This window comes from Castanea sativa, chromosome 2 (genome assembly GCF_040712315.1).
Source record: "Castanea sativa cultivar Marrone di Chiusa Pesio chromosome 2, ASM4071231v1".
NCBI lineage: Eukaryota > Viridiplantae > Streptophyta > Magnoliopsida > Fagales > Fagaceae > Castanea > Castanea sativa.
Window position 1 is genome coordinate 54561420 of NC_134014.1, and position 114070 is coordinate 54675489.

General features: G+C 34.3%; 8 protein-coding genes and 1 pseudogene across 12 annotated transcripts; 2 read left to right on the top strand and 7 right to left on the bottom strand.

The window, feature by feature from the left end:
• The first annotated feature begins 9693 nt into the window (after positions 1-9693).
• LOC142626191 (phosphoinositide phosphatase SAC7-like) lies at positions 9694-19619 on the top strand. The gene is made up of 21 exons (XM_075799987.1): positions 9694-9843; positions 10220-10385; positions 10833-10910; positions 11645-11772; positions 11858-11949; positions 12269-12326; positions 12572-12628; positions 12714-12746; positions 12877-12958; positions 14183-14289; positions 15440-15526; positions 15618-15695; positions 15787-15857; positions 15961-16059; positions 16485-16584; positions 16988-17096; positions 17243-17315; positions 17768-17861; positions 18360-18455; positions 18932-18998; positions 19225-19619. Exons 2-21 carry the CDS (start codon positions 10238-10240, stop codon positions 19350-19352), a joined length of 1785 nt encoding a protein of 594 aa, XP_075656102.1. The 5' UTR covers positions 9694-9843; positions 10220-10237; the 3' UTR covers positions 19353-19619.
• A 440-nt stretch (positions 19620-20059) lies between these two features.
• Positions 20060-20866, bottom strand: LOC142623769 (pterocarpan synthase 1-like). The gene has a single exon (XM_075797222.1). The coding sequence runs from the start codon at positions 20765-20767 to the stop codon at positions 20192-20194; it is 576 nt and encodes a 191-aa protein (XP_075653337.1). The 5' UTR covers positions 20768-20866; the 3' UTR covers positions 20060-20191.
• Positions 20867-22934: 2068 nt separating this feature from the next.
• LOC142626036 (dehydrodolichyl diphosphate synthase 6-like) lies at positions 22935-38073 on the bottom strand. Of its 4 annotated transcripts, none has more exons than XM_075799803.1 (3): positions 37989-38073; positions 28602-28644; positions 22935-24279 (listed from the first exon to the last, which is right to left on the bottom strand). In XM_075799803.1, exon 3 carries the CDS (start codon positions 24232-24234, stop codon positions 23134-23136), a length of 1101 nt encoding a protein of 366 aa, XP_075655918.1. In that variant the 5' UTR covers positions 24235-24279; positions 28602-28644; positions 37989-38073; the 3' UTR covers positions 22935-23133. The 4 variants fall into 4 exon arrangements, with proteins under 4 accessions (XP_075655918.1, XP_075655916.1, XP_075655915.1 ...); XM_075799801.1 differs by lacking the exon at positions 28602-28644 and adding an exon at positions 25380-25422 and having other exon boundaries at positions 37989-38058; XM_075799800.1 differs by lacking the exon at positions 37989-38073 and adding an exon at positions 25380-25422 and having other exon boundaries at positions 28602-28797.
• On the bottom strand, positions 34909-36398 carry LOC142626037 (dehydrodolichyl diphosphate synthase CPT3-like). The gene has a single exon (XM_075799805.1). The coding sequence runs from the start codon at positions 36180-36182 to the stop codon at positions 35142-35144; it is 1041 nt and encodes a 346-aa protein (XP_075655920.1). The 5' UTR covers positions 36183-36398; the 3' UTR covers positions 34909-35141.
• Positions 38074-41060: 2987 nt separating the features above from the next.
• On the bottom strand, positions 41061-51975 carry LOC142625770 (putative serine/threonine-protein kinase PIX13). Its single transcript, XM_075799483.1, has 6 exons — positions 51722-51975; positions 51327-51541; positions 49493-49628; positions 49232-49368; positions 47865-47988; positions 41061-41658 (listed from the first exon to the last, which is right to left on the bottom strand). Exons 1-6 carry the CDS (start codon positions 51786-51788, stop codon positions 41348-41350), a joined length of 990 nt encoding a protein of 329 aa, XP_075655598.1. The 5' UTR covers positions 51789-51975; the 3' UTR covers positions 41061-41347.
• Positions 51976-53244: 1269 nt separating this feature from the next.
• On the bottom strand, positions 53245-57539 carry LOC142623847 (putative serine/threonine-protein kinase PIX13; annotated as a pseudogene).
• Positions 57540-57609: 70 nt separating this feature from the next.
• LOC142624203 (uncharacterized) lies at positions 57610-61923 on the top strand. 2 transcript variants are annotated; one of them, XR_012842298.1, is made up of 4 exons: positions 57610-58329; positions 60421-60595; positions 61027-61087; positions 61694-61923. XR_012842298.1 is itself a non-coding variant. In XM_075797743.1 (3 exons), the coding sequence occupies exons 1-3, from the start codon at positions 58027-58029 to the stop codon at positions 61873-61875; spliced, it is 546 nt and encodes a 181-aa protein (XP_075653858.1). In that variant the 5' UTR covers positions 57611-58026; the 3' UTR covers positions 61876-61923. The 2 variants fall into 2 exon arrangements, 1 of the variants encoding a protein (XP_075653858.1); XM_075797743.1 differs by lacking the exon at positions 60421-60595 and having other exon boundaries at positions 57611-58329.
• Positions 61924-71434: 9511 nt separating this feature from the next.
• Positions 71435-74537, bottom strand: LOC142625544 (putative serine/threonine-protein kinase PIX13; the record flags this gene model as incomplete). Its single annotated transcript, XM_075799179.1, has 4 exons — positions 71435-72048; positions 72585-72708; positions 74130-74272; positions 74393-74537. Coding segments are annotated over 4 exons (732 nt in total), but the record flags the coding sequence as incomplete, so codon positions are not given.
• A 6534-nt stretch (positions 74538-81071) lies between these two features.
• Positions 81072-85098, bottom strand: LOC142626026 (putative serine/threonine-protein kinase PIX13). Its single transcript, XM_075799790.1, has 6 exons — positions 84798-85098; positions 84369-84703; positions 83013-83148; positions 82753-82895; positions 82061-82184; positions 81072-81688 (listed from the first exon to the last, which is right to left on the bottom strand). The coding sequence occupies exons 1-6, from the start codon at positions 84874-84876 to the stop codon at positions 81282-81284; spliced, it is 1224 nt and encodes a 407-aa protein (XP_075655905.1). The 5' UTR covers positions 84877-85098; the 3' UTR covers positions 81072-81281.
• Between the last annotated feature and the right edge of the window lie 28972 nt (positions 85099-114070).

Consider the following 114070-nt stretch of genomic DNA (forward strand, 5'->3'; position numbering starts at 1 on the left):
AAAATTTAATTGAAGAGAATTATTTATTTATTTAATATCTTTGTTGGATAGGAGAAGAGAATTTGTAGTTGTTGGTTGTTTTGTCGGCAAAGATAAACTAAAGGTAATTGTACCTCCAAAGTTTGGGGGTGTTTGAATTTTATATCCTAAAATTTCAAATTTTAGATTTTACTTTCTAAAATTTGGGGTGTTTGGATTTTATACTCTAACGTTTCATAATTTGGATTTTATCTCTTAAAGTTTGGGAGTGTTTGGATTTTACATCTCCAAATTTTGAAACTTCAAGGTGTAAAATCTAAAAATTCTCAAACTTTAGGGAGTAAAATCCAATCTCCCCTAAAATATAGGAAGTAAAATTCAAAATCTGAAACTTCAAAGTGTAAAATCTGAACACTTCCAAACGTCAGGGGATAAAATTTAAATTCTAAAACTTTACCCTAATCTAAATTATGGAAAAAATTAATATCTTAAAACGCTGCAGCTTATGGATCTACAATTCTACACATAACACATGTTCAAAGATAAACTAAATTTCGGAAAAATTAATATCTTAAACTATGCCTTATGGATCTACACATAATGCATGTACACATAACACATGTAAAGGTTGTTTTAACAATTTTATTTTATAACTAAATCAGAATATATATATGAAGAATGACCTTCATTGGATGATTTAGTAATGATTAATTTTGATTAATTTTCTAAAGACTATATTGTGAATTTAATTTATTAAAGTAAAGACAATTATAGAATTTCAAGTGTTTAATGCGTCCAAAGTCTACGTTAAATTAATGAATTAAATAGAAAAAAAAACTTTTCTAACAACATAAATCAATAAAAAAAGACATAAAAATAATCGCTAATAATGTACTAGGGCTTCACCCTTGTTAAGGAAAGGCTCCTAGCAAAGCCATTACATCAAATAAATCCTAAAAATTGAAAAAAATAACTTTTAAATTATTTTTATTTTATTTTTTATTGGAGACTTGAACCGCGGTCACTTATCCCTATTCTCTCTCATCTCACAAAAACTTATATTTGTGGAGTGACTATCACACTAAGGATGCGCTGGACAACTGTGGTATCTTTTTTTTTTTTTTTTTTTGAGATAGATAAAATTCTACGTTAATACAATCTAAGCATACTTGTGGTATCTTAATTTTGTTATTAAGGCTATCAACGTTGTACATTTAAAGTTGTCATAATAAACTCTTAAATAGCTCTAAAAATCCTATTACAAGTATAATTTTTATATGGGAAAAAAAATCAATGATTTCCTGGCTCTAATTGACCACCTCCTTTTACCTTGCTTAAATGTCAAAATTTGGAAGTCCTTGTTAAAATACAATTTTTTTAGCCCTATTAATCAACGTTAAAAATTAACTTATTTTGCCTCAATATGATATTTAAGCCAAAAGTTACCTGCAAAACAATAAGACCTATGCAAGCTGCAGTCCTAATCCAAATCCAATTTGGATTTAATGCAATTTCCCATTAAATGCTTGCTTCTTTAGGCTCAAATTAAATAGGAAGATCTTGGTCTTTGTTAAGAGAAATTATAAGGTTCTTATGGTGGACAAGTGACGTAGTCTACCATTCCACTAAAAGACTCTCACCTGTTTAAAATTGCTGTGTTAATTTTTTTTATAAATAGAAACTAATTATTGGCTCAACAATTTTAAACAAGTGAAAATTTTTTAATGGAATGATGGACAAGTGACGTGGTTCACTAGAGGACTGTATAATTTTTTCATGTTAAGGGTTATTATTGGGTACTTCGGGAATATATTCACTTCTTCTCACATAAGGATGGGTCTCACCCACCATGGGGCTCACTCTCATGTGAGATAGATGGAGTATACTTTTGGAGTATCTAATAAATTTCTCCATTTCAAACTTGAGTCCTTCAAATAGATTTGGCCGTGCCCTTCTTGGTAACTTGTGAGGTTTTAATAAAGTTTACTAAAATTAATCCAAGGCATATCCATGCATAGACCTGATTTTAAGAAGCAAAAAAAAAAAAAAAAAAAAAACTATAAGAACAAAATTAATCATTAAGCAATAATCCAATTCCAAATATAAAGTACATGAATTAACACAAAATAAGTGTCATAATACTCGCTAATGATGACGGAGATACGCAAAGTTAAGCTATTATCAGTATGACTAAAAGATGACATAATTAGATGGGGGCTTAACACACCCTCATGTTGTAACTTAGCCTCCAACTTAAGATTGAAGGTTAAAAGTCACTGATTTTCCATGTAATATATATTTTTTCTTAAGTTGTAATTATGAAATAAGGTGATGTAATTTATTTTCTTAAATTGTAATTTGGAAAAAGTAGGGTAAAATTATATTTCTAGTGATAAGGCATTTCTTATTGTAAAAGATTCACTTTTATCTATTTTCTTGATTTTATCCAAAATAATCAAGTGATGACTCCGATGTAAATAGACATTGTTAATTAATTGAGTTTGAATCATTGACCTAATTGTTAATTAATTGAGTTTGAATCATTGACCTAATTGTGTGTGTGTGTGTGTGTGTGTGGGTGGGGGGGGGGGGGGGGAATTTTGTTATCCCATCAGGTTGTATTTCTCACACCGTGGCAAACAATTCAATTTGTGGATGGTTTCATTTCGATGAATAAGGGCCTATTTGGATCACCAAGATCCCTGCTTGTGTGTTAATTGCAAGGAGCCAATGGGCCGGGTGTTCATTTTTTAATTGAAAGTTGAGTCCCTTTTAAAATTACTAAATGGAGAAGCAAAAGGGCATTGCATACGAATAAATTGATACAAATTTCCCTAATGAGGCTCCGTGCATATTAAGGATAAGTAAAGAGGCAGTGGCAGCTGATATTGAGAGAGGCACTAACGCTACAACAAAAGTAATTAGGTTACAACATGTACTGGTGGCTCTTCCATCTTTTTTCGCCTTAGAGAGGTTGGGGTATTCATCTGCACCAACCATAAGAAAAATCAATGTTTTGCCTCTCCTATTTTGGACCTTAAGAGTATTGACATTGGCTTATGCAAAACAGTGGAAACCGCCAAATTTGCCTAATGAACCCGTAAAACACCAACATTGGCTTATGCACCCATTAGGCAAAATAAAATTTTACAATAGTGCTTCTTCGAATTTGAATGACATTTTAGCTCAAGTAATTTAACATATTTTTCTTTGAACCCCAAGCTACCTTTCTTCTTCCTCAAATTTTCTATTTCACTTACATATCACTCCCCCCTTGTTGCTTGTCAATTTGCCTAACATATCACTCTTAACACACTCACCAAAAGCTTTTTCCTTTGCCTTTTTTCAAAACCTTCAAACACAAACCAAATCATTTACCCAAAAACCATCTAATCACCCTAGCTCCCAACTTTTCTTTTGCTAATAATGCTTGTTTTTTAGCCGCCATTGAAGTCCTTAATGCTCAAATGGCTCTACAAGATTCAAATAGCATGTAATGTGAAGTGTCAGTATCTTTGTCGTCTAACCTCTTTGTCGTCGGCTCCAAAATCATTCCCACCACGCTAACCAATGCCAATGCCAATGCCCCAACCCCAGTCCAACCACGTTCTCTCATTTCAGCTAGTTTCTACTCGTCTCTGTTTTTCACTTTTATCTTCTTATTTTCTTTTGAATTTCTTGTTTTTTTTAATCATTTCCTCCTTCTTCATTTTATTTATAAACATGTTCTTATATATTTGCATGGGTTCATCTACAAAACCGCCGGTTTGGTTGTTAATAACACTGTACTTAGATTCTTAGATCTTCCCCTCATTGTTTTTGATTTACTGAAGTTTAGGTCTCTTTATTTTTGTTGTACCATTTTGTGGGGGAGAATGTAGAGATTGAGAGAGAATGAGATAAGTCAAGAGAAATAATAAAAAAATATAATGAAGTTAATGAGATAGAGTAAAAAATAGAGAATTAGCAGATGTGAGTGATTGAGTGTTTTGAAAAATGGTTAGATAAAATACAAAAAAGAAGGTTATAATTATAAAATAAAGAGAAATTTTTGGCCAAACCAATAAGAATGCGCTAACATGCTTGTATTAGATAATGATAAAGAAAGTGTTTCCGATGATGAGACATGATAATTTTTGTTTTAAACTTTTTTTCCCAATGGTTTGTCTCTCATCTTAAGTGGATAAATAGTCCATTATTTTGCTTTCTAATTGTGAATCTAAGAATGTAGTAGCTATTTAATGTTCTTGTCATGCAATATTGTTAAGAACTTTATGAAGAATATGCTCCTCACATAAAAGGCAGCTACATTTATTTTCATTGATTACAACTTGGTACTTAGATTGGCAAAGGAACCTATGATCCATTATTTCTCTAAGCACATAAATACCAGACATTACTTTCTTAGTGAATGATTTACAATATAAGGAGGAGAAGTTTAAGTTTTTGGAGTAATTATAAGATCAAATTGCTAATACTTTTACCAACTCACTCAACAATATTAGTTCCATAAATTAAAAATTTGTATTAGCTTATTTTCATTAGCTTATTTTGTTCATATGTAAAAAACACAAATTTACTTAAATAATGTGATGTGTTAAAAATTTGTACATTCCATCTTAGGATGAAGAACAAGTTTAACCAAACATACATAGTTTAAAGATAATTTAGGTAAAATACATTGAATATATATGATTATAATAATATATAGCATGATTTGTGTATATAAATAATGAACTTTATGTATGATAGTATCAGAAAATGCAAATGCCCATTATTAATGCTATAAAATTAAGTCATTAGTTGCGGTATTCCTCTTAACTTCCTTTTATGTACTTGTGTGTGCCTATATATTCCAACACTACCCCTTGAGAAGTCTCATATGAGACAATTTATCTCACACAGTTTTAATTTCTCTCTTCTTGTTTCCCATCACCATGAGTAACTCTAAAGACTCCTCATCCTACAAGCCCTCCTCTGACGACCAACAAGACCATCATGATAGGCCTCAAAATGCTAGTGATGACACCACCATGCAAGAGGCTGAAAATGTCACAGCAGGGACTAACGTTGAGATTGAAGGAGACCCATCTTCTGCTACACCTTTTATGGCTCAAGAAACTGATGATGCTGCTGATATTGTTATAGAGCCCCAAGAAGGTTCTTCTAAGAAGCAAGGAGGCCAGAGAGACGAACTGGGTGCAATAAGTAGTGGTGTACACAAACCTAAGAGGAAGGTGGAGTTGGTAGATCCTCCAACACTACGCGATCCAATTTGTATTGTATGTAGCAAGCAGTTTGGCTCGTGGAAGGCTGTATTTGGACACATGAGATCTCATCCTGGGCGTCATTGGAGAGGGGTGTTTCCTCCTCCAACTGGAATATGGGACCCTTTACGAGATATAGACCAAAAAGCAAGCGGACCTATTATAGACCCTAACAATATAGGTCCTCAAGCTCAAGAAGAAATCGCTACGACTCTTCTTAATGTGGCTCAAGGCGTGTTACAGAGATTGAATGATAATAGTGACAAAAATGAGGGTGTAATTGCCATCAGTGACAGTGAGGCTTCCTCTTCATCACTCGGGAGAGGACTGGGGATTGATTTGAACCAACCGCAAGAGAAAAGTCCTAGTACTGCTCTTGTTTTAGATCTCAACAAGCCTGCAAAAGAGAAGGATGATGACAGTTCTTCAGACGATGGGAAATGAGAGAGAAGTGTTGTTTTGGATCTCAACATGCCTGCAGAAGGGGATGAAGAAAATGGTTTAGAGCATGAGAAATAAGTAGTGTTATTTATTATTTATTTATTTTTTGTGTTTCTTTTAATTGAGTTTTTAGTGTGCTCACTTTGTTAAAAGTGGATCATGCATGCATAATGTTTATGTTGCATGATTTTTTTTTTTAATTGAGTTCTCATATATTAACAATGATGTTAAACAATTACAAATTTTACTACATTAATGAATATTAGCAACAAAAATCGATAACGAATATTAATAATACAAACCGATAACAAATATTAACCATACAAATTGATGTATTAAGTTAAACACAATACCAAAAAAAAAAAAAAAAGTTAACAGGTGGTTGATATTATGCCAATTTCATTGTTACCATATCAATTTGTATATATCTTGTGATAAATTTAGTAGCAACTTAAGTATTTTCCTTACTAGAATAACAGATAAAATTATTGTTTATGGGTTGTAGTTGTCATTACAACCAATAAAAATGTTATATTTGGTTGATTACCTTTTAAAAAAAAATATTTTTTTCCTCTTTTTTGAAAAATTTATAATTTTTTTATTAATCTAAAAATCAATAGTGATGTTTGATAGTTGACGAGGATTTCTATTTATTGCCTAACCTACCATCACATATACACAAAGTTATATATATAATCCAAGTTTTAACAGTGGATCATAATGATTTCGACGTGGTTTGTTTATTAAAACAATGATGTTAGGGCTATACAAACTTTACTATATTAACAGATATTAACGACATAAATTGATAATAGATATTTGTGGCCAGTTCTCCCCGTTACAACCAATAGTAGTGATATATTTGATTGATTACAATTTTAATCAAATCACATATTTTCAAATTTTCATTAATTTTAGATATCAACGATGGTGCATGTGTTTGATAGACAGAGGAGGATTAAAAGAAAACTAATACTTGTCCAAGTTTTAGTTGTGGAGCCCATAATGCATTAAATTTGACCTATTTAATATTCACTAACGATACTATTTGTTAACGAATATTGACCATGAAAACTGATGTGTTTACTTTAAAATGTAAAAACAAATAAGATATTTATTTTAATATGTGTTGATGTCAAACTAATTCTAATTGTTATAATTTCAAGTTGTAAATATAAGTAATCAAATATATAGTAATTTTAGTATTTTCCTTATTAGTAGAAGAACACATAGTTTACTGTTTGTGGGCTATTACTCTAGCTTTGGCAAAGTTATGAGTTTTTATTAATTTTAAAAATCAATGGTGATGTTTAATAATCAACTAGGATTTTTATTTGTTAACCGCGCGATCCTCATAATTTATTTGACTTAGTTTGTTTATTAAAATAGTGATGTTAAATTTATTACAAAATTTATAACACTAACCATATAACAGTACAAATGGATAACGAATATATTATGATTTTAAATTGATGCGTTATAAACACAGGATAAAAATAATTAATAAATTTATTCAATATGTGGTTGCTTAGTTTTGGCATTTTGAGAACTACACCAAGCTTCTATCTTCTTCTTCTTCTTCTTCTTTTTTTTTTTTTTTTTTTTTTTTTTTTTTGGAGAAGAAACCTAGCTTCTATCTTCAAGTAAAAAAAAAAAAAAACCACCTAGCTTGCTATTTGTGGACCATAGCTTTGTCACATTCCATAATAATTTTACATTTTAGGCTAAGATTTTTTTTTTTTTAGTATCTTTTGGCCAAGTAATTACAGAAAAGGAAATAATTTTTTTGAGAGATAATTACAATATGCTACTATTTCCGTAGTTCGAAACTTTCCTTCCTAAACCTTTAAGTATTTTGTGCATATGGAGGTGTTAATTCAATTACAAAGCCTTTAGCAGCAAAGAAAGTAAATAGTTGTAAGCCTTGTATGTTTAATTCCTAACCCAAATAATACTATATTTATTTGGTTTATAACTTGATTTTTCTCTTTTATGGCAAAGTTATCATTCTTCCTTAATATTTTTAAAAATCAAGAGTATTCTGTTTTTAATTTTTAATTGGGATAATTACACTTTACCCACCTGTGGTTTGCCTCTAATTTGATGTGCCTACCCGTGGCTTAAATTTTGACACTTTGCCCACCCGTGGTTACCACCGTTAGTCTCCTGTTATCTACATTTGTTAAAAAAAAGGGTAAATATGTATTTTTGCACTATTTTTATGTCTCTCTCCTTCCAAAACATAAAAAAATAAAAATTCAAGAGAAAACAAGATCAAAATGTGCTATTGGTAAAAAAAATTATGCAATTTCTTAGAAATTCAACTTGTATTTGAACCTATCATCTCAACCACAAGCAAACAACCATTTAAATTTAGATCCAAATTTTTACAGAGCAATGAACTAGTCAGATACAATTGCCCTAGCGAAAATATGAAAAAAAAAGAAAAAAGAGTCAGTGTTTATACCAGATTGGCTTCAAAATTAAGCCCACAAAAAATAGTCACAAATTGCTAGTAACACATTGAAAATTAACATGCAGAGAGAGAAAAATCACAGTATCAACTTCTCTGTTGAAAGAAAACGAAAGGAAAAAAAAAAAACTTAGAGAACTTTAATGGAACTTAAGAACAAATGAATTCAACCCAGGCATATATTTGAAACCCCAATTTCAAATCCAAACATATATTTCAGGTTTTCTCAAACCCAAAAAAATTAAACTCAAATCAACACTCCATAGATCTCAATCCCAAGACCCATGGCGAGCTGCTACACCCACGGCCCCACGAACCTAGGTCCACCCACAGCACCACGACCCCACGAACCTAGGTCCACCCACAGCACCACGACCCCATGCTGATGTCCACCGTGACAACCCAAAATCTCAGATCGACCACCACTAGAACCCAACTTGCAATTTGCACGTCATGCTCCTCAAAACCCAAACCCAAATCAGTCATGCTCCTCCTCCACAAATCAAAACCCAAACCCATAGATTGGCTTCGCCAGCGTGAGGGAGATTTTTGCCTTGGTGGATCGGGTACTTGTAGAGCTCTAAGTGGGCGGAGGTGAGAGAAGAGAAGAAAAGGGAGAAAACTCACCGGACTAGCGTCGGAGTGTGGGTGGACGTCAAACCTTCGACGGAGTGTGGGGTGGAGCTGCGTCTCTTCGTTGTCAGTGCGTGGGGGTGGAGCTAAGGTAAGCTTGAGGATGAGTTCCGGGGTATGTGAGGAGTGTGTGAGAGAAGTGTGTGAGGAGTGGCCAATCTAGAAATCTATTGAAGGTAAAATGGAAAGGGAAATTCATTTATCGCATGGGAAGCTTAATTTTACAAACTGATTTCTATTTTCAGTATGACTGTGTTTTCAGTTTGATGGAGTGTTTGATCTAATTTCTTGTTTGATATTTTGATGAAACTTGTTAGAGTAACGGAAAAATTAGAGGTGGGTTACGGAGCATAAACGGAATGAACCACGGGTGGGCAAAGTGTCAAAATTTAAATCACGGGTAGGCACATCAAATTAGAGGTAAACCACATGCGGGTAAAGTGTAATTATCCATTTTTAATTTTTTAACTTTAAAACAACCACACAAAATGAAGTTACCAATCTTGATTAATTCTAAAAATGAACTTACAACCAACAGGAATTAAATATATTTGGTAGATGAATTTTTTTTATCTTTTACGGCAAAGTTACCAATTTTGAAAAATTTTTGGACTACTTTTAATAGCATGTATTTTCTGCCTTTCTGTATTTTCCTTTTCGGGCATAATATTCGAGCTGTCAAAGTTGATCACGAGGTATTTAGATCCAACGGTCGAGATCCTTCAACAAAGACAATCTTCCATTGACTATACATTGGGACCCACAAACCCCCATTAACGAATAAAAACATGCCACGCGTAAAAAAACAGATTCTTCAAGTGCGAGCGAGAAGCAGGGAAATTCGTTGGGCTTGGGCTGGGCCCAGCACCACTTTAGCCAAAATTCGCGCTTGCTCTGATTGAAAAAATTATTAGCGAAATCCAAATTCCGCGAAAAAATCCTCTTTCCTTACATTCATTTTCCAAATCTCGATTTGGATCTCGGTTTTTTCCTTTTACGGAAAGTAGTTTAAGTTTTCACGTGCGATCTCCGATCGGTTTCGTCGTTCAGGTATCGTAATTAAGGCTTTGTTTGGTTGCTAATAATATGTTTTTATTGGAATTGTATAAGATTTCTTGGCTGCCAAGCAGGAAATCAGAGATGCATTGCATTTGATTGTTAGTTATTAGGAGCTCCGAGAAAAATTGAATTTATTCAATTAGCAATTCATTTGAATTTTGTTATTATTGTTTGTTAGTGGAATTCAAACATTTCTTGGCTGCCAAGCAGAAATCAGAGATGAAATTGAATTTGACGAAATGAAATGAAAAAAAGAAAAAAAAAAGAAAAAACAGTTTCTGTTGTGTAGGTGAGAGGAAATTTGAATTTATTTAATTGGCTATGCAATTGAATTTTTGTTGTTGTTGTTGTTGTTGTTGTTTGGAAGTGGATTTAGGTTTCAATAATGATGGAGAAGGCTGATTCTAGTAAAAAGCTATATTCGCGTCTGCGTCTATGGGAGTTTCCGGATCAGTATATTGTTGAGCCCACTGATGGCTCTTGTGGTTCCTCCTTGCTGATTAGTCGGAAGGACGGCTCGATGAGTCTGATTGGTGAGTTGATAATGATTGTTATCGATGTTCGAGTAATGTTAGGGACTCAATTATTTTTCACAACTTGTTTTGATATCACTCTTACATGGGCTTACTACTAACACTGCTTTTATTAGGAAAAAGTGTTGTTAGTAGTAGGCCCGTGTGATGATTGAAGAGACCATTCTATTTGTAGTTTTTGTCATATGAAATTTTTAACGTGTCATGTGACTTGTGTAAATATACACATGGATAGTCTTATAAATCGCCACGTAGTGGGTTGGAGAAGATAGCTCTAAACAAATTTGGAGCTCCCTTTTATTATAGATGCCAACAGTTAATGAAAAATCTTGTGCCTCTAGACTTATTGTTAGTATTTCTCAGTTTATATTTCTGTTAGTTGTGCGTTGTTTAGAGTGTTAATGGTGAATATTTTAGTTTATGGTTCTTTCTTTGATCACCCTACAGATGAGCTTCCAGAATCCAGCTCTGTTCCTAAAATTCGGCCAATTTTTGGTGTTGTTGGGATGCTAAAACTGTTGGCAGGTAAAACATCTTTTCAAACGCTCAAAACATGTTCTTGTGTGTTTTAGGATAGAGAACTTTGACTTAATACTTTAAATTCATTTTTCCCTAATTAGTTGCTTGCATAAGATTTTTGCCCCTTTTCAATTTATGATATCGTACATTAACTATAGTGGGTTATAGAACATTGGTGCCATTTGTTGCAGCTTAATTTATAAATTAAGCCATCTTATTTTCTTAGGTACAGCTTAAGTCAAACCCAGTTTGTTTTTATCTCACCAAAATGTGCTATACACCAAACAATGTTTGATGGCTATTTATGTTCTCAGTAGTTGTTTTCAGTTCATTGATTGTTATTGATGTTGATATATGGTTTTATTTCATTTTTAATTCTTAAAAATGGTAGTTGGGTAGTAATTCATGGTTGGGAAGATTAATTGCATATTACAGTGTGCATAAATTTTTGGTAATAAGAGATGGATGAACCAAAAACATGCATAAAGGACTTATCAAAAAAACATGCATAAAGGCTCATTGAAACATGATTCCTGACTGTTGGGGATATGACACATTTGATTGGCAGAATTGTGGTGCCATGTAAGACCAGTGGAGTAAATAGAACCTAAAACAGAAGAAGGAAAGATTAAATCAAATGTATATGAAAGCATCTAGTTTCTTGTTCTAATATAATTATTGCACTGGAGTTGCAGCTTGTTTGATTATGTTGATTTTTTAATATTCTTCTATGCTTTTAGGTTCGTATTTAATAGTTATAACAGAGCATGAATGTGTTGGATCTTACTTGGGGCATCCTATCTTTAAAGTTTCATCCCTGAAGATTTTTCCCTGTAATCATTCTCTTGAAAATTCCTCTGCAGAGCAGGTAAGTTATTGCCTTAATGTTTATTTGTCTTATATGGATGGAATTTGATTTCAATTCTGTAATTGTTATATGAACTTCCTCGCAGAAAAAGATGGAGACTGAGTTTTCTGGGCTGCTAAATATTGCAGAGAAGACTTCTGGTCTGTACTTCTCGTATGAAACCAATTTAACATTGAGGTCAGCATTTTTTTCCGCTTTCGTGGCATTTGTCCATTCTTTATTGTGGCTGGGAAACAAACAGATGTTCCTACCTAAAGTGGATTGGCAGCAAAGAGCTGGCCCCCCTCCCCTTCCCAAAAAGAAAGTTTTTTAATACTTCTTTATTTGGCCTTTGCACATAAGGTCAATTCTTAGATTTATTCACACTTAGGGATTAATCTTACAACACAGAAAATTGTATTTGTAACTGATGGAGACACTAAATTTTATTTATGTTCACAACTGTTGCAACTGATGGCCTTCACACAAAATATGATTTTTTTTGGGGGTGCTGCAGCGCACAGCGATTAAATGATCTGGGTGATGAGTCTAAATTGCTTCCTCTTTGGAGACAAGTAAGCCTTGATCTTAGAAGTAGTTGCTTTTCTTTTGTTTTTTGATTTTATCTTTAAGATATTAGTATATGCTAGATCTGAAGTGAGAAGGTAGATTTCTTATGTAGGTTCTGCCTACAATTATGTCTGAATGATGATTTTCAATCTCTGTCATCATTATGTTCTAGCTTCATTGCTGTTTCTTTGTACTTTTAGATTTTTAGTAAATGGGGATTTTGCTAATGTCACTAATTGTTTTGCTACAGGCAGAACCTCGATTTCTATGGAACAACTATATGTTGGAAGTGCTCATAGATAACAAGGTCAGGTTGATGCCAAAGTTGTTGTCAGTCCTTTTACACGTATACTTTACTAACTGCTAACATTTATATGGTTCCCTATGCGCAGCTTGATCCGTACATACTACCTGTTGTCCAAGGGAATATCCTTATCTCATTGTTGGATTCAGTTTTTTGATTGTGTCACATGAGAGTGTACATTTATAGTTTAGTGGCTCATATAAATGCTGGTTGATTCTTTCTATTTCAAGTTTTTCCTTAACTGTTCATCAAGCTTTAATAACTTTCAAGCAGCCATTGGGAAAGATGTTATTGATGTTACTCTGGTTGCGAGGAGATGTACAAGGAGAAATGGTATTCAAAGCCCATATTACCTTTTAATTTTGTTAATATGTATCTCGGTCTGTTCATTTATGGTTATCATTACTGTTTTCACAAAGACTAGTTCAGTACTATATTCTATACAGAAGAACTCCAGGAAATTAGTAATTCCTACTGATTTAATAAGTTTATCAACATTAATTATTAATTTTTTCACCATTATACCAATACTATTCACTTGCAGCAACTAACTTTTTGATAAGTAATTAGTTTTATTAGAAAACACTAGGATGCACCCTAGTTTACTCCCCAGGGGTGGGTCCAAAGGGCTTCTGCCCTGGTGAGGTTCCACATCATCAAAAAAAAAGAAAATACTAGAATGCAACAAGTACACAGGAAGTGTATTAAATGTACATCACAGCTAAGCTTTAAAAGTACAATGATCAATAAACTTTAATAGCTTTGAGAAGGAGAAACTTCTCAACACCAACCATTCAAACAGAGTTCTTAGAAAGTGCAGTCTGAGATCTAGAATCGCCCTCTCACACCCTTCAAAGTTCCTTGCATTCCTTTCCCTCCAAATGCACCATTTGCTGCAACTAACTGATAGAGGATCATATTAGTTCTAATAGGAACTGGGATAAAATATATGTGAGGGTCTGGTAGGGTCTATTATACATCAAGAGGTTTTGATAGTTGGATCATTTTTAAAGCTTTAATTTTAAGATCATTGGTAAATTACTTATCCAAAAATAGGTCATTTCTAAATCAATGCCAATCTAGCAATTGTATCAGTAACTAACCATTTTTGACAAGAGAGGGGCATGTTTAATGCATTTTACAATTTTATAACCATGCACTTAATTTGACCCTGCGAACATTTTGAAGAACATTACATGGGCAATGACCAAATTTCCATCATAATAGAAACTATAAAAAGATCTGTCACAAACAATTTGAGAGACAGATGCTTCCATTCTTGACATATGCTTTGATGCCATATGAAATGATCTACTATCCAAAGAGGTCTCTAACGAGAAAAATTTACGTGCTGAGTGCTAACAACTTAGCACATGCTTGCTGACTGATAGCATGATTAAAAAGTGACCACGTGCTAATGAAGTTTCAGGAGCACCTAGCCATATTCTCATCAATGCAGAGTAAAATGCATTATATTGTTTCCTCTTTCAAAGTGGCATTAAGTATTGGCCTTATATCCTCGCTAGTATAATAAATAATAGTTGCATTCCTTACAAGGCACTCGGATGTGGAGAAGAGGAGCTGATTCCGATGGGTATGTTGCTAATTTTGTGGAATCTGAGCAAATTATGCAATTTAATGGATTTACAGCATCATTTGTTCAGGTAATGTTTTATATACTTTTTAGTTTTTTGTTGTTTATACAAATATCATTACAAATGTACAGTCCTAAATCCTAAATGCTAAACATAAAGAGTAAATGATATTTGACAAAAGCACTGTGGATATCATATTTTGTGAATGTTAAGAGTGGATCTTGTGGCTTAGTATTGTAGGCAGTATAATAATTATTTTTTAAATCATTAAAAGGACAAAATTGTAGGCAGTATAATAAAGAGTACAGAACAAAATTTTTAAGACCATAAAAAAGAAGTAACACATTCAAGATGTACATTTGACAATCAATGTGAAAAAGATATTAGTAATTTGCCAATAAATTGAGGGATGCTGCATTCTCGATATGTATAAAGAACTGAATCCCTCCAAAATTACCAGTTACTGTCTTTACAAGCAAGTGGTTGAATTTGTTTCCTTTTAACAATGTCTTGGTGATCTCTACAAGGTTTTGGAAAAACATTTAGTTTCTTCACTTTCAGATTGTGAAAAGAAGCAGAGTGAAAAGAGATGCTTGAATTTGTTTCCCACTTTCAAATGAAATAGCTTATGTGCTTTTGGAAAAAGCAGTGAGCCCCTGACTATTTCCCAGTGGAATGAAAATACTTAGCTAATTTAAATTTAAGCTGACTTGAAGTTAACACTCATCATGAGATATTGTGATTACCCCCTTCCTTGATATGAAATGATCACCTGTTAAAATTTCTCCTATGACACATTATTGCTACTTTAGTGGATGGCATGAGTTTGGATCATGAAAATATGGATATCTTTACTTAAAGGTGCTCAGAATAGAGCTGGAACTCACCCAAAGTTTTTTCTGGTTTTTGTGACCATGAGAGTAAACTCTTGTCCTCTCAGATTTTTGGAGAAAAGGAGGGCTTTATGTCATTTAGTGGTTTATAATGAACATCAACGTTTAAACAGCCAAAATCAGGGTGTGTGGGAAGGCTTACCAGTAATCTGACAGAAAGAATATTTAGGATATCTTTTTATAAGTAAATGGTTGAAAGTATTATAGCAGAATCGGTAGCGTATTATGCTTGCTTGAAAGTATTATAGCAGAATCGGTAGCGTATTATGCTTGCTTGTTACATCTGAGTTGTCTAATCTTATATGCCCTTATATTGCCTTTAACAGGTTCGGGGGTCAATTCCATTGCTTTGGGAGCAAATTGTAGATTTGACATATAAGCCGAAGTTCCAGATTGTTAAACTTGAGGAAGCTGTGAGTGTTGTATTATTTGTTCATTTATGGCATTGTTAGATTGCAAATGAATGCTTTCTACTTGTTTTTGACTATGCTGTACTGTATACAGCCTCGAGTAGTTGAGCGACATTTCCTGGATTTAAGAAAAAAATATGGGGCTGTTTTCGCTGTTGATCTTGTCAACAAGGTACAAAATTTTCCCCATGTGTAAATTTGTGCATGTGTAGAGTGTAACTATTTAAGCTATTTATTCTTATGCTACCTTTGTCACTTTTCAGCATGGAGGTGAAGGACGCTTAAGTGAAAAATTTGCAGGTGCAATGCAGCATGTTGTCAGTGATGACGTAAGGTAAAAATTCTTGGTACTAACATTAGAAAAATATAAAACTGTGTGCATTTGATGTATATATCGTTTTGTTTGATCTCATGCTGAGACCTACTTAACATTGTAGATATCTGCACTTCGATTTTCATCATATTTGCGGGCATCTTCATTTTGAGCGCCTCTCAATCCTTTATGAGCAAATTTCAGATTTCATCGAGAGAAACGGGTATGGTTTCTTTCCTATGGTAACATATACATAACTTGGCCTTTTTAGATCTATTCGTTTATGTTGCTTCATTGTAGAGCTATGAGGCATTTGGTTTAATTATAAGGACTCATAAACTGGAGTGTCCTTGTTATGTAAAATGTGTAGTTGACATACTGACATTAACATTAATCATTTGTGCTTTGTTATCTTCCTTTTTGTGTTTTTAGAGTTGCAATGACTAAAAACAAAACAGTACAATAACATTGGCATGTCATGCTTTCATGGGTTGTTTTTTTGAGATATACTTTTTCAGTTATCTACTAGATTCTCTCATGAAAATTTGTGAAGAAGCATTTTCCATGACTCAATTTATGTGCCCAACACGTGGTCCAAATAAGTGTGTAATTCATTTCCTGAGTTGCTTGCTTGTTTTCAATTTTAAGGTACCTTTTGTTGAATGAAAAGGGTGAGAAAATGAAGGAGCAACTTGGAGTTGTGCGGACAAATTGTATTGATTGCTTAGACCGTACAAATGTTACCCAGGTAGGTTAACATCAATCACATAGAAAACAGCTAAACAGCTCATACAATTATGCCTCTGCTGAAATTTGCATATGTAGACTATGACTTATGTTTACTGCAAAGGGAGATCTAAGAAATTAGTAATTAAAACTCTAATCTTTATCCCAGAATAATATTCTTGAAATTTAGGAAAAAAATTTGTAAGTCATCATCAGTGTTTTGTGTCTTTTTCTACTTCAAGTTTTTCAAATTGCAGGTGAGGCATGCACTTCCCTTATCCTTGAGTTTTTCTAGTTGTCATTCTACTGATTCTCTTTCAAGTTTTGAATATATTGGAAAAAAAAACTATCCTGTGGTTTTCTTTGTTAACCATTAATTTTTAAATTAATTATACAAGAGTAAATGTTCTAAGATATGGTTGCAGAGCATGATAGGCCGAAAAGTGTTGGAGTACCAACTTAGAAGGCTTGGTGTTTTTGGTGCTGAAGAAACTATCAGCTCACATCCAAAGTTTGATGATAGCTTTAAAGTCTGTGAGTACTTCAATTTTTCTGTCACATAGTATGATGTTGGCTATTATATTACTTGTGGTTATTTTCTACTTTCCTAATCATATTTTCCATGGTTCTCCTACTATGTGAAGTCTGGATTTTACTTATACCTGTTTTTGTATCTTCAGTGTGGGCTAATCATGGGGATGAGATAAGCCTTCAGTATTCTGGCACTCATGCTTTGAAAGGAGATTTTGTCAGGTACTTTTCCATGGATCTACTCTGAAACTTATTTTTACATTCATGTCTATGTGCTCTTCCATTGTTGGTTTATTGAAGCTCATGGATGAAAAAGTCTTTCTAGTATTTTCTGATTGGAAGGTGGATAAATTTTGATTTTCTAAGCTGAATATGAGTTTATCTGCAAATATTTGTATGAAATGGCAAACCTTTAATTGCTGTATTTCATTGAATGGAGCATTTTGATGCAAGTGTATTATTTCTTCTTTTATGTTTTGCACCTTTGCAATATTTCATACTTTTGGTTGAATAATTTCCTTGGATACATCATTCTGACTAAAACTACATGCCCTACTGTCATCATAAAGATGATGATATCTATATGAATACAAGGATAATGGCACTAATGTGTAGCATGGAATTTTTTTTCTTTCCCCTGTACAATAAATTGGTTCTGTTTGGTTGGATTATAGATATGGCCAGCGGACAATCCAAGGGATCCTTAAGGACGGATGGAATGCCCTTGCACGCTATTATTTGAATAACTTTTGTGATGGAGCAAAACAGGTTAGTATGTTTCTTTCTTTGTTCAAATTATAGATACTCAAATGGAGTTCTAGAAATTGTAAGCTATCATCAAACTTTTTATGTTTGTTATCAAACCCCCCGCCCACACACACACACACAGAAAAACCCCTAGCGACGTAAAAAAAAAAACTTGACCCCAGAAATTTGGTGGTCTGTTGCTATCTTTTGCATTGAGACTTTGTTGAACACTTGAACTATGTCCTGATCAGTTGAATGATTTTCATTTCTTATAGCATGCTTTGTTTCTATGTGCATTTACATAATTCGATATGTAAGAGTTGAAGCGGTGATTTGCTTTCTGTTGTGCCGTCCTTTTCATTTGATAATTTGCCTTGTAATTTGTGCAAGATCTCAATTTTTGTCAAGCTATGTATGGTCACATTGTACATCCTTTATGTGAAGAGATTGTGATTTCTTTCTGCAACATTATCAGAAACTAAACTGACTTTCTGTTCTCTTGTTTTTGAACATCTGAAGGACGCAATTGATCTCCTTCAAGGGCATTATATTGTTTCTGTCGGTCGAGATATGACTCCCCCATCTCAAAAAGGAGGAGGCCTTGAGGCTGTAGCTGTGAGTAGAAGCCAAATGCCAATAATATATATATATTTTTTTTTATTTTTTTTTTAGGCCACAAATGATTTTAGTACATTTTTAGTAAAGCTTGCTTATACACTTGGATGTGCATCTTATTTCATTCTCCACCGAGTCTAAATACATCAGTTCTTGAATTTGTAGTTTTTGTGGAGGATGTTTCCAACTAGTTTTCTCAACAAAAATAAAATATCTACCTAATTTATTTCTAAATATTTCTTTTCTTGTAATTATTCCTTTAACTGCATCCTTTCTGATCTTTATTTCACATTGAGATGTATACTCGATTTCGTTGTTGCTCATTTTGAAACAGTTCTTAAGACTTTAGTGGGTGCGGAGACTTATCCAACTGGTTTCCTCAACAACAATTTTATATTTTTGTTATCGATTTCTAGATATTTCTTGTAATTATCTTCACATCTCAAACTCTAACCTTGGATTATTTCTTTTTGCAGTCCTTTCCACTGGCTTTATCACTGGTTTTGACTGGGTTCTTTTTCGCAACTATGTCATTGAGGCAAGGTCAGTGGAGTATTGCTTGTTTAACAAGAAGAAATAGTAGCTAACTTCAGAATAAACAGATGCATTAATTTAAAGTATTATTATGTGCTACTGTTTACTTGAGGGGGCTTGTAAAGAACCATATAGAGCATCCTTTGTTGGAGTGCAAGTCTAAAAGACATTATTTTTGCTAATGTGGGAAAATTTTGTTTTTTGGATGATGATGTTTCATTTTTCTTTTCCACAGGTCAATACGATCTTCGGCACTTTTTCTTTTCGTTTATGTGGGCAGGCTTGAGTGTAGCTTTAGCGGCATTTGTGAGGGCCAATGGCAGGATTTTCTGCAACCGGCCTCGTCTGCACAAGCCTCGTTGATTCTGGGTCTGACTGATTCCAATTTTGTGTGAAATTTTAATCTTTCTGCTAACTAATATTTATTCATTCACACGATTTTGTAGTTAAGTGTAGCTATGAATTCCTGGTTGGTTATATCTGTAAGTTTTTGGGATATAATTTAAGCAATTTTTGTATTCTATTTGTCTTGTTGTCATTATTATTCTTTTATTTGTATAATTGATTTTCCTTGTGGACATCGTTGTTTCTAATTTTGTTAGTGAAAGATGAAAGCTCCCATTCTTGTAATGTTGGAGAGGTTCCTCTGTCGCTCCCATGCTTGTAATGTGTTCAGTAAAAGTTGATAGTTTGAGTTACTACATTATTGTATTGTTAAATTATTATTATTATTTTGCTGGATTTGAAAATGTAAGATACCCTCAAATTCCCATTTATAATGGAAAAGAAAAGCTTTATAATAATAATGGAAAAGAAAAGCATTAAGATTATCTTCTTTCTTTCTCGTAAGATAAACGAGGGGAAGTGTTTAAGATGTTGGGTAGGTTGGTCGAAGTGGGATAGGATCGTGATTGATTGTTTTACCTTTTTCTGGGTAAACTGATTAATTGTTTTTCATTATGTACATTTTTCTAACTCTGATGAAATCATTTGGTAATTTATGAGGAAAAGAAAATAAATTAAAAATGAAAAGATAAAACAAAACATCACATGAAAAGTGAAATATCACGTTTAAAAGAAAATTGAGCTTTGTTCACTTTTTTGGAGAAAATGACATTTTCACAACAGAAGCTAATGAAAATCTGGAACAGTGAAACAGTAAGTGACTAGCGGGAACATCTTTCACTAGGGGGGCAAGCTCTTTATGATGAAGTGTGAGTAGCATATGGAGGCCAGTACAGGTGAAACTCGATCTTGTAGGTGACGGTTAAGCCCTTGAGGTTGACCGGAGATGATGTAACATAACCTTGCACAAACAAGAAATCACCAGTGCCTCCCACAACTGGATGATCAGAGGGCTTTATGTTATGTGTGCCTCCAACAATTGAAATTGAACCTGAGTGGTTCTTCAAACGTAAAGTGATCTTAGCAATGGAGATGCTCGTAAGCCCATCCAGGCCGGAAGTAATGGAAGTTCCCTCTGCAATTCCAACCAGTTTCGAAGTTCGGTTGGCTGTGACAGTCATTGGATCCTGGAAAGCAAATAAGGTTCCAAAAGGCAAAGTGGTTTGACTAACGCCTGGTCCTGCCACACCTTTCACTATGATGTACCCAGTTCCGTTTATTGTTTCATGTTGAAACAGAGAAAAGTGGAGGGATTTGAGCCCCTGGTGGTGGTGGTGGTGGTGGTGGTGGTGGTGGGAGCTGGAGGTGGCCTTAAATGAAAGGAGAGCAAATAGTAGAACAGCAAGGACTCTGTTTTGCAAAGTGAGAGCCATGGTAGTATCTTTTAGCTGAGTTTACTAGTGTAGGGACTAGGGAGGACCAGAACACGAGTCCAAGATGTTGTTTCATATGCGGGGCTCTCTTTATAGACCTTTTAATTGCTTGACACGAACGAGTTATGCTCTCAATTGGTGAGAACAAATGTGTCATCAAATAGGCTTGACTCCGTCAATAGCAAAATCTCTACCGTCCAATGTATTGATTTTTCAACCACACAGACTATTGACTATACATTTGCCAGTCGTGCGGGGAAAATAGAGGACCAATGGTCCAATGAATCCCCCTGAAAGGCTTCATACGAAATGTCAATTTTAGGTGGGAGCTTTCTTTTCAAACGGTATAGTTGTCATTGATTACTTAGCAAAATGCAATAACTTCAACCGAGTCGCATAGTATTATATAAATTGCCATAATTTTTGCTATAATTATTTTACGTGTTAGATTATTATTGGCTGCTTGACACTTTTATATAAACTCATTATTTGTTTTTCACTGTTTATAATCTGCCACGTGAACAATTGTGGTATAAGTTGTGCCATTTAAATGGTTTTATAATTTTTTTAGTGGAATATCTCAGTCCATAGAGCAGTTTACACGAGCCGACGCAGCCCACTATCACTTTCTATTGTTTCTTTGTTTGTCTCGACTTGAAGTCGACAAGTCTACACTTTGCCGTGATCCATACTTTGTCACCGTCATTCCTAGACCTTGAATGCTACGTGAGAGTAACAGGAAGCTAAATTATTTTAAGAAAAAAAAAAAAGAATATTCGCTTTCAAATGTTGGACTAAAATTGATTCTAGAGGCTCATCTACTACCATTCTAGAAAATCCATTTAGTGCCATCTACTCCCATTAAGGACTTCAAAGTGTTTGCGGCTGAATTCAAAACCTCAGAAGTGTCAAACCACTTTATGTGTTTATTTCACATTTGAGTAACAACTGTATATTGTCACTTTATGCTGTATCTCTTAAATCACCATGTTACTTTTCTACAAATGTTGTGTAAAGCAAATTGTAAATGTAACAAAAGAATTTAGATTAGTAAGCTGGCCGTGGTGGCAAAGCTCACTGGAATCAAATTTGCAGTTAATGACAAACTCCAAACTTGAAATTGATATTTTTAATTCCATTCTTGTTTATAGCTAAGGTAGCATATATAAATTTGGATTTTAATTAGCGTAATTGGTAAGGTTTTTTGCACGTAGTGGATTTTAATTAATTAAACTAAAATTAGTAGTCTTTTGTCATCGAATAAAAGACATGAATTCGAATCTCATCTATATTCTATATATATATATATATATATAAACTGAAGCGTAACATTTTTTGTTATCACGTACTTGTTGAGTCACATCAACGTAACATTCTAGTTTTCGGTTCATTCTGTTTAGTTTGGTCCATTTATGTTCAGTTCGGTCCAATTCAGTCTATTTTAGTCCAATTCGGTCCATTTGGTCTATTTCAGATAATCAGTTAATTTCAGATCAATTTGGTCTCTTTCGGTCCAGTTCAATCCATTTGGTTCATTTTAGTTCATTCAGTCCACTTTGATGATGATTAGGAGGAGAGGTTTGTGTAGAAAGATAAGCTGCTTCATTGGCAATTATGTCACTTCCTAAACATAAGGTTGATAGATTTTGATATATTTTTCTTATATTATTAAAGTCTTATATATATATATATTTTGGTAGTATAGGTGATGGATTTACTTATATTCAAGATGTATAAAAGTTGAACAATTTACTTATATATGCTTTCTTTTTAGGCCATTCAAGACGTATAGAGGAAAAAACATTTGTAAGGAATACTAGAAATAAATTCCAACAGCATATTACATTATTTACAAAATATTTCGCCTTATATAATAATTGAATGCAATATGCATTATGTTTCCTTGAAAAAAATTATTACTAAATTTAAAATACTTTCAAATAACAAATATAAATAGCTTAATTTGGAAAATCTAATATATTGCATCAACTATACTTTGTTAAAAAATATTCACATTATTTTAAAAAGGGTTTGAGATTAACACTTACAAGTTTTATCTACTATTTTCATTTTTCACTTAAAAAAGAAACAAATCGTGCAGACGCTTAATTTAAGTTTTATAAGCAAATACAATTCTTCAGGCCCATTTTATGAAATCTCTGAGAGATCAAGAAAAGTGCGGATGCTTTATTTAAGTTCTATAAGCAAACACAATTCTACAGGCTAGGCCATTTAAACAAATTCTTACAATCAGCATCAATGCAACCCACTGCTCAAGCTTCCAAAGCTCACATAGCTATTTGAGAATGGTCCCTGTGTGATTATGGCACAAACTATACCAGTAAAGTTTGTGTGGCCTAGAGAATTTATAACTGCTTCCTTTTCTTCTCAAAATAGTAGCGACTTTGTTGGAAGTTCAATACCGCCCATATCAAATGCCATAAACCTATCTCCGGCCACAGCGCGGATGGAGAGCACAATGGACAATTAGTAGTCTGCCAAAGGAGGAAATTGCTGAGGCGGTTCTCTCCAGAAGTTCGGATAAGGATGTCTGGGTCAGGCGCGACTCCCATGTACATGTTCTTCTCAATGTCCACCAGCTTTATAGTAGGATGCATCCACTGCTTCTTTTTGCTATCTGCAACTCCTTCAGTCACACCATTGGAAGTTCTACTCATGACTTCGTCCCATTTATCTTCACAGGATCCTTGAACAGCATGTAAAATTACTCCCTTTTTCTTTTCAACTCTAATCACACCATTGCAAGCTCTAGTTGTGTTCAATGCTTGGGATTTACTCAAGCTACTTTCACAAGATCCTTGAACATCATGCTCAATAGTTCCATTTATATTCTCACCCTCTTCAACTCCTTCAGTCACACCATTGCTAACTTTACTTGCATACAGTGCTTCAATTTCATTCCTTTTATCCTTGCAGGATTCTTGAACAGCATGCACAATCTCGTCATAAGAAGTATAGGCCACACAGATTAAAAGCACAGTCTTGGTGTTTTTGGCAGTAGCTGCCATTGCCTTTTCTGCTGCGACCCTGACAGGCTCACTCAAAAGCTTCAGGTTACCTATAAAATATAGTCTGATACCATATTGATTCACAACACTTTCTTCCTTGAGCAACTCACCGATCTTTTCCAGCATTAGATCCATCAAGCATTGAACCTCTTCAGGTTTCCTTTTGAAATTCTCAATGCTGAAGGCATATACTGTCAAGTATTTCACTCCCAGTTCATAGCAGTAACAAAGTATCTTCATGAGAGCCAAAAACCCAGCCTTGTGGCCAGCCCCTTCTTCCATGCCCTGCTTCTTTGCATACCTTCGATTTCCATCCATGATGAAGGCAATGTGATTGGGAATGGGACCCATTGACAAAATTCTAAAAAGGCATTTTCTCAAAAAACTACCAAGACCTCCAAAAAATTGGTTTGCACTGTCACCTCTATCTTTCTCCATTATATGAACAAGCAGACAATCTTAAGCCCCAGTGCCAAAATAAGCCTGTTCAAGAGGAACACAACTTCAGTTTGTATTGTTAGAAAATGATGCCCACCAGACAGTAGAGAATAAAGCAAAGAAATCAGAAAAGACACAGAGATGCATATAATAGAAAATAGCAATATCTCAATGAAATAGCTTAGTCAGAGACATCCATTCAGGCGTGTGTCCACAACTTCAAGAAGTTGGGAATACAACTTCAGTCCGTAGTTTTAGAAAATCCTTGCCCACCAGAAAGTAGAGAATAAAGCAAAGAAATTGGAAAAGACACAAGGATGAATGTACTGGAAAATAGCAATATCTCAGTGAAATAGCTTAGTCAGAAACATCCATTCAGGCGTGTCTAGAACTTCAAAAGTTGGAATATGACCATATTAGCAATACCCCTCTCCCCAATTCCCCAGCAAATAACTCTCAAACACTGGTATTTAGCATATTAGAAATCTGCCTCCCATTTGGAGCATAATAAACTCAATCGGATCATACTTATTATCAGTCTTTTAACTGCAGTTTCATACCATCTGGATGGTACAGAGTGACTAGGTCATGTAGTCAACAGATTAGGGACGATTTCCCCTTGGACTCTTCAAGTTTGCACCAGCCGATTTTGTAAGAATGACACATGAACAACAGACTCAAAGATGGACTAAAACTAGATAGATAGTAAAATGAAGTACATGCAGCAATCATCAAACAGTAGTGAGGACATCCCAAGTCGCCCAAATACTGAGGAGCCCATTTTGAAGCATCAAACAGTACATAACTTCAAGCTGTTGATGATTCAATACTACCCTAGAGAAATTTTTCTATATAATATGAAACTTTCCTTTTAGGCTCCACTTAATTGCCAAAAAAAAAATGCAGGAAAGAAAAAACAGGAATGGAAAAGAACTATCTCTATGCCTTAAATTCCATAAAACATAAAAATCCAAATAACACAAAAACATTAAAAAATAAAAATAAAAATAAAACTAAAATTTAATATGTCTTCTTGTTTTCTTATTCTGTTCCATGGATATAAGAGTTAAAAAAAATACAAAGGAAAGTGTAATAGTGCATAAGTAAAAACCGTTACTATCCAAGGAAATATAATAAGGACTTACATAAAATTTCAAATATCTGGATGACTGAGGAGAAACTTCAAACCTGCCAAAATAATTGATCAAACACAAAAAGTCATGGCATTAGCGCTTCACATATATATATTATAAAACATGAATAAAAGTGAAGTGGGAATGACAACATAGGAAACAACAAGGAAGGGAATGACAGTGAGAGAAACAGAGCCACATATATATAAAATAGGAAAGGAGTAGTGGGGTTCACATGTGTGGCCGTTTTTTATTTGACGTTGTTGCCCGCCCTTTCTAGTTTCTAGTTCAAGAGACTTAGGCCTATTTTGTAGAGGGGTTTGAGGAATGTTTTTTGAATTTTTTTGAAATATATATAGATGAAAAAGTATGTAAAAATGTGTGAAATATTGTTTAAAAATTAAAAATGTGTATTTGAGTTACTCTACCAAATGGGCTGATTGGTTGTACCTGTTGTTTTAGATTCCTGGTGGATTATGTCTCCTTTCACAGTGGATTATGTCCCCTCCATTCCCCTTCTTTTTTTAATCGAAGGACACGTGACAATTTACTTGGCAAAAAAAAAAAATTTTAATATCTTTGTTAGTCATGATTATATCTTTCATACATGATTTAACAGTAAGTCTATTTTGACACAATACTAAAATGTTAGGGACTAAATTGACACTTATAAAACATTAGGGATCAAATTGACATTTATTGCAAAGGTTAATGACCAAATATGTAATTTACTCAAAATATTTTATAAGTCCAAAAAATATTTATATAAATAATTATTTTAAATTAATATGTTTTGTGATCATTCTAATTTGAAAAAATGTATGTATATACTTAAAAAAAATATTATACACTAAATTAATTTATTTTATCCATCTTAATAAAAATGTTGAACACATTTACTTGAGAATTATAAGAATTTGAGTTCAATAAATATAAAAGTAATGTTATATCCACAACATTTTCACTATAATTTTACAATAAATCTTATGTGCTAATTCTAATTCGAGTTTAATATTGACATGTTTTACCCATCAATAATAGGCTAACGACTTGTTGCATAAGATTTGTTATGAATTTATTGTGGTCACTTTATTATTTTCATATCAGCATTTTCAATTTGCATTTTATCTTTTATTGGTCTATTTTTTTCTTATTCTCTTCGTTAGTACAATAGAATTGTAATATTTTATGTGTTTGCATGTTTTTTTTTGTGACATTGATATATTCAAATTGTCTCTTTATTAAATTTTGTATAATTTAAGTTTTTTAGTGACTATTCTAAAAAAATTACTAAAGCCACCACCACTGGGTCCATAGACATATAGTAATTAATGGTGCATGGTGGTTGTTAATGATTTTTTTTAGATCTCTTATTCTGCAAAAGATCCATCTAAATTTTAATATAAGAACACCATGGTCCATGCTTTTCTTTTCTTTTTAGAATAAAGGTAAATTTTTTATACTAAACTTTAACTTTTTTTTTAAAAAAAATTGCACGATTTAAGCAAATCGGTGGTGCTTTCCAATTTTATGAATCAATATCTCAAAGTCAATTTTAACGAATAACATAATGTGGATTTACTTTTTGTTGTTTTGGTCAAAGATTCCAAGACTTTTTTACTTTGTAATCATGTATAGTTTTGGTAGTCTATTTAAAACTTTTAATTATATTCCATTAATATTACCTACTGAGTGCATTTAGTCCATAAAGTTTTAACTTATTTTTTTTAGTTTCAATATTTGGAATAGGGGAAAGGGAAAATTCACACGTCAACTCTAAAACTGCATGCGGCAGTTAGAGTCTCGGAGCGAGTTATAAGTCCTTCTCTTAATATAGACCTAAGCGATGTGGGACTAGATTAGACTCGACTTTGAGCGCAAAAGATCCATCTAAATTTTAATATAAGAAAACTATGGTCCATGCTTTTTCTTTCTTTTTAGAATAAAGGTAAATTTTTTATGAAATTAAATTCTATAAGGATGGGGTGTAAAACCTATGTTTTACTTACACCATTCAATGAGTGATTGTCACATCAGCATTTTATTTAAAATTCAATACATCCTACCATGGAAAATTATTGTGTATTCCCGAAGTACCATAAATGCGTACTCTCTCCTTTTACATAAATGGTGAGTCATACTAATTAAATTTATAATGGGACTCACTATTCATGTGAGAGGGGAAGTATGCATTTATAGTACTCCAGGAGTACCAAATAATTTTCCACTTACCAGACCTAATAACATCTAAATAAATTCCCAATTTGGTTGGATTTATATATGAGTATTAGAATTGATTGTGTGTGATTGTGTTTATTCTTAAATATGTGATTAATCTTCTTCTCAATGTCCACCAGCTTAGAAAATCCTTGCCCACCAGAAAGTAGAGAATAAAGCAAAGAAATTGTAAAAGACACAAGGATGAATGTACTGGAAAATAGCAATATCTCAGTGAAATAGCTTGGAAACATCCATTCAGGCGTGTCTAGAACTTCAAAAGTTGGATTATAACCATATTAGCAATACCCCTCTCCCCAATTCCCCAACAAATAACTCACAAACACTGGTATTTGGCATATTAAAAATCTGCCTCCATTTGGAGCATAATAAACTCAATCGGATCATACTAATTATCAGTCTTTTAACTGCAGTTTCATACCATCTGGATGGTACAGAGTGACTAGGTTATCTAGTCAACAGATTAGGGACGATTTCCCCTTGGACTCTTCAAGTTTGCACCAGCCGATTTTATAAGAATGACACATGAACACCAGACTCAAAGACGGACTAAAACTAGATAGATAGTAAAATGAAGTACATGCAGCAATCATCAAACAGTAGTGAGGACATCCCAAGTCGCCCAAATACTGAGCCCATTTTGAAGCATCAAACAGTATATAACTTCAAGCTGTTGATGATTCAATACTACCCTAGAGAAATTTCTCTACATAATATGAAACTTTCCTTTTAGGCTCCACTTAATTGCCAACAAATATGCAGGAAACAAAAAAAGGGAATGGAAAAGAACTATCTCTATGCCTTATTTTCCATAAAACATAAAAACCCAAATAACACAAAAACATGAAAAAATAAAAATAAAACTAAAATTTAATATGTCTTCTTGTTTTCTTATTCTGTTCCATGGATATAAGAGTTAAAAAAAAATACAAAGGAAAGTGTAATAGTGCATAAGTAAAAACCGTTACTATCCAAGGAAATATAATAAGGACTTACATAAAATTTCAAATATCTGGATGACCGAGGAGAGACTTCAAACCTGCAAAAATGATTGATCAAACACAAAAAGTCATGGCATTAGCGCTTCACAGATATATATAAAACAGGAATAAAAGTGAAGTGGGAAAGACAACATAGGAAACAACAAGGAAGGGAATAATTAAGTGACTGAGAGAAGTGAGAACATTAGAGAGAGACAAAAGTGAGAGAAAGAGAGCCACATACATATAAGATAGGAAAGGAGTAGGGGTGTTCACATGTGTGTCGGTTTTTTTTTTGACGTTGTTGCCCGCCCCTTCTAGTTTCTAGTTGTAGAGGCTTAGATTGGTTGTGCCTGTTGTTTTAGATTCCTAGATTGTGTTAATTGTACTACTACAACTGTTTGTTTTGATAAGCAGTACTACTACAACTGTTGTTGTTTTACTTGTAGTTGTGGCTGCGGAGGAGGGTAAAAAACCATGGTCCATCACTTACGACTCTACTTGTATGTGAGAGTGGTCCTATCACTCGTAAAAAAAAAAAAAATATATATATATATATAAACATTAAAAAAAATATATATATATAAATAATTATTTTAAACTAATATGTTTTGTGATTATTTTGACTTGAAAAAAAATGTATGTATATACTTAAAAAAAAAAAAAAAATACTATCTACAAAATTAACTTATTTTGACCAACTTAATAAAAATGTTGAACACTTTTACTTGAGAATCATAAGAATTTGAGTTCAATAAATATAAAAGTAATGTTACATCCACAATATTTTTACTATAATTTTATAATAAATTTTATGTGGTAAGTTGTTACTAATTCTAATTCGGGTTCATTCTAAAAAAAAAAAAAAAAAAAATTCTAATTCGGGTTTAATATTGACATGTTTTATCTATCAATAATAGGCTAACAACTTATTGCATAAGATTTGTTATGAAATTATTGTGGTCACTTTATTATTTTCATATTAGCAATTTCAATTTGCATTTTATTTTTTATTAGTCTATTTTATTTTATTTTTCTCTTCGTTAATATAACAAAATTGTAATATTTTATTAATTTGCGTGTTTTTTTTTGTAATATTGATATTTTTAAATTGTCTCTTTATTAAATTTTGTATAATTTAAGTTTTTTAATGAATACTCTTAAAAAATTTCTAAAGCCACCACCATTGGTTCCATAGACATATAGTAATGGTGCATGGTGGTTGTTGATGATTTTTTTTTTAGATATCTTATTCTGCAAAAGATCCATCTAAATTTTAATATGAGAACACCATGGTCCATGGTTTTCTTTTTCTTTTTAGAATAAAGGTAAATTTTTTATACTAGACTTTAACTTAAAAAAAAAAAAATTGCATGATTTAAGCAAATCGATGATGCTTTCCAATTTTATGAATCAATCTCTCGAAGTCAATTTTAACGAATAACATAATGTGGAGTTACTTTTTCTTGTTTTGGTCAAGGATTCCAAGACTTTTTTACTTTGTAATCATGTATAGTTTTGGTAGTCTATTTAAAACTTTTAATTATATTCCTTTAATATTGCCTACCGAGCGCATTTAGCCCTTTTTTTTTGTTGTTGTTGAAAGCACTGAGTGCATTTAGTCCATAAAATTTTAATTGAGCACAAAAGATCCATCAAAATTTTAATATGAGAACACTATGGTCCATGCTTTTCTTTTCTTTTTAGAATAAAGGTAAATTTTTTTTATGAGATTAAATTCTATGAGGATGGGGTGTAAAACTCATATTTTACACCATTCAATAAGTGATTGCCATATCAGTATTTTACTTAAAATTTAATACATTCTACCACATCTAATAACATTTAAATAAATTTTCAATTTGGTTGGATTTATTTATGGGTATTAGAATTTTTTTTTATACAAATATGGGTATTAGAATTGATTGAGTGTGATTGTATTTATTCTTAAATATATGATAAAATGATGTGGCATGTTGGGTTTGAAGGGGTAAAACATTGGTTTTACACCACGTCCTTATGGAATTTAATCTCATTTTTTATACTAAACTTTAACTTTTTTTATTTTTTAAATTGCATGATTTAAGCAAATCGGTGGTGCTTTCCAATTTTATGAATCAATCTCTCAAAGTCAGTTTTAACAAATAATGTGGAGTTACTTTTTCTTGTATTAGGCAAGGATTCCAAGACTTTTTTTACTTTGTAATCATGTATACATTGTATAGTTTTGGTAGTCTATTTAAAACTTTTAATAATATTCCTTCAATATTACGAACTTTTAAGCTCACCTATGACTTTGAAATTTTTACCCTTTTTAGTTGATTTTGGTCAGGAAAAAGGGAAATATCATAGGTAAAATGTGTAAGTTCATCAATCTGATTTTGGAGATTTTTTAAAGATAGAATGTGAGGGAGAGGTTTCAAATTATTATTAGTTTTCTTACATTTAAATTTTTTTTTTATATTTACTTATTAAAAAAAACTTGGAATTGTGTAAACATGATTTCTAACACAAGAAATTTCAAAATATTGTAAAATTGTGTTCGAAGATACTGAAATTGTATCTTGAACAAAATATGCCAATTGTGCATGATAACTTCGATAATGAAAGAGGCTTTATTCTTTATATATATATATATATATATATTTTAAATCTTTCAACTTTAAAAAGGCCATAACTTTAGCTAGGTTGTCCATTACAGAGAAGCATTTTTTAGAGATTTGAGTAAACAAATACTGAAATCTTTTCTTGAATAAAAGATGCTAATTTTGCATTACTTTTGATGGTGAAAGAGGCTTTATTCCTTAATCCTTAAAATAAAATCCTACTTTAAAAGGCCATAAGGCCCGTAAACTTTAGCCAAGTTGTCCATCACAGAAAAACCTTTTAAAGATTTGAGTAAACAGATACTAATAGTTGTAACATTTTAATTGTCACACACAAGGGACAAAAGATAAAAATTGTAGTAGAGAAGAATAAATAAATATAAAAAAAAGTATAGGTTTTACTTAGGTTTTGTGCATTACTAAGCTAATTAAAGAAGTGGCCCAAAAGCCTATTAGATAGAAGAAGAAGAAGTAGTGGCCCAATATCAGCATTAGGGCAGAGGGCTCTACATACGGTTCAAATGGCCACCTATCCTGTTTTTAATACCTCATAAATAAATTCCTCCATGAGCTACAACCATTTTTTTGCAAACATTTTTCATATAACTTATTGTGATTGTGAGTTTCAGTTAACTCAATTGGTAAAATCTCTAATGATTGAATAAGAGATTTTGAGTTCAATTCCTGCCTACACTAAAAACCGATTGATGTTTTAGTCTGATGATAAAGAGTTATCATCATTAAAAAATAAAAATTTATTGTGATGGATGCATAATAAAAATAATATCAATCATAAATCTATTTATGAAAGAGAAGTTCCAATCACAAAATGTTACCTTATAAAATTGTATAAAAATTTGTAAAAAAAAATTTATGTCTCTAAAATTACTCTAAATAATAGAATACCATTTAAGTACTTGAGGCAATTTCCACCCTATTCAGGACAACATTTAAAAAAAAAAAGAAAAAACTACAATTTCTAGTATTACACTTTAATCATCATGTTCAACATAAAATGGCCAGTTACAGCTTACAACAACAAAATTTGTTGTGAATCCAAAGAGATTATGATTGGATGATCTATGATTAGCAGTGTTAGAAGTATTTGTGGGAAGAGTTTCAGAATCTGAAGCAACGTTATAGACGGAAGCCATTGATGAGCTATTGAAGCTCTGATACCATATTAAGGAAACTTCTAGAAACTGCTTGAGAGAAAACTATTTGCTTGTATTGATTGAAAATAAAAAACTAATTAATTTACACTAAGGCTCTACCTTATATACACGATACAGAGGAAAAAGAAAGAAACTAACACTAACTAACTTCTAACAAACTAATTAACACGTTTTAACACCTGTACATCAGTTAAGCAATCTCATGTGCCAACCATCTCACGTGCCAATCACTTAACTAAATGCTACCGTTTTGATTTTAGCTTTCCTTTCTTTCTTTCCTTATACACTCTGTCGTTTTGCTCTTGCTTTCCATCACTGCAATTCCATTCTTTTTGTTTCTTCTTTCCTGTGGCATTCTCCTTCATGCCTTCGTGCTCAACACTCCCCCTCAAGTCATGATTCACAGGATCATTGACTTGACTAGTTGAAGTCTGCAAACTTGGTGAGTAAATATCAATTAAACCCAGGCAATTGGTGAGAACAAATGTGCCATCAAATAGACTTGACTCAGTCAATAGCAAAGTCTCTACCGACACAGACTATTGATTATACAGCTGCCAGTTGCGAGTTGCGCAGGAAAAATAGAGGATGGGTCCAATGAATCCCACTTAAATGCTTCATATGAAAAGTCAATTTTAGGTGGGAGCTTTATTTTTAAACGATATAGTTGTCATTAATTACTAAGCAAAATGCAAAATCTTCAACCGAGTGGCATAATACTACATAAACTACCATAAATTTTGCCACAATTATTTTACGTATCAGACTATTATTAACTGTTTGTTATTTTTATATACACTCATTATGTTTTTTCTCCCACCATTCACCGTCTATCACGTGAACAATTGTGATATAAATTGTGTCATTCTAGATGGTTTTATAATTTTCCAGTGGAATATCGCAGTCCATAGAGCAGTTCACACGAGCCGACGCAGTCCACTATCACTATCACTTTCTATTGTTTCTTTGTTTGTCTCGACTCAACGAGTCTACACTTTGTCGTGATCCATATTACGTCACCGTCATTCCTAGACCTTGAATGCTACGTGAGAGTAACAGGAAGCTAGATTTCTTTAAGAAAAAAAGAAAAGAAAAAGGATATTCGCTTTCAAAGGTTGGACTAAAATTGATTCTAGAGGCTCATCTACTGCCATTCTAGGAAATCCATTAGTGCCATCTACTCCCATTAAGGAATTCAATGTGTTTGCGGCTGAATTCAAAACCTCAGAGAAGTGTAAAACCACTTTATGTGTTTATTTCACTTTTGAGTAACAACTGTATATTGTCACTTTACGCTGTATCTCACCATGTTACTTTTCTTACAAATGTTGTGTGTGAAACCAATTACAAATGTAACAAAAGAATTTAGATTAGTAAGCTGGCAGTGGTAGCAAACCTCACTGGAATCAAATTTGCAGTTAATGACAAACTCCAAACTCCAAACTTGAAATTGATATTTTTAATTCCATTCTTGTTTATAGCTAAGGTAGCATACATAATTTTAGATTTTAATTAGCGTAATTGGTAAGGTTTTTTGCACGTAGTGGATTTTAATTAATTAAACTAAAATTGGTAATCTTTTGTCATCGAATAAAAGACATGAATTCGAATCTCATCCATATTCTATATATATTTAAAAGTTAAAACGTAGTATTTATTGTTGTTATGTACTTGTTGAGCCACATCAATGTAACATTCTAGTTTTCTGTTCATCATGTTTAGTTTGGTCCACTTATGTCCAGTTCGGTCCAATTAAGTCCAATTCAGTTCATTTGGTCTATTTCAGTTAATCAGTCAATTTCAAATCAATTTGGTCTATTTCGGTCCAGTTCAATTCATTTGGCTCATTTTAGTTCAGTTCAATTCATTTGGTTCATTTCAGTTCATTCAGTCCACTTTGATGATGATTAGGAGTGGTTTGTGTAGAAAGATAAGCTGCTTCATTGGCAATTATGTCACTTCCTAAACACAATGTTGATAGATTTTGATAAAATTATATTTTTCTTATATTATTAAAGTATTTTTTTTTGGTAATATAGGTGATGGATTTACTTATCTTTATTTTATTTTTAGGACATTCAAGACGTATAAAAGTTGAACCATTTACTTATATATGCTTCCACTTTAGGCCATTCAAGATGTATAGAGGAAAAAATATTTGTAAAGGACACTAGAAATAAATTCCAACTGCACATTACATTATTTACAAAATATCTTGCTTTATATAATAATTGAATGTAAAATGCATTATGTTTCCTTGAAAAAAAATATTACTAAATTTAAAATACTTTCAAATAACAAATTTAAATAGCTTAATTTGAAAAATCTAATATATTGTATCAACTATACTTTGTTAAAAAATATTCACATTATTTTAAGATGAATTTGAGATTAACACTTATAAGTTTTATCTACTATTTTCATTTTTGTTTAAGAAACAAATCGTGCATATGATTTATTTAAGTTCTATAAGCAAATACAATTCTTCAGGCCCATTTTATGAAATCTCTGAGAGATCAAGAAAAGTGCGGTTGCTTTATTTAAGTTCTATAAGCAAACACAATTCTACAGGCCAGGCCATTTAAACAAATTCTTACAATCAGCATCAATGCAACCCACTGCTCAAGCTTTCAAAGCTCAGATAGCTATTTGAGAATGGTCCGTGTGTGATTATGGCACAAACTATACCAGTAAAGTTTGTGTGGCCTAGAGAATTTATAACTGCTTCCTTTTCTTCTCAAACTAGTAGTGACTTCGTTGGAAGTTCAATACTGCTCATATCAAATGCCAGAAACCTATCTGCGGCCACAGCGCGGATGGAGAGTACAATGGACAATTAGTAGTCTGCCAGAGGAGGAAATTGCTGAGGCGGTTCTCTCCAGAAGTTCGGATAAGGATGTCTGGGTCAGGCGCGACTCCCATGTACATGTTCTTCTCAATGTCCACCAGCTTTATAGTAGGATGCATCCACTGCTTCTTTTTGCTATCTGCAACTCCTTCAGTCACACCATTGGAAGTTCTACTCATGACTTCGTCCCATTTATCTTCACAGGATCCTTGAACAGCATGTAAAATTACTCCCTTTTTCTTTTCAACTCTAATCACACCATTGCAAGCTCTAGTTGTGTTCAATGCTTGGGAATTACTCAAGCTATTTTCACAAGATCCTTGAACATCATGCTCAATAGTTCCATTTACATTCTCACCCTCTTCAACTCCTTTAGTCACACCATTGCTAACTTTACTTGCATACAGTGCTTCAATTTCATTCCTTTTATCCTTGCAGGATTCTTGAACAGCATGCACAATCTCTTCATAAGAAGTATAGGCCACACAGATTAAAAGCACAGTCTTGGTGTTTTTGGCAGTAGCTGCCATTGCATTTTCTGCTGCGACCCTGACAGGCTCACTCAAAAGCTTCAGGTTACCTATAAAATATAGTCTGATACCATATTGATTCACAACACTTTCTTCCTTGAGCAACTCACCGATCTTTTCCAGCATTAGATCCATCAAGCATTGAACCTCTTCAGGTTTCCTTTTGAAATTCTCAATGCTGAAGGCATATACTGTCAAGTATTTCACTCCCAGTTCATAGCAGTAACAAAGTATCTTCATGAGAGCCAAAAACCCAGCCTTGTTGCCAGCCCCTTCTTCCATGCCCTGCTTCTTTGCATACCTTCGATTTCCATCCATGATGAAGGCAATGTGATTGGGAATGGGACCCATTGACAAAATTCTAAAAATGCATTTTCTCAAAAAACTACCAAGACCTCCAAAAAATTGGTTTGCACTGTCACCCCTATTTTTCTCCATTATATGAACTAGCAGACAACCTTGATCCCCAGTGCCAAAATATGCCTGTTCAAGAGGAACACAACTTCAGTTTGTATTGTTAGAAAATGATGCCCACCAGACAGTAGAGAATAAAGCAAAGAAATCGGAAAAGACACAGAGATGCATATAATAGAAAGTAGCAATATCTCAATGAAATAGCTTAGTCAGAGACATCCATTCAGGCGTGTCTACAACTTCAAGAAGTTGGGAATACAACTTTCAGTCCGTAGTTTTAGAAAATCCTTGCCCACCAGAAAGTAGAGAATAAAGCAAAGAAATTGGAAAAGACACAAGGATGAATACGCTGGACAATAGCAATATCTCAATGAAATAGCTTAGTCAGAAACATCCATTCAGGCGTGTCTAGAACTTCCAAGTTGGATTATGACCCTATTAGCAATACCCCCCCTTCCCAATTCCTCAACAAATAACTCACAAACACTGGTATTTGGCATATTAAAAATCTGCCTCTCATTTGGAGCATCATAAACTCAATCGGATCATACTTATTATCAGTCTATTAACTGCAGTTTCATACTATCTGGATGGTACAGAGTGACTAGGTTATCTAGTCAACAGATTAGGGACGATTTCCCCTTGGACTCTTCAAGTTTGCACCAGCCGATTTTGTAAGAATGACGCATGAACAACAGACTCAAAGATGGACTAAAACTAGATAGATAGTAAAATAAAGTACATGCAGCAATCATCAAACAGTAGTGAGGACATCCCAAGTCGCCCAAATACTGAGGAGCCCATTTTGAAGCATCAAACAGTACATAACTTCAAGCTGTTGATGATTCAATACTACCCTAGAGAAATTGTTCTATATAATATGAAACTTTCCTTTTAGGCTCCACTTAATTGCCAACAAAAATGCAGGAAAGAAAAAACAGTAATGGAAAAGAACTATCTCTATGCCTTAATTTCCATAAAACATAAAAACCCAAATAACACAAAAACATTAAAAAATAAAAATAAAACTAAAATTTAATATGTCTTCTTGTTTTCTTATTCTGTTCCATGGATATAAGAGTTTAAAAAAAAAATAATAATACAAAGGAAAGGGTAATAGTGCATAAGTACAGGGCCGGCCCTAGGCCTAGGCCATGGCCTAAGGCCCCCTAACATGGAAAGGCCCCAAATATGGGGCACTAAGGTTTTTTTTTTTTTTAATTGAAGAAAAAAGGTAAGTTAGGTGTAAATTTTTTTTTCAAGGCCTAAATTACTAGAGTTATAGAAGCATATTACAAGTTTTATTACATAAGTCTTATTAATTGATATGTCACTAATTACATGAAGTAATTCAATGTCACATCATTGCTACATCAGTTTGTAAACTAAAAAAAAAAAAATTATAGTAAGTTTAGCATCTTCTCAAAAAAAAAAAAGAATTAATAGAAATGCAACCTAATCTCCATTAAGTGAATGAAAAATGTTAAAACTAATACAAATTTTACGACAAAAAACTTATAAACTAGTGATATTATAGTCATATAATTGGCGTTACTTAAACAATATAATAAATGAATGTCTAAATAATTTTTTTTTAATTGGTGATATGCTAGTTTATAAAACCTAGTAAGTATTATTAATTCACTTTGGGTGAATTAGTCATATTAATAAGTATGAATTAATAATAGATTTGAAATGAAAATATATAATAAAAAAACTAAATATTATTTAAGCCCATTTAAAATTTCCACCTTAGGCCTGAAACTAACTTGGGCCGGCCCTGCATAAGTAAAAACCGTTACTATCCAAGGAAATATAATAAGGACTTACTTAAAATTTCAAATATCTGGATGACCGAGGAGAGACTTCAAACCTGCAAAAATAATTGATCAAACACAAAAAGTCATGGCATTAGATATATATATATATATATATATATATATATATATATAACAGGAATAAAAGTGAAGTGAGAATGACAACATAGGAAACAACAAGGGAATGATAGTGAGAGAAAGAGAACCCCATATATAAAAAATAGGAAAGGAGTAGTAGGGTTCACATGTGTGGCCGTTTTTTTTTTGACGTTGTTGCCCGCCCTTTCTAGTTTCTAGTTGTGTTAATGAACTTAATTGTACTACTACAACTGCTTTTTTTGATAAGCAGTACTACTACAACTGTTGTTTTGCTTGTGGCAGCGGAGGAGGGGAAAAAAACCATGGTCCATCACTTGCGGCTCTACTTGTATGTGAGAGTGGTCCTATCACTCGTAAAAAAAAAAAAAAAAAAAATTATAAATTATATAGGCAAAAAAAAAATAATATAAATAATCATTTTAAATTAATATGTTTTGTGATTATTTTGACTTGAAAAAAAATGTATGTATATACTTTTAAAAAATATTATCTACCTATTTTGACCAACTTAATAAAAATGTTGAATACTTTTACTTGAGAATCATAAGAATTTGAGTTCAATAAATATAAAAATAATATTACATCCACAATATTTTCACTATAATTTTACAATAAATTTTATGTGGTAAATTGTTACTAATTTTAATTTGGGTTTAATATTGACATGTTTTACCCATTAATAACATGTTAACAATTTGTTGTATAAGATTTGTTTTGAAATTATTGTAATCACTTTATTATTCTCATATTAGCATTTTCAATTTGCACTTTATCTTTTATTAGTCTATTTTTTTTTTCTTATTCTCTTTGTTAGTACAAAAAATTTGTAATAGCTTATGTATTTGCGTATTTTTTTTTTGTAACATTGATATATTCAAATTGTCTCTTTATTAAATTTTGTATAATTTAAGTTTTTTAGTAATTATTCTAAAAAAAATTCCTAAAACCACCACCACTAGGTCCATAGAACTTATTTTGCTGAAACTGAAAACTGAAAACTGAAAATACTGTAGCAAAATAATTTTTAAATGTGTAAATAGTGCTGTAGGACCCATTTTTAATGAAAAAGTTGCTGAAAAGTAAAATTTGTAGGACCCATGAATAGTGCATTTGTGCACTGTTCATGGCTGAAAAGTCCAAACTTGCGGCTGGGTTAAAAAAAAAAAAAAAAAAGAAGCAAAACGCAGACGCAGGAAACTTGGACGCGCTATCCAAACTCCACCATAGTAATGGTGCAGGGTGGTTGTTGACGATTTTTTTTTTTTTAGATCTCTTATTCTGCAAAAAATCCATCTAAATTTTAATATAAGAACACCATGGTCCATGCTTTTCTTTTCTTTTTAGAATAAAGGTAAATTTTTTTATACTAAACTTTAACTTTTTTTTTTTAAAAAAATTGCATGATTTAAGCAAATCGGTGGTGCTTTCCAATTTTATGAATTCTCTCAAAGTCAATTTTAACGAATAACATAATGTGGAGTTACTTTTTCTTGTTTTGGGCAAGGATTCCAAGACTTTTTTACTTTGTAATCATGTATAGTTTTGGTAGTCTATTTAAAACTTTTAATTATATTCCTTTAACATTACCAACTTTTAAGCTCACCTGTGACTTTGAGATTTTTACCCTTTTTAGTTGATTTTGGTCAGGAAAAACGGAAATATCATAGGTTGAATGTGTAAGTTCATCAATCTGATTTTGGAGATTTTTTTAAGATAGATTGTGAGGGAGAGGTTTCAAATTATTATTAGTTTTCTTACATTTTAAAATTTTATATATTTACTTATTAAAAAAAAAACTTGGAATTGTGTAAACATGATTTCTAACACAAGACATTTCAAATGTTGTAAAATTGTGTTCGAAGATACTGAAATTGTATCCTGAACAAAATATGCTAATTGTGCATGATAACTTTGATAATGAAAGAGGCTTTATTCTTTTTATACTGAAAAAAAAAATCTTTCAACTTTTAAAAGGCCATAACTTTAGCTAGGTTGTCCATTACAGAGAAGCATTTTTTTAGAGATTTGAGTAAACAAATACTGAAATCTTTTCTCGAATAAAAGATGCTAATTGTGCACGATGATAACTTTGATGGTGAAAGAGGCTTTGTTCCTCATATAAAAAAAATCCTACTTTAAAAGGCCATAAGGCCCATAAAACTTTAGCCAAGTTGTCCATCACAGAAAAACCTTCATAAGATTTGAGTAAACAAATACTATAATTGTAGCATTTAAATTGTCACACAAGAGACGAAAGATAGAAATTGTAGTAGAGAAGAATGAATAAAAATAAAAATAAATATAGGATATATATATATCGGTGATTGGATGTACACAAAAGATGCTAGTTATATAAATCCTAGCCGGAATGCATCACTTCAAACCTAATCGAATTTGCTTAGGTTTTGTGCATTAATAAGCTAATTGAGAAGTGGCTCAAAGGCCTATTAAGAAAGAAGATGGTTAGGTTTTGGGCATTAATAAGCTAATTAAAGAAGTGGCCCAAAAGCCTATTAGATAGAAGAAGAAGTAGCAGTGGCCCAATCTCAGCATTAGGGCAGAGGGCTCTACCTAGTTCACAGTTCAAATGGCCACCTATCTTGTTTTTAGTAACTCATAAATAAATTCCTCCACGAGCTAAAACCATTTTTTTACAAACTTTTGTCATATAACTTTTGTCCTACGAACTTTTGTCATATAACTTATTGGGGTTCAATTCCCGCATACATTAAAAACCGATTGGTATTTTAGTATGATGATAAAGAGTTATCACCATTAAAAAATAAAAATTCATTGTGATTGATACATAATTAAAGTAATATCAATTATAAATCTATTTATGAAAGAGAAGTTCCAATCACAAAATGTTACCTTATAAAATTGTATAAAAATTTGTAAAAAAAATTTATGTCTCTAAAATTATTCTAAATAGTAGAATACCATTTAAATACTTGAGGCAATTTCCACTCTATTCAGGACTACATTAAAAAAAAAAAAAAAAAACCTACAATTTCTAGTATTACACTTTAATCATCATGTTCAACATAAAATGGCCAGTTACAGCTTACAATAACAAAATTTGTTGTGAATCCAAAGAGATTACTTTGCCAAAATAACCATATTTACCAAGGAGGCACACAATTTTTTTTTTTTTTTTTTTTTGTGGAAGCATTTTTCTTCACCTTGCTCTCTGGTGTATCGATGATGAATAGGTTGTTGGCTACGATGGTGAGGTGCAGAATGAGCAGAGTTATTTTTGGAATCTTTTGTAAATTACCTGTCTGCTTCAATCCTTTCCAATGTCTCCACCACTTCTTTCATGGCAGGCCGGTTTTTAGGTTCTGATTCTAGGCATTTTAGAGTGAGTTGTACTGCTAGTAATGCTGCCTCAATTGAATATTGGCCTTCCATCCGTATGTCCATAATGCTCTTCAACTTTCTTATATTAGAGAGAGATGGCTTAAGCCACTCAACCAGATTTTGCTCCCCACAAGGCCTTATTGCATCAACTACTTGCATGCCGGTTAGCATTTCAAGCAGAACCACACCAAAACCATAGACGTCACTCTTTACGTACAAATGACCTGTTGGAGTGTTGAATAAGATACAATGGCATTTGACAAGCATATTAGCTGATATCCTTGATAACAAGTATTAGCAGGCTGCATTTGTTCAAATTATGGCCTAATTATCATTTTAAATGACCATATCATAAGCCATTCATCTGAATTTTTTAGCTCTCTTATATCCTTTATCAATCTACTTGGTAGAATCATTCCTCCCACCCTTAAATGGCTAGGATATTTATGGTTGGAAGAGAAGCTAATTTGTTGCCCACAACTTAGCTAGTTAAGTGGGTTTTTTTTTTTTTTGTAGCAAGTTTGGTTCTTTAACTTCTTGGAGCTCCCAAGCAGTGTTATTTCTACGCAAGTTTAAAGGCCCAAACTTCTTTTTGTTTCAATAAAAGCATATTCATTTAGAAAGAAAAAAAAAGGTTAGAGAGAAATTTTTTACCTAATCCAACCTTGGTCAATATTTAAACCCAAAATTTAAAATTATGACTTAATCACTTTTAACCTAAGTTAACGATTAACACTGAACTGAATTTAAGTAATTACCTAGTTCATGAATGCATGGACATTCCCCTTAAAAAAAAGTATGCATGGACATCAAGATAAACATTCATAAGTATACAAAGCACATAATTAAATAGAGCAATCTACACCAAAGCTAACTCATCTGGTAAAGTTTCTGATGGTTGAATAAGAGATCTGGGGTTTAATCCCCGCCTACACAAAAAATTGATTGGTGTCTTGGTCTAATGATAAAGAGCTATCATTAGGAGTGAATGTCATAGGTTGAAACTCTCTCTCTCTCTCTCTCTCTCTCTCAAAAAAAGAAAAAGAAAAAGAGCAGTCTACAAAAAACAAATCACAAGATAACACTAGATGTGTTATCGAAGAGCAAGACTTGAGAAATGGGCAGAAAAATCTATCTGTGGCACCATTGACAAAACGATCCACTAGAATGAATAGTTTCACTACACGATATACATAAAACCCTCCAACTCTAGTGCTATCTATATACTGAAGCCATCCGAATTGCTAGCAATCGACTCCGCTGATTCCTCTCTTCAATCTAGCTACCAAATCTACAATCAATCACTAATTGCATCTTCAAGCCTCCATGGCTAAATACGTGTATACTCCAATGATTCCTAGAAGGCCAATCAACTCTCAACATTCAATGGTAATGATGATTGTGATAAAAATGATCTCCTCTCAATTAATTTGGTTATGCTGAGAAGGAGAGAGTAGTGATAATGGGTAGGTGTTTGGCTCTCACAAAAAGGTATGTTTCTCTCAACTCTCATAAGGAAATTTGGGTTGAAATTCACAAGAAATGATGTACATGAAGGTTGGGTATAGTTTGTGTTGTGCAAATAGCACCCCAGGACTCAAATCAATAATAGTAAATAAGCGAAAATTAAATAACAAGCACACACAAAGAACACAAGAATTTACGTGGTTTGGCAAATTGCCTACCTCCACGACGACAACGGAGAAATTTCACTATAAAAATAGGGAGATACAATAGTGTATAAGAACACTCTCAAGAAACCCAAATCCCAATTACACCCTAGCACTCTCTCACAGAAACAATAACAATAGAAGCTGATTGCCTCTCTTTTCTCTGTTTTCTCTTATACGGCTGCACTTACTAGGTTAATAGAATTCTCGGCTCACTATCGCGTACAACACAAACCTAATATATATATATATATGTCATAGGTCAGCAACACTAAGAGTTGCATTCCTAGTTGTATTCAGTCATACTTGACCGACTTACAAGTGGTGGGCCTTTTGGGCTTCGGTGGCAATTCAAGCCACAAATTGAATCCACATCAACAAATCTCCACATTGGCTTGAATTGATCAAGCTACACGAGCAAACTCCTCCATCGCCTCCACCTTAGCCCTTCAGGGCTTACAAGTTGCAAACATCAACCAAGTCCAAGTAGCCCTTGAACTTGTCTGTTTGAACTGGCTTTGTCAACATATCAAAGGATTCCTAAGTCTTATTCTTCTGTAGTGACCCCATCTCTTCTACATCCTTGTAAGACAATGGATCTCTTCAAAGCCATATCTCTATGGTGCTCTGTGAACCCGCTTCTCTCTACCTTTAGCAATTGAATAAGGCTTTTCTTGTTGCTGTTGTGGATCAATCTCAACATCACCCTTCACTGGGTGAACTGTTCTTGTTAAACTCCACCTCAACAGTTAATTTCTCCTGTGGACTATCATCACATGTCTCTGCTTCATTCTGTTTCAATATAAAGGCTTCATCAAATATGACATCTCTACTAGTCACTGTTTTTTTTTTAGATTGGATCCCAAAGCCTGTAGCCTTTAAAACCTTTTTCAAAACTAAGAAATATGCATTTTCTTGACTTCAAATCCAATTTAAAACGTTCTCCACTCTACACATGCACATAAGCTGGACAACCAAAGATTTTTAAACTCGAATAATCAACTGATCTACCTGACCAAATCTCTTCTGGAATCGTGAAATCAATGGTTGATGATGGAGATCTATTAATAATGAAGCTTGTTGTGTTAACTGTCTCTGCCTAGAACACCTTAGGCAACCCTGCATTCAATCTCATGCATCTGGCTTTTTCTGCGAAGGTTCTGTTCATTCTCTCTGCAACCTATTCTGCTATAGAGTTCATTTAACTGTGAAGTGATGAGTAATGCCTTCTAATTCACAAAATCTTATGAATTTTTTTATCTCTATACTTTAGTCCATAATCTGTTCTAAGGTATTTTATTTTCCTACTAGTTTGATTCTCAACTTGTGCTTTCCACTTTTTAAATATGCCAAACACATTAAACTTATGCTTCATAAAATAAATCCATACATTTCTAGAGTAGTCATCAATGAAACTAATGAAGTACTGAGCACTGCTATGAGAAGAAATTGATATTGGACCCCAAACATCTGAATGAATGTAGTCAAGAACACCCCTACTTGTATGAGAGCTTGTCTTAAAACTGACTCTATGCTGCTTCCAATACACACAATTCTTGCAGAAGTCTAGCTTACATGTCTTCACCCCCTTCAATAAATTTCTCTTGTGCAACTCTAACATACCATGTTCACCAATATGACCAAGTCACATATGCCATAATTTTGTGTCGTCAGTGCTGGACTCTACCGGAGCGGTGACTGCAACTTTTCCTACAACTGTATTCCCAATCAATCTGTAAAGCGTGCTTACTTTTTGTCCCGTCATCACCATCAAAGCACATTTGGTAGTCTTCATGATTCCATCCTTTGATGAGTATAAATAGCCCAAATCATTCAATACACTTAAAGAAATTAAATTTTTTTCTAACATCTGGAACATGTCTGACATTACTAAGAACTCTCACAACTCCATCAAATATCTTGATCTTCACAGTACCAATCCCCAAAAATGGGCATGTAGCACCATTACCCATTTGGACCATACCATCGTTGTAAGGCTTATATGTGTCAAACCAATCTTTCTTTGGAGTCATATGATATGAGCATGTTGAATCTAAAACCCAAGATTCCAATAGAACATTGTTACCTTATGAAACTGAAAGTAAATCTGCAACAACCTCATTGTCATTTGATGCTTCTTCAGCAATACTAGTTGATTCTAGGGATTTCTTTCCATTCTTCTTCTCCTTTAATTGCTCTTTTAACTCTTTACACTGATTCTTGTAGTGCCATTTTTGTGACAATAGAAACACTCTACATCTTTCTTTACACATGATTTAGACTGTGATCTGTTCTTGTCAGAGTTCCGTCCTCTTGACCTGCTTCTACCTCTATTGCTTGACTCAGACTTTACAATAAGTCCATCAGCTTGAGGACCATCACCATCTTGCTTCATCTTCATGTGTGACAAGAGAGCACTAGTTACCTCCTCGAGTACTATAGTCTCTTTCTCGTACATCAACGTAGTCACTAGATGATCAAAAGAAGTAGGAAGCGAAGTTGATAAGAGTAACGCTTTATCTTCGTCCTCATAATTCATCTCAAAACTTGACAATTGGGTGTTCAACATATTAAACGTATTGAGATGCTCCAATAGATTTGAACCCTCCTTCATATGCAAACTATACAGTTGCTTCTTTACATACAACTTGTTCATCAGATTCTTTCTCATATAAAGACCTTCTAGTTTTTCCCAAACCTCCTTTGCGGTCTTTGCTTCTAAGATGTTGTGAATGACCTCATCACCTAAGTTGAGACAAATAGCGCTAGCTACTTTCTCATCCATCTCTACCCATTCTACATCCTTCATCGTTTCCGATTTCTTCTCCTTCCCAAGCAAGGCCTTATGAACTCCTTGTTGAATTAGGAGATGAGCCAAAGAGAAAAATTTCCTTTACTACAAAACTTCTCTACATCATACTTTGTGCTTGACATCTTTACTGTATTCAAAAGGATTGAATCCTAACCTGGCTTTGATACCACTTATTGTGCAAATAGCAACCCAGGATTCAAATCAATAACAATAAATAATCAGAAATTAAATAACAAGCACACACAAAAAATACAAGAATTTACTCGGTTCGGCAAACTGCCTACCCCACAGCGACGATGGAGAAATTTCATTATAAAAATAAAGAGATACAATAGTGCACAAGCACACTCTCAAAAAACCAAAATCCCAATTGCACCATAGCACTCTCTCACAGAAATAATAAGAATAGAAGCTGACTACCTCTCTTTTCTCTGTTTTCTCTTATGCGGCTACACTTACTAGGTTAATAGGATTCTTGACTCACTATCTCGTACAACACAATCCTAATATATATATATATATATGATGATGATGACGATGATGACGACGATGAAAAACCACCAGCTAGTCACACGGTCCTCACAAGCTCGAAACAATACCTGCACAACAAAAAGAGAATACCTAACAGAGAGCACCGGTGTGGTGCTGGCTAAAAACTCTCCGAAGGTCAAGTTAGAACTTTTCACCACTCAAGAGTGCCAGAGTTGAGATGAATTATGCGTACCATGTATTCTGAGGGTTCATGGGTTTTTATAGTAGAGTCGGCTTCCGTTTCTTGCGTATCAAGGCGTTTCTTTCTAGGAAAGATCCTCTTTAACAAGCGTATATTACGGAATCCTTTGCTAGTTAGAATTCTTCTCGTATTGAGATTTTTTACAGTTAATCATGAGACGCAAGTTAATACCATTTAGGAATCCTTAGAGCTAAATCAAGACAAATGAATGCCACGTGTCACTTACATCCATCCACTGTGTGTCCGTGCACTTGAATCCATCAACTATCAACCCGCCAGCCTAACATCGTCACGTTTCCTTAAATGGATCCGTCACCTACATCTTTCAATCCTCTTCAATATATATGTCATAGGTCAACAACACCAAGAGTTGCATTCCTAGTTGTATTCGGTCATACTTGACCGACTTACAAGAAGTGGGCCTTGTGGGCTTCAGAGGCAATTCAAGCCACAAATTGAACCCACGTGAACAGGCTGCTACAACAAAGAGGATCTTAATTGAATTTTCTTAGGCTTGACCATTTCGCTTGAGCAAGAATCCTGCCAGGGTCCCACGAGTTACTTCTTTACTGAAATTCAAAAAGCTGCCACGTGCCAAACTTATGGAGCATAATTGATGGGAGGACTACTTAAATGTCTCATGAGAATCCTACCGCTGCCCAACCTTTGAGAGTCCTTATTGTTTCTTCTTATCTTTTCTACTAGTAATCCTAGTTATCTAGGTATCTTATCTTTATTTGAATATTTAAGTAATTATCTAGTAATTATATCTAGTTATCTTAGGAGATTGTTGCTCTTTAAATAAACATTTCTGGCATTAGGCTAGGTGTCGAAGAATTTACTATTGTACTATGGTTTGTCTTCCACCCAAAGGAAGCCTTTTATCAATTTCCATCTCTGTTCCTATCAAAAATCCAATTTCGAATTTGCTCGAGCAAAAACAGCTTCTCAACAACTTCACTTTTAGCTCTTGAACCCTTAACCCAATTTCAAATGAACTCACAAAAAGAAAAAATACAGTGTATTTGAAATCAATTAGAAGAAATTTGACATAGAATCGCTAACATAAACTTCACTTAATAGCTAGGTAGGATATCTTTAGAAATAACTGAATAGTGAGTCAATCTCAACCATGAAACTATAAAGATTTCATTAATGTAAGTAAATTGCAGGACTTCATAATCCATATATAAAATTTGTTAAAAATGCCATTACCTTTTGCAATATATTCGGGAGCAGCATAACCATATGTGCCCACAACCCTCATTGTCACATGTGAGTCAGCACCAGAAGGCCCTAATATTGCTAAGCCAAAATTTGAGATTTTTGCATTGTAATTCTGTAAGAGAAAAAACAAAAAAGGGGAATATGTCACTGTCATGCTTGAAATGTTGTTAAAATAGCTATGCAATATTGGTGATGAGTTTATATTCCCATATCATGTAAAACATCCCAAGTTTTGCTATAAAAGATATTTGATCTATTTGGGGGTGAGGGTGATAGCAAAGTGAGATTCTTCAACCAGTTTCCAGGTCCGGAATACTAGTGCTCTACTGTACTCTAACTCCAAACTACGGCCAAAATGGTCAGTTACCACTATTTGGAAAAATATGTAGAGATCTACTATTGTTTGTGAAATAATTAGGGATCTACTACTTTTTTAAAATTCAAGTTTGTGTAACTCGAGTTCCATGAAAAATAGCCACCAATTTTTTATGTAACTCAAGTTCGAGGAACTCGAGTTCCATAAAAAATATTATGACAAACTTGAAGGTTATTTTTTCAAAGAACTCAAGTTCCAAAAGCGTGATACACACACACACACACACACATATATATATATATATTTCAAAACAGTGGTAGATCCTTACATATTATGCTAAATAGTGATATTTGGCCATTTTGGTCCAAAACTACTACTAAAGCAACAAGTTTTCATATCATCTTTGTGTCTCATCAATCAAAGCAAAATACTGTACTTAAATTACTCGCATTAGTGCTTGTTTAATATAAAAAGTAGCACATTTTAGCCAACTATGTTCAAAATTCACCCATATCAGTTCATGCAAAGTTTTGTAAATATACATAATTGCTACACAAACATGGTAACTTTACAATGACACTATTTTGCATTTATTTTGCAAAATAGATGATCTAATGCAATGTATTTTGAAAAGTGAGTATGTAAAATGGAAAAAAAAAATCTTATATTAAAATAAATATGAATTTTTGCACGTGAAATGTGAATGCTAGCCAAAATAAGTAAAAGAAAATACTTATAAAACATAGAGGAAACAAAAAAGAATTTGGAATTGCTACCTTCCTGTCTGGTTTATCTATTAGGCATCAATATTTTCTTTTAGCTTTTTAGTTAGCTTCTTTATTTATCTAGAGCTTTTTAAAACTTCATTTATATATAAACAACTCTCATAAAATAAATCTTATAAAAATAAAAAGTATCATCAAATAAATAAATAAGTTTTCAGCCAAAAACTACATCCAAACGCACTCTATAGTTCTTGCAATCTCAGCAACAAATTAAAACTAAAGGTATGAGAAGCAAGGGGCAAAGAAAGACAAACCCCATCAAGCAGTATATTTATGGTCTTAAAATCTCTGTATATGACTTTCTTTTCTGAACTGTGTAGGAAAGCCAGGCCTCGAGCAGCTCCAACAATTATTTTGAGTCTTATGTTCCAAGAAAGCGGTTCATTGTTCCCTGCTCAACCAAAAAAACTCCTTCAGTTTTTTTTTTTTTTTTTTGCTGAATAAATAAAAAAACTTCTTAAGTTAACACAATTAATTCATGGACATGCAATTTTGTTTTCTTCCCAAATTCTCACCTCTAAAAAGATGATTATCCAAGCTTCCCTTCGACATGAACTCATACACAAGAAGCAGCTCTTTATCCTCCTGACAGTATCCCAATAGCCTGATCAGGTTGGGATGAGATAGTCTTCCTAGAAAACATACTTCTGACTGCACAATCAAATTAGAAGGGAAAAATAATATTATAATCAGTAGAAATGATTATATTCTAGGAACATGATTCTCTCTATATCGTAGTTTAATTTTTATTTCCTAGATCTCATAGTGTAAAGTATATATAATTGTAATATTTAATAAGAACCATGAATGATTATATTCTAGAAACATGATCCTCTCCATTTTATAGTTAAATTTTATTTCCTAGATCTAATAGCAAAGAGTATATACAATTGTATTATTTAATATGAATTATGAAATTGATCTATTTCAAATAAGAAAACAGGTCAAGCACAAATTCAGAGGACTAAACCATCCACTACTAAGGTAGTAAACCGAATTCAAAATGTCAGTTGCTACTTCACAGCATGAGAAATGTCTGGCTTTCTGAATTACACACAATATGGTCCCCATCAGATAATGTAGCAAGTTAAGGCATTAGTTTTCATGTTGAATGGATTAGGAATACAATGTGACAATTGTGCAGTAGAAAGAAATAAAATCCCAAATGGTTTCGAGTGCAATGATAATAGTTTACACAAAGGCATCAAGCTGATCTTCAGTCTATGTACACTCTAAAGCAGGTATTACAAACTAATGAACTCTAATGACTTTTCCAATGATTTATCTCAACTATTGCTCGGTATGCCTAGGATTAGAAGGTTGCATGTCCTTAATGATTAGTAGAACTTCTCTATCTCATTTGTCGTGACAAACTGGGTTCCAAACTGTAAAGTTTCAAGATAGCTGAGTAACAATGGTGGAATGAGAAAGAGAACAGAGAAAAATATAAAACTGTGTATTTTTGTTTGCAACACTGAACGTTGCTATGGCGTTGTCACAAATCTCAAGAGGTATGGGTAGCTTCTGGTCTGTCTATACGTAATTCCTCTACTCAGATTGGTTCGTTCGTGGACCTTCTGTGGTTGATGAAAAATATTCAGAATCAAGAGGCGGATAATATTGCTTTGTTTGCTATGATTGGTTCTTATGGACTTCTAGAAATGAAGCTAGAGTTAGGGGTACTCGAAAGCAAGCTGTCCAAATTGTCCAGTGGGCCGAGAATTACCTACATGAATACCAAATTGCTACACTGTGATGTTTCTTGGATTTGTATAAAGTTAATTTCGATGGAGCTGTCTTAAATGAAGCAGGGGTGAATATAGTGGTACGTGATCATATGGGTCAATGAGTAAGAAATTCATTGTGCCTTTGGGACCACTGCAAGTCAAAGCTAAAGCTAAGGAAGAAGCCATTCAATTCGTCTGGCAAATGGGCTTTTATGAAGTGCAGTACGAAGGTGATTCTCAGCTTAAGAAACATTCACTATTACGTTTATTATCTCCTACAACTAGTATCTTGAATATTATTTCTGGTTCTCTACAGCATCTCAATCAATTCAGAAGCCTGCAATTTGCGTGTTCCACAAGGAAGTAATAAGGCATCTTATGGTTTAGCTCAATATGCTAGAAAAATTTCAGATTTTGTCATTTGGATAGAGGAAACTCTTGTATAATTGAACATGTTTTAGCTCAAGATCATTGTCTGAATGAAGATTTCAGCATTCACACAATTTTTTTAAAAAAAGTTTGTAATTGTTGTAACAATTGAATTATATAAAGAAAAAAATAATTAATTAATTAAATGCGTAATAAAGAATTTGTAGATGAAATTTGCAGTTGAAATTAATACCTTCCACTCTTGAAAACCTTGCATACTTTCTGGATTCCATTTCTTGATAGCAACTGCCATTCCAGTGCAAGAATTAGAGGGTGCAAGGGTCTTCTTATGCACCCAACCCTTGAAAACTTTGCCAAAGTCTCCCTCACTCAACACAGAATCCGGCTTGAAATTCTTAGTGGCAGTCTTCAAATCTGTGAAACTGAATCCTTTCAAATTGGGTGCCTCTAAGATTTTCCCATAAGGATATGACGATGTCACCATGAAATTGAAAAAGAAAAAAATCTAATAATTAGTAGAAATTAAGAGAACATAACAAACATAAAAACAAAAAGAACCCAGGTGATGACTGATGAACATAAACATGTACTTGGAACAAGTAATTAGTTGCTACTTTGGAATTGTACCTGGAGTAGCTGTTGAGGTTGTGGTATCTTCTGTATCATGAGCTAGAGATCCCAAGCAAAGACCCATATCAACCTATGATTTTGTTTGAGTTTTACAAGCTTGCTAATAATGCTAATACACAGTCAAAGGGTAGAAGCTAGCAAGATAAAAGGGAGATATGTTGGAGACAACTGGATAAGTGGACTTGAAATTCTTGTGGAGATGATGAGACTTTTCTTTGTTTGATGAGACTTTTTCCGTCTCATTCACGACTTACTACTGGGAATCCACCATATGTTGTGTTGTTTTATAGTTGGTCCAATTTATATAATATAGGCATGCGTTAGTTTCTATTCTTAAGTCTTAACCCTTCTACTTATGGTTGCAGCTATTTATGCAGTAAAATGGTTGACCCTATTTTTGTAGTAAAATCGATTCATCGAGACCATGTTTGTTCAATGCTTGGATGGTGTTTTTCTTACAGTGGAGTTACCGAAAAACTCTAAAAGCTCCAAAAGATCTTAATTCCAGTCAACCTAGACCTAATTGGTATAAATTTAATTTTAAATTATTATTCCAACAATAATATGGTCAATACTTAAATTAAAGTAAATTTTCAAATTAGGCAATTGTGTGAGTTGCAATGATATTTATAAACCACGCACCTCCCAATTCCCTGCAAGTTTCCCTCTTGACAACTTAGCCTACCCTCGTGACTATCAGTCTATCACTTCAATAATAATGTAGCTCTACTTCTTATGTTTATTTCTCAATTCTGGTGATTATTGCTCTTCTCTCACAAACCTCTTCATCTTCTTCTTCTTTGGATTTTCTCCCTCTCCGTTCCCTCTGTAACTCTCTCTTCTCGCCATTCCTACTTTCCATCTCTAATCCGGATAAAAGGCAGAGGACATCATCTCCAACCCCCACTTCTTCACCAATCTCTCTCTGTTGTTCATCTAAGTTTTCCAGATTACTTCACAGTCACAGTAAAACCAACATTCTCAGCAGTTCCTTCCATCCTCCACCTCCAAAAAATGGCGGAATTGGCCTTTTCCGTAGCAGAAAAAGTCATCGAGCAAAGTTGTATCTTTGTATATGATACTAGCTTGAATTTTGGGTGAAACCGAGTTGATGATCCATGTGCCAACCATGTTATTACAACGAATCCAAGCTTGAAAAGTTGAAGGTGTCTTTACCAAAGAAGAAGACAGAGTGAGAGAACCATCGATGAACCCTAATTTATTCTTTGTAATCAAAGCTTTCCTTATGGAGCAAGCTCAAACAAGATAATTTTCTCCAATCACAGGCTGAGAAACAAGAACAACTCCAGGATTTTCTCCATAATGCATGAACAGAGGGTCACATAGAAGAATCTTGTATATGTGAAAGAGATTCAGAACTTGAAGCATTGATTGTAGCAGCAGTAGCCATAGAAGAGGTTAGAGCTTCTGAGAATGAGAATGAGAAAGAAAAGAAAAGAAAAAACTAGAAGCTTCTAGATATTTCACTCTGATACCATATCAAAACTAAAAGAGAGAGATTTGGAGAAAAATGATCCTGTTATTGATAATAATACGTACACTATCTGTACTTATACATATCAGATGCTAAGCAATCAAGAAAAACTAAACACTGAAAACTAACAAAACTAACTTCTTAAGTAAAACACGTGACTATTAAAACTAACTATTACTAACAGCTAAGCTACATGTAGTTTCAATGTAATGATAGAAAGCTACAGTCATTCACTGCTTCTTCTTCTTCGTTTTACAAGAAACTTTGCTTTCTTCAATCTTCTCTTCTAACAATAATCTGTTATTTCCTTCATTATTATGATACAATCCTACGGTTTTTCCTTGATTGCCTCAAGCCCTTCCAATGCCTCCACCACTTCTTTCATGGCAGGCCGGTTTTTAGGATTTGATTCTAGGCATTTTAGAGAGAGTTGTCCTGCTTGTAATGCTGCCTCAGTTGAATATTGGCCTTCCATCCGTATATCCATAATGCTCTTCAACTTTCTTTATCCATAATGCTCTTCAACTTTCTTTTACTAGAGAGTGATGGCTTAAGCCACTCAACCAGATTTTGCTGCCCACTAGGCCTTTTTGTATCAAGCGCTCGCAAGCCGGTTAACATTTCCAGCAGCACCACTCCAAAACCATAGACATCACTCCTTATGCACAAAAGACCTGTTGAAGAATGATACAATGGCAAGCGTGTTAATAGATTTCCTTGATAACAAGCATTAATCGACTGCCATTTTTTAAATTATGGCTTAACTATCTTTTCAAATGACCATATTATTAAGCATTCATTTGAATTTCTAAGCTCTTTCGTATCCTTTATCAATCCACTGGCTATAATCATTCCTCGCATGCTTAAATGGCTAGGATGTCTACAGTTAGAAGAGAAGCTTATTTGTTGCCCACAATTTAGCTAAGTGGATTTTTTGTTGTAACAAGTTTGATTCTTTCAAACATCTTGGAGCTCCCAAGCAGTGTTATTTTTAAGGAAGCTAGAGAAGTTTAAGGCCCAAATTTCTTTTTGTTTCATTTAAAACGTATTCATTCAATTTTTTTTTTTTTTTTTTATAAAAAAAACACGTGTAGAATGTCTTTAGGAATACTTGATCTCAACCATAAAACTACAAAGATTTCATTAATGAAATTAAATTGCAGGACTTCAGAATTCATATATAAAATTTGTTAGAGACGGTATTACCTTTTGCAATATATTCTGGAGCAGCATAACCATCTGTGCCCATAACCCTGGTTGTCATATGTGAGTCACCACCAGAAGGCCCTAATTTTGCCAAGCCAAAAACTGAGATTTTTGCATTGTAATTCTGTAGGAGAAGAAACAGAAAAGTGGAATATATCACTGTCATGTATGCAATGTCGTTAAAATATCTATGCAAGATAGGTGATGAGTTTATATTCCTATATCTTGGAAAGCAGCACCCGAGTTTTGCTATAAAAGAGAATTGATCTATTTGTGAGTGAGGGTGGGTGATAATCAAGTGAAATTCTTCAAACAGTTTTCACGTCTAGAATACTAGTGCTCTATTTGATTCTATCCTCCAACCTCAAACTACTGCCAAAAAGCAATTTGGAATAAGCTACCTTCCTATCCAGTTTATGAGTTTATCTGTTTGGCATTGACATTTCTTTTAGTTTTTTAGCTTAATTATTTATGTACAACACTGTTTCTAAGTATTGCTATACTTAATCCAACTTTCAACAAATAAGTAAATAAGTTTCCAGCAAAAAATTGCATCCAAACGCACTCTTTAGTTCTTATACTCTCAGAAAAAAATTGGAGAATTACACTAAAACTAGAGGTAGATAAGAAGACATAGGTCAAAGATAGACAAACCCCATCAAGCAGTATATTTGAGGCCTTAATATCGCTGTATATGACTTTCGTTTCTGAAGTGTGTAAGAAAGCCAGGCCCTGAGCAGCTCCAATAAGTATTTTGAGTCTTATGTCCCAAGAAAGTGGTTCAATGTTAGGGTTCCCTGCTCAAAGAAAAAACCCCTTTAGTTTTTATTTTATTTGCTGAATAAGTAAATAAAAAACTCCTTAAGTAAACACAACTAATTTATGGACAAGTCAATTTTCTTCTCAAATTCTTACTTCTAAAAAGATGATTCTCCAAGCTTCCCTTCGACATGAACTCATACACAAGAAGCAGCTCTTTATCCTCCAAACAGTATCCCAATAGCCTGACCAGGAAAGGATGGGATAGTCTTCCTAGAAAATCCGACTATACAATCAAATTGAAATGGAAAAACACTGTTAGTAACAGTAGAAATGGTTATGTTTGAGGAACATGATACTCTCCATTTCATGCTCAAGATTTAATCTTCTAGGTTTAATAGTGTAAAGTGTCACATCATTCAAAATTTAATAACATGGCACTAGATGCATCTTTAAATTTGTAATATTCAATCTGATTCATGAAACAAATCCATTTCAAATAAGAAAACTGGTTAAGCGTAAATCCGAAGGCCTAAACCATACACTATTAGTGTAGTAAACCGAATTCAAAATGTCATTTTCTATTACACAGCATGAGAAATGTCTTTAACTTTCTGAAGTACACACAATACAGTTCCCACCATATAATGTAGCCTGTTAATGCATTTGTTTTACAAAGTGACAATTGAGCAGTTGAAAGAATTAAATCACAAATGGATGATTAGTTCACTCAAAGGCATATGTTTTTCTAAAACACGTATTACAAGTTGCTAAACTTTAATGACTTCTACATACTGATTTATCTCAATTATTGCTTGGTATCCCAAGGATTAGAAGATTGCATGTCCTTAAGGATTAGTAGAACCTCTCTCTCTCTCTCTCTCTCTCTCTCTCATTTGTTGTGATTAACTGGGTTCCAAACATAAACTTAATGGTTTCATACGGACTTGCTTGTGCATTTCAAAATTAATGTAACTTGTAAAGAATTGGAACCAAATTAGAGACAGGTTGGATGGTTAAGATTCAAAAATTTGCCACCACACAGCGGGATTAATATTCTAGTAGTGTGACTGACCACTATCTTGGTGAAGTCAAAGACCACATCATCACTTTCTCTTCATTTGTGGATTTGGAATCCGTAGCAAAATAGCATGTAATACAAGTGGGGCCCAATCTGTATATGCTGGATTCCACAATTTTTTTTGTTTTTTGTTTTGATACAAGATAGAATTTTTACTCTAGCCTAATCTAAGTGTAAATATGTGTGAAGCTCCCTCCTAGAGACTTGAACCCCCTTGGCCCCCACACTCCACTAACATTTATACTTGTGGAGTGACCATCGCACCAAGGATTCCACAATTGAATATGAGGCTGAAAGCATAATCATAATTGCAACCAATAATAACACTAGCTCGTTTTTTCTTTCTTTAATTAGTTCTTAAAAGTGAAAGAGCATGAAATATAATTTAACTGCCTGCAGCAAAATATAGAAACAAAGGTAATTAAATGCTTAGTACCAAAAAATTTGTAGGTCAATGGTAACAATTGAATTTAAAAAGTAATCAATTAATTAAATGCTCAATACAGACTTTTTTATTTTTATAGGTTTAATAGAGACTTTGTAGATGAAATTTGCGGTGAAAATTAATACTTGCCACTCTTTGCAACCTTGCCTACTTTCTGAATTCAATTTCTTGATAGCAACTGCCATTCCAGTACCAGCATTTGATGGTGCAAGGGTCTTCTCATCCACCCAACCCTTGAAAACTTTGCCAAATTCTCCCTCAACCAACACAGAATCCAACTTGAAATTCTCAGTGGCAGCTTTCAAATCTGTGAAACTGAATTCTTTCAAGTTGGGTGCCTCTAAGATTTTCCCATCAGGATATGAATTATCCATGCTTATTCCACTTGCTTCCTCTGAAAATTGACTCCTTTCTGCGTTGCTGCTGCTTGGAAATTCTGCGACCTTACTAGATGATGTCACTATAAAATTGAGAAAAAAAATCTAATAATTAGTAGAAATTAAAAGAACATAACAAACATAAAAACAAAAAGAACTCAGGTGATGAACATGCACATGTACTTGGAATATGTAAATGTAATTAGTAGCTACTTTGGAATTGTACCTGGAGTAGCAGTTGAGGTTGCTGTATCTTCTGTATCTTCTGGAGTAGCTATAGCTAGAGATCCCAAGCAAAGACCCATATCAACCTAGCTATGATTTTGTTTGAGGTCAACAGGCTTGCTAATAATGCTAATAGACCATCAAAGGGTTGAAGCTAGCAAGATATGTTGGCTGCACTGCACCTTGAGTCAAGCCCACTTGTAATAGACATGCTAATGTTTTTATCTGTTTTTCATCAAGTACAAAAGTCAGCATGAGTTATTGGAGTTTTTTTTTTTTTTTTGGGGAGAAGGGAGTTATTGCAGTTGGTTGACTTAGGCGTGTTGGACACGCGCTGAGGAGAAAATGAAGAAAAGAGGGGTTGATGCATTTTTATAAACCACGCACCTCCCAATTCCCTGGAAGTTTCCCTCTTGACTACTTAGCCTACCCTCGTGACTATCAGTCTATCACTTCAATAATAATGTAGCTCTACTTCTTATGTTTATTTCTCAATTCTGGTGATTATTGCTCTTCTCTCACAAACCTCTTCATCTTCTTCTTCTTTGGATTTTCTCCCTCTCCGTTCCCTCTGTAACTCTCTCTTCTCGCCATTCCTACTTTCCATCTCTAATCAGGATAAAAGGCAGAGGACATCATCTCCAACCCCCACTTCTTCACCAATCTCTCTCTGTTGTTCATCTAAGTTTTCCAGATTACTTCCACCTCCAAAAAATGACGGAATTGGCTTTTTCCGTAGCAGAAAAAGTCATCGAGAAGCTAGGCTCCCTTGCTTACTCAGAGATTTCCTTGACACGGAATATTGCAAGCGATCTCAAAAAGCTTAAGCTCACCATGTCCACCATTCAAGCCGTGCTGCTTGATGCCGAGGAGAAACAAATGAAAAACCGAGGGCTGAGTGTTTGGCTGGAGCAACTCAAAGATGTCTTTCATGATGCCATGGATGTGCTGGATGAATTTGAGTGTGAGGATCTTCGGAGGCAGGCGATGAAAACACATGGGAGCACCAGCAGAAAGGTATGCCAATTCTTCTCGCCTTCTAACCCGCTTGCCTTCCGTAATAAAATGGGTCATAGAGTTAAGCAGATCAGGGAGAAGTTGGATTTGATAGCAAAGGATAGAGATCAATTCCAACTTGAAATGCGACTCGATGATGAGCGTATTGTGTACAGGGAGACTCACTCCTTTGTTCGTGATTTAGATGTTATTGGAAGGGCTCTTGACAAGGAAAAGATAATAAATCTTTTGATGCAGCCAGGTGATGATGGTGGTAACGTTTCTGTGATTTCTATAGTGGGAATCGGGGGTATGGGCAAGACCACACTTGCTCAGTGGGTGTATAATGATAAAAGGGTAGCTGAAAGATTTCACTCCAACATATGGGTGTGTGTGTCAGAAGATTTTAATGTTTTAAAATTAGCAAAAGAAATCATTAAATCTGCTGGTGGTAGAACTAGTGAGAATATGAGTTTGAATGAAGTCCAAGCTAGTTTAAGAAGTATTTTAAAGAAAAAAAGATTTTTTATTGTTTTAGATGATGTTTGGAATGAGGATCGTAACAAATGGATTAGTCTGAAGAATCTGTTAATAGAAGGTGACCAAGAAAGTAAAATTCTTGTCACTACACGCAGTCACAAAGTTGTCTCAGTGATGGCTCCTGGACCAATTCATGACATTGAAGGTCTTTCTGAGAATGATTGTTTGTCCTTATTCTTAAGATGCGCATTTAATGAAGGAGAGCCAAAACACCATCCAAAACTAGTAGAGATTGGAAAACAAATCTTAAAAAAATGCAAAGGTGTTCCCTTGGCAGTGAAGACCTTAGGAAGCTTACTTTATTCGAAAACTGAGGAGCGTGATTGGATCTCTATAAGGGATAGTGAAATATGGAAGCTTGAGCAAAAGGAAGATGACATTTTACCCGCATTAAGATTGAGCTACAACCATTTGCCATCATGCTTGAAACAATGTTTTGCTTATTGCTCTTTGTATCCCAAGGATTTTAGATATAATAATCTAGAATTAATTCAATCTTGGATGGCAAATGGACTCCTCCAAAAGTCCAACAAAAGTACTCAAGAGTTGGAAGATATAGGAGAACAATATATAAAAGAGTTATTATCAAGATCTTTCTTTCAAGAAGTTGAAGACATTGGTGTTTTGTTGACATTTAAAATGCATGACTTGTTACATGATCTTTCCTTATATGTTGCACAACATGATTATTGCTTAATTGAAAACGTGAATAACACCAACAATTTTGAAAAAGCAAGGCATGTGTCAATTTTGGACCATAATTTGGGTGTTCATGCAATGAAATTTTTTTTACATAAGTTGAGTAATAACATGCGGACTATGAAATTCTCATGTGAAGATTGGGTACAATTTGGACGCTCTGTTATCAATGTTAAGGAATCCTCGGTGGAAACATGCATCTCTAAGTTTAAGCACTTGCGGCTGCTTGATTTAAGATTTTCAAGGTTGAAGGTGTTGCCGAGCTCAATTAGTACTTTAAAGCATTTAAGATATCTCAACCTAGGATGGAATAAGAAAATTAAGAAATTGCCTAACTCCATTTGCGATCTGCAAAATTTAGAAACTTTGATACTAGTTGGCTGTGAAAAGCTAGAAGAGTTGCCAAGAGATATAAGAAAGATGATTAGCCTCAGATTTTTGTGGGTAACCACTACACAAATGCATTTACGTGACAATGGAATCGAGTGTATGTGTTCTATTCGAAATTTGTTCTTTCTAGATTGTCACAAACTAGAGTATTTTCCTAAAGGGTACCAACGCCTCACCACCCTTCACAGATTGGGCTTCCAAAATTGTGAAAGCCTAATCTCTTTGCCGCAAGGTACAAAACACCTAACTGCATTGGAAAATCTGGTAATTAAAAATTGTTGGAAGCTCAATTTTATTGATGGGGATGACTACCCGACAAGGCTTCGATCACTCACAATTGATGAATTGCCACAATTAGTGACTCTACCTCAATGGCTTATAGGATCTACCAACACTTTACAGTTCTTAGATATTTCTAGTTGTCAAAACTTGGAAATATTGCCAGAGTGGCTTCCAGATCTTAGTTCACTTCGAAAACTTCAGATTCGGTTCTGCCCAAAATTATTGTCGTTGCCAGAGGGGATGGTTCGCCTCACTGCCCTGAGAGAACTGAATATTCATTGTTGTCCTGGATTGAGTAGAAATTGCAAGAAAGGAGTTGGCGAGGATTGGCTCCAGATAGCAGACATCCCTCAAGTTAAATTGATTGAATGATTAGGTAAGGGCTAAAATCTTCTTAATCTTCTGGGTATGCTCTGTTTTTCGTCAGAACTTCCTCTTCAAATTTAACCTATTCTGAAGGAACAAAATTTTTATTCAATTTTTTTTTTTAATCTTTTCTTTCTCTTCCTTTTAACAAATCAATTGCATAATTTAAAGATTTTGTAATGTTATAACTTCATTCCTCTGAAGGTGAACTGAATACGGTGTTAAATAATTTATTGGGCATGTATTTACTTACTAAGGGTGGATGTGACCCAAAAACAAGAAAGAAAAATGGGTTAACCTAAACCATTTATAAGTTGCAATTTGTAGTCATATGATAAAGGAAGTATAAAATCTATGTAATTCGTGAGATTGGCATTATTTTAAATAATATACGTACATATATGTGTGTGTGTGTGTGATTCTTTTTATTTCAATTGACAGGTGCTCTTGGGAGATTGTTCTTTCAAAATGGGATATTTCTTTGCACTTAAAAACGCTGTTGGTGAGTTTCTATATCTTTAATTTCAATTCTAATTTTCAAATGTTCAATCCATTTTATTGCCGATTCTTAACAATATCTTGCAATAGCAATATTAAATGCATTCTAAATGTGATGTTTTGGGAATATTAAAATCTATAAGAATCCTAATTTTTTTCAATATCTTTTTAGTATGATGTACCATACACATAGGTAAAAAAAATAAACAATTTGATAGACATACCCTCAGGTTTTAAATTATGTATATATACACATTTTGGCTCAAGCCCCAAGGGGTTTCAACCCTCACTCACTCCTTTGGAAGGAGCTAGGACATATTTCTAAGCCATCAGGGCATATCACTAGGCCATCAGAATGTGATTTTAAATTGTCCTTATGGTTTGTTCTTCTTGAACAAAAGCTTGATTACCAATGTAACCTATTATACTGTATATACCAAATTCAACTGTTGAAGGAATTGTACATCTCTTGTGTGCAGAGTGAACATATTGTTCCCAAATTTACAAAGTATGGTGCCTAATAAAAAAATTAGAGAACCATTTCTTAATACCAATGGATTTTTCTTTACTTTATACTTATCTAACGATTTCTTGGTTTAAAACACTGCAGCTTATCAATTCAGCAACAAGATGCAGCACAGAAGGTCTCAACCTAGTTCAGTTAAGAGATTTGCATTTCTCGTGTTTGAAATAATTTTAATAATAGTGTGGTGTGAATTAAGTGGTGTATTGTTAAAGGAAGTGATGTGTGTTTATATTTATGACTTCGTTCATATTTTATGTATAATCTAATATGCACAATATTTCCATAAATTGAGTCACGTATTATAGACTGTTTTTGCTTTTCTTTTTGGTTATTGGAGTTACTCAAATGAAACTCCTTTTTGAGCTTTATAGTTTTGAATCTTTTGATAAACTAATTAATTCAATTTTGTTTGAAGTTTGATATTTTTTTTATTTGTATGAAATACCTAACAGCATTGGAATGTTTGTTAAGCTGACAATGTGAAAAGTTTAACTTGATTGAAGTGGAAGACCACCAAGATATTTGCTTTAGCCATCAATTGCTAGTTCCAGATGTCAATTCATTTTAAAATTTTGGTTTTTTTTTTTTTGTTGATAATTTGATAGTTGGGGAAAGGGGGGGTTTGAATCTTTGACGTATTCATTGAAAACACCAGGAAGTGTTAATTGAGCTACAAGGCTCTCGGTGAAAATCCGGTATATGATTCCTTCCAAAATTGTCTTATCTGCTGAGGGAGATGCATGGCCTCAATGCCCTAAGAGGAAGAAGATTGTTCTAAATCAAATTGGAAATGCCAGGGGATATTGGTGAGTATTGTGGATAATCGCTTTGTTAAAGAAAAAGGGATTCCTTTAGCTTAAAACATCTTTTGCTAATGAGATTTCAGAGGTTTAATGTAACAAAATCCATGATGATATCAAAGCAACAAAGAAAGACACGGAATTAACCATTACATTAGCTTGGTTGCTCGTTTGCGATTTCTTGCTTTAATTTGTATCTCTAATTTCTTGTTTGAATCTATGAGTGTTTCTCATAGGGCACGCATGACACATGGCTCTCTCTCAAGACCTGCTAGTGATTCTGGTATAGAATCTATGTTGTCATGGTAACAGCAGTTTTTGGGCTCACGACATGCACCTGGGATATCTATTGGCTCATAAAAACTTGATATATATAGAATACGTTTGGATGCAGCGTTTTCCAGCTGCGTCCACGTTTTTTTTTTTTTTTTTTTTTTCACGCGCATATGTTACTGTTCATTGGCCATGAACAGTGATTTTAGGCCAATGAACAGTACCTTTTGGGATGAACAGTAATTTTTACACATTAAAAAATTATTTTTGTACAGTGTTTTTAGTTTTCAGTTTTCAGCAATAAGTTCTATCTAAACGGACTCATAGCCCAAAGGCTTGTGTAGTATCTATTGGCTCACAAAAACTTGATATATATGGCCCAAAGGTTTGGAGGATTACTGAAAGGTGAATATTTGAAAAGGCAAAAATTTTCTCTTGCCACATGTTTGGTATGAGCATTTGCATGGCTACTTCAAAATTTTCCAAACTCTTTATTAATAATTCCGTAGTTATTGTAAACCAAAAAGAACAAACTTTAGTTATTTGTACTATTTGAACGCCAGAGAAGGTATTTATAGTTTTGGGTTTTGAAGGCTATATTTTTTAAAAATCTCATTTCACACTTAAACCTTGATTCCTCTTGGATATTAATTAGGCTAAATCCATTGAATGAACCCTTTTGACTTCTAGATTTAGGTACTTGTTAGTTGTTATTGTAAGGTCGAATTTATTCAATCATGTGTTGGTTTTATTGGGTGCCAAATTTGCTTGTAATTTAGCAATTAGATACTTTGTATTTAGGTGGAAATTATGTAAGGGTTGTGTGTGAGAGAGTGTGAGGAAATCTCAAGATGTGTGCACTCAAAGGAGTCTCACGACTGGATCTCACGACTGGTAAGTCGCCAAAGTGGCATATGTGTGAAGCATGTAGGGAGCTGAAAGGTCACAATAGCTGGAGTACTACAGAACAAAAAAGTACAGTCTGGCCTGGTAGTTATCTCGAGACTCAGACTCACGACTTGTTCCAGTCGCAAGGCCGAGTCGCTAGAATGCCTTGTTTGGATGAAAAATGTCTTTTCACATTCCTCATGTACCCTACTATAAATACCCTTACACCCACGAAATGTAAAAAGTTTCCAAAGAGAATTTTGAGAGAGAAACCCTAGAGAAAAAGATTTACTCATCCATAATCTTAATTTTTTAATTCTCCAAATTCCTCTACTCTCACCCTCTCCATTGACATACCCTTAAGAGGTTTATTCGTCAAATTTTTATCTCACCATACTTATATCAATGAGGAGGTATTTTGGTGCTTGGGAAGCAGTTCAAAGAGGACCAATTCATTTGGTTGATGCAATGGGCTTATTGTGGGATCCGGTAAGTTAGAGAAGACAAGGTTCGGCGTAACCCTATTGGAGCAAGAAGCTTGGAGGGCTTAGGTGCATCGGGTAGATTAGGCTTGGAAGGTCTATTGCTATTTATGTATCCCAACTTCATTCTCTAGTGGATTATTTGACCGCTTGGAGGGTGGCGGAGAGATTTTTCACCGAGTACTTCGATTTCCTTTTCGATAACACATTGTTGTGTTATCTTTGTATTTGCATCTCTCTTCCCTTACTCTTTACCGTTTAATTACTGTTGTATTTGTGATTAATTTTGGTTTAAAGTGTTTTACCAAATTGGGTTTAGCTTATATTCATTATTCCGTACATATATTGTTTGTGTGTAAGCTTGTGTTGGTAATTTTGTATTTGGGGGTCTAAACGTTCATTGGTGTTTTATACGCTATTTGAACTTTCGTTACTATCACGTTCAAGGTTTTGGCATACTTCCTCTAGGTGGTTAATATGCGGAACTCTCCATAGATTAAAAATATCATGTTCAAGGATCGGATTTTTATTTATGGTACTTCTAATAAGTTATTACTATCATGCTCAACCTTTAGAAATTCCTTAGTAGCTGTTTAAGGTGGGATTGATGTGGAGAAAAAAATTAACATTAAGTATCATTCTTCTTGCATGCACGCTCTACTATGTTGTTTTCTTTGCTTTTACTTGCATGGATAATGTTGTAGATGTATGACTAGGATTTCATTGTTGCCACGCTTATAAGAACACAGTTGATGAGTGTTTCTCAATGAAAATTTGGAATTACAGCCTATCAACATATGAAAAGAGTTTTACATTTTACTACTTGTGATCCAATTGCTTCTAGATGAATGTATGTTTACTTGATCTCCAATTTAGTTACAAAGTAATGTGGTGTTAGTAGACTCAATACAACCATGGTAATTGGTAAGAGGTTTCCTCTGTACTTTACAGGGTACAATTGATAAAATTTATGGGCAAGAGGTGTGATACCCAAATTGTGTGGATTTGATTGTTTGAGTGTGTGATGCAAGAGGCAATGAGAAGTCAGATTTATTATATTTTATTTGATTTTAAGTATCAAGGGCAATTTTTTAATTTCATAATATTCTAGAATGGGCTATGTTAACCGTCTATTAGATCTTCTTTTGGGTTTTATTTTAAGTTCGGTTATTTAGTTGAGCTCAGTAGTAAAAGCCTAAGGAGTCCAAGTCCAAGTCCAGGTCTTATTAGGGTTTAAAGAAATCATAGTTCTACTAGGATTAGGTATTAGTTTTCTATTTAAAGAGTTGTAGTACTTTCTATTGAGTTAATTAATAATGAATGTGATGCCAAGGTGTGATACCAAGGAACCTTAGGGTGATGCTTAGGAAGTCTAGGTGTGATTTCTATACTTTATCTATTTTCTTAATTTTTATTCATAGTTACTATTCACATCACTGTTTATAGCAACCCAAATCTTGATTTTCACCTTTGTTTTCATTCCCAAACCCTATTAATCCTTGTTGGAAACCCTGTAATCCCTATTATTTTCTAGCCTTTCTCCACCAAAACCTAACCCTAATTCTTTAAACCCCAAGCTATACTAGATCTGCCCCTGGTGTTCTAAATCAAATTTTTGGTTGTTCCCCCCTTGTCTTACATCTTTTTGGTATTAGAGCAAGGATTTTGCATCATGTCTACACGATCAAGGAGATTGTTTAAGGGGAAATTGAGTAATTGTGAGCAAGATGAAGGTCATATGGAGGATGCATTTGATTATGGAGATTTTGCTATGGATGACTTGGAGGAGGACAAGGAGGATACTTCTCGTTTCTATAGTGAGACGTATTTTAGAATCTCCTAAAGTAGATGAAAAGGATTGGAGGAGAACTTTAATGTTTCAGATGTTGGTTCGTCATGGAAACCAAGCAAAGAAGCTTATTATTGATGGGGGAAGTTGCATGAATGTTGTGTCATCTTCCACGGTTGAATGCCTTAAGCTTCCGATTGAATCTCATCCTCAACTGTACAAAGTGGCTTGGATAGACAACACCTCTATTCTTGTAACTCATAGATGCCTTGTTATTGTTTTTTTCTTGTGGTATTTATAGTGATTCTATCATGTGTGATATAATTCCTATGAAAGTTTCACATATCCTTCTTGGTTGACCTTAGCTCTTTGATCAAAATGTCCAACATAACAGGAAAGAAAACACCTACACTCTAATGGTTGGTGAGAAGGAGGTTGTTTTGAAACCTATGACCTTAGCTGAGATGGATAAATTTAAAGTATCAAAGCCAAAAGTTATTGAAGGAAAAAATCTAGAAACTAAAAATTCTGGTGTAGTAACAGAAGCTATCAAAACAAAACCTGACCAGTCTATAGAAGTGCCTCAAATTCCAAAAAATTTGTCCAAAGATTGCATTGATTTATCTTTGAAAGATTTATCAAAGCCCTTATGTCCTATGCATGAGTACTCTACTGACTTTGTCAAAGGTATAAGTTGTCTAGTGAGCAACATAGGAGATGCTGAGTTGAAGATTGATGCAAGCGATCAACGGAAACTGTTGATGAAGTAGTTGAAAAAGATTAAAACTGTTGAAGTAATGCGACAAGACTCGAAAAACATGGAAACTGTTGATGAAGTAGTTGAAATCTAGAAAACATTTGGGCTTTCAATAAAAAAATGAAGGCCCAAATCCATTAAGGGTCCATAGGAAGGGACCTAAGCCCATGAATGAGTAAGCTTTGGACCTCACAAAATAAAGGAAAGAAGAAGTCCAGCCCAGCCCTCAAAGGTAAGAAAATCACTGGGGAGCTCGGGGAGAAAAACTGGATCAGGATACCTAGGGATTCCCAGGAGCCTAGGATTCTCGGGATGTGCAGCAAGGCCAGGTTAGGACTTAGACAGTTCAAGGGAGCATGCCCAAGAACACGAAGAACGATGGCAAATATGTCCAAGGTAGTCGATATCGTACCAGTACCGGCCGCTATGTACCATACCGGTACATATACCGATATCGAAACGCCAACGTTTCGTACCAATTTAAATACCGGCCATATTGACCACGTACCGGCCGGTACAAACAAAAAAAAAAAAATTGTTTTTTAGTTTTGTAATTTTTGAAAGGAACAAATGGTAACTTACTTGCATTAACTTATTAGTATTATTTGTTTTCTTAGTATGCAATCAAAAATTAAGCTTTTTTATTTTTTATATTGTGTTTTTTTTTAATTGATGTTGAAGTCATGAATAATTTGTTCTAAATTGAGGTAATGTTTTACGGTAAACTTTTATATTTACTAGTCATATACCCGTGCTTTGCGCGTGATAATTTTTTTTAGGATGGTCTCATTAAGTATTTTATTAATATTATAATTTTAGTTTCTAATTATTGATTTTTCATTAGTTTTTAAGTTAACAAAAACCTTAAATATACCTTTTTTACCTTTACACACACACACATAGTGAATCTTTACACATACCTTTAAGAAAACTCTATATATTTCACTTTTTTGGATGCGTAAAATTATAGACTACTACTCCATAATGATAGTGGCTAATTAATTAATTTTATATATATATATATATATATTAGTGATCTCATTTGTAACGCTTCTTAGTATTATCATATATTTACTAACTGATATTTGCATAACAAAGACAATAAATGAGAGGTAGCATTGTTCATTAGATTTTCGAAAGTAATGGTGTTTGAAAATTTTATATATATATATTACAAATAAGGTTAAATGAAATGTCAAAAAATGGATTTTTAAATTTCTATTACTATCAGAGAACATCTATTTTTTAGTTATGATTAATATGGTTTCCATAGTTAGAGTTTGATTAGTTTTAAATTTAAATTTAGTACTATGATTGTATTTAATTATTGATTGTTGATTTAATTTTTTAAGTTAATTTAACGGTTTATGTTACTACACTGTAAAGTTTTTAACTCCACACGGTAATCTCTATTTTTTTTTTTTTTTACTTCTTTTTACAACCTCTTTCTTTTAGTAATTGATTTTTTTTTCTTTATCTACTCTTTATTACTTTGTATTGGTCTCTCTCTCTCTCTCTCTCTCTCTCTCTCTCTCTCTCTCTCTCTCTCTCTCTCTCTCTCCATTGGCAACCTATCGTTTTTCAAAATTTGATGATGATTCTATGACATTAAATATGCATTATTAGTTTTTTTTTTTTTAATTTAGTGTTTCTAACTTGATTTGTTTTGTATTTCATTCTTCCTTTGATGCATTGGGTGTAAGAATGATTTTTCCCTAGCATTACTCCACTTAATGTGGACAATTTTATTTATTTAATTTAGGCAAAATATTATATTTTAAATTTTTTAAAATAAAAAATGAGTAGAAATATAAATAATTTAATGATATATATGGGGGATGTGGCTGAATTTAAATGTTAAATAAAACGATATGAGAAAAAAATAAAAATAAAATATATAACAATAAACACTAACTTATCCAAATAATTCTATGTAATATAATAATAGTACATTCTTATATACTATTTTTAATTATTTATAATGCAATATGATAATATTTAACAATCAAAGTCATAAAAAAATAAAAAATAAAAACTTTAAACACAAAACTAAATCCCATCAACCAAAATAGAGTTCTAAAGAATACAAAACTTTATCAAGCTAAAATAGATATGCAAGAAAAATAAAAATAAAAATCCACCAAAAAATTGAGGGAGAAAGAGTGGGAAATGACCACTTTTTTGTAAGAGAAAATATAATAAAAAAAAATATGGAAGAGTGAATGACAAATTTATACTAAGAGGATGATAATAAAAAGAAACAAAATAAAGGAAGATAAAAGGAAAAAAGAAGAGTGATATCAAGGTAAAATGTTTGGGGAAATGAAAAGGTAAAGAGAAGGAGAAAGGCTGGAGAAAGTATAAATGTTAAAAAAATGAGTACAATTTGATGAGCACAATTTTCTTTTATTTGAATTTAAATAAAATATTACATTTTGTTTTAAAAGAAAAAGAGAGAGAAAATATTAATAATTTAATGATAAGGAGGATGTAGTTGAATTTCAATATTGAGTAAAATAGAAGAGAAGAAAAAAATTATAAAAATTATAAGATATAAAAATAAACACTAAATTATCCAAATTATGCTATGTAATGGAATACTATTTTATTTTTATCTACTATCTTTAATTTTTTATAATGTAATCGGATAAAATTTAACAATCAAAGATCAAAATAATAATAGTAATAATAATAAAATAATAATAATAATAATAACAACTTAAAACACAAAACTAAATTATATCAACCTAAATTAGAGTTCTTAAAAACACAAAAATCTATCAACCTAAAGTAGAGATGCAATAAAAAATAAAAATCCACCAAAACATTGAGAGAGAGAGAGAAAGAGAGAGAACCTTTCTGTGAGAGAAAACTATGCAAAGAATGTAAAAGAGTGACAATTTTATAGTAAAAGAGAAGGGATAAGAAGAGACAAATAAAGAAAGATAAAAGGAAAGATGAATAGCAATATTAAAGTAGAGGGTAGTGAGGAAATGAAAAGGTAAGGGAAGAAGAAAGGTTGAAGAAAGAGTTAGTATTTAAAAAATAAGTGAATGTAAAAACATTATAATAAAAAAGGAAATAAAAAAGAAATATATGGAGATGTTAAAACCAATAAAGATGAATATGTAAAGTCAATAATCTATATATATATATATATATATGTGTGTGTGTGTGTGTGTGTGTGTGTGTGTAAAAAAATAGAAATAAATAATAATTATGTGGCGAAAGACGTGGTGATGAGGTGGCACAACAGGAGCTCAACAGTAATAAATGCCACGTTTCAGCTTTTAGTAATATATAGATATAGATTATAATACACACACACACACACACACACACACACACATATATATATATATAGAAAATAACGATAAACCCGAAACCGTACACCGATATTGATTGGTATCGAAATATATTGTTCTATTGGTCAAACCGGTACAGCCTCCTGTACGAGATTGACTCCCTTGGATATGTCCCGTCAACCACCCAATGATGCAGAAAAATTATCTGAAGACTTGGGAACCAACAACTCATGAGTAGGGGTCTAGTACCTTGGGAAACCCAGGAAGATGGACCATGAAGGAAGGTAGCTGGGGATCTTTCAACCTAGTAGAAAGGAATTAGTCCATTTGGGAAAAATGACAAAGGGGAAAGCAACCAAAAGGTTGGGTCTGAAAAAATGGGATCTAGAAGCCTTGGAAAAGGAAAGATCAAAGGTCAGCCCTCTAGGATCCCCCAGAACGGGAAAGTCAGGTAGGGGCTTTTGAAGAGGGAACCTCAAAAGAGGGAAATGGGGAAGAATGAGGAAGAGACCAGCCACCAATGTTGCTGACACAACATTGGTTCTGGTACCTAGGGGAGCAGATAAAGGGATTCAAATTTGCAAGTCTTGTAAGCCTAAAAAGCGATCTAAGTTTGAGATTTTTGAACTTATTTGGACCTTGTAACACGTCCTAGTGAGCATGATGTATTACAAACTTAAAAAAACAATGAAATATTTTATATTGTCTTAAGGATCCCTAACGTTTTATTTTACTTTTCTTCTTTGTTATTTCGTTCTTTGCTACTCCTTGCTGTTCAATGCGTATATATTTTATGTATGTTAGTAAGTATGTGTTCTAGGATCCACGCTTTGTGCACCACTTGGTTTGGAATCAGTCCAATTTAACCGCGGTGAACCAAGCATAGTCCCTAAAAACAATAAACATTGGGCCCAGGATCCCTGCCTGGTTACTTGGGCCTATCTGCTGTTTAACAAACAAAAAAAAAAGGACCACACACTTTGTATATGATACTAGCTTGAATTTTAGGTGATACTGAGTTGATGATCCATGTGCCAACCATGTTATCACAATGAATCCAAGCTTGAAATCCTGAAGGTGTCTTTACCAAAGAAGAAGACAAAGTGAGAGAACCATCAATGAACCCTAATTTTCTCCAATCAAAGGCTGAGAAACAAGAATAACTCCAGAATTTTTTCCATAGTGCAAGAACAGAGGGTCACATAGAAGAATCTTGTATATGTGAAAGAGATTCAAAACTTGAAGCATTGATTGTAGCAACGGTAGCCATAGAAGAGGTTCGAGCTTCTGAGAATGAGAAAGAAAATAAAATAAAAACCTAGAAGCTTCTAGATATTTCACTCTGATACCATATCAAAACTAAAAGAGAGAGATTTGGAGAAAAATGATCTTGTTATTGACAATAATACATACAGTATCTGTACTTATACATATCTTTTTTTATGCAAGGTAGAATTTATACTCTAGTCTAATCTAAGTATATATGTGTGTGAAGCTTCTTTCTGGAAATTTGAACCCCGGCCATTGCCCCCCACACCCTACAAGCACTTATACATGTGGTGTGCGATGGTGTACTTATACATATCAGACGCTAAGCAATCAAGAAAAACTAACTAACCACTGAAAACTAACTTCCTAAGTAGAACACATAACTATTAAAACTAACTATTACTAATAGCTAAGCTACATGTAGTTTCAAGGTAATGATAGAAAGCTACAGTAATTCACTGCTTCTTCTTCTTCTTCATTTTACAAGAAACTTTGCTTTCTTCAGTCTTCTCTTCTAACAGTAATCTGTTGTTTCCTTCATTATTATGATACATTCCTATGGTTTTTCCTTGATTGCTTCAAGCCCTTCCAATTCCTCCACCACTTCTTTCATGGCAGGCCGGCTTTTAGGGTCTAATTCTAGGAATTTTAGAGTGAGTTGTCCTACTTTTAATGCTGCCTTAGTTGAATATTGGCCTTCCATCCGTATATCCATAATGCTCTTCAACTTTCTTTTACTAGAGAGAGATGGCTTAAGCCACTCAACCAGATTTTGCTGCCCACTAGGCCTTTCTGTATCAAGTGCTCGCAAGCCGGTTAGCATTTCGAGCAGCACCACTCCAAAATCATAGACATCAATCTTTATATACAAATGACCTGTTGAAGAATGATACAATGGCAAGCGTGTTAGCAGATTTCCTTGATATCAAGCATTAGTAGACTGCCATTTTTTAAATTATGGCTTAATTATCTTTTCAAATGACCATATTATTTAGCATTCATTTGAATTTTTAAGCTCTCTTGTATCCTTTATCAATCCACTTGGTATAATCATTTTCTCGTACACTTAAATGGCTAGGATGTCTATAGTTAGAAGACAAGCTAATATGTTGCCCACAATTTAGCTAAGTGGATTTTTAGTTGTAACAAGTTTGATTCTTTCAAACTTCTTGGAGCTCCCAAGCAGTGTTATTTCTAAGGAAGCAAGAGAAGTTTAAGGCCCAAATTTCTTTTTGTTTCATTTAAAACGTATTCATTCATTCAATTTTTTTTTTTTAATTAAACACGACTAGGATGTCTTCGGTAATACTTGATCTCAAACATAAAACAACAGAGATTTCATTGCTGCTCCCGACTAAGTAAATTGCAGGACTTCAGAATTCATATATAAAATTTGTTAGAGACAGCATTACCTGTTGCAATATATTTGGGAGCAGCATAACCATATGTGCCCGTAACCCTGGTTGTTACATGTGAGTAACCACCAGAAGGCCCAAATTTTCCCAAGGCAAAATATGAGATTTTTGCATTGTAATTCTGTAAGAGAAGAAATAAAAAAGTGGAATATATCACTGTCCAAAGCAGCCTAAGGTTCAACCCATACCCTATCTTGCTCATTGCAATTTCTTTGACTTTGAGGATGTAAAATCTTAGGTATTTGGGATTCGAATAAAGGAATTTGGGAGTTTTCAAAAGAGAAGGTGAGAGAATTCAAAGCCCTATTTTTCAATTTTCTTTTTTTCACCCACCAATCATTCCGGGCGGCTTTTGGAAAAAAAATAATAATAATACGTTTCATTTTATTTATTTATTTTATTTTAAGTTTTCAATATCTCAAAACTAGCCGTTCACTTAAGGTGAAAATAGAGAAAGGAAAATAGGGTGGAAAATACTGTTTTTCACTTTGGTTAGAAAAATGAACCAAAATATGAGATTGAATCTCAAAATTTTTATTCAAGTATTAGACTTTACGAGTTGAGTTAATTAGAACATACTAATGAAACCTTACTTTTATACATACATAAGTGCACAAATTCAGAGTTTTAACTTTTTAAGAAAAGGTCTTGACAAAAACGGATTGAAAGAGTATTGCACCTCATGCAATAGCATTGAGAAGTTGAGATTTGAGAATTGAAAAAAATAACTACCAATCATAAACATCGAATAAAATAAAGAAATAAATAGTTAAAAAGTAATTGTGGTAAAATTTGGTACGAGAGACTAGAGAGGAGGGGTAAAATTACAAGAAAGAAACGTGGAGTAGGCTAGGCTTATATATCCATTTTCCTTGTAGTGCGGACGACTAGACCCTGCCTAAACCTTTTCTCAATCTTCTCTCTCTCTCTCTCTCTCTCTCTCTCTCTCATGACAAGAGAGAGGATAATCCTTTGGTACCATTCTCAGCAATGCTATCCAGACGCTCTCTTGTAATGTTACCCTCACTGTCACTCACCACCACTAGGCCCTCTCCTCTCTTCTTCTTCTCCTTCACCAAATTCCCATCCACCAATTCCCACACTCTCCGCCGCCCACTTCTCCACCCCACCACCACCACCCAATTCACCAGACCCTCTCCTCTTTTCTTCTTCTCCTCTTTCTCCGCCGCCTCACCAATCCATGACTCTTCCTCCTCCACTAGGCTCTCCAAAAAAGGAAATATTTATAAACATTAAAGGAAACAAAAAGCTATTTGGAATAAGCTACCTTCCTATCCAGTTGTGAGTTCATATGTTTGGCATCGACATTTCTTTTAGTTTTTTAGCTTAATTATTTATGTACAACACTGTTTCTAGGTATCGCTATACTTAAACCAATTTTCAACAAAAAAGTAAATAAGTTGCCAGCCAAAAATTGCATCCAAAGACACTCTTTAGTTCTTATACTCACAGGAACAAATTGGAGCATTATGCTAAACTAGAGGTAGATAAGAAGAAGATATGGGTCAAAGAAAGGCAAACCCCATCAAGCAGTATATTTGAGGCCTTAAAAACTCTGTATCTGACTTGCGTTTCTAGAGTGTGTACGGAAGCCAGGCCCTGAGCTGCTCCAATAACTATTTTGAGTCTTAGGTCCCAAGAAAGCGGTTCAATGTTATGGTTCCCTGCTCTACCAAAAAACTCCTTTAGCTTTTATTTTATTTGCTGAATAAATAAATAAAACTCCTTAAGTAAACACAACTAATTCATGGAGAAGCAATTCAATTTTCTTCTCAGATTCTTACTTCTAAAAAGATGATTCTCCAAACTTCTCTTCGACATGAACTCATACACAGAAAGCAACTGTCCATTTTCCCAACAGTATCCCAATAGCCTAACTAGGTTAGGATGAGATAGTCTTCCTAGAAAATTTACTTCCGACAACACAATCAAATTGAAATGGAGAAAAAAAAAATTGTTAATATAAAGAAATGGTTATATATGAGGAACATGATCTTCTCCATTGCATGCTCAAGATTTAATCTTCTAGGTTTAACAGTGTATAGAGTATCACGTCATTCAAAATTTAATAACATGGCACTAGATATGTCCTTAAGTTTGTCATGGATTAAATCTAACATTGGTATATTATGATCCGACTACAAATCTAACCTTGGAAATGTTAAACTTTAGGTCGCCCCTTTTAAGATCCGACTACAAATCTGCAACTCATTTGATCTCATACTCAATGAGCTACACCCATTACTCGGGGGTGGTGGTTGGCTCTGATACCACTTGTTAGGAACCCAGTGATTCCTAATGGAGATGGATCAAAATTATAGGGAAATTGCTGAGAATTATAGGGAAATTGACTTGATTTGAGGTAGTCACCCTCCCTGTGCATTAATATTATCCATGTGCATTAATATTTTCAACATGTGTTAAATGTGATTAACATGCTTGGTATTGTAACTAACTAATTAAATCCCAACAAAACAATTATTATTAATATGCTTATAGCATTTCTAACATTTCCCTCCTCTTCAAAACACCTTGCCCACAGGGTGTTGTTATTGAGTAACACCTTCATAGGGGGAACCGACCACTAATCCAATACTCCAAAGCATCTTGACTGTCGACCACTTTAAATATTTCCAAGCATTTACCCACTGTAGAAATCACATTTTATACCCCTTACGACTCGAGCCCTCATTCCCCAATGATGCTCAAACTCTAAGGCCTAAGGTCAGTTTAGAACCCAATCAGATATCAAATTGATTTGAGGAGTGTTAAAATGGAAAATATAAACTTTTAAATGAAAATATATATATATATATATATTTTTGGAAATAAAATGACCAAAGTGGCCCTCAGCCCACGTACGTGGGCCAAAGCATGTGTTCGCAAGCACATTCCTACGTATGCAGCTAGGGTTTCAGAAGCATGAAAATGGCAAATTTTCTGTAATAATGGCTAAGGTTTGGAATGAATCTCACATCATCTAGGAGCCGTTCTAAACCTCATTTTTTTTCCACTATAAAAAGCCTTAAATGGTACATTTTCAAAACACACAGAAATCCCATAGAAAAAACCTAAGATTCACTAGAAAATAGTGAATCAAAAGAGAGTTTTTCACAAAACACACTCAAATCAATGTTATTTGATTGGGACCTTTTCTGGCCCCGATCCTTTTGAGTTTAAGATTACTAATCACGTGTTTATTGACTGTGATAGATTTAACTGAGGAGAACGGTCAAAATCAAAGCTTGGATACTCCTTTTTAGGGTATCAAGCTTCAACGTTTTCCTTTTATTTTCTTCTTTTCTCTTTATGTTTTAATCTTGTTTTTTGGCTTGGTTTATGTTTATGCATGTTTGCCTAGGTTAGTTTATAGTTCTGTGTATGTTCTGAGCATGCTAGGTTGTTAGAATTAGGGTTATTATGTTTATGTTCTGTTTTCTGTTTCGAATTCTAGGTTAGGGTTGTTGAACAAGCCTCACACACGCATGTCATGAGCATGCGTGCACAGCTTAAACTCTACGTACACAAGCCTCTGGCTGCGTACGCAGGTGCTTACCCAGAAACCCTAATCTAGATTCCTTATGTTGTTTAGTTTGCTTGTTTCACATGTTTTGCCTCTATTTAAGTCTTTTACACATGTTTGTACGTATGTGAGCCTCTGTCTTGTGTACTTGTTTGTCTTTAACATGCTTAGATTAGGGTTTTATGTTTTGATGTCATGAAGGTGTTAAGATGCTACAAGGTAAGTAAGGTAAGTCATGCATTCACATGAACATGCATGTTGTTTGTTTAAACCTCCTTTGGTATATGTGTATGAAGTTAATGCCTTGTTTATAATATGTTTTACTTGCTATTGATGATATATTTGTTGCCATGCTTGGGTGGCTACTTTGTTTGATACATGATAGAGTTTCACATGCTAGGATTTCTTATATGTGTTTGGCTCTTTATTGCTTTGGGGATAGATAAGTTGTTTTGGATGAAAAATGTCATATTGTATGTTAGATGCATGCTAGTGTTCGTGTGAGTTAGAATATAAAATGTTGAATTAGTTTTTAATAGAGATAAGACATGAGACACAATGATGGGAGGCCAATCTTAGGGTTAGGCGATCTTGGGTGCCTAACACCTGCCTAAAAGCATACCTAAACTCTAAACTCATACTCTGGTAGTAAGATCAAAGGTCCTTCCTCGAAAGGATGTTATATATATAGTTCCTAGACCATTGCAAAAACTTGGCGGCGACTCCAAGACCCCTTATGTCCACACCCACAAGCCATAACTTGAGCAAGCTAGTTCCAATTCTACGCATGCCAAATCTCCAACAATGATTCTCATTAGATTGCTTCGATTCCCATATATTCTGGAGATAATCATCTTTTTGTATAGTTTCAATACCAATAATTGGACCTTGGCATATAGTACTCAAAGAGAGAATTTTGTTTGTTGGTAAAACCAACGAAATGGAAAGGAACAAACCCATCACACACCTAGTAACATTACAACTTGGTTCATTTCCTTTCCCAATATTTTCTGTAAGGCTAGCCAAAAATGATGGGTCCCAACAAGAAACAAAGATAATCCACACTATTGCCTAAAACTGGAAACAAGGACTTTGAAGCAAGCGCAGGCTTTCTTTGAAACCCGTCTCAAGATCGACGGCTCTGATACCACATTTTATAAACCTATGGGTAGAACTCACCCTTAAAAACCGACTTGCAAGTGAGGGTGCCCAAGAGCTTATAAACACATAGATAAGCTTATATTTAATCCATGTGAAACACTAGGATCATAACACACTCAAAGGCATAAACCTGATCTTCAATCTATGTGCACTCTATGAGCCCGTTTGGATTGAGAGGGAGGGAGGGAGGGAGGGAGGGAGAAAGTAGAGTAGAGTTGGCAATAGGAAGGTTGAGTGGAGGAAAGTAGAGTAGAGTTGGTAATAATTTAACCTAATTTTTGGTCAACTCTACTCTACTCCTTCACTCCCCCTCTTTCCCCCTCAATTCAAACAGACCATAAAACACGAATTACAAACTACTAAACTTTAAATGACTTCTAAATACTGATTTATCTCAATTATTGTTTGGTATCGCAAGGATTAGAAGATTGCATGTCCTTAAGGATTAGTAGTAGAGACATAGCAAAATGGGTCAGAATTTTCTAACCCGACTTGGAAAATACCCGATTCAAACTCTATTTTTGTTTTACCCAAAGCAAAAACAGGTTGCCTGTGACCCGACCCGTGTTTTTTGTGGGTCAACCCGACCCGACCCGCAACCCGAACCATTTTTTTTTTAAAAAAAAATAGTAAAATTAAGAAAATATTGGTTTAATTGTTTGTTGTGAGATCTAAGGAAACAATTGATATATTTACATAACTGCATGCAAATTAATTAAGAGATAAATGGCTGAACATTCTGTAATGAGTAAATATTTTTAGATATCAAATAGTAAAGTTCATGCCAAGATAATCTAGTTACAGTAAAGTTAAAAATATAAATTTAAAATTGTAGACATGTGTGAGAAACATTCACAAGTATGAAAATAGTGAAGTCAAAGTATCAAATTAGCATAAATTATGAATGCTTAAACATATTTTTAACAATTTATGTCCAAAATAAACGACTTTTCAAAATAAATTATGATATTTCCTAAAATGTGTGTTGCTTAACAATGATATGATATGATATTTATAAAAGAGACCATGTATAAATAAGAAAGCAATCAAACTTTAATGTATATCTCAAATTGAAATAGAGTGTCAGATAATAGATTATAAAATTAATTTTCAAGATTGTAAATTTCTTATATGTTTTTATTCTTTATCAAATAAGTTATCTAATAAGTCATTTGTAATTTTGTTTTATATTTTGGAATGTTAATATTATGTAGAAATAAAACTTGTGTATTTGTTTTACTTATTTTTGTGCTATTTTGTTTTAGATAGCAATGTTAGGATTTGTATAATTTTAAAATTATTGAATAAATATTAATAAGTTTAACTGGGTTCATTCTTGATATAAGTGATGAATTCAAAATAATGTATTTTACATCAAGTAATTTGTTACATAACTTTTTAAATGACAAATACATGTTGTTTTCTTTATAAAAATAAATAATGTGACTGCAGAGACGGAAAAAAACCACTACCATAGTCCATGGACTGATGGACATGCATGGACATATAGTAATGGGGTGTGGTGGTTGTTGATGGTTTTTTTTTTTTTTTCCTCTCTTATTCTGCAAAAGGTCCATCTAAAATTTAATATAAGGATACCATGGTACGTCCATGATTTTCTTTTCTTTTTAGAATAAAAGGTAAGTTTTTACTAAACTACAACCTTTTTTTAAAAAAATTTGCATGATTTAAGCAATCGGTGGTGCTTTCCAATTTTACGAATCAATCTCTCAAAGCTAAATTTAAATTTAGTGAATAACATTGTAGAGTTTTGGTGTTGTATTAAAAACTTTTAATTATATTCCATAAATATTGCCTACGTTTAAGCTCACCTGTGAGATTTTTACCCTTCGTAGTTGGTTTTGGTCAGGAAAACGGAAATACCACACATTGAATGTAAGTTCATCAATCTGATTTTGGAGTTTTTTTAGGTAGATTATGAGGGAAAGGGGGGAGGTAGGGTTTCAAATTCAAGAACAAAAAGGACTATCTCGTTATCTCTAACAAAATAATCTATTTCTTATTGACAATCAATTTCAAGAAGTTCATAAACCCAGAATAATTTAATACTTTATTTGAATTGGTTAGAGAGTACCAAATCCACATAAACCACATAGCAAATTTCAAAAAGTTGTAAAATTGTGTTCGAAGGTACTGAAATTTTGTCCTGAACAAAATATGCTAATTGTGCATGATAACTTTGATAATGAAAGAGGCTTTGGTTCCAAAAAAAAAAAAAATGAAAGAGGCTTTATTCTTTTTATATTATATTTATATATAAATAAATAAATAAATCCTTCAACTTTAAAAAGAACATAACTTTAGCTAGGCTGTTCATTACATACAAGCTTTTTTGATATTTGAGTAAACAAATATAATTCTTTTATCAACTCAATTTTAAAATAGGTAATTTGGCATAACTGGTGTCTAAATATGTCCCAACAAAATGTATTATAGTTTTAAAATTGTGTAAACATGATTTCTAAGACAGAAAATTTCATAGAGTTGTAAAATCATATTCATAGTGTGGTGGGAAAGGAGGCAGTCCCATTCCGAAGTTGGGTTGAGGAGATGAGGAGGCCGTTCTGAAGATTGGGCTTGGCCTAAGGGTAAGTAAATTAGATGTTCCAAATGTGAAGATCCACTATCTCCACCGAGGACACGAGGAGGCTCGGAAATGGACATACGGCCAAGCACCTAACTGGTGTCAAGCACAAGTTACTAAGTAATCATTTCAATATCAAAAAGCCAGGTCCCACATTTAATAACTAATTTGATAGGCAAATATATTGCTATAAACCCAGAGAGTCACCTAACCTCTAAAGAGGTAGGCCCCACACGCTTGTGGAAGATTCTGCCATCATGAGGGCTCCACCAAGAACAAGAAGAGAGTATAAAAGGGGAAGGAGGATATGATATTGGGGGTTGAAAAAATTGGGATGATAGACACAAGAAGGCTAGAACACAATCTTTGGAGACTAAGATCCTACTCTGAACTCAGGAAGGAAAGTTTAGTCAATTGGATACATGATCGGTCAGGCTAGAATTCCATAACATAACAGCAGATCAATACAAAGGTCCAGTCCATCATAGTGACAGACTTTTCTTGGGATTTCCCATTATGGGCCAAGAACATTACCAGAGAACAAATAAATTGAGGGCTTGTGCCCAAAACAGACTAGGGTCGTTAGGCCCACGCGCCACACATAGATACAGAAATCATTTCTTGAACAAAAGATGCTAATTGTGAAACTTCGATGGTGAAATGGTAAAAGGGGCTTTATTCGTTGTATAAAAAAAAAATCCTACTTTAAAAGGCCATAAGGCCCATAACTTTAGCCAGGTTGTCCACCACACGGATAAGCTAATTAAAGAAGTGGCCCATAAGCCTATTAGAAAGAAGAATAAGAAGTAGTGGCCCAATCTCATCATGAGGGCAGAACCTAGTTTACGCTACAACTAGTCACGTATTTTAATAACTGATAAATAACTTCCCACATGAGTAAGAGTTTATGACCATTTTTTTACTAACTTTTTTCATACTAATTGTGTAACCTTTTGTGGTAAACGCATAATAAAAGTGGTATCAGTTATGAGTCTATATATGACAGTGAAGTTCCAATCACAAAATGTCACCTTAGAAAATTGTGTTTATCCAAAAAAAAAATCACCTTAGAAAATTGTAAAAAACAAAAAAAAGTTATACCTCTAATATTGCTTGAAATAACAGAATACCATTTAAGTACCCTGAGACATTTTCCATTCTATTCAGGACTACATCAGGAAAAAACAATTTCTAGTATTGCACTATAATCATCATGTTGACCATAAAATGGCCAGTTACAAATTACAACCAAAAAAAAAATTGTTGTCAATCTAAAGACATTACTTTGGCAAAAAAATAAAAAAATAAAACCATATTTAACAAGGCTCCCATCAAAAAAAAAAAGACGAAGCACAAAATTTTTGTGTGTGTGAAGTATTTTTCTTCACCTTGCTTCGTGTATGTATCGATGATGAGTAGGATGTTGGCTGTGATGATGAGATGTAGAATGAGTAGACTTGGTTTTGCAATCCTTTGGTTTTTCCTTGATTGCATGAAGCCCTTCCAATTCCTCCATCACTTCTTTCATGGAAGGCCGGCTTTTAGGGTCTGATTCTAGGCATCTTAGAGTGAGTTGTCCTGCTTGTAATGCTGCCTTAGTTGAATATTGGCCTTCCATCCGTATATCCATAATGTTCTTCAACTTTCTTTTACTAGAGAGTGATGGCTTAAGCCACTCAACCAGATTTTGCTGCCCATTAGGCCTTTTTGTATCAAGTGCTCGCAAGCCGGTTAGCATTTCGAGCAGCACTACTCCAAAACCATAGACATCACTCTTTATATACAAATGACCTGTTGAAGAATGATACAATGGCAAGCGTGTTAGCAGATTTCCTTGATAACAAGCATTAATAGACTACCATTTTTTAAATTATGGCTTAACTATCTTTACAAATGACCATATTATTAAGCATTCATTTGATTCTTTCAAACTTCTTGGAGCTCCCAAGCAGTGTTATTTTTAAGGAAGCTAGAGAAGTTTAAGGCCCAAATTTCTTTTTGTTTTATTTAAAACGTATTCATTCAATTTTTTTTATAAAAAAAACGTGTAGGATGTCTTTAGGAATACTTGATCTCAACCATAAAACTACAAAGATTTCATTAATGCAAGTAAATTGCAGGACTTCAGAATTCATATATAAAATTTGTTAGCGACGGCATTACCTGTTGCAATATATTCTGGAGCAGCATAACCATATGTGCCCATAACCCTGGTTGTCACATGTGAGTCACCACCAGAAGGCCCTAATTTTGCCAAGCCAAAATCTGAGATTTTTGCATTGTAATTCTGTAGGAGAAGAAACAGAAAAGTGGAATATATCACTGTCATGTATGCAATGTTGTTAAAATATCCATGCAAGATAGGTGAGGAGTTTATATTCCTATATCCTGGAAAGCAGCACCCGAGTTTTGCTATAAAAGAGATTTGATCTATTTGTGAGTGAGGGTGGGTGATAATCAAGTGAAATTCTTCAACCAGTTTTCACGTCTAGAATACTAGTGCTCTATTTGATTCTATGCTCCAACCTCAAACTACTGCTAAAACAACAGGTTTAGCAGTAGTTAAAAGGAGATGTTTATAAACATTAGAGGAAACAAAAAGCAATTTGGAATAAGCTACCTTCCTATCCAGTTTATGAGTTTATCTGTTTGGCATTGACATTTCTTTTAGGTTTTTAGCTTAATTATTTATGCACAACACTGGTTCTAGGTATTGCTATACTTAATCCAACTTTCAAGAAATCAGTAAATAAGTTTCCAGCAAAAAATTGCATCCAAACGCACTCTTTAGTTCTTATACTCTCAGAAAAAAACCTAGAGGTAGATAAGAAGACATAGGTCAAAGAAAGACAAACCCCATCAAGCAGTATATTTGAGGCCTTAAAATCTCTGTATATGACTTTCTTTTCTGAAGTGTGTAAGAAAGCCAGGCCCCGAGCAGCTCCAATAAGTATTTTGAGTCTTATGTTCCAAGAAAGTGGTTCAATATTAGGGTTCCCTGCTCAAAGAAAAAACCCCTTTAGTTTTTATTTTATTTGCTGAGTAAATAAATAAAAACTCCTTAAGTTAACGCAACTAATTCATGGACAAGTCAATTTTCTTCTCAAATTCTTACTTCTAAAAAGATGATTCTCCAAGCTTCCCTTCGACATGAACTCATACACAAGAAGCAGCTCTTTATCCTCCCAACAGTATCCCAATAACCTGACCAGGTTGGGATGGGATAGTCTTCCCAGAAAATTTACTTCTGACTACACAATCAAATTGAAATGAAAAAACACTGTTAATATCAGTAGAAATGGTTATATTTGAGGAACATGATCCTCTCCATTTCATGCTCAAGATTTAATCTTCTAGGTTTAATAGCGTATAGAGTGTCACGTCATTCAAAATTTAATAACATGGCACTAGATTCATCTTTAAATTTGTAATATTCAATCTAATTCATGAAACAAATTCATTTCAAATAAGAAAACTGGTTAAGCATAAATCCAGAGGCCTAAACCATACACTATTAGGGTAGTAAACCGAATTCAAAATGTCACTTTCTATTACACAACATGAGAAATGTCTTAACTTTCTAAAGTACACACAATAGAGTTCCCACCATATAATGTAGCCTGTTAATGCATTTGTTTTACAAAGTGACAATTGAGCAGTTGAAAGAATTAAATCACAAATGGATGATCAGTTCACTCAAAGGCATATGTGCATTCTAAAACACGTATTACAAGTTGCTAAACTTTAATGACTTCTAAATACTGATTTATCTCAATTATTGCTTGGTATCCCAAGGATTAGAAGATTATTGCATGTCCTTAAGGATTAGTAGAACCTCTCTCTCTCTCTCTCTCTCTCTCTCTCTCTCTCTCATTTGTTGTGATTACTTGGTTCCAAACATAAACTTAACGGTTTCATACAGACTTGCTTGTGCATTTCAAAATTAATGTAACTTGTAAAGAATTGGAACCAAATTAGAGACATGTTGGATGGTTAAGATTCAAAAATTTGCCACCACACAGCACTAACAGCAGGATTAATAGTTACTGCATGCCATATTCTAGTAGTGTGACAGACTGACCAATATCTGGTGACGTTAAAGACCACATCATCACTTTCTCTTCATTTGTGGATTTGGAATCTGTGGCAAAATAGCATGTGATACAAGTGGGACCCAATCTGTATATGCTGGACTCCACAATTGAATATGAGGCTGAAGGCATAATCATGATTGCAAACAATAATGACACTAGCTCTTTTTTCTTTTCTTTTTTCTTTAATTAGTTCATAGAAATGAAAGAGCATGAAAAAGAATTTTAACTGCCTGCAGCAAAATATAGAAATAAAACTAATCAAGTGCTCAGTACCACAAACTTTGTAGCTTAATGGTAACCATTGAATTTAAAAAACAATCAATCAATTAAATGCTTAATAGAGACTTTGTAAATGAAATTTGCAGTGAAATTAATACCTGCCACTCTTGAAAACCTTGCATACTTTCTGAATTCAATTTCTTGATAGCAACTATCATTCCAATACCGGCCTTGGAGGGCGCAAGGGTCTTCTCATCCACCCAACCCTTGAAAACTTTGCCAAATCCTCCTTCACCCAACACAGAATCCGACTTGAAATTCTTAGTGGCAGTCTTCAAATCTGTAAAAGTGAATACTTTCAAGTTGGGTGTCTCTAAGATTTTCCCATCAGGATATGACTCATCCATACTTATTATACTTGTTCCCTCTGAAAATGGACTTTTGCCGTTGCTGCTGCTTGTTCCTGATGATTCTATAATCTTGCTAGATCCCACTAAAAAAAAATCAAAAACAAAAAATTAGTAGAAATTAAAAGAACCCCAGATGATGAACATGTACATGTAATTAAAACTAGTTTGGAATTGTACCTGGAGTAGTTGTTGCGGTTGTGGTAGCTTCAGCTTCAGCTTGACGTCCATGAGCTAGAGATCCCAAGCAAAGACCCATATCAACCTATGGTTTTGTTAAAGGTCAACAGGGCTGGTAATAATGCAAATAGAGTGAGGATGAGGCTAGCAAAGATAACAAGGAGGTGTGTTGGTAGACAATGGAAAAGTGGAATTGAAATTCTTATGGAGATGATGGAGGAGGACTTTTCTTTTGTTTGGTTGGAGACTTTTTTTTCTTCTCACAATTACTACCAGGAAGCCACTTGCATATGTTTATCAGTTTATGTTGTTTTATAGTTGGTCCAATATATATAGGCATGTGTTAGTAATAGCTTCTACTTATAACCCTTTCACTTCTATAATTGCAGCCACTTTTGCAGTCAACCAGACACGAACCAATGGCCGTGTGGGTTGTGACCGTGTCTGTGTAAAAAAAAGGTAGTCTTCCCCTTGTAGCGTCCGCGTACAGAAAGAATTATTACACAAAGTTTTTTTTTAACAACTTTTATCCAAGAGAATAGGTGAGGATTGGGGGCTCCAATCTATGTTCTTTTATTTGATATTGATGTCAGTGCTGAGTCATGAAACTTTTTGACACATCAGAAAGAAAATAATTATAATTTGTGGAGCTAACACTTTGATTTCATATTTTCTTATTTCATTATTTTTTTGGGTAGAAATGGGAATTTATTGAACTAGTGAGAAGAAAAGGTCTCAGGAGATAGCTTGTTAGAGTACAATTCTTGCACATCAAAATTAAAAACAGATTGAAGTTCCCTTGGAGTATGATAAACAACAAAGTCAGAAGTTTGACTAGTTCCTAATCTAGCCAGAGCATCACACATTTATTAGCTTCCCGATAAAAGTGATTCATCCTAGAATGAGAGAGTTGAGAATTCAGTAGCTTGCAATCAATCTTTAAAAAGGAAATGGAGTTGATAGAAAAAAGAAATGGAGTTGATAGAGCATCCACACATTTATTAGCTTCCCGATAAAAGTGATTCATCCTAAAATGAGAGAGTTGAGAAATCAGCAGCTTGCAATCATCCTTTAAAAAAGAAATGGAATTGATAGAAAAAGAGGAGTTAGATAACAAATCTATAATAGCTAGAGTTACAAATATATCATTATAATTTATAGAGATAGATAAAGTATACCATAATCGTAATTTGTTATTGGTAACTCTAATTTTGAATTATGTTTCTAAGTCAAGAGACTTATAGTTCAATTTACACCTCCTAATATACCTTGCAAGGACTGGATTTAGCTCCTGAACCAAATCGACTGGAATACCCAGACCCAAATAGCCCAATACAATGAATTTGTTAGAGAGTGGGCTCTAAGACTAGGCTTTTATGGGTGAGATAAAGCTTATTATAGGCCAAAAATAACAAGGAGACAAGGAAAAACAAAAGGCAACCACAGTATTGAGAAGGATAATTCTCCTCGATCAAGCCCAAGGAGGTTTGTTCTTCAGTATACCACTATAAGATTTGTTTACAGTTTCAGTTCTTTATGCTACAGCGTTTTTCTCTGCTGTTTTTCTGATCCCCTCTCTCCGGGGGACCTTCTATCTTATATAGACCCTTTTAGATGATCTCAACCTTCTATTTGTTGATCACGCAAGCCACCACTCAAGTGCTAGTCCCATCAAATACCTTCCCTAAACCCCTGTGAGATACAACAACCAAGACAGCACCGTTCAAGGGTCTTCTCCACATAAATGCAACTAGGAGGTTTGATGGGATGTATTAAATGTGCTGGCAGCCACCAGTTCTTCAATTACGTCAGTGCTAGTCCCTTACCCAAAGCTCTTTCTATACTGTATGGCCTCCTCTGATGACGTATTGATGACGTGATCATGGAATCCGAGGACGTAGACTCCTCGGCACGGCAACTGCCATTCTCGACCATGCTATGACACATGACATAATTACCTTACTCGAAATTCTAGTATCCCACATACCTAATGGAGATGTTCAAAATTTAAATCTTTCTTCCTATTGTAACTACTGAATTATCAACAACAACAACAAAAACAAAAAACAAAAACCCTAACTTTGAATAGAGAATAGATTTAACAAAAAGCTCAATAAGTTTAGAGACTTTTTTTTTTTCAATTATTAAGCCAAAGCTCAAAGAAAATTTTGTGTCATGTGTCCACTTAAGTTTTTTAACCTTTATATTAAGTGAGTTGATAAATGCAAAATACTAAGTGTCTATTTGGGAACAGTTTATTTAATTTTTTGCTGAAAGTAAGCTAAAATATACTTGTATCTTGAAAAAAATATGAAAAAGTGAAGATAAAAAAGTCAGAAAAAAAAGTGAGGTTTTATAAAAGCTATACATAAAAGTTAAAAGTTAAAAGCTAATGTCAAATTCACCCTAAGAGTCCAATATTAATGAACTAAAAAATATATATATATATATATATATATATACAAACGCGCACACACACATCAATCATATATCTATTCAACAAAAATCACTGCATATTCTATCTTATTAAAATTAGAATAAAAATAATCATAAATAGTATTGAACTTAAACAGGAATTTTAATACGTGTATAATTACATTTATTTTTTTAATTATTTGATTAATTATATATATTTTTATGATAAAAAGTGTGTTTATAATTAAATGCATCCATACGTCTGAATGAGTTATAAGCTAATATATATATATAAATAATATTAGTGCCAATAATAAATACATGTGAAAAAAAATGTTACACTAATAGCAAATTAGTTTTGAAGAAGATTACGATATATATCGTATCTAAAACATTACTAAAAAAAAAGTTATTTCTTAGTCAAATGACATGATTATTACCATCAATGAGGAATAGATTACTATAAAAAAAGGAGGGGAAAAAAAAATCAGCAGCCATCCAGATCTCCAGTGCTCATTATCGAAGCTGGTTTATTATATTAAAAAAAGAGAGAGGAAAAAAGTGTTTACCATTCAGAAAAGAAATAATTTAAAAAAAAAAAAAAACACAGTCACACAAACACTCTTTTCGTCTCTGCTTAAGTAGTGGAAACGTGATAAGCAATTGATAACGACAAACGGGGCCAGTCCAGATCCGAAGTCCTCTGTTGAACGTCAAAACCTTCGTACACGGTTTCACTGACTTTGATCGGTTTGATAAATATGATTTATTTTGCTTCTAGTCTTGCAGTGTTTTTCACCAGCTCGACCCTACTTGCAAAGACAATAGTTCTTTCTCTTATGTCAGTATCATAGTAGCTTTTGATGCATGAGCTATACGCAAAACTATCTTACATATTGATATCATGACAAATTTTGATTCAAATAAAGTCACTATTAAATGGGTTTATATTGATACCACTTTTATTAGGAATGGATTACAAAGACTATTCAACAGGGGCGGCCTTAAGTGTTATTCAGGGGTTGAAATGAACCGCTGACTTGAAAATAAAAATATTGTATATAAAAAAAATTATTAGCTTATTTTACTTTAAAAAATATTTTTGAATACTTTTTATCTTAAATTTTGCACACCCTGATAAGTTTAACTCAAAACTAAATAATAGCACAGGTCAGCCTAGTCCAAAACTAAAACAACACAAATTAGCCCATCCTAAAACCAAATAACAACACAGATTATATAGATGTCTCTCTCATGAATCTCAGTTAATTATCTGACTATCTTGGTATCTTGAACTCTAAAAATAAAGAGTGAATATTTGTGAGTGTCTAATTTATTATAAATTTATATTATATGTGTGAGTGTGTTTAATACTTGATACTGTGAAAATCGTAAGCAATGTAGGTTCGTCCAAACAAAGTCAAATCCTCGTCATTGAATTTGCAAACGTGATATAAAGCTCTCCTCAGATGGTCACCAGTGTGGTACTTGCCACAGGGCCTCTAATGATAAAAGCAGTAAATAGAAGCTTTTTAGGAAGTAAGATAGCTCAAAATATCAAAATTACTTATGCTAGAGTGTATTTCAATTGTGTGTATGTACCTGGTCTGGTCCCAATGGACTTGTATATATAGGTTCACATTTTCTAGCCGTTAGGGCTTTAATTATGGCTGTAGTGCCCTTTTTGTAACGCTTCAGGGCTTATTAATGTAAGTGTTGATGAGCTTCCAACGGTGTGACAGCTAATTGGTAACTAATTGAGGTATTAAAATCTCTTATTAATGATTCGCTTGCCTTAGTCCATGTCGTGGCAGGGTGGACGAATGTTCTTAATTAGGTCGTCTGGGCAGAAGAGTTCGTCAGTCCCATCAGTACTCATTATGAGCATTATTTTAATAATTTTTTTGTATGAATTGTGATGTGTGAAATTGTACATGAATAGTATAAACATGATATAATTTTGAGATGGGTTCAAGTTATACCTGGTGTAACTCTACAAAAGTTACACATTTTTTAGACCGTAGATTTTTAAAAGATCTAATGGTTAAAAAAACATCATTAAATATGATTGTTTCCACCTTATTACCTAATTAATATTAGCATTATCTCTCTATCTCTCTCTATCTCCTCATTTATTACTTTCCAAGAGATAATATTTTATTCAACACAGCCTAAACAAAAAATCTAATTTTCTGGTTAGACTGCGTTGAAGCAGCAGATAACTTTTTTTTTTTTTTTTTAATTTACGGTGAAGATGGAATATATATTTGTGTAAAAAAAAAAAAAAAAAAACTGAGTTTGAACACAAGGGCCGCCCCAATGGACCATGGCTGCCAAACACCAGTAAACAAAACAAAAGAAAAGTTCCTTAAAATTTTAGCATTCTCTCTCTCTCTGTCTCTCTCCCCCTATTTATTGCTTTCCAAGAGATAATATTTTGTTCACACAACCTAAACAAAAAATCTAATTTTCAGGTTAGACTGTGTTGAAGCAGCAAATAACTTCTTCTTTTTTTTATCAGATAACTTTTTCTCATCAAATAATTTTTTAAAAAAAAAATTTACAGTGAAGATAGAAGTATATATTTGTGTAAAAAAGAAAAAAGAAAAAATTGAGTTTGAACACAGGTGTCACCCCGGTGGGCCATGGTTGCCAAACACTAGTAAGCTAAACAAAAGAAAAGTTCCATAAATTAAATATAAAAAAAAAATTTAAAAAAAACTTCCAATTGGTCCTTTAAAAAAAATACCATAAAATTAAAAAAATAAAATAAAATAAAAACTTCCAATTGATCCTTTAAAGAAAAAGGCCATAAAATTTTGAAAGGTAACAAGTCCAGAGGACATGAAATCACCACGTAATGTCCAAGGATGATGTTGTTCTTTTCTCCGAGGGATGCCTCAGCAATCATTGAATGCCTTGAAAAGTAATGTAGATGGTTGGGCCAATGCTTGAATCGAAGTAAGTAAGGAGTTTCTTCTCAAAATGCACTCTTCTTCAGTCCTGTAGAACAATAAAGCAAACCCACCAAATGAAAAAGCTCAAAGCTGATGCTATATACTTGGGTGCACCAATGTTTCTCTCCAAAGACCCTACAAAAGATTTTATATTCCTTGAAGATTTTAAATTTCTTTTTTGGTAAGACTGCGTTGAAGCAGCAAGTCCAGAAGGTCTACCTTTCAAAATTTTATTGAATTTTTTTTTTAAAGGACCAATTGGAAGTTTTTTTTTTTTTTTTTATAATTTATGGAAGTTTTCTTTTGTTTTGTTTACTAGTGTTTGGCAACCATAGCCCACCGGGGTGACCCCTGTGTTCAAACTCAATTTTTTCTTTTTTCTTTTTTTATTACACAAATATATACTTCTATCTTCACTGTAAATTTTTTTGAAAAAAAATTATTTGATGAGAAAAAGTTATCTGATAAATAAATAAAAAAAGTTATTTGCTGCTTCAACACAGTCTAACCTGAAAATTAGATTTTTTGTTTAGGTTGTGTGAACAAAATATTATCTCTTGGAAAGCAATAAATAGGGGGAGAGAGACAAAGAGATAGAATGCTAGTATTAATTAGGTATTAAAGTAGAATCAATCATATTTAATAATTTTTTTTAACTGTTAGATCTTTTAAAAATCTATAGTCTAAAAAATGTATAACTTGAACTCATCTCTATAATTTTATATAATTTAATTTTTAGAAAATATAGAGGGTTTGTAATGATTCAAAATATTAAAACTTGTAAAAAGAAATTTTTTTTATTTTTATATTTTATATACAAGATAGAAATCTACTTTAACCTAATCTAAGTATAAAGATAGTATACTCTTGGAGACTTGAACCTAGGCTCTTACCCTCCATATTTCATAAGCACTTTTACTTGTGGAGTAACATCACACTAAGGATATGCAATAGTGTAAAAAAAATTGTAAAATTTTATGTATTTGCATTTTTTTTTTTTTTTGTTGATAACTTGATATAGTCAAGTTTTATTTTAATTAAATTTTGTTTTCACTTATATTCCATAATCAACCCTCTGAATAAAATATCTAGAGGGACCACTCTTACTCAACAGCTATGGAAAAACATTGTGAAATATTAAATTTATAGCTGAATGCGAACGGAGATCCAGATGGCACCTGCCACCTAGCAGCTAGTGGAACGAACATGTGAATTCTAAGCTTAGAGGGGCCTCTATCCTAGTAATTACCCAAATGAATATTAGTTGTAGTGGTCAATATTGGCTCTCTGTTATCTACCAATGCAAAGAGAAAATGAAAGAAATAAATAGATGGATACCCCACTGGTTTTTTTTTTTTTTTTTTGGTGGAAAAATACCCCACTGGTTTTAATATTTATCTAACTTGGGTGCTGGATCCAGTCTACTTGAAGCTCGATAGAACACATTTGTTGAAGACTCTAGCCCTCCAATTCACAGGTTTCAACCTTATTAACGATCTAGTGTTGTAAGAACAATGTGTTTTTTTTGTAATAATTCAATAGTTATAGGACGGAAAATTTGATTTCTCAAATGCCTCTATTGAAAATATCAAAAATTATATTCTTGATGAAAATTATCTATTAATTATGTGCACACATTTAGGTAAGAGTCCTATGTCAGAATCACTAAAAATTCTTATAATGCTACAAGTACGTACGTACTGTACCCACTACTTCTCAATGGACTAACCAATTTAGTTCCAAATTTGTCAATTTTAGTGACATTTCACTATCCAACTATATTTTCAATAGTGGTATCAGTCAGCTTTTGCATTTGTCTGCAAATTTTAGGAATGATGAAGAGGAAAGGGAAGTTGGAACATCCTCATCGCCTAAACATGTTAAATTTCACCATCTGTGTTTTTTTTTTTTTGGCAAATATGTATCTATATTAGGAAAAGAAAAAAATGATGCATTGCCACATCTTACCAATTCTGAAGCACATGTTACCTTGAAGAAAAGGAACTTCGTCGAGGACTCGAGATGCGTAGATCAATCAATGAACTCATGATTTCACAAATGTACATAGGGTGTTGACCTTATAGTTATGTCATGTGCGCATTTGCTTTATCAATTGTCAATTTAGTGGACAAATGGAAAGGTCCCCGAAGAAATATAGTCCTCAAGCTGTCAAGCATTACCGATTATATCGTTCTTTTTCTTTGCACAAAAAGAAGAAAAATAATAAATAAAAAATTATCGTTCTGAGTGTTCTGTGACGACCTAGCAAGAAGGCAAAATATTCAAACCACATGGATAAATAATTTAGAAAAGAAAAAACATCGATCATAGGTAATTTTCCAACATAGACTAGAAAAGCTATCTGGATTTTGGAAGCTGAATGTGTAGCTTTGTCCATGGTTTTGAAACCTGGACCGTTCATTCAATTGTAAAAATGAGAGGTTCAAGATTTTTGAGGTCGAACCGAGGTTAAACCAGAGTCAAACCGTGATAATGTCATAATTAATTTAATAATTAATTAAAACTGTGGGGAGTAAAAAGACCATGATGGGAATATGGGCCGTTGGGTCATGCTAAGGAAGGCCGACCTGCTCTTGGGTTTAGAACTTGTCAGTGCTACGGGTCGGCCCATACGTCGAGGACCCGAGGATCTAGCCGAGGGAGAATTTCCCTTCGGATGAACACCGGAGAACCCGGGACTTCATGGTAAAGGTTAGGGAATGACATGGTCAAGACCAATGGTCAAAGGGAGTGAACCCTTGAATGTCCTAGAAGCACCGATGTTAGAGAAATACCAAAGATAAAGGCTGCCATCTCCACATTAAAGACCCTGCACCTACCACCCTGGCCGCATTAATGGGGAAGTGACACCTGAACAGTGGAAGGGAAACTTCTGGTTACTATTCAAAGGCACTGAGAAAAGAAATATCTAGGCTAAGGGGGAGTTAGGGCAACACGTGTACAAAGTATCAAAAAGAAGAGTATTTAAGGAGCAACCTAGAACAGAAAAAGGGGACTGACTTTTTTGTAACCCGAAGGAAAAAGAAAAAAGAGGAAGAGATAATATAAGAACAACTCTCGGCTCACGTCCGAGGAGGTTGATTTACAATATTTCTTGTTGTTTCCAGGTGTTTGCAATCTTTGGCTTGTCATTTAATCCTCATACACTTCTAACCTGGGTTTCAAGCCCACACTCTACAAATTCATATTGTTTAAGGCTCATTGGGCCTGAGCCCGTAACTGCTCCTGGGGCCAGGTGCAATTGTGCACTTACAAAAACCTAAATATAAATATTAAATTTATAAAACTGGCAAAATTGACTAATATATCTATATATGTGAGGAAAATTTAATGATTTTCAAGCATCTATTTAATAATTAAATAAAAAATCTAATAAAATAAAATTATAACCATGAAAACATTAAAATTTATAATTAATTTTTGAAGTAAAGCTGAATATCTTTGAAGGATTTTAATTATTATTTTATTTTATTCCCTGTAAGAAATGAATAATTTAATTAAGTAGAATAAACTTGTGTTCAGTTGTTTTTATAAAAAAAAATTAAAATTAAAATTGCTAAGGGGTTGGACCACACAGTTCTTGCCATCGGTTCATGCGGTCCAACCCCGGTTTTAGGGGTTCACAGAATTAACAGAAAATCCGGTTCTTTATGCTTAAAAACCGGTTTTCATCCGGATTCTCGGTTTTTACAGTCCAACCTCCCGGTCCAATTTGGGTCTGAAAACAATGGCTTTGTCATTGAACTTGCATTTAGAAGGGAAACAAGGTCTCTTCAGTGACCGTTGAAATCTCCAAGTCAGGCCAACTTGAAGCCCAAGGCATATTGAATTATCTTTATCATATCAACTTGGCATTCAGGAAAAGAAAAGGATTATATTTGGTGCTTTCTCATAAAATTTTTGCATAATGCTTACTCATAGAAGTTTTTCAAGTTCAGTAAACAAAAATTTTCTGAATGATGCTATAGTTACCTCAAATTTTTCACTACTTATTAAGATTGGAGTAATATTACTTTCACATATGTTCATCATTAATATTTTTTGTTATACACCAATCACAATATATCACCTAAAAAATTATGAAATATTTTATATCGGGTTAGATTCAGGTCACACCTAATGTAACTTTAAGTATTATTATACCACTTAAGAGCTTTTTATTGGGAGCAAATCTTGACAAATCCACTATTAGATTAGATTTTTTTTTTTTGGACATAAATGCACTTTTAGTCCCTACATTTTGACCCGATTTCTTATTTGGTCCGTACATTTTATTTTTACTACTTTTAGTCCCTAAACCAACTAACACGTGACATTTAAATCCTTGCCGTCACCCAACTAACTAAAAATGCTAACGTGGCTGACGGAGGAATTAAAATATTATTAAAAAATGCCACATCGCCCATGCCACGTCAGCATACAAATTTAAAAAATTAATTTATTAATTTCAACTAAATAAAAAATTAAAAACTAAAATTCACATGAATTAAGATCTAAAAGTTTATTGAACAAAAACACCAAGAACCCCAACCCAGAAATTAAAAAAAAAAAAAAATTAAAAAAAACAACAACAACAACAAACATCCATTCAACACCAAATTCTCCAGCAAATCACTAATCCACGTGATTTTCACAAAGTCCATGATTGAATAACTAATCAACCAGTAAATCAAACCCATAAACCCAGTAAAAAAACCAATCTCCAACAAACCCATAAACCTATATTTTCTTAGGAAACAAACACACAAAAAAACCCAAAAAATTTAGCTCAAATACAAAGGAATAGATCTCCATCGTCCATTGCCGTGCTGATCTTTGATGTTCATGTACAGCTTCAAATCTCGAGGCTTTAGCTTTTCGATTTCATCGGAAAAATTAAACACAAAAATTCAAATCAGCAAAAAAACAAATTACCACAATAGATTCAAACCCAGAAAAACACAATCTTCGCTAATCAAATTACCCAAAAAAACCTAGCAATTTAGTCCCTAAATTACCCAAATCTACTTATTCATCTTCACTAATCAAATCGGGAATTTCAGTCTGGATTTTTGGCAAGGTGGAGTCGGCGTGCTTGACTATGGAGAAGAGATTGAGAGAAGGGACTGAGAAATCTTCCTTAGGAGAGAGACCCAAACCAAGATCTGCTCCGAACCCAGAAACGGCACCATTGGATCTGCTCCATACCCAGAACCGGTGCCATTGGAATTGGTCCAGGTTACCTTGGCGCCGAGGAAGTTGTCATCGATGGTCTGGTTCTGATTAAGGCATAGAACGATGTCGTTTGGTGATGCCCTTCTGTATCGTTCGCCGGAAGTGAAGACTTGAATGAGACGCTGGTGAAGGAGGACAGGTAGTTTGTGAGGTTAAACAAAGAAAGAATGGTGATGAGGAGTGAGATTGAGATTGAGAGTGGTTTGCACGAGAGAGTGGGATTTATGAATTTGTATTTTTTGCTTACCAATGAGTCCAAATTGAGAGAGAGAAGCTTTTAGATCTAGGTTGGGGTTCTTGGTATTCTTGTTCAATAAACTTTTAGATCTTAATTCATGTGAATTTTAGTTTTTAATTTTTTATTTAGTTAAAATTAAATTTTTAAATTTGTATGCTGACGTGGCATAGGTGATGTGGCATTTTTATAATATTTTAATTCTTCTGTCAGCCACGTTAGCATTTTCTGTTAGTTGGGTGACGGCAATGACTTAAATGTCACGCATTAATTGGTTTAAGGACTAAAAGTGGTAAAAATAAAATGTAGGGACCGAAATAGAATTCAGGTCAAAATGTAGGGACTAAAAGTGCATTTACGCCTTTTTTTTTTTTTGGGCACTCTACATGCATTTAAAATTTTATGACGATTTAAGATCAATAACTATATATGTCATTGATCTAGTATCTAAATGTCAATTTTTTATATTTAAAATTGTGCATAAAAGATTGGTTTCCAGAATGAATAATAAATAGTATCAGATTAGCATGGAACTTGGATATACATGTTAAGAATATAGAGAAAATATAATCTAATGATTAGATTTTTGAAATATTAATTTAATATAAAAAAAATACTGAGTTATGTAATATATTTTAAAGTTACACTAGGTGTACTCGAACTCATATCACTAGACTTATTAAATTCACAAGCTAGATTGCACCTAGGGATGGAGCTATTCCTAAGCTTTCGGGGGCAACCCCCCCCCCCCTCCCACCCCCCAAATTTTTTTTTAAGTATTATTATATATAGGTATTAATTTTAGGTTCAATAAAATTACACTTAGCCCCTTAACAATATCATTAATCCTTTTAAAGGCCATAAAAAGTTATCGATCTAAAATAAAATTAACAAGCCCAAAAAAATTAACCCAACAACGAAAATTACCAATAGCAAAGTTAAAAAATAAAAAAAAAAATTTAACTCAATCAACTAATTTTACCCAAAACAAACAACCCAGTTCTTAAAAAAAAAAATTAAATTAAATAAAACTAGAATGGTCATACTTGTTGAGTGGATGGTGAGAACTAGAAAATTAGAATACTGCTTACTTGTTTGTAGAGTGGTCATGTTTGTACTTACTCTTCTATACAACTACGGAGTTAAAATTTTCAACTATAAATGTCACCAAAACTAAGCTTTGCAACAAAAAGTAAGATGAGTTTTTTTATGAACGCTATGATATTATTCATTGAAAGGGATATCATTGTGACAATTAGTATTGATTCAATCATAAACAATTTTGAAATTTTAAAAAAAATTTCAAGTTCGCTTTTGATAAATTAATCCATTATATTGTATTAAGAAACAATAATTTTATATCTTTTTCCTTGTTGACAATTTGTTAATATTAAATGAATATTTATTTGAAGTTTCATAATGAATTTTATATATATATATTCGTCCCCTAAGTCCAAGTACTCTCTTTATGCCTAAAAGTTTTTCCATGCTAGACTTTTGCTTGCTAACGTGGGAGCCAAATTTCTATTTTCTAAATGGTATCCCAGCAAACTTCTGTCAATAGTCAATTTGATTCTCAAAAAAAAAAGTCAATAGTCAATAGTGGTTAAGATGAGTTGGGGTTATTGATAAGGGGAGACGAGTCAATTGGAACCACAAATGACCCTATCTTAACTAATGAATGAAAAGAGGACATTCTCTTTGAAAAGAAAAGAAAAGAGGATAATCAAATCGTGTTTAATAAGGCGATTATAACTGACTTTAATAGCGACATCTTTTGACTACATAAGTCTTTACAATAAGTATTTTATTTTATAGAAATTTGAAAGAATTAAGACAAATATGAACCTTGAATTTTGACATGCCAGCTGCATCTCCTCCAAACTCCTTGCATCACTGGTTGTTTACTATATAATTACCAACTCCTTGCATCGCTGGCTGCAAGTCACCTTCAATTTTTCATAGTCAAAGCTTCTGCTGCCACCTTCACTGTCACTGCTTTAGAGTGATTAATCCATGGTTTGAAAGGCCTATAATTTAATGGTAGTTCCTTGCTATCACAGCAATGCAAGCTTTGCGTCATCGCTGCATCAATATTCAATCTTAACCCCCAGAGATGGGTTATTTTTCTAGGAAATCTGGACCTCAACAATATATACTAAGCTTGACCCATCAAATTAAGAATGACAAAACTTAGATAGGGTTACTTATTTGGATGCACTACATTAGATTCTTATACACATAATTTTGCATTGATTAATAAAGTACAAATAATGCATAATAAGATGGTGACTAAATATTTGTAATATATAAGTGCATGCTAATAACATGTCATATAGCTCTCATTTAAAAAAGTAAAAAACAAATAGCCTCAAAAAAACCACAGAATATATATAAAATTAGAATTTGTTTAATTGTGTATGAAATGTGATGAGGAATGTACTCCAGATCGTCCACGGTCATCCACACCAGCAGTCGTCCAGAAGAAAGCATCAAGACGGGAGCTAATGCCATAGCCGTCCATGGACGGAGTCAAACCCACGTCTCTCATCTTGAGAAGACGACCACCTCGTCCTGACTATACTCGTCCACACGAGGACGAGTGGACAAAAACGTACACTGAAATACTAAAATACACTCCACCATTCCGTAATACATGCATAACTTTCGATGACCGTTGTATGAGAAAATGCAACTATCAGGTGGTTATGGGAGTTATCCAAAAACCCCAGACTTCCTGAAATCCAGGGGAGGTTAGAATTCCATTAACTGCCCCTAGGACACTATATAAACAGCCATTCAGACCAATGGAAGGTACGTTGAACTTTTCCCAAGAAATTGGAATTCCAAAGATATATAAGAAAAACTGACTTTACCATCAGAGGGTTCTTGGCCGGCGATCCCGGTCACCTTTGATCGTTTTCCTTTGTTTTTCAGGTCATAAGAGAGCGAGTGGTCCTTTCAAATCCGGAGCATCCAGCCTACTGATTTTCCTTGCATCATCAGTTGGCGCCGTCTGTGGGAAACAGCAGAGCAAACAAACACTATTCACTGTTCTTTTTATTCAATCGTGTTTTTGTTGTCAAAGGTTACTCTGTCCCAAACAAAAGGCTGAATGGTTCGAACAAGATCAAGGGCTACTAGCCCAGGCCACCAGGAGAGTAGGGATGCATCTAGTAATCCCCTTCACGATCGCAGGTCAGCACCTGTCATGCAACTGCCTTCTATTCAACACATACAATCTATGGCTGCCGCTATGGCAGAACTGATACGTCAAAACCAGGAGTTGAATAGAGAGATCAACCTCAGAAGGCAGCGCCAAGATGGGCACATGGAGGAATGGGCCCCGAGTCAGGAAGGAGGAGGGGAAAATGTCGAGTCCGAGAATCAGACAAAGGGTACCACTTCAAGAAGAATGCCGCACTTGGAGAGAGAGATGGACCAGATGAGGAAAGCCATGGATGAGATGAAGGAGAATATGAGGAGGGCAAACCCAGTAGACGATATGGTTCACCGAACGGACTCCCCTTTCACAGTTTCCATCAACAGTCATCCTCTACCCCCGAAATTCAAAATGCCTTCTTTAGACTCATATGATGGAAATCGCGACCCTTGCGATCACATTGCAACTTTCAAGACGACCATGCACCTGCAAGGGGTCCCGAACGAGATCATGTGCAGAGCTTTTCCCACCACACTTAAGGGACCAGCGCGAGTGTGGTTCAGTAAGATTCCCCCAAACTCAGTGGAATCATTTGAAGAGTTGAGTAAGTTGTTTGTCAACAATTTCATTGGAGGACAATGTCACAAACGTTCCTCCTCTAGTCTACTGACTATAGAGCAAGGGGAAAATGAGAGTTTGCGATCCTTTATCACCCGGTTTAATAGGGAGGCCTTGACGGTGGACGAGATGGATGACAAGTTATTGCTGGCCGCTTTCCACAATGGGGTCAATTCTGACTTGTTCATTCATAAGCTCTACGAGCAGGAACCACAGACTATGGCCAAGCTCGTCCATTCGGCCTAGAATTTTATGAATGCTGAGGACGCTATCATAGCCAAGAAAAGAAAAAGGGCAGAACGCTTGGAAACGAGTCACCATCGTTATCCGGATCAGGGACCTCGTCCAAAGAAAGCTCAGGTGGACGAGAGGAAAGATAAGGATAGTAAGAAGGCGAGTTCCTCCGCGAGGAATCAGCAATACACGCCCCTGACTATGCCACTAGAGCAGGTTCTTATGCAGATCAAGGACGATCCATCCTTGAAGTGGCAGGATAAAATGAAGGGAGACCCCAACAAGCGTAATAGGAGCAAGTACTGCCGCTTTCACAGAGACCACGGGCATGACACGGACGAGTGTTTTAACTTAAAGCAACAGATAGAAAATCTCATTAGACAAGAAAAACTGAGGAAATTCCTTGGACGAGACCAAAGAGATGAGAAAATGAAAGCCAAGGTGGAAGAATCATCACGTCTCCCACTAGGAGAAATAAGGGTGATTATAGGAGGAAATTCGATAGTGCAGTCATCCAAGTTAAGGAAGACGTACCTTAAGATAGTGCAGAACATCCAGCTATCCGAACGACCCCCTAGGACGAGGGAAGTAGACCAGCAGGCCGTTACATTCACGGACGAGGAAGCAGGACGACTTCATCACCCACACGATGACGCGATAGTCATTACCCTACTCATCTTTGACTACATGACCAGGAGGGTGTTGATAGATAACGGCAGCTCTGCAGACATTCTCTACTACCCCGCATTCCAGCAAATGAGGCTAGGACGAGCTCAGCTTCGACCAGTGAACTCGCCGTTGGTAGGATTCGAAGGAATGAAGGTGCAACCGATGGGCACCATCACATTACCAGTGGTCGTTGGAACATATCCACAGCAGATAACCAAGGAGGTAAATTTCCTTATTGTTGATTGTGCATCGTCATATAATGCAATTATTGGAAGACCAACTTTGAATAGCTGGAAGGTGGTAACCTCTACCTACCACTTGTCCATTAAATTTCCAACCAAGCACGGGATAGGCCAAGTACAAGGAGATCAGTTGGCCGCCAAAGAATGCTACTTAGCTATGTTAGCAATGGACGAGCACATGCAGGTAATAAGTATAGACGGAAGAAGAATCGCGGCAGAACCCACGGAAGTATTAGAAGACGTCCCTTTGGATGATAACCAGCCTGAGAAGTTTACTAGAATTGGGGCGAGCATGGACGAGGGGGCAAAGCGCGCTTTAGTTCAGTTTCTGAAGAAAAGCCTCGATGTCTTTACATGGAATCATGAGGACATGCCTGGCATTGATCCGAGTGTCATTACCCACAGCCTGAACGTGTGTCCTTATTCAAAACCAGTGCGTCAGAAGAAAAGGATTTTTTGCTCCTGAGCGAGATAATGCCATTAAGGAAGAAGTACAGAAGTACAGAAGTTGGTTGCCGCGGAGTTCATCCGAGAAGTTTATTATCCAGATTGGTTGGCGAACGTGGTCATGGTCAAGAAAGCTAACGGCAAGTGGCAAATGTGCGTGGACTTCACTGATTTAAACAAAGTTTGCCCCAAGGATAGTTACCCATTGCCACGCATTGACCAGTTGGTGGACTCGACGGCAGGTCACAGAATACTTAGCTTCATGGACACTTTCTCAGGATACAACCAAATACAGATGGATGAAGCGGATCAAGAGAAGACCTCATTCATTACAAGCCAAGGGTTGTATTGCTATAAGGTAATGCCCTTTGGTTTAAAGAACGCAGGGGCGACTTACCAAAGGCTGGTTAACCATATGTTCCGTCCTCAAATCGGGCGAAATGTGGAGGTTTATGTAGACGACATGCTGGTAAAGAGCCAGGACGAAGATAAACATCTGGACGACCTTCAAGAGACTTTTGATACATTGCAGCGGTACAACATGAAATTAAATCCAAGCAAGTGTGTTTTTGGAGTTTCGTCAGGGAAATTTTTTGGGTTCATGGTTTCGCACAGAGGAATTGAAGCAAATCCGGATAAAATCCAGGCAATACTGAACATGGAGCCACCGAAAAATATCAAGGAAGTCCAGTCTCTTACTGGACGAGTCGCCGCCCTCAACAGGTTTGTATCGAAAGCTACTGACAAATGTTTACCATTCTTTAAAGTCCTCAGGAAGGCTTTTGAATGGATGGACGAGTGTCAACAGGCCTCCCAAGACTTGAAGACGTATCTCATGACGGCACCACTGTTGAGTCCGTCTGTACCTGGGGAGGAGTTGTACTTGTAGTTGGCAGTGTCCCCACACGCAGTAAGCTCAGCGTTGGTCAAAGAAGAGGGAAGAGTCCAGAAACTGGTCTATTACACAAGCCACGCAATGAGAGGGGCAGAAGGACGATACCCGATGATGGAGAAACTAGCCTTTGCATTGATCACGGCTTCCAGGAAGCTGAGGCATTATTTCCAGGCACACATCATCAACATCCTAACAGACCATCCTATAAAGAAGGCAATGAACAAGTTGGAGACTGCTGGACGGCTAGTACAGTGGGTCGTTGAGCTCAGCAAATTTGATATCAGATACCTCCCAAGGAGTGCGATAAAGGCGCAAGCGTTAGTAGATTTCATCGCAAAATTCACCCCCAGCCAGGGAGACCTGGGCAAGGACGAAAGAATTGAAAGGTGGGTGATTAATTTAGACGAATCGTCCACACTGTACGCAAGAGTGATTGGAGTTATACTGAAATCCCCTGAGGGTGACAAGCTGGAGTACGCAGCCCGTCTGCAGTATCAAACTACCAACAACGAGGCTGAGTACGAGGCTCTACTCAAGGGATTGAAATTAGCTAAGTCCTTATGGGTAGAGTCGGTAACAATCAGAGGAGATTCTCAACTGGTCATTAACCAAGTAAATGGGATGTGTGATACTAAGGAAGATCGAATGAAGAAATACCTCAGCAAAGTGAAACGACTTGCACGAAAATTTTCAGCTGTAAGTTTTGTTCAACTACCCAGGGAAGAAAATACGGAAGCAAACACCTTGGCAAAAGCAGCTTCAGCAGGGGTCATAGACGAGTACGACAACATCCAATATATGCCGAGTATAGACATCCCTGACATACAGCAGATAGGAGGAGGAGCAAATTGGATGAGTCCGATAATGATTTATCTCAAAGATGGAAGGCTTCCAGAAGACAAGGATGAAGCGAGAAAGTTAAGGGTCAGGGCAGCCAAGTACGTCCTCATAAATGAAGTGTTGTACAAGCGAGGTTTTTCCCAACCTTACTTAAGGTGCTTGGCTCCTGACGAGTCAAACTATATTCTAAGGGAAGTTCAAGAAGGATCATGTGGAAATCATTCAGGAGCAAGGTCGCTAGTCCATAAGATCGTCAGTGCCGGCTACTACTGGCCTACAATGTAGGCTGATGCTAAAGCCTATGTCAAGGTATATGACCAATGCCAGCGCTATAGCAATGTGCCTAGACAGCCGTCAGAGTACCAGACCCCAATGATGGCCCCATGGCCCTTCGCACAGTGGGGACTGGATATCCTAGGCCCTTTCCCCATGGGAACCTGGCAAATGAAGTTTTTGGTGGTAGGAATCGATTACTTTACCAAGTGAGTAGAAGTCGAGCCTCTTGCAGTAATCACTCAGCAGAACGTGAAAATTTTGTATGGAAAAATATTCTATGTAGGTTCGGAGTACTCAGGTTATTAGTATCTGACAACGGACGTCAATTCGACAACGCACCCTTCAGGGACTTTTGCAATCATTTTGGGATCAAGAATCACTATTCCTCACCCTCCCATCCACAGGCAAATGGACAAGCAGAAGTAGCAAACCGATCCCTGCTGAAAATCATCAAGACTCGGCTCGAGGGGGCAAAAGGGATATGGCCAGACAAGCTACTAGGTGTTCTTTGAGCCTATAGGACAACTACATGAACTCTAACAGGAGAGACCCCTTTTAAACTAGCCTATGGGAGTGAAGCTGTCATACCAGCGGAGGTTCGTATGGCAAGTCACCGAGTGATGGAATACCAGGAGAAAGAAAATGGGGAACAACTTCCCCTTGACCTCGATCTTATTAACGAGGTAAGAATGGATGCGGAGCAAAAGACGGTAAGGTACAAAAATCTTATGGCCAAACAGCATGATGCCATGGTAAAACCCAGACGGTTCGGTGTGGGGGACCTTGTCCTCAAAAGAGTCTCCTTGGCGACTATGAACCCAGCTCATGGAAAACTGGGACCCAATTGGGAAGGACCCTACAAGGTAATCAATTGCAAGAGGCAAGGGTCTTACTACCTGGAAGCTCTGAACGGGCGAAAGTTAGAGTATCCCTGGAACGTGGAACATCTGAGGAGGTACTATCAGTGATAAGCAGGGACGAGGGAAGTCAGTAGCAAAGTTACAGCTATGATTTGCGTGTTCGCTTATATTTACTGTTGTGTTCTTACTACTATTATGGTGTGTTATGAATAAAAGTGCACTAGTTCTTAAACTTTTGCATCGCTTACAGACCAGCTTATGAAAGACGAGGTTATGTACTTTTCTTAAGTTTTTTAATAAGGCACTAGCTTATAAGGCACTAGCATGTGCCACGTTTGTGAACAATGTCCACGTAATAATATGGTTTGAATTTCTTATGTATTTGATGCATAGATTTAGTTCCCACAATAATACCCACAGAAGGGGTAAAAGCCTAAGACAAATAGAAATCTTCGGACGCAGAAACGCTCGTCCAAGGCTTTCCTTTAATAAGGATAAAGCAAAGAGAAATAAGCCAAGGCATACTCGTCCAAGACTTTCCTTTAAATAAGGATAAAGTAAAGAGAAATAAGCCAAGGCATACTCGTCCAAGGCTTTCCTTTAAATAAGGATAAAAAAAAACTAAGGCATGCTCGTCCAAGATTTCCTTTAAATGAGTTTAAAGCAAAAAAGAAGAGGCCAAGGCCCACTCGTCTAAGAAAGTGGGCATTAAGGTGTAGCCTTCCAAAGACAAGCAGCTAGTCAAGACGGGTGAAACATGAACGTTACGAACTCCTTGCGAGAAGACGAGTAATAATGGCCTAAAGGACAAGCCAAAGTAATGCAGTTATCATTATCGTCCTAAGCGGGTCGTCCACAAAGAAATTGTGTAGACGATCATTCAATGCTTAGAACATTGTTTAAAAAACACAATTGCATAAATGATAACAATGAATAAGCTCGTCCATACAATAGGTAACAGATAAAGAAGATATTCTTTAAGTCTAAAGAGGGTAGAAGACCACCGTCCAAAAACCCTTATAAAATATGCATTAAAAGGCAATTGTTGATAAACTCGTCCAGAACACTCTAGACGAGATGATTATACTTGAATACATTTTAAATAAAAAGAAAGAAAAGAAAGCCAAACAACAATAACACTGGTTAAAAAAAATTTCTTCAAAAGGGGGGGGGGCATCAATGTTGGGGTCGTCCTGAGCCAGTTTGGTGGAAGCATCATCCTCGATGTTGATATCGTCTGAGCCTGTGTGAACGAGAGAACTTGTAGCAGCGCCAAGGTTGAGTTTAATGGTGCTAAAGTCAACTCCAGGAAAGCTGTTCATAGCGTCCATCCTAAAATCCTCAAACCCTACTGCGTAGTTCGTGTCCATCAGGTCAGTGAACTCTTTGGACGCTTTGAATTCCTCCACTGCCTCGTCTTTAGCTTTCTTAAGAAGAAGACTCAGCTCGTCATTCTCCCTTTGAAGAAAGTCAAGACGGTCATCCTTCTTGGCAGCGTCGGACTTCAGCTCCCCCACCAAAGCCTTCAACTCCTCAGCCTTGTCCTTGGCCTTGTTCGCCACCTCGGCCCACGTCCTACAGTTATTCTTGATCTCTTCTATTCTTTTCTCTAGAAGGATCCTCGTCTTGTCCATCTCTGTGGCCTGCCTAGATGCAGCTATGAACTTTGACATTGCCTACATGGAAGAATAGAAAGTTCAAAAGATAGAAATAACATTGGGTAACATGGTTAAACCAAGACGAGGTAAAAATGGTCACCTTAAAGAGATCGTGGACGCCAGAGTGCTCGAACTCTTTCAAAGACATGTCGTAGTACGCAGCCACGTCTTCGCCTTTCACAGCCTCTTGGAATCGTTCCTAAGCCAGATCCTCATTCTCCAATAAATTAGTAGAAATCCTTCAAGGAGGCTGGGACGAGTCAGGAGCAGGGGACTTGGATGGAGTGACCCTGACAGGCATGGACGAGTCTACATCAACGACCAAGACGGGCGGCTGGGAAGGAGGATTAGGCCTAGCAGTTTCAGGCCTGGACGACCCATGCTTGGCCTTCTTCCCCCGACGACTGGGCAAGCTAGCCAAGTCCACATGCTTGGACAAGCTTTTCCTCTTTTCTCCAGCAGCAGGACGAGGCTGGGGTTGAGACTCAGGTCTAGCTGCCTCGTCGATCACTTCTTTCCCTTTATTTCCCTTCATGGTTGTCATTCCTAAAAAAAAAATGCGAACACACATACATACAAATAAATAATAATAATAAAATAAAAATGAAAAACGCATATCTTTAAGAGGAACACTCACGTCTACGGATGGTTTGTTCGTGTGCTAAAGTTTCGACGGACGGTTCGGGGCCAAGTCCCCACCTGTGTAGACGCTAAAGGGTCACCAACGAATGAAAGTCTCATTCAGATTGTAGACGGGCCCTGTGGACGCGATCACGGTGGAACTTGCTCAAAGAAGGGCATCCAACGGCTGGAAGGGGAAGAAGGAAGTTAAGGTTAGACCATTGTCCAAAGATAAAGTATAACAAAAAACAAAAAAAAAAAAGCATAACATACCTTCTGGACGAAGGTTCCCTAAGTCTCCAGTATAAGGAGTAAACGAGTCTCTACCAACCTCAATAGGATGCCCCGCCCAAAAACCAGAGATGAAGAAAAATTTTGTCTTCCAGTTTCTGTCAGACGAGGGCAAAGACTTGATCAGTCTACAGTCATTGCCCCTGGCTGTAAACTGATGGAAGCCTAGAGATTGACTTATCTCGGAGGGTTTATAGCAGTACAAGAACTCGTCCACGGTGATAGGATGGTCCCCATCAAATACCTCCCTCCATAAGACTTGCATAGAGACAATTAGTCTCCATGCATTGGGGTTAAGCTGACACACTCCCAAGCCCAACCTAGTGAGTAATTCCCTAGCAAAGGCATTCGAAGGAAGTATAAGCCCCCCTAACAAGTAAGCTTCATAAACGCCTATTCCAAAACGAGGCTGGCAACACCATTCACCTCGGACAGCTAACCTAGGGTTTAGGTCGTCAGGAATTTGAAACCAACTCCTAAGGGCATCTAACCTCCTCTCGTCCGTCCTAGAAGGAACCTCTATAGCACAACTATATACAGTTTCCCCTTCGTCCAAAGGGGAGGACGGCGGGGAGCTCGTCGAGGTGTCAGCCCTAGAAGCTGCCCTCATCCTAACATTTTCTTGTAAGCTCTCGAGGGGAATACCCGAAACACCAGAGGTATATTCCTCTGTTGTGTGACCACTACTACTGCTATTGCTACTAGAAGTATCATAACTAGAAGAGTCGTGATACTCGTCTATGGCTTTGACTACACTGTCGGTAGATGAACAGGAAGCCATTTAGGACGTCCTAGCACTTAAAAAGGGAAGTTTGAAAGTTGAAGTAAAGGGAATACCTGGCTCTAGACGAAAGACACTACGGACGCTGAGAACACTCCTAGACGAGGCGATGGACGAGGATGTCAAAATAGAAAATTTGAAAAAGTGAAAGGGGCACGAAAGGGAAACCACTATTTATAGGTAGAAAAGTCTCGATATCCACAACGACAAGACCAATGAAAAAATGACACGTGGCACCTGCCTCGAAGGAATGAATTGACGCGGCCAACCACCGATGAAAGTATGACACGTGGTACGCAAAAAAAAAAAAAAAAAAAAAAAAAAAAAAAAAACACTCGTCCTAAAATCTGGTGATACACTGTATGACCCCTGGACGAGGGGCAACTGATGAGGAATGTACTCCAGATCGTCCACGGTCATCCACACCAGCAGCCGTCCAGAAGAAAGCATCAAGACGGGAGCTAATGCCATAGCCGTCCATGGACGGAGTCAAACCCACGTCTCTCGTCTTGAGAAGACGACCACCTCGTCCTGACTATACTCGTCCACACGAGGACGAGTGGACGAAAACGTACACTAAAATACTAAAATACACTCCACCATTCCGTAATACATGCATAACTTCCAATGACCGTTGTATGAGAAAATGCAACTATCAGGTGGTTATGGGAGTTATCCAAGAACCTCAGACTTCCTGAAATCCAGGGGAGGTTATAATTCCATTAACTGCCCCCAGGACACTATATAAACAGCCGTTCAGACCAGTGGAAGGTACGTTGAACTTTTCCCAAGAAATTGGAATTCCAAAGATATAGAGGAAAAACTGACTTTACCATCGGAGGGTTCTTGGCCGGCGATCCCGGTCACCTTTGATCGTTTTCCTTTGTTTTTCAGGCCATAAGAGAGCGAGTGGTCCTTTCAAATCCGGAGCATCCAGCCTACTGATTTTCCTTACATCATCAAAATGTTTTTTTTTTTAATAAATATTATGTATGAGATTTTATGAACTTTTAGTTTGTTTAATTATGTATAAGTTTTTATGAGCATTTAGTTTGTTTAGTTATATAGGAGATTTTATAAACCTTTGTATGTCTTTTTAATGTTATATCTTTTATGACCACCGCACAACCTTAGTGCGATGGTCACTCCGTAGGTATAAGTGCTTGTGTGATGTGGGGAGCAAGGGTTGGGATTCAAGTCCAGAAAGGAGCTTCACGCACATATACACTTAGATTGGGCTAGAGTATAATTCTATCTTGTATAAAAAAAATGTTATATCTTTTATGAATTTATGTTGGCTAATTAGTTAGCATTAATCATAAAATATTGACTTATTTTATAGTTATTGTGTAAATATAATGGTAATGCTACAACAGTTATCCAATTTTGATATATACCATACCAAAATATTTCGTTCCAGTAACCAATTAATCTAGAACAAAATTCAAAATTTTGTGCTCAACTTGTTGATGTTGTAACTTGGATGGAAGAGGTTCTTTCTTTCTTCAAGTCCCAACTTTTGTTTTGATGCAAATTTTTGTTACTTTTCTTTGAGATTAATAAAACTAAATATTTTGGCTTTAAAAAACTCTGAATACCAAATAAAAATTTTACAAATCTCATGTTTTGCTTCTTCTTTTTTCGGTTAGGGATAATATATAATTACTTTAAGTGATCTTTTTTCTCTCTCTTATTTGGTTTCTTTTCTTTTCTTTTTTTTTATTATAGTTTTTTCTTCAAATATGACAGCTATGTGGCATCAAGATTCAAAAGTTAATTTGGGAAGTAAACCAAAAATATATTGTTCCGAAAATAAAAATGAAAACATTATTTTAAGAGAAACGTCTTAAGGATAAACTTGACAACTCTCATAGAAAATTTGGAAAATAGTGTTCTATAGCGTTCTTAAACCTAGCCCCACTTGGCCAACCAAACTCATAATCCGATGACCCGGTACATAGACCAGTTCGAGTCATCAATTAGATTGGATGTACATAAGATAAGACTGGATCAAAATCGGTAAAACTCGATGGATTTTAAGCAAACCATGTAACCTAGCTGGGTTTTAATAACCCAGCTAAATTTGTGAATTTTGTAAAATTACATTAATAGATCCACCCCCATTGACTTTTTTTCTTTAATTTTTTTAAAGTGTGATAATATAGTAATTTAAATACAAAAAAACCTATAAAAATGCCCTTTTTCTCACTTCCCAGTCAATTCACACTATTCTACCCATTACTATATCACTTTTCATTGTTTCAATTCCCCATACTTGTTACTGTGCATCAATTTTTTGTTTTGAATAAATCACTTTTTTTTTTTAATAAATCACTTTTTAGTTCCATGTAACCAGTTACCATGTAAGTATGAGTATATCCATATATTTAATTACTTAAACCTTCTTTTCTTGTCTTTTGTTTACCCATTTTGTGCTTTATTTGTTTATTCTTTAAGTTTAAGCCTTTATCCTTTTGTTTTCTCTTTTGTTGTTTACGTAGTTTGAGAATTTCTTTCTTTTTTTTTCATTTAATATTAGTATTTTAAGAAACCATTTTTTCCTTTCTTTATTTTTTTTTTTTCCATAATTTGAGATTTTTTTTCTTTTTTTATATAATAAATAGAATTTTAAGACATGTAACAAGATTTTATTTGGCTAAAACTTTGTTGTAATCCTATGATATTCGTTTATTTTGCTTGTGAATTTTATAGAATTTCTAATGCTATTACTTGTGAAACCGTGATTTTGAATTATAATGGCAAGTTTAACTTAATTAGGCATATGCCTTAGTTAGAAAATATTCATGTTAGGATTTCTCAAACTTACTTTTATATATATATATATATATATATATATATATATATATATATATATATATTTTTTTTTTTTTTTATTTGACCTTGCAAATTAACCGGTAATCCGCTGGTTAAATCTGTGATTCAGTGACTTGGCTCATAAACCAAGTCAATGTCCAGTTTAGTTTTAATAACTATGGACTTGATCATACTAATAAGGAAAAAATGGCATAATCACATGTTACAAGTATGTTAAGCACCATCCCCTCTCAAGCTCTCGCGTGTGATTCAGCCAAAAAAAAAAAAAATGCTATCGTGTGAGTGTGTGTTTATTTCTCCTAGATTTAAAAAAAAAGAAAGAAAAAAAAGAAAGATTGACTGACATTTTTGCCGCTGCCCCCTTCTTTTTTAGAACACTTCGTTTGGTAATTGATAAGTTTTTTTTTTTCTTTTAAGAGCTTAACTTTGTTTCAACCAAAGAACTTAATTTCTTTAATTTTATTTTTAACAAGTCTACAACCCGTGGAATACACAAGAAAATTCAATAATATATGATTTTATCTGCAAAAGTGATTTTATCTCTTTTTTATGTTGTACATAAATATGAAATTTGATAGTTATTAATAAAAATTTATTTTGATTGTGTTTATATATGGTATATTAAATATGAAATTTGATAATTATGGTTTATTAATAGGTTTTTATTTTTTTTTATACAAGATAGAATTCTACTCTAGCCTAATCTAAGTGTATATGTATGTGAAGCTCCCTCCTAGAGACTTGAACCCGACCCTTACCCCCCACACCCCACAAGGACTTATACTTGTGGAGTAACCATCGCACCAAGGGTGTCCGCTGTAACACATTGGAAATTCTTACGATTAATAGGTTTTTATTATGATTGTTTTTTTATATGGAACACATTAAACATGAAATTTATTAATAGGTATTTATTATGATTATATTTTTATATGGAACATATTAAATATGAAATTTGATAATTATGGTATTTATTGATAGGTATTTATTATGATTATATTTTTATATGGAACATAAATATGAAACTTGATAATTATGATAGTTATTATAGAAATTAATTTTAATTTTGATTGTGATTGTAGTACTCCCGGAGCATGGAGAATGGTGCTCCCTCCTCTCACATTCATGGTGGGGTCCGCTCATTAAATTCATGATAGGGTCCACCGTGAATGTGAAAGGAGGGAGCACCATTTTACTATACTCCGGGACTACCTAAGAATTTTCCGTATACGGTATATTAAATATGAATTTTTTTTAAAGTCATTAAATATGAAATTTGATCATTATGGTTTATTAATAAGTATTTATTATTGTGGGGTCATGGATTTTGGGATTTGGCTGAGAGCATGTGGTTTTGGCCGAGAAGCATGGGTGGTCCGAGTTCGAGGAGTACTATCTCCTCGGATAAAGCTAAACGCAAATCTAGTATAGATCCTAATGATCAAGGATGACCTTTCAGGAAGTTCTAATGATAGCAACGAGCATCATGAACGTACAAGAGGGATAAGGACTCAAAAATATCTAAGGGAGAGCTGCTACCACCGCATTTATGAGGAAATGACCTTTGAACAGTATTATGGCAGCCTTACAACCACCCCAGAAGATTTTTAGAGGGGGCTGATGGGACAAGTATCAGCATAAATCATCAACTGTCAACATGTAGTTCACATGTAGGGTAAGGATGAAAAGAGAGATGTAATATAAATAAGGGTAGAGATCCCAGAGAAGTGGGAGGATGAAAAAAGAAGAGAAAACCCTATAGCAATTTCAACAACTCCTGTAACCATTGTCATCCAATATATACTAGAACAGAGCTCATTGGACTGTGCCAAGGACAAACTTTCTCGCACATACCGGGTTCAATTCTTGTTGGCTCATCATCCAAAACCATATTAACTGTTATCTATGCACTAAAGCCTAACTCTTTGACCCACTTTCTATAAATTTATTGTACTGAGTTCACTGGACCAAGATCACTTACATTTTGGGCTTGGTCTGAAAATTGTGTCCCTACAATTATGATTATTTTTTTATATGGAACATATTAAATATGAAATTTGATAATTATGGTATTTATTCATAGTTATTAATTATGGTTATATTTTTATATGGAACATAAATATGAAACTTGATAATTATTAATAGAAATTTCTTTTAATTGTATTTGTATATGGTATATATTAGTAATGTTACACCCACAAACTATTTTACAATATTTTTACAAACTATTGATATGGCTAGCTTTGTATTGGTTTTCATCTAGGCCTACCATTAACATTACGTTTTTATTTACCAATAATTACTCACCACATCAATAGTTTGTAAAAAAGTTTGTATCTTTAGCATTACTCATTATATTAAATATAAAATTTTATAATTATGATTTATTAATAGGTATTTATTATGATAGTGTTTTTATATGGAACATATTAAATATGAAATTTGATAATTATGGTTTTATTAATATTTATTTATTATGATTATGATTATTTTTTTATATGGAACATATTAAATATGAAATTTGATAATTATGGTATTTATTGATAGGTATTTTTATGATTATATTTTTATATGTGAAACATATTAAATATGAAACTTGTTATTATGGAATTTATCAATAGGTATTTATAATGATTATACTTTTATATAGAACATATTAAATATATAATTATAACAACTATTAATAGATATTTATTATAATTGTGTTTTTATTGAACTATCTTTTTTATCAATTAATTGAGGATTAAATATAGAATATGAATTGTGAGGACACAATTTTTTATGTGGCAATATATTATAAGGTCAATTAAAAATCAAGTGTCTTCTATTGTATATATATTATAAATTATAGATATGGTGGTTAATTTTTTTTTTTTTTGGTGTTAAAATGATGGTTAATTTTAAGTTTCAACAAAACAAATAGCCAAACGTTTTTTTTTTCTTTTAATTTGATGGATCCAAACAGTATATTAATCATACCAAAATAGAATGGGACTCTAACTCATAACTCCCTCTCAAATCCAATAAATCATAGAACCCCATGTCATTTATTGGGTTCACCCAACCAACTTATTTCTAATCAAACTTTTTTCTCATCTCACCTTGAACATGGACACCGTGGACTCCATATACGGAACCCATGACTCTATGACTAATATTCATAGTCAAAGGAATGTGTCCTATTTAAAATGGATTAAGATTCTTTAAAATTGTTAAGATGATTTTATCCTAAATTTTTTATAATTATATCCATTTATTTTGAAATGATAGATTATATTTTATAATATCATCAGTATTTAAAATAAAATAAAAAAATTGACTATCACCGTTATAATATCTTTTTAAATTATAAATGACAAAACAAAAATTCATTCCACCCATTCCTAAATAAATAGATAATATTTTAAGAATTCTATGATAGATTTACCATAAGGTCTAGACCCTTAATCCACCTAAATTATCAAATAATTCCCATTTCATTTTTAGTTAATTCAATTCAATAAATGGGCAATTTTTTTTAAAAAAAAAACAATAGAAAAGATCAATAAATTCTTTTGGAACAAGAAAATGGGCAATAAATTCTTAATTTTAATTTCTCGTGCCACTTATCACACATGTGCCTAAAATGGTTGGTACAGTCTCTTGGACTGGTGATTTCTTGTTGGACTTAACCAGCCCTGTCAACTATGTCAAGTAGTGACTGATAGCTATCGATCAACGGTTTGATGGGAAAAAGCCCTGATGGCATAACCGGTATTTTGGGATATAGAATTGGACTTAGTCGTCAATTGGTTAACGCAGAAAAATCCAAAGAAAAGTAGTGCCGTTTGCATGTGTTAAAGATGCTAAACGACGAAATTTACAACCCAGAAAAAAACACTCGGATTCTAATTTTACAAATGAAGCTCCTAAAGGACTAACATATACTGTATATATTTTCTTAAAGAAAATGTTTCACTGATTTCATCCCAAATTACTAGTTAGAAAATAAATCATATAAC

Coding starts and splice junctions, on each gene's coding strand:
- LOC142625770 (XM_075799483.1), bottom strand. CDS start 51,788: ATGGGTCTTTGCTTGGGATCTCTAGCTCATGATACAGAAGATACCACA. Junction 49,629..51,326: donor AAGGTTTTCAAGAGTGGAAG/GTATTAATTTCA, acceptor TTGATTGTGCAG/TCAGAAGTATGTTTTCTAGG. Junction 47,989..49,231: donor TAAATATACTGCTTGATGGG/GTTTGTCTTTCT, acceptor TTTCTCTTACAG/AATTACAATGCAAAAATCTC.
- LOC142626036 (XM_075799803.1), bottom strand. CDS start 24,234: ATGGAGAAAGATAGAGGTGACAGTGCAAACCAATTTTTTGGAGGTCTT.
- LOC142626026 (XM_075799790.1), bottom strand. CDS start 84,876: ATGGGTCTTTGCTTGGGATCTCTAGCTCATGGACGTCAAGCTGAAGCT. Junction 83,149..84,368: donor AAGGTTTTCAAGAGTGGCAG/GTATTAATTTCA, acceptor TTGATTGTGTAG/TCAGAAGTAAATTTTCTGGG. Junction 82,185..82,752: donor CAAATATACTGCTTGATGGG/GTTTGTCTTTCT, acceptor CTTCTCCTACAG/AATTACAATGCAAAAATCTC.
- LOC142626191 (XM_075799987.1), top strand. CDS start 10,238: ATGATGGAGAAGGCTGATTCTAGTAAAAAGCTATATTCGCGTCTGCGT. Junction 17,097..17,242: donor TGATGATAGCTTTAAAGTCT/GTGAGTACTTCA, acceptor TTGTATCTTCAG/TGTGGGCTAATCATGGGGAT. Junction 18,456..18,931: donor GAGGCCTTGAGGCTGTAGCT/GTGAGTAGAAGC, acceptor TTCTTTTTGCAG/TCCTTTCCACTGGCTTTATC.
- LOC142623769 (XM_075797222.1), bottom strand. CDS start 20,767: ATGGCTCTCACTTTGCAAAACAGAGTCCTTGCTGTTCTACTATTTGCT.
- LOC142624203 (XM_075797743.1), top strand. CDS start 58,027: ATGACGGAATTGGCTTTTTCCGTAGCAGAAAAAGTCATCGAGAAGCTA. Junction 58,330..61,026: donor ATGGGAGCACCAGCAGAAAG/GTATGCCAATTC, acceptor TTCAATTGACAG/GTGCTCTTGGGAGATTGTTC. Junction 61,088..61,693: donor TGCACTTAAAAACGCTGTTG/GTGAGTTTCTAT, acceptor AAAACACTGCAG/CTTATCAATTCAGCAACAAG.
- LOC142626037 (XM_075799805.1), bottom strand. CDS start 36,182: ATGGAGAAAAATAGGGGTGACAGTGCAAACCAATTTTTTGGAGGTCTT.